The 132,082-nt window shown below is 43.3% G+C and overlaps 1 protein-coding gene across 1 annotated transcript; it reads right to left on the bottom strand.

The window, feature by feature from the left end:
• Positions 1–22,432: 22,432 nt before the first annotated feature.
• On the bottom strand, positions 22,433–102,189 carry LIN28A (lin-28 homolog A). The gene is made up of 4 exons (XM_060783744.2): positions 102,159–102,189; positions 99,152–99,342; positions 30,696–30,880; positions 22,433–22,646 (listed from the first exon to the last, which is right to left on the bottom strand). Exons 1-4 carry the CDS (start codon positions 102,187–102,189, stop codon positions 22,433–22,435), a joined length of 621 nt encoding a protein of 206 aa, XP_060639727.1.
• Between the last annotated feature and the right edge of the window lie 29,893 nt (positions 102,190–132,082).

Raw genomic sequence — 132,082 nt, 5'->3', positions numbered from 1 at the left:
GTATTTTGACCACATAATGAGAAGACAGGAGACCTTGGAAAAGAGATTGATGCTGGGGAAAATGGAAGAAAAAATGGAGAGGCAAGGTGGATGGATGTCATCTTTGAAGTGACTGGCTTGACCTTGAAGGAGCAGGGGGTGGCCACAGCCAACAGGGAGCTTTGGCGTGGGCTGGTCAATGAGATCCCAAAGAGTTGGAAATGGCTGAATGAATACACACCACCAACAACAACAACAAAATAAAGAGCAACATTCAAAAACAGAAAAACGGAGAGGCAAGGTGGATGGATGTTATCTTTGAAGTGACTGGCTTGACCTTGAAGGAGCCGAGGGTGGCCACGGCCAACAGGGAGCTCTGGCGTGGGCTGGTCCATGAGATCACAAAGAGTTGGAAATGGCTGAATGAATACACACCACCAACAACAACAACAAAATAAAGAGCAACATTCAAAAACAGAAAAACGGAGAGGCAAGGTGGATGGATGATATCTTTGAAGTGACTGGCTTGACCTTGAAGGAGCCGAGGGTGGCCATGGCCAACAGGGAGCTCTGGCGTGGGCTGGTCCATGAGATCACAAAGAGTTGGAAATGGCTGAATGAATACACACCAACAACAACAACAACAAAATAAAGAGCAACATTCAAAAACAGGGAAATGCAGACCATAGTTTCCAACAGATCTCATAACATCTGAGGATGCCTGCTGTAGATGGGGGCAAAACGTCAGGAGAGAATGGATCTGGAACATGGCTATACAGCCCAAAAAAACACAGCAACCCAGTGATTCCAGCCCTGAAAGCCTTCGACAACATCTTCTAGCAACACTCAGAAAACAGGGGTATCCAGAGAGGAAACAATCAAGGCCAGCTAACATCTCCCAACAAAGGATTCTCCCAACAAAGGCAGGAAGCAGCCAGGCTTTGAAGCTGCAAGGCCATTCAATACTAATCAAGGTGGCCAATGGCAACATTCACACTTGCCTCAAATAGAGATCAGCCCACTTTGCCAGCTTCATCCAGCATACTCAAAATGCATAAGTCTATACACAGCCCATAGATTTTAGACCTCAACTCCCAGAATCAAAGCTGATTAGGGCTTCTAGGAACTGGAAGGTTGGATGCACTGTGGAATAATATCCAGGGTGGGAGAAAGACAAGAGTACTTTTTCCCACCCTGGACATTATTCTACAGATATATAAATCTCACTTGCCTCGTTTCCAACAGACCTCACAACCTCTGAGGATGCCTGCCATAGATGTGGGCAAAAGGACAGGAGAGAATGCTTCTGGAACATGGCCAGACAGCCCGGAAAACTCACAGTAATCCAAAAATGTTCCATCCCTTAGATCTTTATTATGTACAGCAGGGGTCCCCAAACTATGGCCCGTGGGCCACTTCCGGCCCGCCAAGGGCACTTATCCGGCCCACGGAGGAGAAGTGCCCCCCCCCACACACAGTGCCCCTCCCTTGGCTGGCTCACGCTATCCGTCAGGCCCGATGGGCAGCGTGAGCCAGCCAAGGGCAGCTGCTCCGTGTGGCCTACTTGCGCATAAAGCACCTCAAAATGTGCTTTACGTGCGAGTAGGCTGCGCGGGGCTGCTCCTCCCTTGGCAGGCTCATGCTGCCCATCGGGCCCAATGGGCAGCGTGAGCCAGCCAACGGAGGCTGCCCCGGCGCTCCACGCAGTCATGACCTTGCAGTCATGGCCATGACCTTGCATGATCTTGCAGTCATGGCCACATGACCTTGGAGGTGTCTACGGACAACACCGGCTCTTCGACTTAGAAATGCAGATGAGCACCACACCCCAGAGTCAGACACGACTGGACTTCATGTCAGAGGAAAACCTTTAACTAGGAAAATTGTGGAAGATCCAGGGTGGGAGAAAGAACTCTTGTCTGTTGGAGGTAGGTATGAATGTTTCAATTGGCCACCTTGATTACCATTTCATAGCCTGACAGTTTTTAGGGAGAATCCTTTGTTGAGAGGCAATTAGCTGGCCCTGATTGTTTCTTGTCTGGAGTTCCCCTGTGTTTGAGTGTTGTTCTTTATTTACAGTTATAATTTTAGAGTTTTTTTAATACTGGTAGCCAGATTTTGTTCAGACTAGAAATAGGAAGATTTCCCATTCTCTGCTCCTGGAATTACTGCCTAAAGAGGGCTAGAAAGAACTCCCTCTAAGGGCCCTTCCACACAGCAAAATAAGATATGTGCAATATGCATAGGAATTTTTTAATTGATTTTTTTAAAAAAAAAACCTATAGTCCGGCCCTCCAACGGTCTGAGGGACAGTGAACTGACCCCCGGTATAAAAAGTTTGAGGACCCCTGATGTACAGGTATTGGGGGTAGATTCATAGGTTAAGGACTGCAGCTTTTACAAATATAAACAATGAGCTATGAGGAGAGGTAGGTAAGAAATACGATGATGATGATGATGTAGGTCAGCCTTCCCCAACCTGATGCAACTCCCAACATCCTCAGCCAAAAAGGGGCAAGAGTCCTTCCAAGGTGACTTTCCTTTACAGCTTACCTTTGAGGCAGAGCGCTGGGATTTGCTGGAAGGAGAAGACTTTTCTGGTGTAACCTTCTGAGATGTCGCACTTGCATCCTCCTCGTTCTCCCTGGAAATTAAGAAAGAGGCATTGGAGCTGGAAGCAGAATCCCTCCTCCAAAGACCACCTGGGGCAGAAAACCCCTGCAATTCAGTATCTTTGAAATCCCATTTTGGATATTCAGCTTGTCTAATCCATCCGTGAGAATGTTCATCCTCAATTGCGTCATTAAAGCCTATGAAACAGCAAGGCCTGGAAATGCTTTTGAGGACTACAAGTCCCCAAATCCCGCAGCCAGAGATTCAAGGCAGCTGGAAAACATTTCTGCAGGCTACCCATTTACACCAATCTGTTAGCAACAACGTGCAGAGTGAACTGCAGTATGCATACTTGGCCATGTTGGGTCTGTGTGCCAAATTTGGTCCACATTCATCATCCACCAGGTTCAGTATTCTCTGAATACAGGTGAACTACAACTCCCAGAATACAAGGTCAATCACCCTCAAACCCTGCCAGTATTTATTGTTGGCCATGTTGGGTCTGTGTGGCAAGTTTGGTCCAAATCTGTCACTTGCTGGATTCAGTGTTCTCTGAATACGGGCGAACTATAACTCCCAGAATTCAAGGCCAATCACCCCCAAGCCCTGCCAGTATTTATTACTGGCCATGATGGGTCTGTGTGCCAAATTTGGTCCAGATCTGTCACTCACTGGATTCAGTGTTCTCTGAATACAGGTGAACTATAACTCCCTGATTCCAAGGTCAATCACCCTCCAAACCCCACCAGTATGCAAAGTTGGCTGTGTTGGGTCTGTGTGGCAAGCTTGGTCCAGATCTGTCGCTTGGTGGGTTCAGTGTTCTCTGAATACGGGTGAACTATAACTCCCAGAATTCAAGGCCAATCACCTCCAAGCCCTACCAGTATTTATTGTTGGCCATGTTTGGTCTGTGTGCCAAATTTGGTCCAGATCTGTCACTCACTGGATTCAGTGTTCTCTGAATACAGGTGAACTATAACTCCCTGATTCCAAGGTCAATCACCCTCCAAACCTCGCTAGTATGCAAAGTTGGCTGTGTTGGGTATGTGTGGCAAGCTTGGTCCAGATCTGTCGCTTTGTGGGTTCAGAGTTCTCTGAATACGGGGAACTATAACTCCCTGATGCCAAGGTCAATCACCACCAAACCCTGCCAGTATGTAAAGCTGGTTGTTTTGGGTCTGTGTGGCAAGTTTAGTCCAAATCTGTCATTGGTGGGGTTCAGAGGACCCATGGAAAACAGGTGAATTATAACTCCCAGAGTTCATCCAAAAAGTCCACCAGTATTCACAGTTGGCCATGTTGAATGTGTGTGCCAAGTTTGGTTCAGATCCATCATCAGCTGGGTTCTGTGTTCTTTGAATGCGGGTGAACTATAACTCCTGGATGTCAAGGTCAATCACCTCCAAATCCCGCCATGAGTGGAAGAGGTTTAAGAGGCAAAAAGGGGTGCAAAAAAGCCTCCTATCTGACTGTGAGGTTTGCAATACGTTGTCATGCCAGTGTGCCTGTCCGTGTCAAAGTGGTGACTTGAAAAAGGAAAACTGAAACATGGCCACACAACCCAAAAAAACTCAAAAGGGAAACAGCTAGTCCAATTTATGCTCATTCTAGGGCAGTGTCTCTCAACTTAGGGGTTGGGACCCGTGGGGGTGGGGTTGTGAGGGGGTTTCAGAGGGGTCGCCAAAGACCATCAGGAAACACATATTTCTGATGATCTTAGGAACCCCTTTAGCAGAGAAGACTGAAGATCGCTCCACTGTTTTGGAAACAGACAGCAAATCCTCCCACTCAAAGCCCTCCTCCACTATATCTCTATCACAGGATCCTCTCAGCCAAGGGGAGGGGTGTTTCTGAGACTCCAAGGAAGGAGGGGAGAGCAGGCATGCTTTGGTGCATGACAGCATGGTGCACATGTGGCTCGCACCAGTGAGTCCCTTCAAGGCATGGGGGTTCAATGTGGGAAGTTTGGCCCAATTCTATTGTTGGTGGGGTTCGGAAATGCTATAAATCCCAGCAACTAGAACTCCCAAATGTCAAGGTCTATTTACCACAAACCCCACTAATGGGCATATTTGGGCATATGGAGTATCCATCCCAAGTTTGGTCCAGATTCATCATTGTTTGAGTCCACAGTGCTCTCTGGATGTAGATGAACTATAACTCCAAAAATCAAGGTCACTCACCAAACCTTTCCAGTATTTTCTGTTAGTCATGGGAGTTCTATGTGCCAAATTTGGTTCAATTCCATTGTTTGTGGAATCCATGTTTAAGGAGCTCCACTGGCTGCTGTTTATTTTCCGGTCCCAATTCAAGGTACAGGTCATCACCTACAAAGCCCTAAACGGTTTGGGACCCACCTATCTCTCTCCACGTACCAACCCGGGCCCTTAGATCTTCGGGGGAGACCCTCCTTTCACCCCTACCAATCTCACAAGCTTGTCTTGTGGGCACAAGGGAGAGAGCCTTCTCCTCTGTGGCTCCCCGACTTTGGAACTCATTACCTGGAGAGATCAGGAAAGCCCCTTCTCTAGAAACATTCAAAAAGAACCTTAAAACCTGGCTCTTCCGCTGCACCTTTGGTGAGTAGGTGCACAATATGACACCATTGCACCCCTCAACGTTGTGAAGTTTAGCTTCACAACGATGTATGTTTTTACTAGTTCCCTGCAGATAACTTGCTCCTATTTTTATCTCATTAGAGTTTTAGAATTGTTTTTATCCTGTACATGTGGCCCGCCCATTGTTATTGTGATTATGCTTATTGGAATGTTATTTTATGACTGTGTGTTTTTGTTCTTTTTGATGTTTTTTTGATGATGTTGTTTATTGTTTATGCTCTGGTTTTATTTTGTTGTATTATGTTGTCCGGGCTTGGCCCCATGTAAGCCGCTCCGAGTCCCCATTGATGAATAAAGTTTATTATTATTATTATTATTATTCAGAATGCTCTTTGATTGTAGATTAACTACAAATCCCAGCAACTACAATTCCCAAATAACAAAATCAATTAACACCAGTATTCAAGTGTGGGTGTATCAGGTGTTTGTGCCAAATTTGGTCCTGTGAATGGCAATACATTCGGCATATCAAATATTTACATTCCGGTTCATAAGTTGCAAAATTACAGTTATGAGGTAGCAATGAAAATAATTTTATTGTTGGGCTCAACACAACATGAGGAACTGTATTAAGGGGTCGCAGCAATAGGAAAGCTGAGAAATACCACTCTAGGGGAAAACCCTTCTTCCCAAGATCGGAAATCTACATGCTACGAGAGGCAATGTTTGCTCTGAACTGAGAAGGGAAGAAGAGCAGTTGTGTTTTTTTTTTCCACCAAGAAGTGGAGTTGGCACAAAAATAGAAGCTGACACTAATTGTTGGTTGAAAGGCGATCTCTGCTGTGCTCCCTGGGGTGGGTCAGCGGGAGCCGTTTCCTGATGCAGCTCCTGCCAAAATGCAAACAGAACCGGATACACCTTCAAGGGAGTGCAGAAGCAGCATGTCGCAAACGCAAAGGAACCGCTGGACCAAAAAGGCAGGCAAATGCAACAAATCAGCAAAGGCCTTACTGCAGATCCTGAGTCCAACATGTATCTGTGCTTACTGTGTATGGGCATATGTGTATGCATGGTCATAAGAACACCAACAAGTAGCAGGACATAGCTTAATCCTCGATTTATTAAGACACCACAGGACTCCTTACACTTTTTTCCACTCGCAAGCCCCCAGTGGTGCAAAAGGTCAAGCCGCTAAGCTGCAGAACCTGCTGACCAAAAGGTCAGCAGTTCAAATCTGGAAGATGGGTGAGCTCCTGCTGTTAGTCCCAGCTTCTGCCAACCTAGCAGTTTGAAAACATGCAAATATGAGTAGATCAATAGGTACCACCTTCGGAATGGGGCCCATTGTACGCTGTTCTGGTACAGCTGTACCAGGAGCTCCAATTTTGTTTGCTTTGCATTGAATGTTTGTTTGCAGTCCTAAGTTTCAGAGACTCTGCAGATAGGTGGCTTCTTTTGGTTGCAGTTATAGGGCAAGCCACCTGTCCATCATCGTTGAGTTTGGTCCCGCCCCTTGCTCAGGGCAATTGGGAAGGGAAGGGGGCAATTTTTCAGTTAGTCTCAGCTAGGAGGTCAATGTACAGGACGTGTACAGACTTTCTCCTGTACAACGGCTTCAACCCTTAAGACTTCCCGGGGGAGAACAGTCTTAAGTGCATCTAAAGATTCCCAAAGGTTCCAGGGAAACAGCCTTACAGCCCTGAGGAATTTCGGAGGGAATAACAGCTTTAAACATCAAGAACTCCAGCTAAGTGACTACAGGCCTACTGGTACGTCCACTCGGTTTTGAGACGCAGTTCAGCCCGGTAGTGGACCCACATCAGTCAGGCTTAGGTTCACAGTTAGCCTGGGAGGAGCTAGAAAGGGATTTTTCCTTGAAAGTAAAGCAAAGAAACAGTTAGAAGCCACCAGTTGTTTGAAGCCTGGAAGCATTTGTTTAATCTTTGAAGACAAAAGAAGTTTCTTTTTAATTGTTCATCAATAAAAGACTTTGTTGTATTTAAGCTAAAGCCTTCTAAAGACTGTTTAATGGGGGGAAATTCTCTAAGGGCTTCTCTTCGGGCCCCTTGGCTCCCTGTTTATTTTATTTGGTATGCTTGTATACCGCTAATATCTCAGCCTGTGCGGCGACTCATTGCGGTTTACAACATGTTAAAATATACAGTTCACTTTAAGCATATAAGATTAAAATTAGAAAAATATATAAAAACATACATAGTATTGGGCCACCAATACAGATCGGGACATCTCATAGTTAAAATCGTAATCCAATTCGTTATCCTTGATTGCAATCCATGGTCAGACACATCACGTCGAAGATCAATTGAAGACTTGCTCGAATATCCAGGTTTTTAGTTTTTTCCTAAATGCCATTAGCGAAGTGGCTGATCTTAATTCAGTAGGGAGGGCATTCCAAAGCCGGGGGGCCACCACAGAAAAAGCCCTATCTCTCGTTCCCACAAGCCGCACCTGTGAAGCAGGTGGGATAGAGAGAAGGGCTTCTCCTGAAGATCGCAGGGTCCTGGTGGGCTGATAGGCCGAGATACGTTCGGATAGGTATGTAGGGCCAGAACCGTTTAGGGCTTTAAAGGTCAAAACCAGCACTTTGAATTGGGCTCGGTAGCTAATCGGTAGCCAGTGGAGCTGGTACAGCAGAGGAGTTGTGTGCTCCCTGCGCCCAGCCCCTGTTAATACCATGGCTGCCGCCCGTTGGACTAGTTGGAGCTTCCGGGCCGTCTTCAAAGGCAACCCCACGTAGAGAGCGTTGCAGTAATCAAGACGGGATGTAACCAGAGCGTGGACTACCGTGGCCAAGTCAGACTTCCCAAGGTACGGTCGCAGTTGGCGCACGAGTCTTAACTGTGCGAATGCTCCCCTGGTCACCGCCGAAACCTGGGGCTCCAGGCTCAGCGATGAGTCCAGGATCACACCCAAACTGCGAACCTGTGTCTTCAGGGGGAGTGCGACCCCGTCTAACACAGGCTGTAACCCTATACCCTGTTCGGCCTTGCGACTGAGCAGGAGCACCTCTGTCTTGTCTGGATTCAATTTCAATTTGTTCGCCCCCATCCAGACCGTCACAGCGGCCAAGCACCGGTTCAGGACTTCGACAGCCTCCTTAGTAGCGGGTGGGAAGGAGTGACAGAGTTGGACATCATCTGCGTACAGATGACACCGCACCCCGAAACTCCGGATGATCTCACCCAGCGGCTTCATGTAGATGTTAAACAACATGGGGGACAGTATTGAACCCTGCGGAACCCCACAAGACAAAGGTTGTGGGGTAGAGCAGGAGTCCCCCAGTGACACCTTCTGAGACCGACCCTCGAGGAATGACCGGAGCCACTGCAGAGCAGTACCTCCGAGACCCATTCCCGCGAGGCGTCCCAGAAGGATACCGTGGTCGACGGTATCGAAGGCCGCTGAGAGGTCGAGTAGCACCAACAGGGACACACTCCCCCTGTCGAGCTCCCGACGGAGATCATCCACTAAGGCGACCAAGGCTGTCTCGGTACCATGTCCCGGCCTAAAGCCAGACTGTGCCGGATCTAGATAATCCGTGTCTACCAAGAATGCCTGGAGTTGTGAGGCCACCACACGTTCCATGACTTTGCCCAAAAAGGGAAGATTGGAAACAGGCCGATAGTTTGCCAATTGAGTGGGGTCTAGTGATGGCTTCTTCAACAGCGGTTTTATCACAGCTTGCTTTAAGCTGGCTGGAAAAATGCCTTCCCGAAGGGAGGCATTGACCACCACCTTAACCCACTCGGCCAATCCCCCTCTGGCCTCCTTTAGAAGCCAGGATGGGCAGGGGTCTAGGATGCATGTGGTAGCTCTCATTCCTCCAAGTACCTTGTCCACATCCTCAGTTTGAACCAATTGAAATGAATCCATCAAAATCGGACAAGCAGATGCTCGTGTTACATCCTCAGAGACTGCCGTTAATGCGGCGTCCAGTCCAGAGCGGATCAAAGCGACTTTGTCTGCGAAGAACCGAGCAAAAGCTTCACAGCGAGCAGCCGAGTCATCAGGGCACCCATCCTGAATGGTGGGTTTTAAAAGGCCTCTGACAACTCGGAACAGTTCAGCCGGACGGTTCTTTGCAGACGCAATAGTGGCCGCGAAGAAAGTTTTCTTAGCGGCTCTTATTGCCGCGGCATATGACCTTAAAAAGGCCACAAACCGTGTTCGGTTTGGCTCGCTCGGATCCGAACGCCACACGCTCTCTAGTTCCCTCTTCTTTCGCTTCAGCACCGCCAGCTCCTCAGTAAACCAAGGGGCCGGTTTGGATCGGCTACTTGAGAGGGGACGTTCTGGAGCGATCGTGTCTATTGCCCTGGTCATCTCCCCATTCCAGAGAGCGACTAGGGCATCAACAGGATCACCAACCGCGGTGGCGGGAAAATCCCCGAGAGCCATCAGGAATCCTTCCGGATCCATAAGCCTCCTGGGGCGGACCAATTTAATAGGTCCTCCACCTCTGCGGAGGTTAGGGGGCGCAGTAAGTCTAAAGCTGACCAGGAAATGGTCGGTCCATGGCAACGGAGAGATGGATAACTCCTCAACACCGCCACCTTCCTCCCATCCCTGACAGAAAACCAAGTCCAATGTATGTCCAGCACTGTGGGTGGGGCCAGATACTTGTTGGGACAGACCCATGGTCGCCATGGTAGACATGAAGTCCTGAGCCGCTCCCGTTAGGGCAGCCTCAGCGTGGACATTGAAGTCCCCCAGCACAAGCAGCCGCTGGGACTCCAATGCCAGGTCCGAGACTACCCCCGCTAGCTCAGGTAGGGAGACTGTAGTGCAGCGAGGTGGACGGTACACTAACAGAATCCCTAATCTGTCCCGGTCACCCACCCTCAGGTGGACGCATTCAAAATTTGTTGACTGCGGGATGGGGGTCCTGGTCAGAGAAATGGAATCTCTATAGACTACTGCAACCCCGCCTCCCCGCCCTCCGGATCTCCGGATCTGTTGGGCTAAAGTTGCACATCCTGTTTTAAAGGCACTTTGTTTCAAGCCCAGTGGCGACAGAACATAAGCCGTCCTGAGTCCCCCTTCGGGGGTTGAGAAGGACGGGATAGAAATGCGAGAAATAAAATAATAAATATATATATATACATATATAAAATAGATATAAAAATGAAACACTGATTGAAAATAAATCAGCATTTACAAGGATTGCTAAACGGTGATTTGCCTTCTTGTGGAATGTAGCTGAAGCATTTTCTGCAGAATACACTGGAAAAACTGCACCTTGTTGCCAACAGATTGGTGTAAATGGGTGGCCTTCAGAAACATTTTACTGTTGCCAAGTTTTTGTGACCCCAGCACAGAGTGAAGAGGGCTCCATTCGGGGTCAGGACCCACACTTTAAGAAGCAGGGAACTAACATAACAATCCTGAAGAAACAAGTATTGTGAAGCATAGAAACTATCCTTCAACATTTTCATCTGAAATCTCTGTCATGCCAACTGGTAAATCATTCTACATTAACCGAAGGGGGATGTGTGACTTTTCTGAAATTTATTTATTTACGACATTTAAATGCCGACCTTCTCACCCCGAAGGGGACTCAGAGCGGCTTACTATATATATATTATTAGCATATTATTAGCATAGTACAATATCAGTATTAAATGTTACTATATTTATTATTATTTAGTACACAAAATGATGAATTATTAAATTATTAAATTCAAAGAGAGTTGATTGTACTAATATACCCAATGTCCATGTGGTGTTTCTGTGTATCTGTTTTCACGTGCTTGAAATAATATGTACAACACATACCTCAAAAGTAACATGGTGCAAATACCTAGGCGCATTTAATGAAGTCCTGTCGTAATGCCTGCAACTTGAACAGGGATAATATCACTTCTTTTTTTAATGGTCTAGCACAGTGTTTCTCAACCTGGGGGTCGGGACCCCTGGAGGGGTCGCGAGGGGGTGTCAGAGGGGTCACCAAAGACCACAAGTATTTTCTGTTGGTCATGGAGGTTCTATGTGGGACGTTTGGCCCAATTCAATCGTTGGCAGGGTTCAGAATGCTCTTTGATTGTAGGTGAACTTTAAATCCCAGCAACTACAACTCCTAAATGTTCAGGTCTATTTTTCCCAAACCCCACTAGTGTTTACATTTGGGCATATTGAGAATTAGTGCCAAGTTTGGTCCAGCTCCATCATTGTTTGAGTCCACAGTGCTCTCTGGATGTAGATGAACTACAACTCCCAAAACTCAAGGTTAATGCCCACCAAACCCTTCCAGTATTTTCTCCTGGTCTTGAGAGTTCTGTGTGCCAAGTTTGATTCAATTCCATCATTGGTGGAGTTCAGAATGCTCTTTGATTGTAGGTTAACTATAAATCCCAGCAACTACAACTCCCAAAGAACAAAATCAATACCCTCCCCCAATCCCACCAGTATTTAAATATAGGTGTATTGGGTCTTTGTGCCAAATTTGGTCCAGTGTATGAAAATACATCTTGCATATCAGATATTTACATTAATATTGATAACAGCAGCAAAATTACAGTTATGAAGTAGCAATGAAACTAATTTTATGGTTGGGGGTCACCATAACATGAGGAAGCGTATTAAGGGGTCGTGGCATTAGGAAGGTTGAGAACCACTGATCTAGCATGTTTGTTTGTTTGTTTTCTTTTAGAGTTATAGGCACTGGATTGTGGAGCTGGAGTATCCCAAAATTTAAATGCTGATACTGGGTTACTATGAGTTTCCAAAGGTACAAAATAAGCAAGTCCAAAACACCTAGAGGGCCGGGGTTTGCCCATGGCTGCTTTAGACACACTGAAATGTATTGTTGTGACCATCCAGACAGATGCTGGAAGGGAAAATAGCCTCTGTCCTGTTTGTGGTTGCCTACCTCTTTTTTAACAGGTGTGTGGAAGCAGACATCTCATCACATGGTATTCATCACACAACCTCTTCGACACAACCATTACAGCAGTCCTCTCAGCTTTTCATTCTGACAATATAATGACACTCACCAACACTCCACCAGTGTTCACATTTGGGCATATTGAGTATTCATGCCAAGTTTGGTCCAAATCCATCATTGTTTGATTCCACAGTGCTCTCTGGATGTAAGTGAACTACAACTCCAAAACTCAAGGTCAATGCCCACCAAACCCTTCCAATATTTTCTGTTGGTCATGGGAGTTCTGTGTGCCAATTTTGGTTCAATTCCAACACTGTTGGAGCTCAGAATGCTCTTTGATTGTAGCTGAACTATAAATCCCAGGAACTACAACTCCCAAATGACAAAATCAATCCCCACCCCAGTATTTAAATTTGGGCATTATCGGGTATTTGTGCCAAATTTGGTCCAGTGAATGAAAAGGCACCGTGCATATCAGATATTTACATTATGATTCATAGGTAAAGGTAAAGGTTTTCCCCTGACATGAAGTCCAGTCATGTCCAACTCTGGGGTGTGGTGTTCATCTCAATTTCTAAGCCAAAGAGCCGGCGTTGTCCATAGACACCTCCGAGGTCATGTGGCCGGCATGACTGCATTGAGCGCTGTTACCTTCCCGCCGGAGCCATACCTATTGATCTACTCACATCTGCATGTTTTTGAACTGCTAGGTTGGCAGAAGCTGGGGCTGACAGCGGAAGCTTACGCCACTTCCCGGATTCGAACCTGCAACCTTTCGATCAACAACTTCAGCAGTGCTTTAACCCGCTGCGCCACCTGGGGTGCAGTAGCAAAATTACAGTTGTGAAGTAGCAACAAAAAATAATTTTATGTTTGGGGGTCACCACAACATGAGGAACTGCATTAGGAAGGTTGAGACCCGCTGTCATAAGGGCATCCAGGGACCTGTAGCAAATTCACTTGGCTCTTCACAACGATGAATTTGACCATCCACAAATATGCGAAAATAACCCCTAAAGCAAACCTTGATCTTGGTATTTTACATAAGGAACCCAATTTCCCCCATTGTATATAATGGGACAGGAGCATCCACAGATTTCGACCTCTATGGCAGGTCAGGGACCATATCCCAGTGGATACCAAGAGCCCGATGTACTTACTTTGCAACTGCTCTTTGTTTCCTGGACTTTTTCCTTCTATGGCCTTTGTCCCATCCTAATGGGACATCTTTTGGTCCCACAAAGACCGAACCATTCCCAGTTTCTTGCGTCCGCAGTTCCTTCAGGTTCACCTCACTTCGTGAGAAGAGTCGGGAAAGCCGGCCCCGGAGGCCCTCTTTCTTGGCCATAGATGGGGCTACTCCTTCCAACCTCTGGTCCTTACAGACATCCAAGGGGGAAGAAGCTATGGAGAGCCAGCTGAGGGCTGCGGTTCTCCACTCCAGCCAAGGCGGACCCGGTTGCTGTCTTTCTGTAGCCAGAAGCGCTTTGCTTTCGCCTCCACTTCCTCCGCCTCGGGAGTCCCACCTGCCTGGGAGGATCCGGGTGCCGAAGGTGTGACACCTGCTGACAGATCCAGGCGTGCCACCTCTGAAGCACAGCCAACAAACAACATGGGAGCCTAATCCCCATTAAGGAAGGGGGGCACCTATTGCCCAGCTGCTACTCTCTAAACCAGGCAAATGCCGGACCCGTCACCGTCTCCAGAGCGCCCTTGCAGCCTGAAAACAGGGAAGGTGAGAAAGGACTTTGGAGTGAAGGTGACAGAGGAGATTAGAACAGGTGTGCTCCAAGATTAGCCAAACAAGGTGGCTTTTTAGCAAAGGTTACACACCTGAGAGAAAACAAAAGCAGGCCTCTGGAAGCAGAGTAGAAAAGCCATTTCTGCATCACTTGAAAAGACAAACAGGAATGGTGTCACCTATAATGGGAATACAGAGGCCATAGATCTGACTCGGTTTCCTTATTCAAGTAGACCTTTTATCATGGAAGCAAGGGGACATTTTGCGAGCATATTTTATTCTTTTCAAACATGCGTGTGTTGTTTAAAAATGTTTTTATATTGTTTTAGGTGCTTTCATTTTAATTGTTGTGAATTTTTTTGAATAGTTTTGGAAGCTGCATTCTACACTGCCATATAAAATCCAGATTATCTGCTTTCAACTGGACTATATGACAATGTAGGTAAAGGTTGTCCCCTGACATTAAGTCCAGTCATGTCTGACTCTGGGGTGTGGTGCTCATCTCCATTTCTAAGACGAAGAGCCGGCATTGTCCATAGACACCTCCAAGGTCATGTGGCCGGCATGACCGCATGGAGCGCCGTTACCTTCCCGCCGGAGCTGTATCTATTGATCTACTCACATTTGCATGTTTTTGAACTGCTAGGTTGGCAGAAGCTAGGGCTGACAGCGGAAGCTCACGCCGCTCCCTGGAATCGAACCTGCGACCTTTTGGTCAACAAGCTCAGCAGCTCAGTGCTTTAACCCACTGTGCCACCGGGGGCCCCTGATGACAATTCATATAATCTGTTTCAATGGAGCCCCCAGTGATATAATGAAAACTGACAGGTCTGAAGACCAACAGGTCAGAGGTTCGAATCCGGAGAGAGTGTGGATGAGCTCCCTCTGTCAGCTCCAGCTTCCCATGCGGGGACATGAGAGAAGCCTCCCACAAAGATGCTAAAACATCAAAACATCCAGGCATCCCCTGGGCAACGACCTTGAAGACAGCCAATTCTCTCACACCAATTGGGCCAACTGCAAGGGATAAACGCAGAGCCTTCACAGCAGTGGCACCATCACTCTGGAATACTCTGCCACCTGAAGTCCGTGCCTTGCAGGACTTACCAGCTTTCCGCAGGGCATGTAAGACATACTTGTTTCGACATGCTTTTAATGTTTGATACTGCTGTGTTTAAATTGTTTTAAATTGCTTTTAAATTTTGTTAGATTTTAGCCATTCTTGTAAGCCGCTCCGAGCCCCAGGGGAGTGGCGGCATATAAGTTCAAATAATAAATAAATAAATAAATAAACTATAAAGGTTTAGATAAAGGTTCAGGTTCCACCTGAACATTAGGAAGAGCTTTCCGAAAGTGAGAGGTGATCAACAGTGGAACCCTCTGCCTCAGAGTGTGGTGGAAGTGTCATGACCTTATTTCCTGGTTTTGTGTGAAGCCAGGAAATTAGACCATGCCTTAGACATGGCCTCTGCAGACTTGAAACAAGGGAGTTTCCATGGAAATGGGGGCAATGAAGGGGAGGGGCCAGCGTGAGGGATAGGAGAAGTGAGGGAAAGAAACTGTCAGTTGGAATTTTGTTTGGTACCACAATGTACGCTTTTTGAAATAAAGTCTTCCCACTTTGTTCATGGGGTAATTTCTTTGCCAGAAAGCTACAGATCTGGACAGGATGCTCCTTCCTTGGAAGCGTTTAAATAGAGGCTGGATGGTCATCTGTTGGGGGTGCTTTGATTGTGCTTGACAGAAAGGGGTTGGACTGGATGGCCCATGGGGTCTCTTTTAACCCTATGATTTCAGCATTGGGTCCATGCCTGATTCTACCCCTCATGTTTCGGTTCACCCTAAAGGAACATGTGACCAAAAAAGAAAAAGAGATGCACAGCAAATCATGATCCATAACCTTTATTTGTTTCCACCATTTTCCATAACTAGTACAAAAATGAGAACAGGGAAGGGGGTTAAAAATGCAGTGATGGGGATTTGTGATGTCACTGCAAGACACACTCAGCAGGGCAGCTGCTTTTTTGGACAGGGTCCTGCAGCCCAGACATGCTCCTCACCCCTCCAAAATCAAAAATCCAAACAAACGCCAACAGAGTCAGCTTCCTTCCCACTCAAACCCCCCACCCCATCCCCCCTCCCCACTTCATAACAAATCAAGAGTTTGACACAAAACAAAGCTTTGGTTGCTAGCAGTAAACATGGAAGTTACATTCGTTTTGTCTCCTAGTACACACTCATGTAGCCCCACAAGACAGCGTTGTTGCCCTCCCTCGTCCCTCCCACCCCAAATACATTCAGTGCACCCTCTCCCACAGTGACCCTGAGTACAGGCCCAGCAATAGCCAGTCTGTGATTCACACTGTTTACCCACCCGCCCAATGCATAGTGTCCGTTGTTGTCTAAATGGTAATAGCACTGACCATCCCAGGAAGCGATTCATTCCTAAAAACCAAGGCAATACCCAGAAGCTATATTTGCAATCGTCAGGTCCCGGGACAAGGACCTTAAAACCTCTCCCAAATTATTTCTGCAAGTTAAAGAAATGAGTAAATCTGTAAACAATACCCCTTGATGTTGATTTCGGTAAGAAATAGAGCAGGCATGGGCAAACTTCGGCCCTCCTGATGTTTTGGACTTCAACTCTGACAATTCCTAACAGCCTCAGACCCCTTCCTTCCCCCCCCCCCCTCAGCTGCTTAAGAGAAAGGCTTCTGTCTGAGAGAGCCCTCAGTGTGAGAAGGCCTCAGTATGAGAAAGCCTGGTATCAGAAACTTTTGTGAGAGAAGCCCCAGATTGGAGGTCATGTGTGAAGGCAGATGAGGGGGGAAAGGAAAAGGCCTGAGGCTGTTAGGAATGGTGGGAGTTGAAGTCCAAAACACCGGGAAGGCCAAAGTTTGCCCATGCCTGAGATAGAGACATGATTTCACCTATTCCTCCAGATATACTCCTGCTTGCAGATGAAATCACTGTCATCTCAGAAGCCTAATATTCCTGGCTGCAAGGGGGGGAAAAAACTGGAAAGGGGTCCCTCTTAATCCACTCCCTTGTGGCAACACTGCCGATTGGTGATGAAAAATGACAGAGCTTGAAATGTTACTTTTTCGAAGAATTCACAACGACATGCTGAAGCCACCCATAAATTATGTAGTGCAAACTGCAGGGCCCACAACAATATTGCCTGCTATGGAGAACCACAGCAGAGCTTTTAAAAAGTTGCCTTTTTGTTTGTATCACAACTCACAGAATCCTTTACGCACCAGCACAGCCATAGCCATGTCGGCTGGGAGTCGAGATCCGAAAAATCACATTTTCCAATCTCTGGGTGTTAGCATGTCATTGCTAGCATGGTCTTCTGAAGAGTAGCTTTCTCTGGAAGCCCTCTTCCCTTTCTGGTGCAAATACCTATCACATCCTTTGGCTAGTTTAATTCAGTTTGTAAACAATCGTCAAGGAGGAAAGCGGAAAGAAACCAGAAAGATTTACGTAAGATATGTACACATTCTAAACATCTAAAAGGTGAAGGGAAAACAATGCTACATGATTTTAAAAAAAATTCTAATAGACTGATACAAAACTAGAAGGGGCAGCATAGTAACCTTTGGCTATTCCCTGGGAAAGTGTTTCTTTTTGGCAATCAGACCAGAGCAAACTACGTCACCCGTTGCATTCTATCGCATTGCATTTGGTCCCATTGATAAGATAGAAAAGTTATCCTGAGGTAGATATGGTAGAGATTCCCCTGCAGCAATGTCAAAATCAACATTCCCACCACCACGGTTTCTGTAAGGCAGGAAACAAAGAGAATTCTCGGCGATCAAAAATGGCTCTACTCTCTGGAATTCTCTTGCTTGGCTCTGTAGCTATCCATAATTTTAATTTTTGATCATGTGCTTTCAGTGGAAAGCTTTGATTGGCAAAACAGCAGTAGTCCATATGACAAAAAAAAAAAAGCAACCAAACTATTAAGGTGAGCTAGGGATTGAATTGGTGTCAGATTTAGCCATATTTAAAGGGCCAGCCCATAAGCTTCAGGAGTTACGTTGGTTATATCTAACACAGTACTAATGAATTAAGTTGGACAGTTCCGAAAAATCTGGAAACCCCTGGATTTCATTGTGGCCTCTACTGTGTGTGTATATATATATGTATGCATATATATATATATCACATTTATACATACACACACACACCCTATTCCTCCAGATCTACTCCCGCTTCCATATTAAATCACTGTCATCTCAGAAGCCCAATCATCCTGGAATGCATTGCCGAAACGTACCTGTGTGTGTGTGTGTGTGTATACACACACCCTGTTGCCCCAAAAGTAAGACAGGATCTTATGTTCCTTTTTGCTCCAAAATATCTGTTAGGGATTATGTATAGCTGTCTGGAAATTATTTAAATGTAGTTTTTAAATACTGAACTGTAACTAGAGCTTATTTTTGAAGTAGGGCTTATATTTGGACAACCTCAAAAATCCTGAAAAAAACATGCTATAGGGAGGTGTTATTTTTGGGGAAACACAGTACACACACACACATTTTGGCAATACAGCCCATTTAGAAAAAGATCTCACTTATTCCCCAGCCACCGTACTAGTTGGCTATTCAAACTAACTATTTAAAATGACGGACTCTTTGGCAATAAATATTGCTCTGTCACAGATTATACATCCAGCAGCTATGGATTAGTGTCACACTTGGGTATTTCTAATTTCCGTTCTATATGTGGATTGTAATCCATGGGAGTGAGCAGAAAGGTCAGGAATATATTCTGTTATAAACTCCTCATATAAACGTTATCAAGCCATTCCCCAATATGATGCTCTCCAGACGCTTAGATAACTCACCTTCTCCCAACACAACAGGACTTGAAAGTCATATTAACACCAAGTCCAGGGAGGGTGAGAATTGCATTGTCTGAAAGACACCAGACTCAGGAAAATTACTCAAAATTAAAGATGGGATATAATCCAGTGAGAATACCCCCCAGGCCAGCACGACAGGAATGAGCAAGATCTTTATAAAAGCACACTTGTTCTTGGTGCAAAAGAAGGCACATACAGAGTGAACTTCCCAGTTAGTCAGAATGCCCACCTTCTCTCCTCCTGCCTCCTCTCCTTTAAATAAGAGAGTTATTTTTTAAGTAAGGTCAGTTTTGTTGTAGACACTAGTAGTCCGCGCGCATACCGCAACGAGCGCATGTGTCGTGTACCGGCATGCCTCGGGAACAACTGTGCTCAGTTTCCGCTCTGTAGCTAACCTGTACGGTTCTGTTCTGTGCTTTAAAAATGTTTAAGACTATCAATTCACCCTCCACATGTGAGGTTCCCTCAGTGATACGGTTTTTGTCAGCAAGGAACCTGCCTGCTGCAGAAATTCATCGACAGATTTGTGAAGTGTACGATGATACTGTTATGAGTGAAAGCAAAGTGCGTAAGTGGGTATGACAATTCAAAGATGGCCATGACAACATCCATGATGAGGACCGCTCCGGTCACCCTTCTTTGATTACAGACGATTTGATTTGATCGCACACTCAAATGTTTGGTTTTTGTGGTCCTCTGTTAGGAGTTTCGGGACCCAACGAGAGCACAGTTTCCTAAACTTTAGGTGTTCAGAAACAATGTTGTAAAGCACTGATCTCGACACATCGGGAAATTTGTTTGAGAGACCTGTTATTGTGAAGCACCTGTTCTCACAAATCCTCGCTTCAACTGAAGCCACCAAATCGTCTGTAATCAAAGAAGGGCGACCGGAGCAGTCCTCATCATGGATGTTGTCACAGCCATCTTTGAATTGTCGTACCCACTTACGCACTTTGCTTTCACTCATAACAGTATCACTGTACACTTCACAAATCTGTCGATGAATTTCTGCAGCAGGCAGGTTCCTTGCTGACAAAAACCGTATCACTGAGTGAACCTCACATGCAGAGGGTGAGTTCATAGTCTTAAACATTTTTAAAGCACAGAACACAACCGTACAGGTTAGCTATAGAGTAGAAACTGAGCACAGTTGTTCCCGAGGCATGCCGGTACATGAGCATGCGCTCGTTGCGATATGCGCGCGAACTACTAGTGTCTACAACAAAACGGACCTTACTTAAAAAATACCCCTCGTACAACAAAACGTGTGCCCTTGCCTTGTCTCATGGGATTGCTTTGTAGTAAGCTTGCTGATTCCAAATATCACAGGTATGATGATGATGTAATGCACAGAGAATTGAAGAGTATGTGCTGTGTGCTTTGAGATCTCTCTCTGTTTGCATGTCAGGAGAGAGTGATGAGTAAAGAAATGCTCAGAATATTGGGGAGCAGAGAGGAGTTCTACCCTGACACAAATATGTAATGCAAATTGCACTGCTCGCATTTTTTGTTTCCTGGCTTTGATTTCTTATTTGCTAAATTATCTCTTTTGCAACAAAGTAATTCAGTGGCACTCCTTGTCCTCCTTGGCAGTGCCACTGAATTACTTTGTCCAAGTAGGGCCCCAAATCCCCCCACTTCCAAACTGACAAAAGGGAAAGAAGCATAACATCTAAAAAAATAGGTTACTAATCTATAAACTCCCATAATTCTGAAGGGCACCAGGTTAAGAAAGGCTGAACTACAGTCCAAACTACAGATCGGAAAGTAGAGCTGCGCTTTTAAAACCGAGACTCACGCTTTGTGCCGTTAATTTGAACACTGCTGCCAAATTTGGGGGTGAAAGCAGTGCAGTTCCAATCTGCTCAGCCCTAGAGGCTGCGGAGGAAGGAACTTCCGTCCCTGAGATGTGCTCGAATACCTGAGAATACATTGCAAGTTATCATGCCCGCTCACTTTTTTCCTTTTTTTTTCCTCTTAAAGATTAAAATATACAAAAATACAAAACAGAATATTTATACTTAAAAAAAAGAAAAAAGAAAAACAAAACACATCAACCCAGAAAAGAAAAAGAACCCAAAGATACGTCATACACGTACGTTGCTATCATTGTAGTGCAGAGGTTCTTCCACTTTGAGGCTTCAGAGCAAAGAGGGGGGCCTACCCCTCTCCCGCAGAGCAAGTCCAGCTGTCCGCGGGAGCAAAATAAATTAGAGGCAGAGGCAGAGAAAGCAGGCAGGGCAAGGGAGCAACGGCTCTTTGCCTGATGGGTGGCCATTCAAAACGAGAAGGAAAATCAAGGACCCTTGTGCTTACAATGAAAATGGGACTTGCTCAGCGAATTGGCTTCTCATCAGGAAGCCCCAAAGACTCGACAACTAGGCAAATTCTGCTGTGTGTCTATATTTGTGTGAGTTTCAGCAGTAATCATACTAAGAGCATACATGGGAAGCAACATGGCAAAACAAGACCTATGGGCAATCCCAGGCTTGTGATGACTATAGATCTCTGGCTCAAGACAAAAAGTGTTGGCTGGGAGGATAGATAAGCCTTTGCATACCACAAAGTGGCCAACATTCCCTCAAAAGTGTTGAAGGCTTTCATAGTCTGAATCACTGGGTTGCTGTGAGTTTTCTGGGGCTGTACGGCCATGTTCCAGAATCATTCTCTCCTGATGTTTTGCCCACATCTATGGCAGGCATCCTCAGAGGTTGAGGGGTTGTCGGGTGATGCCTGCCATAGATGTGGGTGAAACGTCAGGAGAGAATGCTTCTGGAACATAGCCATACAGCCCAGAAAACTCACAGCAATCCAATTCCCTCAAAAGTCTTTGTCCAGAAACAACAAATCCTAGTGCAGAGAGCCAAGAAGGGGATAATAGGGGGATGTTATCAACCTTATGGAAGAAATACAAATACTCTTATCTGTTTTCTCTCATTCAAAGTCCTGTATTTGAGGGCAAACATCTATCATTTCCTCAAGGCCTTGAAATATTTGGGGCATTCCTGATAGCTGGTACAAAGTCTCAAGCTTAAAATAATTTTAACTGGGAGAGAATATAAGGCAATTATGCGGGCTTCCTGCCCCACAACCTAATGCCAAACTGGAGATAATTCCTATTTCCTATACTTTCTCTGTCTGAGCAGAAAAAAGGAGTTTCAGGAGGTGTTGTTTGTCACGTGGCAAAGTAACAACACTGCTGAAATTCCCTCCTCTGGATAACAATTAAAGATATAGAATCTCTCCCCAGAAGTGCATACTACAACTCCCAACATCCCCAGCAAAGAGAAATGCTAGACTGGAGGAGGAGAGCTGTAGTGCAACAAAGGGCTGCGGATTCTATCACATCTAATATCTCAGTATCTTCTTGAAACAACACTGCTATAGCTGGGATCCTAAGGGAAAATGTCTTCCAACTAAAGGAAAATCACGCAAATATATACACACAGTCGCTTTGGGATTTTAAATATATGTTTTTGAATTGTCTTGGATTACAGGACAAAAAAAATGTGATGTTAGACCCCCATTTCCTTTGGGAAAGGGACCCAATTTGAGGCTCTCATCCGACAAGATGATGTCCGAATCAGCATCCATCCTCCCTTAATTTCCCCCGATTTCCTTACCCACCATAGGCGCTGTTGGCCCCTTCCCACTGCCTGCCCTCCCTAAGTATGGAGGCAAAGGCTGATCACTGCTCCCCCTTTTTGCTGACTTGATGCCCTGAAGCCTGTTCAAACTCCGGCTGATTCCTAAGTGATTTCCTGACATCATTCCCTGGTTTCTGGAAGCAGAGGTGAGCTGTGCATGTCTTCCTCCTCCCGAAAGTAGGCTGGCTTTCCCTGAGAACTGGGCGACTGCTGCGTTTTGACGGGGCAGTTGGCCACCATATGGGCAATGCTTTGGCAAAAGTGGCATTTCTTTGGCTGAGGCGGGAGCTTGCATTCTTTGGCATGGTGATCCAGGCCACCGCAGTTGTAACATCTGGGAAGGAGGAGAAAAAAAGGGAAGAGTGGGGGGAAATGAGGACAGGGAGAAGGTCACACCTGTTATTTGAAAGGCAGGAGAAACCTCAACCATCTAATTTGTGAGAGAAAGCTGCAATAGCTACTCAAAAAGTTATAATTATTCATGCCGTCGACCATCATTATTCACAATACCCAACACTTACCATAACTAAACCACAAGAGAAGGTTTCAGTTAAATTAAGCTCCTCATTTGGGGGTGGGAAACATGAGGCTGTTCGGATCCGAACCTGGAAAAGTTACTTTGTGGGACTATAGTGCTGAGATTTGTTGGAAATAGTAACCTTCCAAGCCTCCACTAACTGTAAATGTGTGTAATTGTAAACCTATATTGTATTGCCAGTTTGACTGCATCTCTTTGGTGTGGGAGGGGCTTCAGACATAGGACTCAATTTTTGTGTTCAGTGTGCTTTTAAACCTCAATGGAGATGGATGCAGTTTGTCTCCTTTCACACTTTAGTGAATACAGTTAATACAATGTATTGTCGAAGGCTTTCATGGCCGGAATCACTGGGTTGTTGTAGGTTTTTCTGGGCTATATGGCCATGTTCTAGAGGCATTTTCTCCTGACATTTCGCCTGCATCTATGGCAAGTATCCTCAGAGGTAGTGAGGTGTTAATACCTCAGGTAGTGAGATGTTAATAACAGTTAATACAGTTTGGACTGTATCTATATGCTTAAGGACATTGGACTATGGATTAGTATCCTGAATATATACAAGAAGTTTGTTAATAAACCTGATACGTTATTTTTAAAGAAGACAATACTGTTTTTTGTCTCTTAAGTGCATATTTTAATTAGGAGGTTTTTAAGGGAGAGTAGATGGGCAGCTCCAACTTCAAAGAAACAACCATCTTCTGCTAACCCAATATATTTTTGTAGTGGCATGTCTTTATCCTTGGCAGTTTAAAGACGTGGTTCTTCAGTTTAACAGCTGAGTTACCTGTGTGCTATTACACAAATGCTTATGAATATCACTTGTTCAAAGAGTTGACTTCTAACAAGGTCATGCTTTTCTTGACTAGCAGTTTTCAAAAGTTGGTCTCCACATGTTCATGGAGATTCACATTTGCCAAACAGATGTGACATCATTTTCACCTTTTCAATAAGGTTATGGTGCACTTACTTCCAATAGGTTATGGAATTTCCAACAGGATTAACCCAAAGCCATGTTGGTTGAGGGATTCTAGGAACTGTCATTCAACAAAGGACCTTTTTCAAACTGAGCTTCCCAGACTGGACTACAGCTTCCAACATGCCTGCCCACTGGCCATGCTGGCTGTAGGTGATGGGAACAGGGTGCCAAAACATCAGGAAGCTGCTAGTTTCCTATTTCTGTACGAATGGACTGATTCTGAGGCACATGGGAGAAGGTACAAACCAGTTGGAAACCCAATTTGCCTGCTTACTTATCTTTCCTCCTTTACCCTTTCTCTCTCTCACAAATATAGCACCCTTCCTCCCCAACAGCATAGGGATGTCTCCTTAGAGCAGGCATGGGCAAACTTGGTCCTTCCAATTCTGGCTCAATTCTATTGTTGGTGGGGTTCAGAAATGCTATAAATCACAGCAACTACAACTTCCAAATGTCAATGTCTATTTTCCCCAAACTCCACCAGTGTTCACATTTGGGCATACTGAGTATTTGTGCCAAGTTTGGTCCAGATCCATCATCGTTTGGTCCAGATTCATCATAGGAGTCCACAGTGCTCTCTGGATGTAGGTGAACTACAACTCTAAAACTCAAGGCCAGTGCCCACCAAACCCTTCCAGTATTTTCTGTTGACCATGAGAGTTCTGTGTGCCAAGTTTGGTTCAATTCCATCATTGTTGGAGTTCAGAATGCTCTTTGATTGTAGGTGAACTATAAATCCCAGCAACTACAACTCCCAAATAACAAAATCAATCACCCCCCCCCAACCCTACCAGTTTTCAAATTTCGGCATATCAGGTATTTGTGCTGAATTTGGTCCAGTGAATGGAAATACATCCGGCATAACAGATATTTACATTACAATTCATAACAGTAGCAAAATTACAGTTATGAAGTAGCAACAAAAATAATGTTATGGTTGGGGGGGGGGTCCCCGCAACATGAGGAACTGTATTAAGGGGTCGCGGCATTAGGGACCTCATCACACTAGAGCAGGGGCCCTCAAACTTTTTAAACAGAGGACCAGGTCACAGTCCCTTAAACTGTTGGTGACCGGATTATAAGTTGAAAAAAAAACATGAATGAATTTGTATGCACACTGCAAATATCTTATTTGTAATGCAAAAATGCTTAAAACTTTTGCAGCACAATTAAAACTTGTGCGCCATTTGCGCCCGTACCTTGGGAAGTCTGATCTGGCCACAGTGGTCCATGCTCTCGTTACATCCCGAATAGATTACTGCAACGCACTCTACGTGGGGGTGCCTTTGAAGACTGTTCGGAAATTAGTCCAGCGGGCGGCAGCTAGATTACTCACCGGAGCATCATACAGGGAGCATACCACCCCTCTGTTATGTCAGCTCCACTGGCTGCCAATCCAATTCCGAGCACAATTCAAAGTGCTGGTTTTGACCTCCAAAGCCCTATACGGTTCTGGCCCAGTGTATTTGTCCGAACGCATCTCATTCTACGTCCCGTCTCGGAGTTTAAGATCTTCTGGGGAGGCACTGCTCTCGGCCCCACCTCTATCACAAGTGAGATTGGTGGGGACGAGGAGCAGGGCCTTCTCGTTGGTGGCCCCTCACCTGTGGAACTCACTCCCTAGGGAAATTAGGTCATCAGCATCCCTCCTCTCCTTTAGAAGGAAATTAAAAACATGGATTTGGGACCAGGCCTTCGGGTAATCTGGCAGATAGATAAGCGACGACTAGAATTGATGGATTGGACAATGTGGAATTTGAATTTACGGACTATGAGCTGGTAAACGTTGAGCACTAGATTGTTTTTAGGGATTGTGATGTATAATGGATTATTTTAATTGTTTTAATTACTGTTTATATGTTTTATTTTTTACCTTGTTGTTGTGCCGGCATCAAATTGTGCCTTTTTGTAAGCCGCCCCGAATCCCCCCTTAGGGGTTGAGAAGGGCGGGGTAGAAGTGCGAGAAATAAAGAAATAATAAAAATTAAAACAATAAAATAATTAAAATGAAGAACAATTTTAACAAATATAAACTTATTAGTATTTCAATGGGAAGTGTGGACCTGCATTTGGCTGATAAAATAGGATTGTTGTTGTTGTTGTGTGCTTTCCCAGAATTCTGCATGGGGTAGGAACAGAATTTAAAGTAGATTCATTCTATAGTGTGATGAAGTACTTCGAAAGTTGAGAACCACTGTATTAAAGGGTGTGTGACATGCATATGGAATGAATGAAAGGTAAATATGAATGCCACTAGAGGGCAACCTTGCGCCATTGTCACACTCCTAGTGACCAGTTAGATCCAGGTTGTTTACAACTTTTGAGGAACTGGCAGGAGAGGGAGATGCCTTGAAGATGAGTTTAAGACAGCATTTCCTAGTTGAGGTCCAATTGGTATGTTGAACTACATCTCTAATGATCCCCCATCATATTGATGGAGATTTTTTTTGTCATGTCAGCAGCAACTTGAGAAACTGCAAGTTGCTTCTGGTGTGAGAGAATTGGCTGTCTGCAAGGACATTGCCGAGGGGACGCCCAGATGATTTGATGTTTTTATCATCCTGGTGGGAGGCTTCGCTCATGTCTCCGAATGAGGAGCTGGAGCTGATAGAGGGAGCTCATCTGCGCTCTCCCCGGATTCGAACCTGCGACCTGTCGGTCTTCAGTCCTGCCGGCACAGGGGTTTAACCCACTGCGCCAACCGGGGCTCCTATTGATGGAGATGATGGAACCCTATTTAAATGCATCTGGCAGGCACCAGGTTAGAGAAAGATGCCTTAAAATAATATCCATTCAACTCTATATACGAATAAGGGATCTCTCTCAATGGTAAACCACATCTTTGGATGAAGCCATTTTTCTAAGCTTGCTAAAGATTCAGGGTAAAATATCCAAAAGAGCTGCTCGAAGTCTGAACTGACGAAATTGAGTTAAACAGACCAATGTCTTCACACAGAGCAAAACATGCCATTCCGTTGGGAACACTCCATTATGGCGCCTCTCTTCCCCTTTCCCTGAGCGGCTCAACCTCGTGGCACAAAAGGCGCAGAGGGAAGGGGAATTGGCTATGGAAAAAACCCACTCATCAGCAGCCCAGCGCCATCCAGCAAACACATGTTCACAGAATGGGAGCATCGGTCCATGCTATTCAGCCCCGGGTGTTTCTGACCTCTGACCTTTCACTTTGAGTTTTTTGCCCTTTCCCTGGAAATTTGCATCTGCTGCTCATTCAAAAAAACAATGTTGAAGGAAGCATCCGCGGGCAAAGAAAGGACTGCCAGCTCATCCCCAGCCAGAGGAGAGGAGAAGAGACAGCCCTTAAGAGCCAGGGGGATCAATTGAACGAATCCAGGGAGTGAGGTGAGCTCCCACTCTTAGCCCCAGCTTCTGCCAACCTAGCAATTCAAAAACATGCAAATGTGAGTAGATCAATAGGTACTGCATCTGCGCTCCTTGTAGTCATGCTAGCCACATGACCTTGGGAGGTGTCTACGGACAACGCCGGTTCTTTGGCTTAGAAATGGAGATGAGTCGGACACGACTAGACTTAATGTCGGGGGAAATGTTTACCTTTATGAGTATTATTATATTATTATTTAAAACAGGAATGGGCACAGTGCGATCAAAACTATTATACTTGGGAAGGGTAATTTTTTTTGTCTCACATTGTCTATAGGACCATGAAGCTATGCGTTTTGTTGGGATTTGGGGGGGGGGGAGCATATTTTATGCTCAGAAGAGACCCAATTTTGAAATCACCTCAAAAAGGCTCCTCCTGGGCCTCAGATGACATGACAGGGACCTGGTGAACATGTCCTCTCTCTCTGTTTGAGGATACTTGGGTCTTTCTTTTTCTGACAGGGTGCCACAGAAGGGCAGGGAGAGGGGCACAGAGCCATCCTCTAGCCCAGAGTGTGCCTAACTTGGTTCTAGGTATTTTTGGACTTCAGTTCTCCAAATCCCTGGTTGGAGCCTCTAGGGAGCTGAAATCCAAAATAGTTGGGCAGGCAAAGGAGAACTTGGGCCCTCTAGGTGTTTTGGACTTCAACTCCCACAATTCCTAACAGCCTCAGGCCCCTTCCTTTTCCTTTTCTCTTTCCTTTTCCACTTAAGGGGATGAGGGGGGAAAGGAAAGGGCCTGAGGCTGTTGGAAATTGTGGGAGTTGAAGTTCAAAACACTTGGAGGTCCCAAGTTCGCCTATGCCTCAGCTAGAAGACCACAAAGTTTGCAAATGACTGCTCAATAGCTGTCTGACCCAACTATAAAGCACATTTAACACTCTCCGCATAGTCCAAAACTGAAAAGCCAATGGTGCAGATGATTAACCTTCCAACTCTGAGACCCTTTCTACACTGCCATAGAAAATCCAGATTATCTGTTCTGAACTGGGTTATAGGGCAGTGTAGACTCATGCAATCCAGTCCAAAGAAGTTAACATGGATGATCTCCTTTGACAATCTGGATTATATGGCAGTGTAGAAAGGACCTGAAATTCTTTGGCCTCCCTTGCAGAGATTAGCAACTTGCTATCCTCCAGATCAGTGGTCCTCAAACTTACTCATGCCACGACCCCTTCATACAGTTCCTCATGTTGTGGTGACCCCCAACCATAACATTATTTTTGTTGCTACTTCGTAACTATCATTTTGCTACTGTTATGAATTGTAATGTAAATATCTGATATGCAGGATGTATTTTCATTCACTGCCCCAAATTTGGCACAAATATCAGATACACTCAAACTTGAACGATGATGGGTTTGGGAAGAAATAGACCTTGACATTTGGGAATTGTTGTTGCTGGGATTTATAAGTAAAGGAAAAGATTTTCCCCTGACATTAAGTCCCGTCATGTCTGACTCTGGGGATTGGTGCTCATCTCCATTTCTAAGCCGAAGAGCTGGCGTTGTCCATAGACACCTCCAAGGTCATGTGGCCAGCATGACTGCAAGGAGTGCTGTTATCTTCCCGCTGGAGTGCTACCTATTGATCTACTCACATTTGCATGTTTTTGAACTGCTAGGTTGGCAGAAGCTGGAGCTGACAGTGGAAGCTCACGCCGCTCCCCAGATTCGAACCTGCAACCTTTCAGTCAACAAGTTTTAGCAGCTTAACAGTTTAACCCACTGCGCCACTGGAGGCTCCGGGATTTATAGTTCACCTACAATCAAAAAGCAATCAAAGAGCAAAACTCAAACAATGATGGATCTGCACCAAATGATAGAATTTGGCCAAACTTCCTACACAGAAGCCCCATGACCAACAGAAAATACTGTGTTTTCTGATGGTCTTTGGCCACCCCTCTGACACCCCCTCACGACCCCCACAGGGGTCCCGACCCCCAGGTTGAGAAACACTGCTCCAGATATTACTCAATTTCAGCTCCCATCATCCTTCCCAAGGAACCCTGGGATTTGTAACGGAGAGCTCTAGTACTTCACCAAACTACTAACCCTAGGATTCCATATGATGCAGCCGCGGTAATTAAAATGGAATTGTGGTGCTGTAATTGTGTAATGTATTCCAAGTACACAAACCTTCAGCTCTCATCATTCTCAGGCAGTGTAGCCAATCTTTTTCCAGCAAAAAAAAAATCTACTAAACTACATCTATAGCACACTTGCAAAACACTCAACTAATTTCAAAATATGAGGGTTATCTGGAAAGTAAGGCATGTAGCTCTTGTGAGGAATTTTCTTGGGGGAAGTTGGTATCGCTACCATGTAGCAGGAAGCCAACAGATGAGCAGTGGACAGTCGTCAGTAGCTCATCGACTGGCGTTGTGGTGAAGGTTAGAGATTAGCGTCCTCATTCCGTTTACCTCCAAGTATGAAGTTTGTGCTGTAATACACTAACTAAATGCTAAGGGCATTAACGCTGCTGCGATTCATCATGAAATTGATTCAGTTTATGGAGAGGACATCATGTCAAGATAGCATGTGACAAAATGGCTATGGAATATATTGTGAGACCATAAAGGAACTTCACAGAGTGATTCAAAACAAACGTGGCGGGATGCTGATGGCAGGAGTCTGTCTCCCTCATGACAATGCGCGTCCGCACACTGCTCACGCAACACAAGAGTTGTTGACTTCACTTGATTGGGATGTGTTAAGCCATCCCTCCCACAGCCCAAATCTCGCACCCAATGACTATCATCTGCTCACTAAACTAAAGGAACACTTGGGTGGAAAACACTTTTCCAACGTGTGAAAATCGAAGTAACGAACTGGCTGAAAAATGCGGAGGGAAACTTCTATGACACAGGCATCAAAAACTCATCCCACGGATGACAAAATATATTGAACTGAATTGCGATTATGTGGAAAAATAATGAAATACCTATGCTACAATCCATGTAAGTTTTAGTAAAATATATTCATTCTTTGTAGTTTTTAAAAAATCTTGTAACCTTACTTTTTGGATATCCCTTATACCAGGGGTCCTCAAACGTTTTAAACAGAGGGCCATGTCACAGTCCCTCAAACTGTTGGAGGGCTGGATTATAATTTGAAAGAAAAACATGAATGAATTCCTATGCACACTGCACATATCTTAGTTGTAGTGCAAAGAGCACTTAAAAACAATACAATAATTAAAATGAAGATCAATTTTAACAAATATAAACTTATTAGTATTTCAATGGGAAGTGTGGGCCTGCTTTTGGATGATGAGATAGGACTGTTGTTGTTGTTGTGTGCTTTCAAGTCATTTCCGACTTAGGTTGAACCTGAGTGAGGGCCAGGTAAATGACCTTGGAGGGCCGTATCTGGCCCCCAGGCCATAGTTTGAGGACCCCTGCCTTATACTATTGTTTTGCTTGCCTGCGTACCTTTCCAAGTTAGAGAAGACATATCTGAACAAGGCCTTACCGATCTCCTTTTGACCTGCGCTTCTGAAGGTTTTTCCCCTTCGGTCTCCTCTCACTGCCGATGCAGAACACACCTCCTGGGCCAGTGACTCGAATGGACTCGAGACCTTTGGAAGATTTCTTGAAGGTGAATTCAACGGCCTCTCCTTCTTTCAAGCTGCGAAAGCCTTCCATGTGGAGCTTGCTCTGGAAGCCAGGGAAGAAAAAGGGAACAGAAGAAGTCAACTACAATGCTAGTTAGGGAGATGAGGCGAGGAACCCCGATGTAGGCTCCTTTCTTCTAGGCAGAAGGTGGGTGCAGATCAGAATGGAGAGCAAGCCCTGGAGCACAATGACTGGGAGGAAGAGAGAGAGCTACCAAAGTAACTACACAAATGTTCTGGAGACTCTTGGAAAGTTGCAAGAAGCAATCACGGAAGCCTTCCAAAATTGTAGCCCGCTCCTGCTCTACCAGCTGAATGAGAGATTTGTACAATCCCTTTCTTCTTGCTTGGAGCTGAACCTGTCAAAACACAGTCATCTCCCACCTGGAAATGAATTATTCACAAGTGGGTAGCAGGGCCACATAGGCCATCTTGAACTCTTTGGAGGAGAAGTGGGGAAGGAAGGAAGGAAGGAAGGAAGGGAGGGAGGGAGGGAGGGAGGAAGGAAGGAGAGAGGGAGGCAGGGAATAGGTGTTGCCAATTGAAGGAAGTAAATGTTGCCAATTGAAGGAAGGGGTATTTCCAACACCAACAAGAAGCTATGACAGTGGTTCTTAACCTGTGGGTCCCCAGGTGTTTTGTCCTACAATTCCCAGAAATCCCAGCTGGTTTACCAGCTCTTTGGATTTCTGGAAATTGAAGGCCAAAACATCTGGGGACCCACAGGTTGAGAACCACTGAGCCAAGAGTTTTGCCCCAACACAATAATAATATTTATTTATTTATTTACTTCTATACCGCTATTCTCAGACCGGAGGCGACTCACAGCAGTTCACAACACACAGGAAACAGCAAAGTTCAATACACCAATATAAAAACAGTTAACAACCTAATCAATACACAGTTAGTACACAAATTACTATAATAACCAATCACTAGCATCTCATCACTAAAAACACGATCCAGATTCATCATCCATTGTTCCATTCCTATGTCATTACCAGTCATTGCACTAATTATTCGAACGCCTGCTGAAATAACCAGGTCTTTACTTTTTTGCGGAATACCATTAGAGATGGTGCTAATCTAATGTCTGTGGGAAGGGCGTTCCACAGCCGGGGAGCCACCACCGAGAAAGCCCTATCTCTCGTCCCCACCAGCCGTGCTTGAGAAGCTGGCGGGATCGAGAGCAGGGCCTCCCCGGAAGATCTCAAAGTCCTGGTGGGTTCATAGGCCGAGATGCGGTCGGAAAGGTAGCTTGGGCCGGAACCGTTTAGGGCTTTAAAGGTCAACGCCAGCACTTTGATGATGATGATGTTGCAATCCCAAGTGACAGCAGGATTGAAGAGAAACAACTGGAAAAGCTGACACAATGTGAAGATTTAAAGATCAAACTGCAAAGACTGTGGCACAAGCCAATAAAGGTGATCCCAGTGGTGATCGGCACACTGGGTGCAGTGCTTAAAGACCTTGGCCCAGACCCGTAGCCAGGATTTTGATTCGGGGGGGGGGGGCTGAGTCTGAGTGAAAGAGGGTCTACCCTAGCAAACCTTTTGTATCATTACCCCAATACCCCCATGCATATGGGATATATTGAGTATGGTGATCAGATCATGATATGAATAAACATAACAGTTTAAATAATGTACCAGTAAGGCCTTCTCGCGGACCACCATGAGAATTTCAGGGGGGGGCTGAAGCCCCTCAAGCTCCCCCCCTGGCTACATGCCTGCCTTGGCCTAAACTTAAACACAATCGGCGCTGACAAAAGTGTCCAATGTGTGATCCAATACAACAGCCAGCAGAGTGATCTTGTCTGATGGACTCATCTTGTTGTATTTCTAATAATAATAATAATAATAATCCAGAATTGAAAAGTTGACGACAGATCCCAAATGTAGACTCTGCAAAGAACCAGATGAAACAATAGATCACATCCTCAGCTGTTACAAGAAGATCACGCAGACAGACTACAAGCAGAGGCATAGCACCATTGCTCAGATGATTCATTGGAACTTATGCCACAAATACTATCTGCCTGCAACAAAGAACAGGTGGGATCACAAGCCAGAAAAGGCTACAGATAATGAACATGTCAAGCTACTCTGGGACTTCCAAATTCAGACAGAGTTTTGGAGCACAATACTTCTAACCTCACGATTGTGTTAAAAGTTGACAGGAAGAAAATGAACACATTTTTTCATCTTCTGACTCCAGTTTAGATTTCTGCAGGAGTGGCCTAATCCAAATCTCTCAAGCGATTGGTTCTGCCATATCTCTCAAGGAGGAATTTACAACCTTCTGGACCCAGCTGGACATCCCCTTCCTATTAGATGCAATGAGCCAGGAGGAACAAGGGGAGGAAATGACCAGGCACCTTGTTTGCAGGCCTCAACAAGCCAGTAGCCCAAGGATGCAGCTCAGTTCAATCCCTGGAATCTCCAAGCAGAAGTAGGGAAGCCTCCAGATCCAAATCTTGGAGAGTGGCCACCAACCAAGTCAATGGAATCAACTGTCTAATTCAGTATATGCAATTCCAGGTGGCAGCAGAATTGACAAGAAGCAACTGGAAAAGCTTACACGATATGAGGATTTAAAGATAGAATCGTAAAGACTCTATCAAGGTGGTCCCAGTGGTAATCGGCACACTGGGTGCCGTGCCTAAAGACCTTGGCCTGCACTTAAAAACAATCGGAACTGACAAAATTACCAACTGTCAGCTGCAAAAGGCCACCCTACTCGGATCTGCACACATTATTCGCCGATACATTACACAGTCCTAGACACTTGGGAAGTGTCTGACGTGTGATGAAATACAAAAGCCAGCAGAGTGATCTTGTTTGCTGTGTACTAATCTTGTTGTGTTTCTAATAATAATAATAATAATAATAATAATAATAATAATAATAATAATAGATGTTATACTTTTCTAATACATACAAACTTTGTATGATCAGACAATGGTAAACAAAAAAAAAATTGAGATCTGATCTGACCTGAGTCCTCTTGGGGAGATAGGGTGGGCTACAAATAAATAATAATAAATAATAATAAATAAATATTATTATTTATTTAATAAATTATTATTATTATTACTATTATTATTATGTGATTTGCAGAGTTGGAAACAAAACTTTTGAACTTCCAATTGTTTAGCAATACTAAACTGCAAAAAATCCCTCTTCCCTACTATACTAGACCAGAAAACCTGAAGAGGAATAGGCATGCATATATGTGTGTTGAAGGATTTGTGTGCATTTTGTTTAAATCCAATTGCTAGTCTTAGTGAGAGTGGATCTATTACCTCAATGAGATTTCCCCAAGTGTTGATCTATTTTATTCCCTGCTGATTCTGTTACGGTCTATATTAATTGGGACTAGAAATTGGATTTAGACCATCAACACATATGCAGGACTAACGTGGCATTCTGTATTATATATAATGCATTTGCAGAAGCAAAGACAATTAGAAATGGCATGCATTTGCATGCATGCACGTGCGCACACACATACACGGAGGCAGGCATGCATGCACACAATTCAACTAATTAAAACTCAATCAGCTTCATTGAAAGTCTCGATTGAACTGTCATACTTGTAACATCTGCAGAGGGCCGAGATCAGGTCTCTAAGGACCGCTCTCTTGCGCTTCTCCCCTCCCCATTGCCCTCCATTTCTCAGCAATAAAAATGGATCAATGAGCTTTTGTTGTTGTTGGTTGGTTGTTATCGTCCTCCCGGAGCACTTGGCAACACACATTGCTCCTTTTTGGGGATGCTAGGGAAGGTTTTAGGGGGAAAGAGCCTTCCTCAATTCTCACTTTCATAATACTTTTCTCAAGCGATGATTTGGTAAACGTTTGGCAAAACCTGGCCCCACTGGCTGAACCAGAATCAGAAGTCTCGTTTCCTGCCCAAATTCTATCATTAGTATCCCAACATTAGAAGTAATGAGTCATAGAAACTGATGGAGAGTGGAAAGGAGGCCAGAATCAAATTATATTTCCAAAGTAAGGTAATGGAAGGTAAACAAAGTCATTTCACCGATGTTACAATTAACATTTTGTCGTTTTTAGTCTTTTTAAGACGTTAACCTTTTAACAAACATCACAGTTTAGAATTGTAAACATTGTAGTGAAGACCAATCATAAATGACATTTTAAACCGAAACAAGTACCGTATATACTCGAGTATAAGCCTAGTTAGTCAGCCCACTTGGCTTATACTTGAGTCAAGGCTATTTATTATTTTATTCTGTTATTATTATTAATTTTTATTAAAAGATAAAGGTTGTCCCCAGACATTAAGTCCAGTCATGTTTGACTCTGGGGTGTGCTGCTCATCTCCATTTCTAAGCCGAACAGCCAGCGTTGTCCATAGACACCTCCAAGGTCATGTGGCCAGCATGACTGCATGGAGCGCTGTTACCTTCTCGCCAGAGCGGTACCGATTGCTCTACTCACATTTGCATGTTTTCGAACTAATAGGTTGGCAGAAGCTAGGGCTGACAGCGGAAGCTCACGCCTCTCCCTGGAATTGAACCTGCTACCTTTCGGTCAACAAGCTCAGCAACTCAGCGCTTTAACCCACTGCGCCACTGGGGACTCCTTAATTTTATTACATTTACATTATTCTACTCTATTATAGGAGCCCCCAGTGGCGCAGTGGGTTGAATCCCTGTGCCGGCAGGACTGAAGACCGACAGGTCGCAGGTTTGAATCCAGGGAGAGGCGGATGAGCTCCCTCTATCAGCTCCAGCTCTTCCTGTGGGGACATTAGAGAAGCCTCCCACAAGGATGATAAAAACATCAAATCATCCAGGCGTCCCCTGGGCAACATCCTTGCAGACGGCCAATTCTCTCACACTAGAAGCGACTTGCAGTTTCTCAAGTTGCTCCTGACACGACAAAAAACAAAACAAAACTCTATTATGATGGTATTTATTATTTTATTCTATTATCATTACATTTATTATTTTACTCTATTTATTATTATAACATTTATTATTTTACTCTATTTATTATTATTACATTTATTATTTTACTCTATTTATTATTATTATTACATTTATTATTTTACTCTATTTATTATTATTATTACATTTATTATTTTACTCTATTTATTATTATTACATATTTATTATTTTACTTTATTATTGTTGTTATTATTACATTTATTATTTTACTCTATTTATTATTGTTATTATGACATTTATTATTTTACTCTATTGCGTGGAGCTACCTTTGAAGACTGTTTGGAAGTTTCAAATAGTCCAACGGGTGGCAGCCAGATTTCGCACACAACTCCCCTGTTACGTCAGCTCCACTGGCTGCCAGTCTGCTACTGAGCAGAATTCAAAGTGCTGGCTTTAGCCTATAAAACCCTAAACAGTTCGGCCCAGTTTACCTGTCCGAACGGATCTCTTCCTATGAACCATCTAGGAATTTAAGATAATCTGGGGAGGTCCTGCTCTCGATCCCACCTTCTTCACAAGCGTGACTGGTGGGAATGATAGACGGGGCCTTCTCGGTAGTGGCCCCTAGGCTGTGGAACTCCCTCCCCAATGAAATCAGAACAGCCTCCTCTATCCTATCTTTCAGGAGAAAACTTAAGACATTGTTATGGGACCAAGCATTTGGACTGTGACTATAGAAATGCAATACTTGAGATCTTTAAGTGATGGACTGATGGACTGATTCTGGACAATGATTTTGAACTTGCGTGATTTTCACTGTTGTTTTAACAATGTATGTTTTATTGCTGGTTTTAATCGTAATTGTTAATTTTTATTTTTATTTTTGGATTCTGTTTGTTTGTTGGGCATCCAATTGTTGCCAGTTGTGAGGCCGCCTTGAATCCCCTTCGGGGTAAAGTATGTGAAATAAATTAAGAGATAAATAGTTATTACTGTTACTATTACATTTCCATTATTTTACTCTATTATTATTATTATTATTATTATTATTTTACTCTAATTATTACTACTGGAAAGATACGTAAACACATTTACATTGAAGAAGGTTAGAATAAGGGTTGGGCAGTCATATCTAAAATTACAGTTTTATGTAAATATTCAAAAACATTTAACCTACCGATGCCTCAATTCATGTAGTTTTATTGGTATTGGTTTTTATTTTCAAATTTACTAGTAGCTGCTGCTTTTCCCACGCTCGGCTTATACTTAAGTCAATACATTTTCCCAGTTTTTGGTGGTAAAATATAAACCTCGGCTTATATTCAGGTTGGTTTATACTCGAGTACATACAGATATATTTCCAAAGTCATGCAATGGATGGGAAGGAAGTAATTTCACCGATGTAATAAGTAACATTTTGTAATTAGTTTTTTAAAGATGTTAATCTTTTAACAACCATCACAATTTAGAATTGTAAACATTGCAGTGAAGGACAGCCATGAATAGCTTAAGCAACGGGGATGCGTTGTTTTAAAAGTAACTTTCCAAACTCAAATAGGTTTAGGTACTGACAGAATCTGTCAACGTTTTCACTGATGGAAATAAATAACAACAAGCTTCAAACACATGCATGCAGATTAGATTAATTCCCACTGTTGGGAATCATAGAATCATAGAGTTGGAAGAGACCTCATGGGCCATCCAGTCCATCCCCTTGCCAAGAAGCAGGAAAATTGCATTCAAAGCACCCCCAACAGATGGCCATCCAGCCTCTGTTTAAAAGCTTCCAAAGAAGGAGCCTCCACCACACTCAGTGGCAGAGAGTTCCACTGCTGAACGGCTCTCAGTCAGGAAGTTCTTCCTAATGTTCAGATGGAATCTCCTTTCTTGGAGTTTGAAGCCATTGCTCTGTGTCCTAGTCTCCGGGGCAGCAGAAAACAAGTTCGCTGCCTCCTTCCTGCTGCTTGAATCAAATTAAGGGCAGGGTCTGCTCTGACACTTATTAACTTATTTTAAAAAGTAACTTCCCAAGCTCTGCTCATGAGCAATACATTTGGGATAATTTCCTCATCCTTATTAGGTCACACATTTTCACTCTGACCCTCACCAGCTAAGTCAAACATGAGCAAACGTTGGCCTTCTGGGTGTTTTGGACTTCAACTCCCACAATTCCTAACAGCCTCAGGCCCGTTTAAGAAGCTGAGGAGGGAAAGGAAAGGGCCTGAGGCTGTTAGGAATTGTGGGAGTTCAAATCCCAAACACCCGGAAGGCCGAAGTTTGCCCATACCTGAGCAAAGCAATTTTTAGTTCTCATCTTTCGAAAATGGGGTAAAACCTTTCATCTTATCACCTTGCATAAGAACTTCAACTCTGCTCAATAAATAGGATAAATCTTCAACTCCTGAGACGGATCATCTTGCCGAGAGATCGGCATATCTGTCCATTATCTGCATGGATCGAACCTGGTGGGGCTCTACAAGCCTGCCTTTGATGTCAGTCCATGGCGGTCAATTCAATGATTTTCAACCCCAATATAATGGATTTCACCCACAGTCACAGCTGCTTCCCTATGATGTCAATCTCCAGATGAAGCAAAGACGAAAGGGCCCCTGCTCTCCTCGTTCATACACAGGTATCAAAAATATAGGGTCAAACCATAGGCAAAGCTTGAAAGATGGCTTCAAGCTTTGCTTTCAAGTCACATGTGCCCATCTAAGCGGACAGGTCAACGTTTGGACAACGTTTTTAGCTAGGAGACGTTGATGATAATGATGTTGGTTTTTATTGTGGTTTAATATTGTCTTAATCTGTATTTTGCTATTATGTGTACTGACTTGAAAACCACCTTGAGTCGCCGATAGTATAGTAAATAAATAAAATAATAATAAATAAATACTAATCTCTAAACTGAACAGACTCAGAAGTCTTGCCATTAGAGACAAGTCAAAGAAGACTACTAGGCTGTGAAAAATGGCCCATCTATAAAGAAATATTAAAGAACTATAATGACCTTTATATCATGAAAACACTAGAAGAAATAAAATTATGTTACAAAAGTATTTCCTGGTGTCAATACAGACAGATAAAATAATACTCTGAGAAAGATAAAATAATAGGTTTTATGGAGAAAGAAGCATTTTGGGATGATATAATGTCCACAGAAAAGAAATTATTTACAAAAAAATATATAAGAAATTATTGGAATGGAATACAGAAATGGAACAGGTAAAAGAATGTATGAATAATAATAATAATAATAATAATAATAATAATAATAATAATAGAATCATAGAATCAAAGAGTTGGAAGAGACCTCATGGGCCATCCAGTCCAACCCCCTGCCAAGAAGCAGGAATATTGCATTCAAATCACCCCTGACAGATGGCCATCCAGCCTCTGCTTAAAAGCTTCCAAAGAAGGAGCCTCCACCACACTCCGGGGCAGAGAGTTCCACTGCTGAACGGCTCTCACAGTCAGGAAGTTCTTCCTAATGTTCAGATGGAATCTCCTCTCCGCGGGGTACAAATACTTTATTTGTACCCCGCTACCATCTCCCCAAGGGACTTGGTGTGGATTACATGAGGCCGAGCCCAATACAACAATACAAGCAATAAACAACAATACATGCAATTAAAATAAAAACATAGACAATAAAATATACAACATTATCAATAAGACAACACACAATTAAAAACAGTGGGAAGGCCAAATGTAAAATTAAAATTGGAAATAATGCTGGGACATGAACAAAAAGGTGATAGTGGTGTTTGTGGAAGGGAATACGAGCAGACATAAAGAAATGTAAAGTGCTTGGAAGACAAAGTGCTATGTGATCATTATTCCGGGAAGGCACACTAGAACAGCCACGTCTTCAACCTCCTCCTGAAGACTGCCAAAGTTGTCTTCAATGGGCTACCTTTATTAGACAACCAATAAAAATGGAAGAATGGGAACAAATGTGGAATCATAAATTGAAATTTACTTGTGCATATGATTGAAGGTTAAAAAATGGTATAAGATGATGTACCAATGGGACATAACTCCACAAATTTTGGGAAAAATTAATAAAAATATTCAAAACAAATGCTGAAAGTGTGAAACCCAAGAAGGCACTGTCTACCATGGGTGGTGGATGTGCGACAAAGGAAAAGAGTATTGGAAGAGAATACACAAAGTAGTCCGAAAGATTCTATGCATGCAATTGGAATTGAAACCAAAATATTTTCTCTTAGGGATATTAGATATAGGTATAGAACATCTATTTCTGTTTTATTGACTATTCTAAAGTCTTTGACTGTGTGGATCATAATAAACTGTGGCAAGTTCTTGGTGGGATGTGCATACCAAATCACTTTATCTCTCTCCTGAGGAATCTGTATAAGGACCAAGTAGCAACAGTAAGAACTGACCATGGAACAACAGACTGGTTCAAGATTGGGAAAGGCATATGGCAGGGTTGTATACTCTCACCCAACCTATTCAACTTGTATGCAGAACACATCATGCGATGTGCCGGGCTAGAGGAATGCAAGGCTGGGGTGAAAATTGCTGGAAGAAACATTAACAACCTTAGATATGCAGATGACACCACTTGATGGCCGAAAGGGAGGAGGAGCTGAGGAGCCTTCTAATCAAGGTGAAAGAAGAAAGCACAAAAGCTGGGTCGCAGTTAAACATAAAAAAAAACAAGATTATGGCAACAAGAATGATTGACAACTGGGAAATAGCGGGAGAAAACGTGGAGGCAGTGACAGACTTTGTATTTCTAGGTGCAAAGATTACTGCAGATGCAGACTATAGCCAGGAAATCAGAAGACGCTTACTTCTTGGGAGGAGAGCAACATCCAATCTCGATAAAATAGTAAAGAGTAGAGACATCATACTGGCAACAAAGATCAACATAGTAAAAACAATGTTATTCCCGATAGTCACCTACGGATGTGAGAACCGGACCATAGGGAAGGCTGAGTGAAGGAAGATAGATGCTTTTGAACTGTGGTGTTGGAGGAAAGTTCTGAGAGTGCCTTCGACAGCAAGAAGATCCAACCAGTCCATACTTTAATAAATAAAGCCTGACTGCTCATTGGAGGGAAGGATAGTAGAGGCAAAGATGAAGTACTTTGGCCACATCATGAGAAGAAAGGAAAGCTTAGAGAAGACAATGGTGCTGGGGAAAATAGAAGGAAAGGGGGAGAGGAGCCAACCAAGGGGAAGATGGATGGAGGGTATCCTTGAAGTGACTGGATTGACCTTGAAGGAGCTGGGGGTGGTGACGACCAACAGGGAGCTCTGGCGTGGATTGGCCCATGAAGTCACAAAGAATCGGAAACGACTGAACGAATGAACAACAACAACAACAGAATAAAATAAAGCTAAAGTCTTTAACAACTTGACAACAACTGCAAGAATTGTATGCGAGAAGTTGGGAGGGAAAAAAGAAATACCTTCATCAATGGCTTGTGAAAATTCTAGATACTATCCATATGAATATGGAAAGTGAACAGTAAAACTACAGATTGGGAACCTTTTAAAGACTTTATGACCCAGGAAAATAGAAGTTTAAGAATTTAAGACAATCCAACTCAGTGAAAAATGAGTATCCCGAAAAAGCTACAAAAAAGGAGAAGCAAAGAGTGAAGAGAAGAAGGTGCTGAAATGGAAAAACAAACCCACCATTTAGGAGATTGGAAGTCAACAAACTCTACGACCTTCCTTCCCATTCTTTCCTTACTCATCCCCCATCATACCCTTACTTTTCCCATTAATGTCTACATTTTTAGTTAAATATTTAAAACAGTTTAATAAAAATTATTGGGGGAAAAGAAGAATCCTCCACCTTGTGTGACTGTAGAGCAGAATAAACAACTCCGCACCTGTATGCTTGTCCACAATGCCCTGCCTCATGCACAGAGGAAGAATTGTTGACAATGCGGTTGCTGTTGCCTGTTTTTAGTCTAAAATTATTCAGTCACTTGTGCTCTATTTTACCAGTTTTATCATTATTTATGCAGTGCTTTTGACATGAAATAAATAAATCTCTAAGCTCTCCAACAGAAAATTTAAAATACATTCCCGTTGAGGAATGTATAAATCCATCTGGCCCTCTGAGGAGCTATATATCAGAAATAGACCTTGGTGGCTTCCATATTATTGTGTTTTTTACGTGGGTGGGCATCATCCTCATCAAGTTGCTCTCTTCTGGCCTTGCTGGCTACAACTGCCATGCTGGAAACTGCTAAGCCTGAAAGGTAATGTCTGAAAAGGCTCTACCAAACATGCGAAAACATGTTACCTAATGTGTGGAGTGGAACAGGGGAGGGAATGCCCACACAGCCAGGGCTGCCAGTTCAGGGTGGCCGATGGGTGTCGAGCTCTTGAGAGACGTTAGGAGGAAGATAGACTGATAGGGCGAAAACCTGAGACCTGGTGCTGCCCTTAAGCATTCTGCATTATGTTTAGAAAGACGCCTGGATGCAGGGAAGATGCATTCCTGGCCAGACCACCGTTATTTGAAACCTTGGATATGCCCAAATGCCATTAAATTAACTTGAAATTCGTTTATGCATACCTTATTCACTGTGGTTGAAGATACTTTTACACAATACATGTATAAAACCAAGTCTGCATACAATGAAACATAAAAACGCAACGGTCCATATGTCCGTGCCACCCATTTGGGCATTTCAGACTTATCTAATATTTTGGATTTAGAAATCCCAGATAAGGAATGCTCAACATGGACATTGCGGGAGAGATTGCTAGTCAGAGGCATTACAACGCTGGCCCTTTCATCACAACGCTGGCCCTTTAATTAGGGAGAATAAAGCCTGAAGCAAAAAATTTGGGGGTGCCCCTCCCCAAAAAAACTGCAAAATATTATTTATTTTGGGTTGTTGTGAGTTTTCTGGGCTGTATGGCAGGCATCCTTAGAGGCTGTAAACTAGGCAAGTGGAATAATGTCCAGGGTGGGAGAAAGAACGCTTATCTGTTGGAGGCAAGTATGAATGTTGCAATTAAACACTATAATTAGCATTTCATGGCCTTGCAGCTTCCAGGTCTAGCTGATTCCTGCTTTTGGAAATCCTTTGTTAGGAGGTGTTTGATGGCTTTTGAGGAACAGTGTTCTTAACAGACATGAAGAGAACCATCTACTGCATAGGGAAGCTGATGAAGAAACACAACCTACAAACTATCTACAGACCCACTAAGAAAATCCAACAAATGCTACGTTCAGCAAAGGACAAGAAGGATCCTCTCACCTCTGCAGGAGTCTACCGTATACCATGCAGCTGTGGACAAGTCTACATAGGGACCACCAAACACAGCAGCATTGCCCAAACTTGAATCAAGGAATACTGCAGACTTTTTTTTCATGTCAGGAGCGATTTGAGAAACATGCAGGTCGCTTCTGGTGTGAGAATTGGCCATCTGCAAGGACATTGCCCAGAGGACACCCAGATGTTTTGATGTTTGACCATCCTTGTGGGAGGCTTCTCTCATGTCCCCACATGGGAAGCTGGAGCTGACAGCGGGAGCTTATCTGTGCTCCCCCCAGATTCGAACCACTACTGCAGCCTAACTCAACCAGAGAAGTCAGCGATAGCAGAGCACTTGATGAACCAATATTATTTGAGAGCACAGAAATGCTGGACCACTCTAACGGCCACCATGTCAGACTACACAGAGAAGCCATTGAAATCCACACGCGTGTGGACTATTTCAACAGAAAGGAGGAAACTATGAAAATGAATAAAAACTGACTACCAGTAATAAAACAACTCTAAAATTAGGACAGTAATTAAAGAACAACACTCTGAAAACAGGGGAATTCCAGACATGAAACAATCAGGGCCAGCTAACACCTCCCAACAAAGGAATGCTGTGTAGCAGGAAGCCAGTGGAAGTGAATGAACAGTTCCAGTTGTCAGTAGCTCATCAACTGGCATTGGGGTGAAGGTTAGAGATGAGCATCCTCATTCTGTTTCCCTCCAAGTGCGAAGTTTTTCATTCTGTAATACGCTACCTAAATGTGAAGGGCATGAACACCCCTGCGATTTATTGCAAAATCGTTTCAGTTTAATGAAGAGGACATAACATCAAGGCAGCATGTGACAAAATGGGGAAGGAATAAATTGTGAGACCATAAAGAAACTTCACAGAGCCATTCAAAACAAACATCGTCGGATGCTGACGGCAGGAGCCTGTCTCCTTCATGACTATGCGTATCCGCACACCGCTCATGCAGCACAAGAGTTGTTGACTTCGTTTGGTTGAGATGTTTTAAGTCACCCCTCTCACAGCCCCGATCTTGCACCCAGTGACTATCATCTGTTCACTAAACTGAACAAGCACCTGGATGGAAAACACTTTTCCGATGACGAGGAGGTAAAAATCAAAGTGACGAACTGGCTGAAAAAGGTGGAGGGAAACTTCTATGACACAGGCATCAAAAACTCTTCCCACGAATGACCAAATATATTGAACTGAATGGTGATTATGTGGAAAAATAACGTCATACCTAGGCTACAATCCATGTAATTTTTATTAAAATATATTAATTCTGTGTATTTAAAAAAAATATTTTAACCGTACTTTCCGGATAACCCTCATAATATGTCAAAATCAAGATTTACTTTCCGGATAACCCTCGTATCTCCAGTAAATCTCGATCCCACCAGCATCACAGGCTCGGTTGGTGGGGACGAGAGAGAGGGCCTTTTCGGTGGTGGCCCCTCGACTCTGGAACTCACTCCCTAAAGACATCAGACAGGCCCCAACCTTGGCAGTCTTTAGGAGGAGCTTGAAGACGTAGTTGTTGTTCCCAGAATAATGATTCCATAGCACATTGTCCTCCAAAGCACTTTACACTTTTTAGATCTGCTCGTATGCCCTTCCACAAACGTCACTATCACCTTTTGTCTATGTCCCAGCATTATTTCCATTTTAATTTTACATTTGGCCTTCCCACTGCTTTTAATTGCGTGTTGTCTTATTGATAATGTTGTATTTTTATTGTTTATGTTTTATTTTAATTGCTTGTACTGTTGTTTTGTTTGTATTGTTGTATTCGGGCTCGGCCTCATGTAAGCCGCACCGAGTCCCTTGGGGAGATGGTAGCGGGGAACAAATAAAGTGTTGTTGTTGTTGTTGTTGTTATTATTATTATTATTAAACACAGGCAGATGGATTAGTATGCTGTTTTCGGAGTGTGCAGCAGCATACCTTCGTTTATTTTGAGGAGGTTGGCCAACCAAAGAGAACGGAAAACAATCTTCTTTTCCCTATGGGAAAGAGAAGAGAGCAAATCCCAAGGAAGGCCACCCCTTCCCTCCTTGCCCGCCTGCCCGCCTGCCTGCCTCCCTCCCCTTTGGCCCCGGGTCTTTTGAAGTGACCTGCAAAAGAAGCTGGTGGTCCTCTGAGCATCCCAAGCCCTCCTTCCCGCTCCCCTCCCCTCCTTCCCAAAACACACACATTGTTCAAATTCCTCTGTTATCAGATAGGTAATCAAACTGAAGCCCATTGAATTAGTCAAATAGCCCCTGCCTTGCTTCTGAAAGGAAGAGGCCCAAAGCCCCATCCCCACACACCACACACAAAGCCAGAAAATTCCCAGGCCTTCTCCAAAAACACTTCCACCCCCTCCTCACCCTCCCCCTTCCCCAAAAAGGAATAAAACAAAGCCAAACCCAGGAGCAAAGGGGGGGATTCTGGATGCAATGGGAAGGGATTCTGCTTTTCCGCCACCAGGAATGGGCATCAAGGAGGCAGAGAACAAAGCCTCGTCCCTGTCTTTGAGGATGGTCAAATTCCAGGAGTTCCGCAGATTTTGGAGGAGGGGTGTTTGGCGGGAGTTGTTGGGGTTCGGCACAAGAGATGAGGACATCCCCAGCACATGCATCAATATATATCTGTGTATCAAGGGGATTTGTTCAACAGCCTACATATAATTGTGTAAATCACTATAAAAATGGAATCGGATAAAAGTAGGTACGACGTACTACTTGGGAAAGTTAGTCCCCACATCTACAAATGCTGCATCTATATTTATTTATTTATTTAAAAAAGGAGTAAGATAAAATATAGGTGCTCCACATCAGTCCTCCATGTCCACAAAGTCTGCATCTATGCATTCCACCATTTGGAACTTGAAAATATTTGTTTACAAATCCAAAGTCAACCTCGATTTTGCCATTGTACATAAGGGTCACTATTTCACTATACCATTTGGTATATTTATTTATTCGTTTATTTATTTACTCTATCGGTTGATGAAAATGCTCAAAGTGTGATGTAAATACTTATGGCAATGGTCATCTGGGCCCAGAAAACCGATCAGAGGTGTTTTAAACAGACAAAGACATAATCCCCATCTCTAAGTCAAGAGTCAAAGCAATATATTGACCTCTCACATTACATTTGTATTATAGACTTATGTTGTTGTTTTATATGTGTATGTATTGTTGTTTTATGTGCCACACTTGAAGTGCTTCTGTGGGCTTCCCCGAGTCTCTTCAGGGAGATGGTGGCAGGGTACAATAATAATAATTATTATTATTATTATTATTATTACTATTGCTATTATTATTTTACAAAATCACAGCATGTCACAGCAAACGAGATCCATATGCTGGATTTTGTAGCACAAAATCACAAGTCGAACACTTCCCAAGCATTATTATTATTATTATTATTATTATTATTATTTGATTCATAACAAGATTAGTACCCAGCAAACAAGATCAGTCTGCTGGCTTTTGTATTTGATCACACATCGGGCACTTCCCAAGTCTCTAGGACTGTGTGATGTACAATGCTTTTAATATGAAATAATATAAATACAAAATTATTATTTGAAACTCAACAAGATTAGTACACAGCAAACAAGATCACTCTGCTGGCTGTTGTATCGGATCACACGTCGGACATTTCCAAAGTGTCTAGGGACTGTGTGATGTATCGGCGAATAATGCGTGCAGATCCGAGCAGGGTGGCCTTTTGCAGCTGACGTAATTTTGTCAGAGCCTATTGTTTTTAAGTGCAGGCCAAGATCTTTAGGTACTACACCCAGTGTGCTGATCACCACTGGGACCACCTTGACTGGCTTGTGCCAGAGTCTTTGCAGTTCTATCTTTAAATCCTCATATCGTATAAGCTTTTCCAGTTGCTTCTCGTCAATCCTGCTATCACCTGGGATTGTAATATCAACGATCCATACTTCATTTTTTGTTTTTGTTTTTTTCCCATGATTGTGAGGTCTGGAGTCTTGTGCTCCAAAACTCTATCTGTCTGAATTTGGAAGTCCCAGAGTAATTTGACGTAACTTTTTCAGGCTTGTGATGCCACCAGTTGTTGTTGTTAGTATTAGTATTACACGGTTATATCATTATGATTCTGCTTTAATTGCCAATATTGCATCTTCTGACACTCCGGGGTTTACAGTTTGAGAAGGACTCCCTTGAATTCCACACCAAAGAGCTTCAACATGTTCCCAAACTACAAAACACCATGGGATTTAGCTATGGCAATTGATGTGGAATCTGAGCACTATCACTGTGTAGCAAGCAGGAAAGGGCGCCTAAGGTCAGGGCCCCACTGAACCCTGAAACTCACAAGTATGATTTGGGGGAATTGCTTTCAGGCTGAGCTACTTGTTGAGAAGTGAGGAAATCACAGATATCACCTTTGAAACTTGAGTCGAACATTTTGAGATACAGTTCATGCGCCTGAAGAAAAGCGGCAGGCAGAATTACCAAGGGACCACAAAGTCAGCAATGAGTAAAGTTCTGGGTATTATAGCTTTTCAATATCTTGTTCTCTGCAATGCCTCCCAAATTGGGAGGGATAGCCAATAATCCAGTGGACAGGAGCAGAATTCAAAACGATCTTGACAGATTAGAGAGATGGGCCAAAACTAACAAAATGAAGTTCAACAGTGACAAATGCAAGATACTCCACTTTGGCAGGAAAAACGAAATGCAAAGATACAGAATGGGGGACAATGCCTGGCTCGAGAGCAGTACGTGTGAAAAAGATCTTAGAATCATAGAATCATAGAATCATAGAGTTGGAAGAGACCTCATGGGCCATCCAGTCCAACCCCCTGCCAAGAAGCAGGAATATTGCATTCAAATCACCCCTGACAAATGGCCATCCAGCCTCTGCTTAAAAGCTTCCAAAGAAGGAGCCTCCACCACACTCCGGGGCAGAGAGTTCCACTGCTGAACGGCTCTCACAGTCAGGAAGTTCTTCCTAATGTTCAGTTGGAATCTCCTCTCTTGGAGTCCTCGTGGACAACAAGTTAAACATGAGCCAAAAATGTGACGTGGCGGCAAAAAAAGCCAATGGGATTTTGGCCTGCATCAATAGGAGCCTAGTGTCTAGATCTAAGGAAGTAATGCTACCCCTCTATTCTGCTTTGGTTAGACCACACCTGGAATATTGTGTCCAATTCTGGGCACCACAATTCAAGAGAGATATTGAGAAACTGGAATGTGTCCAGAGGAGGGTGACTAAAATGATCAAGGGTCTGGAGAACAAGCCCTATGAGGAGCGGCTTAAGGAGCTGGGCATGTTTAGCCTGAAGAAGAGAAGGCTGAGAGGAGATATGATAGCCATGTATAAATATGTGAGAGGAAGCCCCAGGGAGGAGGGAGCAAGCTTGTTTTCTGCTTCCTTGGAGACTAGGACGCGGAACAATGGCTTCAAACTACAAGAGAGGAGATTCCATCTGAACATGAGGAAGAACTTCCTGACTGTGAGAGCCGTTCAGCAGTGGAACTCTCTGCCCCGGAGTGTGGTGGAGGCTCCTTCTTTGGAAGCTTTTAAGCAGAGGCTGGATGGCCATTTGTCAGGGGTGATTTGAATGCAATATTCCTGCTTCTTGGCAGGGGGTTGGACTGGATGGCCCATGAGGTCTCTTCCAACTCTTTGATTCTATGATTCTATGCTAAGAATTTGGGGACTAAAGTACAATTTAACTGAGGAGGCAGCTTTTTTAATTAGAACCCATCAGATCCCATTTAGAGAGAGATCAAGTGGGAAACGCTGAGCACACAGTGCCAAACTTGATGGACATCCCATGTTTTGGATGTAAGGTTGAGCATTTCTCTTTCCATTTCCTTATCTGCAGTGAGAGCCCGGGATTTATTTCTGCCTAATGTGTTTAGGAATGGGATGCCAGAACCTTTGTTTATTCTGGCCACTGTGGAAGTGCTTTGTGGCTCAGCCCGTTTGACAGGACACTAGAAAAACAACAGCCCTTTCAGAACATCGGCTAAAGCTAATAGCCATTCGCCAAATGAAATACAAGGACAGAAAGAACCGAAGAATAGAGATAAACACTCGAGGTGTGCATACTCCCTAAATGCAAAAATTGATAATTGATTGCAGCACATGCATCTTGAAATTTAAAGACACTCATTGCATTTGCAGTAGTGTCCAACTGCATTAATTCTACTGTGTAGATCGGGGTCCCCAAATTAAAACCTGGAGCCCGGATGCAGCCCTCCAAGGTCATTTAATTGGCCTCCACCCTATAACAGCAATGTGTTGTCGAAGGCTTTCATGGCTGGAATCACTGGGTTGCTGTGAGTTTTCCGGGCTGCATGGTCATGTTCTAGAAGCACTCTCTCCTGACATTTCGCCCACATCTATGGCAGGCATCCTCAGAGGTTGTGAGGTCTGTTGAAACTGGGCAAGTGAGGTTTTTATATATATATATATAATAATTTTTATTGATTTATCACAATTACTACATTTGTTATACATTTGTTATTACTGTTACATTTTGTACAACACACTCTTTAACATGTTATTTTATTGTTTTGCTTAAACATTTTCCCCCTTTTTATTTCCACCACAGTGCTCCCCTCCACCCGTCTCAAGCCACAATTTTTACATATCATCTGTCCAAAAACTCATTTCTTTTTGTGACGGTAACTTTCCTTCCTTGTTTTTTAAACCATTTACAACAAATTTTCCCCAAACAGCATCAAAGTCTCTTTGTTTCCATATACCTTTTTTAACCTTTAATATACATGTCAGCTTATCATTTATTGCTAATTTCCATGCTTCCTTATACCACTCCTCTATTTGTATATTCATTTCTTTTTTCCAATTCCTTGCTTTGAGCAATCTTGCTATTGTTAATAAGTTTGTTATCGCTTCTTTATCCTCCTTTTTCAATTGCTTATTATGGGCAAGTGAGGTTTATATATCTGTGGAATGTCCAAGGTGGGAGAAAGAACTCTTGTCTGTTGGAGGCAGGAGTGAATGTTGCAATTGGCCGCCTTGATTAGCACTAAATGTCCTTGCAGCTTCAAAGCCTGGCTGCTTCCTGTCTGGGGGATTCCTATGTTAGGAAGTGTTAAGAGTCTGGACCACCAACAGCCTGGACCATAAGCCCTTGGTTTAAAAGGTTTGAGGACCCTTTGTGTAGATGGATTCTAATTAATACTTTGATTCCAGTAAACATTTACTCTGGAGCAAATCCGTTGAACATAGTAGGATTTATTTGAGCAAACAACATCTAGGATTGAACTGTATGTTAATTAATTACTCTATATCCTAATTGAGGGGGGTCTTCATATACAGCTCCGGCCCAGCTTACTTGTCCGAACGTATCTCCTATGTTCCACCTCATAGTTTAAGATCAACTGGGGAGGCCCTGCTCTCGGTCCCACCAGCTTCGCAAACGCATCTGGTGGGGACGAGGGACAGGGCCTTCTCGGTAGTGACCCCCCACCAGTGGAATTCGCTCCCCAGTGAGAGCAGGTCGGCTTCTTCCCTCCTTTCCTTTAGGAAAAAACTGAAATCATGATTTTGGAACCAGACCTTTGGCCAGCAGGCATGATAGCACTTTGGACATCGAACTGGACTATATGACTGTGATAATAATGGAAATGACTATATGACTGTGATAATAATGTTTAATTGTTTTTAATCTATTGTTCTATTTATTGTTTTATACTGCTGTTATTTGTTATATTTGCGGCATCAAATTGTTGCCAGTGTAAGCCGCTCTGAGCTTAGTTCAGAAGAGTTCAGAAGAGCGAGGTAGAAATGTTGTAAATAAATAAATAAATAAATAAATAAATAAATAATAATAGATCCTCAGCATCACACCCATTTTATCCTCCGACAACAACGTAAGTTTAGGTTTGTCTGCGAGTGATTAAGAAACTGCACATAACCAATTGGTAATCCAGTCTTCCCAGTCTTAGTTCAATGCATGGTAACTAGGACATCACACTATATATCAGGCATGGGGAAACCCCGGCCCTCCAGGTGTTTTGGACTTCAACTCCCACAATTCCTAACAGCTTAAGGGGCTGAGGGGGGAAAGGAAGGGGCCTGAGACTGTGAGGAATTGTGAGAGTTGAAGTCCAAAACACCTGGAGGGCTGGAGTTTGTCCATGCCTCCCGAAGGTTTCAAAAACGTAATGAAACTCAATGGTAACAATAGTGTTAACCTATCATATATAGGTTAACACTATTGTTACCGTTGAGTTTCATTACGTTTTTGAAACCATCGGGATTTTAGTTCCATTTTGTTTCAACTTACATCGAAAGCCGGGTTTGGCAAGTGGAGCAAGACAATGTATAATACAGGGAACCATTTTTGGTGTCTTGAGGCTCTTGGAGCAAAGGCGAGGAAATAACGAAACAAACAAACAAACACTGGGGGCAATCCATCTCGAGATTTGTGGCATCCAAAGCCCTCCGCACTTACAATCTGTCAGTGTTTAAAACACAAGGAACTCCACTGATCTCCTGCATTTGTTCAATTCCTTTGTGCCTCATTGCTTCCTGTCACTCTCTTGTCTCATCTATTTACTTCCAGCCAACTTTATGCTGCCTGGGAGAGCTACGATGCCGCATTCTCCCCACTCCCAAATTATACCTAGATCGCTCCATCCTCCATCCATTAGCTTAAAAGAAGGCAATTCTGGTTGTCGTTTTAACTACCCTGTTAAGAGGTAGTTGACAAATTAAGACAGAAATCTTAGCAAAGGGGCCATTTCCAGATTATTATTTCTTTCATGTCGGAAGTGGCTTGAGAAACTGCAAGTCGCTTCTGGTGTGAGAGAATTGGCCGTCTGCAAGGACATTGCCCAGGGGACGCCCAGATATTTGACCATCTTGTGGGAGGCTTCTCTCATGTCCGCACATTGAAAGCTGGGGCTGACAGATGGGAGCTCACCCCACTCCCCCAATTCAAACCAGCAGTTCAGCCAGCACACAGGTTTAACCTATTGCGCCACCAGGTGCTCCAGATCATATGAAAAGAAAGGAATATTCTTTTTCACCTACTTAAGGTGTCAAGAACACTGTAATCAAGCCTGGAAGATAGATGCGGAGTGGAGGGTGAGCCCTGGTGACCGAATGCCTAGAAGAGAGATCTGGCAACTCTATCCTGATCTGCAACAAAGCAGGTCTTCTAGCCCCTTGAACCCACTTAAGAGTTATCAATCTCAAGGCCTGGCTCTGAATCTGCAGTTTTCATTGGCTGGAGAAGTAAATTCAGTTTTAGTAGGCTGCATTCTTGCCAAAGAGAAGTAATGAAGTATAAATCTTCAGCTAGCATAGCAGCATCTCCCTAGAATTTTATTTATTTATTTATATCCCGCCTTTCTCTGCCCTGAAGGGGACTCAAGGCGGCTTTACATATGGCAACTATTTGATGCCTTTAGACAGCAGACAATTAAAGACATTTAAGTTAAACATTTAAAATTAGAGTTAAAATAGACATTATAATCACTATTAAAATCATGCCATCCACAATCGTAATCCGGGGCCGTTCCAAGCACCATAACATATTTCATAGATCTTGCTGCACTGTAGCTATGGTATAGTCTGGCATATAAGACGACTGGGCGTATAAGACGACCCCCAACTTTTCCAGTTAAAATATAGAGTTTGGGATGTACTCGCCGTATAAGACTACCCCTCTTCCAATGCACACCAAATAAAAAATTTAAAAGCATCAGATTTGATTTCAAGATGGTAATTTTCCTATTACTGTACTTCCTTCTCTGCCTCTCAGATCTTGCACATGCGCACCTGCACCGCTTCACTGCAGTCTTCAGGAGCGAGATCTGAGAGGCAGAGGAGGAGGTACAGTAATAGGAAAATAGGATACAAGGGCAAGCCAGACAGGTAAAAGAGGTGTGTTTTTCTGGGCCCAGAGCCACTCTATCTCTTTTTTCCATACCCCGGGTGCCCCAGCCGCCTGCAGCTTGCTCCGCCCTTCACTTACACTTTCCCGATGAGGCACCCCTTCACCTCACCATCGGGACCGCATTAACCCTGATGAATGGATTTTCTTCTACTGTACTTGTACAGCATCGCCCTTAATGCTTTCATACAGTCGCTGCATACGGCAGGGAGACAGCAGCTGCCATTTTTGAGCTCCCCCACCATATGCGGCAACCACAGATTCTCCAATCCGATTGAAATTTCAGCACCCATTCTATAAGACTCCTGGCGTATAAGACTACCCCCGCGTATAAGACGACCCACACGTGTAAGGCTACTCCCGTGTATAAGACTACCCCCGTGTGTAAGGCTACTCCCGTGTATAAGACTAACCCCGTGAATAAGACTATTCCCGCGTATAAGACTACCCCCATGTATAAGACTACACCTGCATATAAGACTACTCCCACGTATAAGACTACTCTCGCGTATAAGACGACTCCGTGTAGAAGACGATCCCTGACTTTTGAGAATATTTTCTTGGGTTAAAATGTAGTCTTATACACCAGAATATATGGTAATCTCCAAAAGCTTGACCCCAGAACTATGTTTTCACTTTCTGAATGCCAGGAGGGAGGGAGCTGCTCTGATAGGGAGTGGGATGAACTCCTACCGTCAGCCCTAGCTTCTGCTTACCTAGCAGTAATGAAACATCTATGTGGGTAGATAAACAGGTACCGCTGTGACAGGGAGGTAAAAGGCACCCCATGCCAGCAATTGGATCAGGAAAGTGTCCATGGACAACAGGCTCCTTGGCATGGAAAAATGGGACAACAGAACCTCCCCATGGCCGGAGTCGAGCACAGCCTCCAGATGCCGGAAATGAAAAAGAGGGAAGCCTTGCCCCTGTCTATATATTCTCTGTCTCTGTTAATTGTATAACGGAATTGAATGTTTGCTAAGTCTGTGTTCTGTAATTCACTCTGAGTCCCTTCAGGGAGATAGAGTATAATATAAATAAAATATATTATTAAAGTATATTAAGTAGTTAAGACAAAACATGACAAGTTGCCAGTCCCCACAGACTCTTTTAAATAAACACACACATGCAAACTTTAGTGAAATAAAGTGTGCAACTAGCTGTAATGAAAATGAAAAGTGTTCTTATCATACATTAAGGGGACTACTGACCACAGAGGGAAGCTGATGAAGGAACACAACCTACAGACCCAAACACGAATCAAGGAACTTGAAAGGCACTGCAAACTATTTCAATTTGAAAAGTCAGCCATAGCAGAGCACCTGCTGAACCAACCTGGACACAGCATATTATTTGAGAACACAGAAATGCTGGACCACTCTCACAACCACCATGTCAGACTACACAGAGAAGCCACTGAAATCCACAAGAACGCGGACAATTTCAACAAAAAGGAGTAACCCATGAAAATGAACAAAATCTGGCTACTGGTATATTTAAAAAACTCTAAAATCTGGACACTAAATAAAGAGCAACGCTCAAAAAATGGGAATCCAGGCAGGAAACAATTGGGGCCAGCTAATCACCTCTCAACAAAGGAGTCCCCCAGGCAGGAAGCAACCAAACCTTGAAGCTGCAAGGCTTTTCAAGGTTGAGCGGCCCTCATCCTGTTGTTACTACATTGAATGTTTGATTATATTTGTTGTAGACCACCCTGAGTCCCCTTGGGGAGATAGGGCAGGATATAAATAAATTATTATTATTATTATTATTATTATTATTATTATTGCTATTATATAATCAAGGTGATCAATTGCAGCATTCACACTTGCCTCAAACAGACAATGAGTTCTTTCTCCCACCCTGGAACTTCCACAAATATATAAACCTCCCTTACTTAGTTTCCTGGACACAGTATATTAGCCTGCTAACACCTCCCAACAAAGGATTCCCCCAGTCAGGAAGCAGCCAGGCTTTGGAGCTGCAAGGCCATTCAATGCTAATCAAGGTGGCAAAATTCACTCCTGCCTCCAACACACAAGTTCTTTCCACCACCCTGGACCTTCCACAGATATATAAACCTCTCTTGCTTTGTTTCCAACAGACCTCACTTCCTCTGAGGATGCCTGCCATAGATGTGGGTGAAACATCAGGAGAGAATGCTTCTGAAACACGATCATACAGCCCAGAAAACTCACAACAACTCCGTGATTCCGGCCATGAATACCTTCGACAACACGTTGTAGTGAATCCATTTTCTCAACTCAAAATTGGATTGATAGTCCTAAAGAGAATGCGTGCACGATGCTGAAGTTACCATAGTTATGCATTCAAATTACAAGAAAAGAGATCCCACCTAAACATTAGCAACAGCTTCTTTACTGTAAAATCAGAAAAAAAAACTGGAATATCCACATCACTGGTGCTCAAAGTTGGGTTGCATGAGATCAATCAAGACGACAAGAGTGCCATGAAGATCTTCAATTACAACTTCCAGATACAACAGGAAAAGCCCCACACGAGTGCTGGAGTGTGCCACAATTGTTCAAACATTCCTTTTCCTCAGGGACATCCCAAACATTCCTAGATTACATCAATATGGCTTTCCTGCCATATATCTTACAACACCTGGAGCACCACCTGCAGACAGGTTGGACCAAGGGTGGGATGCCTACATTACTGAGTGCCTAAAGGCAACAGGGAAAAGTTGGGGGCAAAGGGAAGCAACAAGGACTGAGCGTAGGAAAGTTATATTTCCTGAACTAATCCATTCATTGTGGCTTTTTGGTCAAGTTGGCAACTTGGAAGTAATTGCCCCAAAATTACTTTCCCAAACTATCCCTCTCTTCTCAATTCATACAGCATCCTTGGGATTTGAGTACCAATGACTTACATTTTGGGTCAAAATTCCTAAACTTTCCAATTAGCAGTGTTGGCAATCTCTTTTTTTTCTTTTTTTTTTTGGTTACTGTTCCTTGTATAAATAGCAAATAATATATCTTGGTGAGTTACAAATAGTTTTCTAAGATCTACAGAGACACTCGCTGGAACACCTCAGCAAGCAAGAGTCCAAAAGTGGCAGGCTCAAACCCAGCACCACAATCAATGGCTGATACCAAATGAGAGACTCCCTCCTGGGCACACAGAAAACTGGGCGACTTGGAAGGCGCTGAACAGACTGCACTCTGGCACCACGAGATGCAGAGCCAACCTTAAGAAATGGGGCCACAAAGTGGAATCCACAACATGCGAGTGTGGAGAAGAGCAAACTGCAGACCACCTACTACAATGCAACCTGAGCCCTGCTACATGCACAATGGAGGACCTTCTTATAGCAACACCAGAAGCACTCCAAGTGGCCAGTTACTGGTCAAAGGACATTTAATAGAATGCCACGTTTGCAAACTTTGTGTGTGTGTTTTTTTAAAAAAAATACAACTGTTTGGTTCGCTCCTGACATGATAAATAAATATCCTCAAAATTATGCATTATTATTATAATTTATATCTTATATATAAAAATGCTCTGTGCATAATGAGTACCTTAAAAACAAAAGAACCAATGAACGAAATCACACCAAATTTGGCAACAAAACGTCTCAGTACACAAGGAGTGACCATCACTCAAAAAATTATGATTTTGTCATTTGGGAGATGTAGTTGCTGGGATTTATAGTTCCCCTATAATCAAAGAGCATTCTGGACTCCACCAATGATGGAATTAAACCAAACTTGGCACACAGGACTCCCCTAACCAACAGAAAACACTAGAAGGGTTTGGTGGGCATTGACCTTGGGTTTTGGAGTTGTAGTTCACCTACATCTAGAGAGCACTGTGGACTCAAACAATGATGGATCTGAACTAAACTTGGCACGAATAGTCAATATGCCCAAATATAAACACAGATGGAGTTTGGGGGGGGGGGGGAGACCTTGACATTTGGGAGTTGTCGTTGCTGGGATTTATAGTTCACCGACAATCAGAGAGCGTTCTGAACCCCACCAACGATAGAATTGGGCCAGACTTCCCACACAGAACTCCCATTACCAGCAGAAAATGCTGTGTATCCTGATGGTCTTTGGCGACCCCTCCGACACCCCATTGCGACCCCCCAGGGGTCCCGACCCCCAGGTTGAGAAACACTGATCTAGAGCAAACTTGCCCAACATAACAAACTTTAAGTACTGATGGAGTTACTCGGGGTTAACCTGGCATGATGGGAGTTGTAGTTCACCCAAAACCTTATGCATTTTGTACAATTAAAAATGGACTTTTTCAAATAACCTGAGCAACGCTGGGTACCCAATAATATTGTTATAATATTATTATTAGGCATTGAATATTTGACTATGTATGTAAATGTTGTAATCCACTCTGAGTCCCCTAGGAGAGAAGTGCAGTGTTGAGACTCAGCATTCTGGCACCATACCTACTAGTAGTAGTAGGAGAAGAAGAAAAAGTGATGCAGAAGCAGAGGGTCGCGACAGGCGGAATATAAATAAAGTGATCTAGTATTATTATTATCATTATCATTATCATTATTATTATTATGTACAAGAGCTATGTTTGTTAAAATGATAGTCAAGAGGGTAAACCCCTTCCAAAGTGAGGAGGGTGGCCTTCCCTCCTGGCGGCCTTTCCCAGGAATTTTAGACATCCATTTGCAATCCCAGAGAGAGGTGGCTCAGCAAACAATGGCTTGATTATCTCAGGCATTTTCTGCCTGCCTTGCCCTTTCAAGGAAAGGTGCCGCCTGGCTCCGTTTGCCCTTAGGAGACAAGAGAGCAGAGGGGAGGGGGTGCCTGGGATGGATGGAGAGGGCCACTCTCTCCAACCGAACAACCAAGCCATGGGGCTATCTATCCCTCATCCCCACAACCGCACATGTCGCCAGCTTCGCCTGGCTGCAAGGCATCACTCACCCCAGAGATTTGACTTGTTTATAACTCAGTTTACTCAATAGAAGGAAGGGGATTGGGGGGGGGGGTATAATCAGGACAAAATTTGGGAAATTGAGCTAGGGTTCTGAAGGACAGTATGTCCCATCCCCCCAAAAAAGTGACTCTTCCAAGTTCCAGATTGGAATTTGGGATACTTTACAGGAGATCAGCACCTTTCCATTTTCTTAATGTCTCAGTACATTTAGAACTAAAATGCTCCACACCACTATCAATACATAGATTTTTGAAAAATTCACTTCTGGCGTGCCTCACATGGATTCTGAGATGAAAGACCCTGTGAAGTTGGTTCTGTCTTGGATCATATAACTTTTCCTTAATCTGTATGGCAGGCATAGGCAAAGTTCGGCCCTCGGTGTTTTGTACTTCAACTCCCACCATTCCTAACAGCCACTGGCCCCTCAGACATGCTTAAGCAGCTGAAAGGGAAAAGGAAAGGACCGGAGGCTGTTAGGAATGGTGGGAGTTGAAGTCCAAAACACCTGGAGGACCAAAGTTTGTCCATGCGTTCTGTACTACATATTTGTCTATCTGTCTCTGGGTGGCAGACCTCAGGATTCCAATTAGAAACAATGGAGAGGCTACCTCTATGCAGATGTGTGTTGTCAAAGGCTTTCATGGCTGGAATCACTAGGTTGCTGTGAGTTTTCTGGGCTGTATGGCCATGGTACAGAAGCATTATTTCCAGATGTTTCACCTGCATTTATGGCAGGCATCCTCAGAGGTTGTGAGGTTTGTTGGAAACTAAGTAAGTGAGGTTTATATATCTGTAGAATGTCCAGGGTGGGAGAAAGAACTCTTGTCCGCTGGAGGCAGGTGTGAATGTTACAACTGGCCACCTTGATTAGCACTGAATGGCTTTGCAGCTTCAAAGCCTAGCTGCTTCCTTCCTGGGGGGATCCTTTGTTGGGAGATATTAGCTGGCTAATATGCAGTGTCCAGGAAACTAAGAAAGGGAGGTTTATAAATCTGTGGAATGTGCAGGGTGGGAGAAAGAGCTCTTGTTTGTTTGAGGCAAGTGTGAATGTTGCAGTTGGCTACCAGTGGATGAAGATTAGTATTTAATAGCCTTGCAGCTTCAAAGCCTGGCTGCTTCCTGCCTGGCGGAACCTTTGTTGGGAGGTGTTAGCTGGCTAGTATGCAGTATCCAGGAAACTACGTAAGGGAGGTTTATATATCTGAGGAGCATCCAGGGTGAGAGAAAAAACTCTTGCCTGTTTGAGGAAGGTGTGAATGTTGCAATTGGCTGCCATGATTAGTATTTAATAGCCTTGCAGCTTCAAAGTCTGGCTGCTTCCTGCCCGGGGAACCTTCGTTGGGAGGCGTTAGCTGGCTGTTATGCAGTGTCCAGGAAACTAAGAAAGCGGGGTTTATATGTCTGTGGAAGGTCCAGGGTGGGAGAAAGAACTCTTGTCTGTTGGAGACAGCTGTGAGTGCTACAATTGGCCTGCTTGATTAACATTTAATGGCCCTGCAACTTCAAAGTCTGGCTGCTTTCTGCCTGGGCGACTCCTTTGTTGGGAGGTGTTAGCTGGCTAATATGCTTTGCTCAGGAAACTAAGCAAAGGAGGTTTATATATCTGTGGAAGATCCAGGGTAGGAGAAAGAACCCTTGTCTATTGGAGGCAAGTGTGAATGTTGCAACTGATCAACTTGAATAGCATTGAATGGCCTTGCAGCTTCAAGGCTTGGTTGCTTCCTGCCTGCAGGCATTCAGGGCTTCTTGCCTGCAGGCATCCTTGCAGATACTCTCAATGATTGCCTTTGCAAACTTCATAGCTACTCAAATCCTAATTCAAGCTTGTTCATGACAACATTCACACTTACTTTAAACAGACACTTGCTTTCTTCCACCATAAACATTCGACAGGTATATACACTCCACTTGCCTCACTACCAACAGAACCTCTGAAGATGCCAGCCACAGATGCAGGCAAAACGTTAGGAGAGAATGCTGCTGGAATGTGGTCACACTGCCTGGAAAACTCACAGCAACCCAAAGGAGATTCTAAGAGGATACCCTGAAGTTCCTTGCTCATAGCTCCAGTGCAGAGTGGGGAAAATGCAACCCATAGGTTGCACGAGGCTCCGGGGCGTCATACACATGGTGTTAACACCCTCCATGATGTGGCAGTGTTTTAGCAGCAATGCTCTCTGGGGAAATGCTGCAAAATAGCCTTCCATTTTACATCCTAGATGGGAATAACTAGCCTCCATTTGTCCAGGGGAAAAACCCACTGAAGCCCCAAAACATGATGAATCTGATTCCCTTGCTCCCACAATGGATGTGACCCCCATTGCTCCTCGAGAGCACAGAAGGGCCTTTGGTGGAAAACAAATTTTAAAAGAAAACCAAATCCAGGACACTTCAAAGTCCCTCAGGCCCCTCAGAGTCCTGCCCTAGAGGCTCTTTGGAGATTGATGGATCTTTCGCACAGACACAATGCCAGCAATGTGATTCCACTTTAAGTGGAATCCTTGGGTTTGTAGTTTGAGGAAGCCCTAGCAACTAAACCGCAGATCTCTGGGTTCCATGTTTCCATGACAGTTAAAGTGGGATCACAACATAACAAGAAGGTTCTGGATTAGCGATACTGGACAAATTGTTATTGTTGATTCCCTGCTCACCACAATCTTAAAGTGAACCTATCACAGAGTGTATACTTGCCCAAGGTTGGCTAATGGTGAAGTGGGGATTTAAATCTTGGCCTCCAAGGTCTCCAGTACTCCAATTACTATGTCACACTGGTTCTCATACAATTTCCTGGCATTCTGTGCTCAAAACCTGAGGCTTTTGTGATGCCATGGAAGCATGGCAGGCAAGGGTTGGAACATGGACAAGAACTGTAGCTACATTAATTGATGGTCGGCATGAAGATAATCCAGACAAGTTGATGAAGAAATTTGGCTAGCTAAGTATTACGACAACTAAGAAGCAGGAGAAAATAGAAATATTTTTTCTATAGGTAGCCTGATATGCCCAATAGCTGCAGACATTGCACTATTAGTGCTAGAGTTTGTGGTGGAATGAAAATAATGTGTAGTTCACATCTTTACCAAACTACACACTGTCATGCTAGAAAAAAGATATTCCATGCAGATGATCAGTAAAGAATAAGGTGTTTACTCTTTGTTATGCAGATCAACATATATAATAGGCCTGGGTAACAACGGAAAAATTTGTTTCTAAAATCGATTCGTTTTTTGGGGGTTTTTGCGTTTCGATATTTAAAATAATTACAAAATTTTCCTTTTAAAAAGTTCGATATTTACGAAATTTCGTAAATGGTAAAAAAATAACGAATCGATTTCCGAAACAATAACGAATCGATTCGTTAATGGCGGACGCGACCGCGAAATACGCTAAAAAACCTCCAAAAACTTCTGAAGCTTCCCTCTCCCTCTGTTGTTGACTGTTGGTGTGATATTATAATTTTTTTTCACTAATTAAACCATAAAACTGGCCCAGACATGCGGAAATAATAACGAAACGACCTCAGAACAATAACAAAACGAATACAATAACGAAATACGAAAAATTTACAAAACGTCTTTAAAAATTCGTTTTTAAAAAAAATTGCTCCAGAATGGTTCGTTATCGCTTCGTAATCAACAAAATTAACGAATTATTAACGAATTACGAATTAACAAAACGAAACCACCCAGCCCTAATATTTAAGTCATGTGAACAGTTGCTTTGACTCACACAATGTTCTTTTTGGAGAGTAGCCATACAAGCTTTAGCTGTTGCCCCCCTCAACAATATGACCTAGGAGTACCCCCCCCCCCAGTACGAAGGTATGTTTATTACACTGTTTCTCTATGAGTTCCCCCATGTAAATAATCTGCTCCTTTTATCTCACCCTGAGTTTTTAAACCATTTTATTGTACATGTGGCCCGCTCACTATCATTATGTTTGTTTATTGCTTTCTTATGCTTAGTGTATATTGCTTATTGTATTTATATGTTTTGTACTTTACTCCGATGTTGTTTATTTTATTGTAATTTGTATTGTATTTTATTGTAATTTGTTGTTTGGGCTTTGCCTCATGTGAGCCGCCTCGAGTCCCCGTTGGGGGAGATGGTGGCGGGGTACAAATAAAGATTATTATTATTATTATTATTATTATTATTAGTGCTGGTACGGCTATACCAGGAGCTCCAATTTTATTTGCTTTGTATTAAATGTTTGGTTGCAGTCCAAGGTTTCAAGGAATCTGCAGTAGGGTGGCTTCCTTTGGTTGCAGTCATAGGGCAAGTCACCTGTCCATCATCATTAAGGTTTGGTTCTGCCCCTTGCTCAGAGCAATTGGGAAGGGAAGGGGAGCCATTTTTTAGTTAGTCTCAGTAAGGAAAACGAATGTACAGGACGTGTACAAGCTCCTCCTGTACAAAAGCTTCAACCCTTAAGACTTTCCAGGGGAGAACAGTCTTAAGAGTCTCCAAAGATTTCTAGGGAAACAGCCCTAAAGACCAAAGAACTCCAGCTGGAGAATCTACTGCCCTTACTGGTAGGTCCACTCGGCGTTCGAGATGCAATTCAACCCGGTAGCGGAGCCCACATCAGTAAGGATTAGATTACAGTCAGCCTGGGAGAAGTTAAAAAAGGGGATTTTCCTTTAAAGCAAAGAATTAGTGTTACATCAATAGATAGAAAGTATTGCACTATATGCAACAAACACTTGCAAGTGTATGTTTACTTGAATAAAATAAAAATAAAACTAAAAAAAAGCAAAAAATTAGTTATTGAAGACAATTGCCTGTCCTTCGTGGACAAGATTAGGAAGCCACCAGTTGCATAAAAGCCTGGAATCAATTGTTTAACTTTCTGAAGACAAGAGAAGTTTCTGTTTGATTGTTCATTAATAAAGGACTTAGTTATAATTCACAAGCCATCTAAAGATCATTTGTGGTGGAAAACCTCTGAGAACTTCTTTTCGGAGGGGGGGGGGGGGCTGGCTTCCCGCTGGGCTCAAGTCACACGTCCTGTTTAAAGGCAATTATTTACAGGCCCAGCGCGCGAAAGAACATTATTATTAGATTCAAGTGGTTTTTAAGTGTCCGTGTAAAAGATTTTCTTCCAGCAGTGAAAAATACAAAACTGTCTTTCTAAGCCCCTGCACAGAAAACCTAAACATGTAACTGTGGCCAAAACTCCCAGGCTCAGCTAGCTTCTCAGATATAACCCAACCAATCAGCTTTGTGCTCTGCATTTTCCAATTAACACACGCATCAACTGATTTTTACATACTCCAAGAGGGTTTGCATTATGTGTGGACTTACTTACAATGTGTGGCATGTGGACATCTCCCCTCAATAAACTCTGGACACCTGCATGGCTTATAATGATGTTACTTGCTTCAGGCTGGATTGAAGAACATATATACACACACCTGGTACCTCCCAGTTCTCTTTCCTTGCTCCTGGCTTTTTTGTGAAAACACTACACACATACAAAGGCCCTCATGCTAATCGAACTGCAATGACACCAGGGGAAACTTTGTGAAGATGACACCCACACTTTAAAGCAAGCACCCCCAAACTAAGGCCTGTGGGCCAAATATGGCCTTCCAATGTCATTTAGACTGGCCTCTGCCCTAAACTTTAAACTGAGGGTGGCCCTGAGTCTGAAATGACTTAAAGGCACACAACAACAATCCTAACTAACTTGACAATCTCATCATCCAAAAACTCATATAATCCAGTTCAAAGCAGATAATCTAGATTTTATATGGCAGTGTAGATGGGGCATAGTGGGTCTGGAGGGTTAGTTTTACTACTACAGCCACCCTTGAGCCAATGTACTGAAAACTTCCCAATGGAAAAGCACATGCCTTATATTAAAGAAAAACTATTCATCTTGAGGCAAGCGCAGGCACTCCTTGTTCTTAAAAGGAACTGCTCATTTTTCACCATCTTTGCCATGTCACTGAATTTTGGCAACATAGCAGCTGGTTTTTTGGCGACAGAGAGGTCTGGCTAGAGATATATACAATGTGGAGTATTGTTTCCCCTTTGATGGAGGAGGCCATGCAATTCCACCTCCCTGCAAAACAATTGTACCTCTTTGCTTTATTCCAGAGCTTCATCCATTATTCTAGATTCAGAAGTCAATCTGAGTATTAAATCCAATGAAAAACGTTGTCACTCCAGCACTTCACTGTAACCAAATCAAACCACAAGTCGGAGAACTTAATAAGTCACCCCAGATATAGCAGAAAAACAGCATTACATTGAGAAGTAGGCATCATGCAATAGAGGTGATGGTGGCCAGGTTAACACCAATGAACCATAGGCCTTCAAGTTGATGCCAATTTAGGATAGGACCCTATCCTATGGGTTTCTTGCAAGATTTATTCACATAAGAGTTGCCATTGCTTTCCAAAAAGGCTGAAATATTGTGGATTGCTGTGAGTCATCCAATGGGTTCGAATCCTGGTCGTTTGGAGTCATGGGTTAAACCCTTGTGCCAGCAAGACTGCTGACTGACAGGTCAGCAGTTCGAATCTGAGAAGAGTGGGTTGAGCTCCCTCTGTCGGCTCCAGCTCCCCATACAGGGACATGAGAGAAGCCTCCCACAAGGAGGGTAAAACATCAAACATCCAGGCATCCCCTGTGCAACGTCCTTGCAGACGGCCAATTCTCTCACCCCAGAAGCGACTTGCAGTTTCTCAAGGCGCTCCCGACATGAAAAAGAAAAAAAACATATTGCTTCTCAAATTACTTTTTTAAACACTTCCCTGTGTTTTTTAATTTTTTTCAGCTTTTGTATGACAGCCCTGCAGTGGGTTAAACCACTGAGCTGATGATCTCATTGATCGAAAGATCACAGGTTCAAATCCGGGGAGCGGCATGAGCTTCCGCTGTCAGCCCTAGCTTCTGCCAACCTAGCAGTTCGAAAACATGCAAATGTGAGTATATCAATAGGTACCACTCCGGTAGAAAGGTAACCGTGCTCCATGCAGTCATGCTGGCCACATGACCTTAGAGGTGTCTACAGACAACGCTGGCTCTTTGGCTGAGAAATGGAGATGAGCACCACACCCCAGAGTCGGACACAACTGGACTTAATGTCATAGGGAAACCTTACCCTGTGTAACAGGCCATGTAAACAGAAAGCTGAAACTCTGCCACAAAGATGTTATAATAAAGAAGAAACCAATACAAATAAAAAGTAAATTCATCCACAGTCTGAAAACCCATGAAAGACAACTAGTAGCCTATTATTTTTCTCCACAACCCATATTTCTTCCTTCAGCGATTACTCTTCCTTGGTTTTAGCTCCTTTTTCTTATCTCAAGTAGACCCATTGAATGAATTGTCACATAGGTCGGTCCATGGATACAGATGGTGGACTGTATACAGTCAATCAAAAAAACAAGCCTGTACCTTTAAGAAATAAGGACTAATGTGAATAAATTCAGAATCATAAGACATATTTGAAAGTTTGAAGCAGATGACTTTTTGCCATAATAACTAAGCACCATGTGTTCGGAAACACCTTTAAAGTCTGTCGCAAATAATAAGAAACAGAAGTTCTATAAAGATTGGTAATGTTCCCTGATATTGTTCAAATTGACAAAACCAGAGTTGAGTTACTAGACAACTAGAGCAACCTGTGATTGAAGACAATTTGTGGGGATACCATTATCCTACACACCTGGAGAGTATTTGTTGGGGAACCCTATATTACACACACATCTAGGCATTTTAAAATGACTGGTTACAGAATTACTTTTACAAGAATTGTAACCCGAATTACACACTATGTAACTGCTTGTACACATTATCAATGCTATGTACTATGTTTACATACAATGTGAAGTCAAGAAATCCTGACCTAATTAACCAAGATACACTTGTAGTCCATCCATCTCTATTTCACTATTATTCCCTCCTTACGTACAGCATTCCTTTAGTAGATGGGTCACATTTCAGTGGCAAAATGACTGTTTTCCAAGCAGAAGGTCCAATAATATGCAAGACGCCATTATCTCCTGAAACTGGGATTGTGGTGCAGCTGGCTGAGTGTCAGCTGCATTAAGATCACTCAGACCAAAAAGGTCATGAGTTCGAAGCCAGCCCGGGTTGGAGTGGGTTTCCAGCCAATTGTGTGTAGCCTGTTGTCGACCTTTGCAATCCGAAAGACAGTTGCATCTGTCAAGTAGGAAAATAAGGTACCACCTTAAAGTGTGGGGAAGCTAAATTAACTGATTTATGCAGCCATAAAAGAAGATTCCAGCAAAGCATTCCAGCGGGGAAGCATGCGGGAATGCGGAAGTGCTTCATCAGCGTCGCAGATGGATGATGAAAGCGACAGCTCCCCTGGTGGCCAGAAAAAGTTAAATAGCCTCTGTCTATGTCTGTATATGTTTGTACATCAAAAATTGGCATTGAATGTTTGCCATATATGTGTACATTGTAATCCGCCCTGAGTCCCCTGCGGGGTGAGAAGGGCAGAATATAAAAGCTGTAAATAATAATAATAATAATAATAATGAAAAGTTACTACCTGTCTGCATTGACAGTAATGGGACACGGGGTTGTTGTGAGTTTTCTAGGCTGTATGGCCATGTTCCAGAAGCATTCTCTCCTGACGTTGTGCCTGCATCTAGGGGTTTATATATCTGTGGAATGTCCAGGGTGGGAGAAAGAACTCTTGTCTGTTTGAGGCAAGTGTGAATTTTGAATGTTGCCATAGATGCAGGTGAAACATCAGGAGAGGATGCTTCTGGAGCATGGCCATCCAACTCACAACAACCCAGTGATTCCAGCCATGAAAGCCTTTGACAATACAGTAATGGGACAGATGGACCAATGGCCAGACTCTGCATAAAGCAGTTTTCTATATTTTTATTAAATGTGAACCAAACACTAGAGTTATATACTTCTAAACAAGGCAATATTGGAAGTGAGCTCCTTCCAGGCACATTGACAACTGGGAGACATGGAAGGCGCTGAACAGACTGTGCTCTGGCACCACGAGATGCAGAGCCAATCTTAAGAAAAGAGGCTACGAAGTGGGGTCCACAACATGTGAGTGTGCAGAAGAGCAAACCACAGACCACCTACTACAATGTAGTCTGAGCCCTGCCACATGCACAGTGGAGGACCTTCTTATAGCAACGCCAGAGGCGCTCCAAGTGGCTAGCTACTAATCAAAGTAGAATGCCAAGTTTTTAACTTTGTTTAGGTTTTTAAATATATTACACCTATACCCTCAATTTGCTCCTGACATGATAAATAAATAAATCCACTTATTGTATTGTCGAAGGCTTTCATTGCCGGAATCACTGGGTTGTTGTAGGTTTTTCAGGCTATATGGCCATGTTCTAAAGACCCTTTAGAACATGGCCATATAACCCAAAAAAACCTACAACAACCCAAATCCACTTATTGTTTAATCTGATTATTTTGTTTTCTCCTTTGACTTGTCATGTATTTTGTATATATTATATATTGTATTTGTGAGCTACCCCGAGTACTTTTAGGGAGATGGGGCAGGATATAAATAAATATTATTATTTGATACATAACAAGATTAGTACAAAGCAAACAAAATGCTGGCTTTTGTACTTGGTCACACGTTGGACACTTCCCAAGTGTCTAGGACTGTGTGATGTATCAGTGAATCATGTGTGCAGATCCATGCCTTTTGCAGCTGACAGGTGGTAATTTTGTCAGAGCCTATTGTTTTTAAGTGCAAGCCAAGATCTTTAGGCACTGCACCCAGTGTTCAATTAAAAAACCAGCACAATTCAAAGTGCTGGTTTTGACCTACAAAACCCTATACGGCTCCAGCCCAGCATACCTGTCCGAACGTATCTCCTTCTACGTCCCGCCTCAGAGTTTAAGATCTTCTGGGGAGGCTCTGCTCTCGGCCCCACTTCTATCACAAGTGAGGTTGGTGGGGACGAGGAGCAGGGCCTTCTCGGTGGTGGCCCCTCGCCTGTGGAATTTGCTTCCCGGGGAAATTAGGTCATCGACATCCCTCCTCTCTTTTAGAAGGAAACTAAAAACATGGATATGGGACCAGGCGTTTGGGTAACCTGGTAGACAGACAAAGGACAATGACAACTAGAACTGGATAGGATTATGACAATGTGGAATGAACTTACGGATTTTGAGCTTGGCGAACGTTGATCACGAGATTGGTTTTTATTAGTTGTACTGTATAACTTGATTGTTTTATCATTGTTGCTGCTATGTATTTATCTTACTATGTGTATTGCCGGCATCGAATTGTGCCTTTTGTAAGCCGCCCTGAGTCCCCCTTCGGGGGTTGAGAAGGGCAGGGTAGAAATACTCGAAATAAATAAAATAAATAAATAAATTCCTATCACCACTGGGACTCCCTTTACTGGCTTATGACAGAGTCTTTGCAGCTCAGTCTTTAAATCCTCATATTGTGTAAGCTTTTCCAGTTGCTGCTCATCATCATTATCATCATTATCCTTGGATAAGTCACCCTCTCTTAGCCTCTGAGAAAGGCAACCTTCTCTAAGGAAACCTTGACAAGAAACCTATAACGGGGTTGCTTTGGATCACCAACAACTTGAAGGAAAACAACAACAACAATGTTCTAATTAAGCCTATGAGCATACTTAGTTATGAATGCTAAGCCAAGATTCTTATGAGTTCTGGTTTAGTATTATTTAGCTGACTGGCACAACCTGGGGATCACAACCAGACACAGTGAAGACATCTGCCCTTGCGCTATGCTACTCTGCTGCTGAGTATGCATGCCCAGTGTGGAACACATCTCACCACACTAAAACAGTAGATGTGGCTCTTAATGAGACATGCCGCATTATCACAGGGTGTCTGCGCCCCACACCACTGGAGAAATTACACTGCTTAGCCAGTATTGCACCACCTGACATCCGCCGGGAAGTAGCAGCCAATAGTGAAAGGACCAAGGCAGAGACATCTCCAGCTCATCCCCTGTTTGGGTATCAGCCAGCACGTCAACGACTTAAATCAAGACATAGTTTTCTTAGATCTACAGAGACACTCGCTGGAACAAGCCAGCAAGCGAGAGTCCAAAAGTGGCAGGCCCAAACCCAGCACCTCAATTTATGGGTGATACCAGATGAGAGACTCCCCCCTGGGCACACAGAGGACTGGGCGACTTGGAAGGCGCTGAGCAGACTGCGCTCTGGCACCACGAGATGCAGAGCCAACCTTCAGAAATGGGGCTACAAAGTGGAATCCTCGACATGCGAGTGTGGAGAAGAACAAACCACTGACCACCTGCTGCAATGCACCCTGAGCCCTGCCACATGCACAATGGAGGACCTTCTTGCGGCGACCCCAGAGGCACTCCAAGTGGCCAGATACTGGTCAAAGGACATTTAACCAAATACCAAATTTGCAAAATCTGTGTGTTTTTTTCCTTTTTTTTCCTTTTCTTTTTAATCTCTGTGTTTGTTTTGCTCTGTTAGAATTGTAATACAATGGTTGCTGATGACACGATAAATAAATTATGTTGAAAGCATGACATGATGCCAGTTAACCTCCAACCACCAATCCCGTAGTTTACAAAACCACTCTCTAGGCCCCTCGGATTGTATTTATTTCCCACTGCTTGCCATAAAAATTGCCTTCCCCTCAGTGCAGTCTATTAAAAAACCAGTGTTTACCTTCACTACAGCAGGATAGCCAGTGTGTTGTCAATTATCCTTGCAATAAAGTTTCTGTGTTTTCTTTTAAAAACCACCATTGGTCCCAATTAGAGTAAACCTGCTTAAATCAATAGGACATAGATAGGCAGTGACTGTAGTAACCCATGCATTTAAATTGACGTATTCTAGGTCTGAGTAACTTGGTTCAAAATCCTGTTGTCTGGTCCCAACTTGCAGGAGACCTATTGAATCAATTGTCAAATGGTGAATCAATATGGGGATCAATTCAACTGATTCAATGGGTCTAAGTAGTAGTCAGGGGAAACAAAGGATTGTGTGCAGTACAAACTTACACCAATTATTTACACATTTAACGTCTTTTATGATAAATCATCCCTTACGCATTCTCCCATTTTTAATATAGTATATGTATTCTGAAGCTTTGTCAATATAAATTCATATTTAGCACATCTGAAAAAGTGTAATGTGCTTTGTCCGGCATTAATGTATCATATGATGTTACTTCTAAGAAGCCCCTTGTTTGTACAGTAGAGTCTCGCTTATCCAATCTTCGCCCATCCAACGTTCTGTATTATCCAATGCTGTCTGCCTCCCGCCCGGATCCACAGCCGTTTCAATACATTGTGATGTTTTGGTGCTACATTTGTAAATACAGTAACTACTACATAATGTTACTGTGTATTGAACGGCTTTTTCTGTTGATTTGTTGTAAAACAATGTTTTGAATTGTTGTAAGTTTTTCCGGCTGTATGGCCATGTTCCAGAAGCATTCTCTCCTGATGTTTCATCTACATCTATGGCCGGCATCCTCAGAGGTTTTGAGGTCTGTTGGAAACTAGGAAAATGGGGTTTATATATCTGTAGAATATCTAGGGTGGGAGAACGAACTCTTGTCTGTTGAGGGTAGGTGTGAATGGTTCAATTGGCCATCTTGATTAGCATTTAATGGCCTAACAGTTTCAAGGTCTGGCTTCTTATTGCCTGGGGGGATCCTTTGTTGAGAGGTGATTAGCTGTCCCTGATTGTTTCTTGCCTTGTTTTTGAGTGTTGTTCTTTATTTAATATTATTATTTTAGAGTTTTTTAATGCTGGTAGCCTGATTTTGTTCATTTTCATGGTTTCTTCCTTTCTGTTGAAATTGTCCACATGCTTGTGGATTTCAGTGGCTTCTCTGTGTAGTCTGACATGGTGGTTGTGAGAGTGGTCCAGCGTTTCTGTGTTCTCAGATAATATGCTGTGCCTATGTTGGTTCATCAGGTGCTCGGCTATGGCTGACTTCTGTGGTTGAAGTAGTCTGCAGTGCTTTTCAGGTTCCTTGTTTGGGCACTGTAAGAAGCCACACCTTGTAACCACTAGGCCATTAAATGCTAATCCAGGTGGCCAATTGAAACACTCACACCTACCTCCAACAGGCAAGAGTTCTTTCTCCCAACCTGAAAATTCCACAGACATATAAACCCCATTTTCCTAGTTTCCAACAGACCTCACTGGACCAATTTTGGCACAAATACCCAATACGCCCAAATTTGAATACTGGTGGGAGTTGAGGGATTGATGTTGTCATTTGGGAGTTGTAGTTGCTGGGATTTATAGTTCACCTACAATCAAAGAACATTCTGAACTCCACCTACAATGGAATTGAAGCAAATATGGCACACAGAACTCCCATGACCAACAGAAAATACTAGAAGGGTTTGGTGGGCATTAACCTTGAGTTTTGGAGTTGTAGTTCACCTACATTCAAAGAGCACTGTGAACTCAAACAATGATGAATCTGGACCAAACTTGGCACGAATATTCAATATGCCTAAATGTGAACACTGGTGAGGGTTGGGGGATTGATGTTGTCATTTGGGAGTTGTAGTTGCTGGGATTTATAGTTCACCTACAATCAAAGAGCATTCTGAACTCACCAGTGATGGAATTGAACCAAACTTAGCACACAGAACTCCCATGACCAACAGAAAATACTAGAAGGGTTTGGTGGGCATTAGCCTTGAGTTTTGGAGTTGTAGTTTACCTACATCCAGAGACTCAAACAATGATGAATCTGGACCAAACTTGGCACGAATACTCAATATGCCCAAATGTGAACACTGGTGGAGTTTGGGGAAAATAGACCTTGACATTTGGAAGTTGTAGTTGCTGGGATTTATAGTTCACCTACAATCAAAGAGCATTCTGAACCCCACCAACGATAGAATTGGGCCAAACTTCCCACACTGAATACCCATATTTGCACTAATGTGTGATGCAAGGTCAGAAAGTTATTTTTGTTCTTTGCAATATGTTCTGTCTACTTGATCTTTATGAAACAAATTGCATTTATTGGAAGGGACTCGCTGGTGTGAGCCTCCCTCCATCCTCGTATGCTCTCCCTCACCCGCATATATGCACCATGCTGCCATGCGCCATGCACGCCTGCTCTCCCTTCTCCACTTGGTGTCTCCCCTCCCCTTGGTTGAGAGGCCAGCCAATCACAGCAGAGGAGGGCTTTTGGTGGAAGGGTTCACCATCTGTTTCCAAAACGAAAGAGAAGGCTAGGTGGAGAGATCTTCAACCGTCTCTGCCAAAGGGATTCCTAAGACCATCAGAAATGATGGTCTTTAGTGATCCCTCTGAAACTCCCCTTGCAACCCACACAGAGGTCCCGACCCCCAGGTTGAGAAACACTGCTTTAACGCTATGCACTATGATTTCACGGTTCTGTAAAACCATACTTATTTATTTACTTCCAAGTGGTTAAATGTAATAACACCCTCTGGCTAATGCGGAGCCCACCATCCCATTAACAACAACTCCAGAGGGCCTAATATTGACTTCCCATTGGCTCTCCCAACAAAATAGGCTATTAAAGTATGCCAAACCCCACTGCCAGCAAGATGGTTTAGAAGTATTGAACTGCAATTCCCAACACTCCCCAACTGAATGATCTATAGTGGGTGGGAATGATGGATCCAGAGGCTGGGATTTCGATTGTTACTCTCATTATAATCGTCTGATTCAATCAATTGTTGACTGTTGAGTTGGTAAATCCCACTGATTTAATGGGTCTGTTTCAATCAGGATTAACAACAGGATTTAGGCCTTAGTTTGATGCATCTGAAGAATACCCTACTGGGAAAGGTGCATTTCATAACAGTATTTCTTGGCTCAGACTTTTCCAGCTCTGCACAAAACATAAAAACTAGGTTTTTCAAAAAAAGGAAAGAAGACATTATCTATCTATCTATCTATCTATCTATCTATCTATGTTGTTCATTCATTCAGTCGTCTCCGACTCTTCGTGACCTCATGGACCAGCCCACGCCAGAGCTCCCTGTCAGCCGTCACCACCCCCAGCTCCTTCAAGGTCAGTCCAGTCACTTCAAGGATGCCATCCAGCCATCTTGCCCTTGGTCGGCCCCTCTTCCTTTTGCCTTCCACTTTCCCCAGCATAATTGTCTTCTCTATCTATCTATCTATCTATCTATCTATACACATAATAAAAGTGAAAATCTGTATGAGTGTATGTGACTGGAGTGTCCACTCACACAGACAAGCTCCTGCCTCCACAAATAGCTATATCTCCCAATCCTTAGAAAACACCAATGGCCCTCTCTCCAATGACATTTCAGGTTATAATGAACACCATGAACATGTCCAAGACCCCTGCCAATGTGTCCCCCCTCAAACACCATACTGCTCACCACCCAAGTGAAATTCAGGGACAATTTCATCCTATATTTTCTGGTTTTCCTCCACCAAACAACCCAGTGTTTCCTTCTCTCTCCATTGGTGTGAAATTTGCATGATCCCACCCACTGCTTCTCCCTTAACCCTTTCCTATGGCGCACAGCAAACAGAAAAGAATTGATCAGCAACTGAATATACTGGAGGGGTTTTGGGGGACTAACTCAACATGATGGAAATTGTAGTTCACCTTGCATCAAGACCTCCTTTGACAATGTACCTGGACCACATTTGGCACACAGAACCTCCATGACCAATGAGAAATTCTGGAGAGGTTTGGGAGGAATTCACTCTGATTTATAGGAGTTTTAGGTAATGGGGTTTATAGTTCACCTGCAATCAAAGAACACTCTGAACTCCACCAATGATGGACCTGGAACTAACTTGGCACACAAAACCCTCGTGACCCAACACAAAATACTGGAGGTCACAGAGAGCACTGTGAACCCAAAGAATGATGGATCTGGACCAAACTTAGCACAAATACCTGATATGCCCAAATTGGAGTACTGGTGGGTTTGGGGGGGGGGGGATTGTAGGTACTGGAATCTATAGTTCACCTGCAATCAAAGAGCACTCTGAACTCCACCAAAAAAGGAATTGTACTGAATTTGGAACACGGAGCCCCCATGACCAGCAAAAAAACCTGGATGTCTTTGAGGGAAATTCACCTTGATCTGGGGGAGATGTAGTTCACCTGCATCCACAGAGCACTGTGAACCCAAACACTGATGAATCTGCACCAAACTTGGCACACATACCTGATATGCTGAAATTTGATTACTGGAGGGGGTTGGGGGGAACTGTCATTCCTTTCTGGGACTTGTAGTTCACCCACAACCAGAGAAATTGTGACCCCCACTCACCCACCCACCCAATGATGGATCTGAATCAAACTTTGCACAGAGAACCCCCATGACCAACTAAATATACAGGAGGGATATAAGGAGAACTGGCCTTCATTTCTGAGAGCTGTAGTTCACCTACATCCAGAGACACTGTGACCACTACCAATAGACTGGGACCAGACTTAGCACACAGAACCCCCATGACTAACTCAACCTACTGGAGGGGTTTGAGGGGATTGACTTACCATGGTGGGAGCTGTAGTTCATCCTGCAGCCAGAGAGCACACAGAATCCCACCGATGATGCATCTAAACTTGCCTAACATGACAAAATAAGTACTGATGGAGTTTCAGGGGGTTAACCTGACATGATGTGAGTTGTAGTTCACCTACAACCTTATGCATTATGTAAAATAAAAATTTTGAGTTTTTCAAATAATCAGCACAATTCCGGGTAACCAAGCTAGTTAAAAATAAAATACATGGTTTGTTCTGAGTTTTCCAGGCTGTATGGCCATGTTCCAGAAGCATTCTCTCCTGACGTTTCACCTGCATCTATGGCAGGCATTCTCTGAAATTGTGAAGTCTGTTGGAAACTAGGAAAATAGTATTCCTAGTTAGTTTTCCTAGTTTCCAACAGACCTCACAACCTCTGAGGATGCCTGTCATAGATGCAGGCGAAACATCAGGAGAGAATACTACTGAAACATGGCCATACAGCCTGGAAAACCCATAACAACTTAAGAGATTTCAGCCATAAAAGCCTTCAACAATACAAAAGACATGGTATTTTCCAATGGACATAACACATTGGATTATCTTGCCCATAAAATAAGTGACAGAGCAACTTCAAATTAAATCAAACTGATATACTCAGATGATGACTCAAGAAAATGCCAAAAAGGATTAACAGCCTTCTTGGCCATTACCGTTTAATCTCAGTTCAGCCAAGATAATGTTCACAGATCTTCACTCCCTCCAAACACATGGCGTTCTTGTCAGTGGATGAGATAACAGCACTCAACATGAGACCTTAATTCTTTCCCACCTCTTGCTTTATCCATCCAGTTAAGGCTGATGACATTTGTAGTCCAAGCCATTGTGAGAGTTCAAGGCTGGAGAAGTTGTCACACCAAAGTTGCTGGGAAACCTCTTCTCTTCCATCTTAAGGACAGGATGAAGTTCTGAGGAACTGCATTTCGGATGATGGGAGGAGATGCAAACCAAAACCAGCAGCCTATTTAACATAATAAAAATCTTTCTGCTAGCAAGGAAGCGATAGGAAAGAGATGGCAACCTTTTGTCATGGAAAAAAACCTGCACAAAAGCCAGGAAAGCGCTACTGTAATGCATAGAGTGATGGAAAAAAAAGATGCAGTCAAATGGGAGACTCCAGGGAGATGGATTGGGAAGGGGGTGGTTAATGGTTCTCCCTCCTGCTGTGGCATCTTAATGGTCATAGAAAAGAATCAAGATACCCCAAACTAAAAGGCGAAAGATTTATACGATCTGAAGAGAAACCAGAGCCACCAACATACTGGTACAAATATTCTACCGCTGGTGTTTGACACCATTACAATTATCAAAATTGTATAAAAAGTATGACAGCCAATGTTGGAAATGGGGAAGGGAAGTAGGAACCTATTCCCACCTATGGTGGGGTTGTAAAATAATAATATTTTATTTATTTGATCAGTCATATGACCATTTCAAAATAGAACACGAGTAAAAAAACAAGATAACAAGGTGAAGACAGCAGCCGACCTTCTATTTATAGTCAGAATCTTATTTTCCTGGTTGTAAAATAATTAAGAAATATCGGTTACTAATACATAAACTAGAGGGCCCCCAGTGGCGCAGTGGGTTAAAGCACTGAGCTGCTGAGCTTGTTGATCGAAAGGTCGGAGGTTCGATTCCGGGGAGCGGCGTGAGCTTCCGCTGTCAACCCTAGCTTCTGCCAACCTAGCAGTTCGAAAACATGCAAATGTGAGTAGATCAATAGGTACTGCTCTGGCGGGAAGGTAACGGTGCTCCGTGCAGTCATGCCGGCCACATGACCTTGGAGGTGTCTACGGACAATGCTGGCTCTTCGGCTTAGAAATGGAGATGAGCACCACACCCCAGAGTCAGACATGACTGGACTTAATGTCAGGGGACTACCTTTACCTAAATTTGAAATGAAACCGGAATATTATCTACTGAATATAACTAATTTCGAATTGGGGAAAAACGAAGAGAAGATTCTGTTTTACTTGGCTGCAGCGGCGAGAATGACAATAGCCCAGAATTGGAAAAGAAGAGATCCTCCCTCAGTCGAAGACTGGCTATCCAAGACAGTAGAATATATGAATATGGACAAACTATCGCAATTGCTAAAAAAATACAAATAAAGAGAATCAAACCAATTGGGAACCACTTAAAAGATATTTGCAGGAAGAAATGAAACTTAACATTTAATTATTTAAGGAAGAATAGGAGTCAAATACAATAAGTTAGTGAACATATTGTAGAAAAACTCATCTTAATCTGAAGACTACTTCTCTGCGGATCATACTGGAAGCACCTCCAACCCCTACCTCCCTTGTGTCTTACCTAAACCCTCCTCTTGCCCCTCCCTATACCCTACCCCATCCATCTATCCCACCTCCATACCTCCCCCTAAATTCCCCACTTTTCTTTCAACCTGATTGTTCCCCTACTTTTATTATAATGTAGAAATTATGGTTAATAAAGATGATTAATTAAAAAAAGATACCCAAAACTAGTTTCCGATCCAAACCAGGTGATACCATCCACAGATACCTAATAATCATAATCATAATCATAACAACAACAACAACTACTACTACTACTACTACTACTACTTTATTTTTGTACGTCATCTCCATCTCCCCAAAGGGACTCGGGAAGATTTACATATGGCACAATATGCCTAAAACACTGCATAAAATAAACAAAAAATACAATCTATATAAAGAAAAAACTAATGTTCATTTGTGGGATTAACATAACTCAAAAAACAGTGGATGAATTGACACCAAAATTTAGACACAATACACCTATCAGGCCAACTAATGACCATCACTCATAAAACACTGTCAAAACACAGTGGAAGGGACTTAAAAAGCCAAAAAATAAAAAATACATTACAACACATACGCTAAACCATATATATACACATATACACAAATATATATACAAACACAAAACACATATACACAGACTGGGCCACAGCAACACATGGCAAGGGATGGCTAGTCTCTGTGTGTGTGTGTGTGTGTGTGTGTGTATACACACACACACACACACACAAATGCTCTGTTTTTTTTTTGAGTGACATCATAACTCAATAACCACTGGACTAATTGCCACCAAATTTGGCCACAAGACACCTTGTAACCCAAGGAGCGACCATCACTCAAAAAAATGATTATGTCATTTTGGAGTTGTAGTTGCTGAGATTTATAGTTCACCTACAATCAAAAGGCATTCTAAACTCTACCAATGATGGAATTGAAACAAACTTGGCACACAGAACTCCCATGACCCACAGAAAATACTGGAAACATTTAGTGGGCATTGACCTTGAGTTTTGGAGTTGTAGTTCACCTAGATGCAGATCGCACTGTGGACCCAAACAATGATGGATTTGGACCAAACTCTACACAAATACTCAATATGCCGAAATGTGAACATTGGTGGAGTTTGGGGAAAATAGACCTTGACATTTGGGAGTTGGAGTTGCTGGAATTTATAGTTCACCTACAATCAAAGAGCATGTTGAACCCCACCAACGATGAAATTGGGCCAAACTTCCCACACAGAACCCCCATGACCAACAGAAAATACTGTGTTTTCTGGTAGTGTTTGACAACCATTCTGGCACTCCCTCACGACCCCCCCCCCCCGGGGTCCCAACCCCCAGGTTGAGAAATGCTGCCTTAAGGCCATCCAGCCCAACTCCTTTCACCAGGGCAAGAAAATATAATCAAAGCCCTCCTGACAAAGAACCATCTAGCCATCAATATAGATATATATGATTCACATGCACACATATATATGTATATGACAGATATAGTGTCATAGATTTGAAAGGGACCCCTAAAGAAGAACAATTATGTATTGCATGTTCCAGAGTAGGCAAACCAGACAATCTCTACATCAACACTGTCAAAGAAACAACAATTTTATCATTGGTGGGGTTCAGAAAGCTCTTTGATTGTAGGTGAACTATAAAGCCCAGGAACTACAACTCCCAGATGGCAAGGTCTATTTTCCGCAAGCTCCACCAGTATTTACATTTGGACATATTGACTGTTTGTGCCAAGTTTGGTCCAGATCCATCATTGTTTGAGTCCACAGTGCTTTCTGGATGTAGGTGAACTACAACTTCAAAACTCAAAGTCAATGCCCAGCAAACCCTTCCAGTATTTTCTGTTTGTCATGAGAGTTCTGTGTGGCAAGCTTGATTAAATTCAATCATTGGTGGAGTTCAGAATGCTCTTTGATTTTAGGTGAACTATAAATCCCAGCTACTACAACTCCCAAATGACAAAATCATTCTCACCCCAACCCCACCAGTATTCAAATTTGAAATCCCACTGAACTAGAGCACATGTGTCAAACTCATTTTATGTGGCCCTCCAGATGCTGGACTACAATTCCTATATTCCTCCTCATTAGACATCATGACTAGAGCTGATGGGAGTTGTGATACAGTAACATCTGGAAGGCTGCAGTTTGTTCTGTTCAGTCAGGAGAGTGGGGTTTGAGTTTAGATACAAGGCTTACGGATAGGATGTCTAAGAGGCCCTTTAACATTTCCCCTACCTCCGAGCCATAAGTGCTGTTGGGTTGCAATTCCCATTATCCTCAGTCCACATGGCACTTAATCAAAAGTGATGGGAGCTATTATTCAATAACATTTGGGGATCCACGTTGGGTAAAAACTAAAGAGCAATGGCCACCAGGTAAAAAACATTTTAGTTGGCCGTATCCATGGATTCTCCATCCATGGAATCCACATTCCTTTGGAGGCAAACCATAAGGCTGATGTGATCCTCCATGAAAAATGAGTTTGATACCCTGAACTAGAGGGCTATCAAGGTCTACAGCAGTGGTTCCAACTTTTTTTTGACCTGGGACCACTTGACCAAGGATCACTTTGACCAGGGACCATTTTGACCAGGGACCGCTTTGACCAGGGACCTCTTTGACCAGGGACCACTCTCCAACATTAGTACCAAAGAGGTTACGAATCAGTTTTTGGTCAACTTTAGATTCAGTTTGGTAACTTGGGGTGCCAATTCAGAAAATTGCATTGGATTGACCACATCAGCTGTAGTTTCCGATATTGCAGTCCCAACAAAGAAACTTTTCCAAGTTCTGCCAAAGTCTGAATCCAAAGACATTCTCTGGAGGAGGTGAACTGCTTTCCTCCATCCAACAGGCCAGGATCAAGGGGGTGAGGAATAACTTTCATCCAGGAAGGTGGCAATCAATGGAAAACTATTGATGTTGACAGAACAATGGATTTGGCCCATTAGTTTAATGGCAGTGGCGACAAGGAAGGAAAAGACCCAGCTTGAACCCACCCCACATCACCTCTGATGGCATCATCATTTTTTCTCAATTTGCTATTTCCACATCCACAAACATGAATCCGGATATTATCCACTTATAATCAAAGCTGAAGGAGTGGAGAGGCAACCTAGTTGGTTTCCAATGTTGACAAGATTTTGATGACTTTGTTATCAGATCAGAAGAATTAGGGGGGGGGGGGGGAGATGATGGCTGGAAGTGGGGGTGGGAGATGGAGACCAGCCCCCTGCCAAGAAGGGCTATTCAGGTCTGGTTCCTGTAATAAAGTGATTTAATAGACCTAAAGAGGCCAATTCCCTTCTTTCTTCCACAGCAACTTCCTGTGGGTTATCTTTCACATATGTAAATGGCCAGGAGAGGGTTATCAATGACCCTGGTGCCATTAAAGCTGATGGGGTGTCTGGTTTGAGGAGGACATTGTGCTTGGACAAGGAGCATCTCCCCATAATGCTCTCCAGAAGAGGTTTTGCCATCAGCTCTGCCCATTGGCCCATCAACTTCTGGCCCACCATTGACTCCCTCTGCCATGTGAAATGGTCAAGCCGTTGGGGAAATAAATCACTGCATGCATTTTGGTGCTACAAAAACAACGTGGCATTTACACAGCAGTTTAGGCTGATCAAAGCACTTCCGAGATAGGATCTCCAGTAATCCCGAGCAATATCCCAAAGATAATATTAACCTGTTTGCTCTGTACGCGGAGCCTGTCTCAAATCAACCAAAGGAATATGATGGATAACACTCCAATTTGGAATGGGGATTATTCAATTCACATTCTTAGCCATGCAAAAAGATCTGGAGGCACCGTTGAGAATAACTGAGAGGTTGGTAGCAGAAGCTTTTGTAGATTAAGGGCGCATTTTCACTGCAGAATTCATGCAGTTTGACACCGCTTTTAACAGGCATGGCTCAATGCTGTGGAATCTAGGGATTTGTACTTTGGCAAGGCACTGACAAAAATCTAAAGACTTTATAAAACTACAACTTCCATGATTACATAGTATGAGCCATGGCTGCTGAAGTAGTGTCTCTTTCACACCTAGCTCCAGCAGACAAGAGTCCTTTGTCTCACCCTGGTCATTCCACAGATATATAAACCCTTTTTCCTAGTTCCAACAGGTCTCACTACGTCTGAGGATGCTTGCCATAGATGCAGGCGAAACGTCAGGAGAGAATGCCTCTAGACCATAGCCATACAACAACCCAGTGTCTCTTTTGTCTCTTAGATTCTAGTTTCTGCTCCACGGGAAACAATTCTTCCCCTGAAGGGCCACAAGTCCTGAGTTCAAATGTAAGGGTTATGTGCAGTGTTTCTCAATATTCCTAATGCTGTGACCCCTTACTACAGTTACTCATGTTGTGATGACCACCAACCATAAAATTATTTCTGTTGCTACTTCATAACTGTAATTTGGCTACTGTTATGGATCCTAATGTAAACACATGACATGTAGGATGTATTTTCATTAACTGGACCACATTTGGCACAAATACCCAATACACCCAAATTTGAATACTGGTGGGGTTGGAGGGAAAATTGATTTTGTCATTTGGGAGTTGTAGTTGCTGGGATTTATAGGTAAAGTAAAGGTAAAGGTAGTCCCCTGACACTAAGTCCAGTCATGCCTGACTCTGAGGTGTGGTGCTCATCTCCATTTCTAAGCCGAAGAGCCAGCGTTGTCCGTAGACACCTCCAAGGTCATGTGGCCAGCATGACTGCATGGAGCGCCGTTATTTATAGTTAACCTATAATCAAAGAGCATTCTGAACTCCACCAATGATGGAATTAAACCAAACTTGGCACACGGAACTATCATGGCCAACAGAAAATACTGGATGAGTTTGATGGACATTGACCTTGAGTTTTGGAGTTGTAGTTCACCTACATCCAGAGACTCAAACAATGATGGATCTGGACCAAACTTGGCACGAACACCCAATATGCCCAAATGTGAACACTGATGGAGTTTGGGGAAAATAAACGTTGACATTTGAGAGTTGTAGTTGCTGGGATTTATAGTTCACCTACAATCAAAGAGTATTCTGAACCCCACCAACGATAGAATTGGGCCAAACTTCCCACACAGAACCCCCATGACCAACAGAAAATACTGTGTTTTCTGATGGTATTTGAAGATCCCTATGACACCCCCTTGCTCCCCTCCCAGGGGTCCCGACTCCCAGGTTGAGAAATGCTGGTTTAGTGAGAGCTTGAACCTGGTTCTCCTATGTCTACCTTCGAACATTGCCAAGGTCCAATAGCCCTCAAATTTTAGCACAAAAGGGTCAAAGCAACAGTGTTCAGAAACTTGCATGAAACGTATTCTCAATCTTAGGACAAAATTCCACTTAATCCCATTCTGGGGGGAAAGTGGGCTAGAAATAAACTACATAATAATAATTCCAACAAATAAAATCACAATGAATTGAAAATTCCCAATATGTTATTCCATGTTATTTTAGTTTTAAGAACACATATAAACCCATGGACCTCAATCCAGTTTTTACATCTTGCAACAGTAAGACTGAGTCAAAGGAAACCTGCTAAGTGCCCATCCAGACAGGCACTATATCCCAGGACCTGATCCCAGGTTTTCTGTTTATCCCAGATTATCTGGTAGTGCTGACTCATATAATCTACTGCAAAGCAGAAAACCTAGGATCAGATCCTGGGACATAGGGCATGTCTGGAAGGGCCCTCAGTCAAAATGTACATAAACTCCATTGACACATTGGGTCAATTTTAGTTGGGATTAACAAATAGTATTTTGTGTTTATTTAATATGTTTGTTTCATTTTTATATCGATTTTGTGTTATTATTTTGTTGATTTGATTTTAAATTAGTGATTTGTTTATTACTGTTTATTGTTGTATGCTGCTCTGAGTCCCTTCAGGGAGATGGGGCAGGATATAAATAAAGGGACTGAGAGTTTCATCTATGCTGATGATCATGCCATCACCACCCAAGCAGGAAGCTTTGAAAATGATTGAACAGAAGATCTCCAAAGCTTTAGGTGCTCTTACAGTCTATTACAGGGAAAACCAGCTGATTCCTAATCAATCTAAAACACAGATGTGTGCTTTTCACCTTAAGAACAGACAAGCATCTTGAGCTCTGAGGATTACCTGGGAAGATTCCCACTGGAGCATGCAGCACACCCAAATACCTGGGAGTTACCCTGGGCCATGCTCTGATCTACAAGGAACACTGCTTGAATATCAAGCAAAAAGTGGACGCTAGAAACAATATTGTACAAAAACTGACTGGCACAACCTGGGGATTGCAACCAGACACAGTGAAGATATCTGCCCTTGCACTTTGATACTCTGCTTCTGAATATGCATGCCCAGTGTGGAACACATCTCATCACGTTGAAACAGTGGATGTGGCTCTTAATGAGACATGCCGCATTATCACAGGATGACTACGCCCTACACCATTGGAGAAATTATACTGCTCAGCCAGTATTACACCACTTGACATCCGCCGGAAGTAGCTGCCAATAATGAAAGGACCAAGGCACTGACATCTCCGGCCCATCCTCTGTTCGGATGTCAGCCAGCATGACAATGCCTTAAATCAAGAAATAGTTTTCTAAGATCTACAGAGATATTCGCAGGAACACCTCAGCAAGCGAGAGTCCAAAAGTGGCAGGCTAAAAACCAGAACCTCAACCCCTGGCTGATACCAGATGAGAGACTCCTTCCTGGGCACACAGAAGACTGAGTGACTTGGAAGATATTGAACAGACTGGGCTCTGGCACCACGAGATGCAGAGTCAACCTTAATAAATGGGGCTACAAAGTGGAGTCCATGACATATGAGTGTGGAGAAGAGCAAACTCCAGACCACCTATTACAATGCAGTCTGAGCACTGCCACATGCACATTGGAGGATCTTCTTATAGCAACACCAAAGGCACTCCAAGTGACCAGCTACTGGTCAAATAACTCTGAAGAACTCCTTCCACGAAAACCCCATGAACGGTTTGACTTAGTGCCCTTCCATATGGCCATATAACTCAAAATATCAAGGTAGAAAGTCCCATAATATCTACTTTGAACTGAGGGCCCTTCCAGACAAGCCTTACATCCCAGGATCTAATCCCAGGTTTTCTGTTTATCCCAGATTATCTGGCAGTGTGGACTCATATAATCTAGTTTGGAGCAGAAAACCTCGGATCAGATCTGTCCGGAAGGGCCCTGGGTTAGCTGAGTCAAAACTGCCATATATTCCATTTCAAAGCAGATAATGTGGGATTTTATTCAGCTGTGTGGAAGGGACTTTAGGGTCATCATGAGTCAGGAATGACTTGAATGTATACAACAACAACCACAAACAACAACAACAAGGTTCCAGATCTGAACTTTACCCAACCCTATTCTAGGAGGTACAATTCTTTTGCATATGTGGATGAGAGTATACCTTCAAGTCTTTGGCTCTAAACATATTGATAGTTTTTGTTTTCTGCCTTCAACACTCCGTACTCAATTGTCCTTGGACGGATTGGCAGTAGTGGCATGATATCATCTCTGGAATGGCTTCCTTTAAACTTGAGTTACACGTTCCTCCCTGATTCGATTGAATGTTGGCACATTTAGACCCATTTTGAAAGCCCAACAAGAGCCAAACACAGGCTCAAAAGTCAACCAACACTCCTTGACATTTGTACATTGCTGGGGAATGTGAGTAACAAATCATTTGTCTAACACTGTATAACCCTTTGAGGAAAAATCAGATTGGCTTTCTAGGTAAACCCAGACGTCATGTTGAAAATTGATGTTGAGTTTGTGGATTCCTGGGACAAGTGGAATAGAAGGAACTCAAATGTAGGCACTTCACTTGGCAATATCTTGATTAGCGGTTTATAGGTCTGCCATTGCTGTCCATAAACATTTCCTCTTACCTTCACAACTCTAGACTTATCGTTACCATTTCAAAACAGGTGAAAACTATGAGGGCCCCCAGATATTGCACTGCAAATCCCAGCATATCTGGGGGTCGCAGTCCATCAACATCTAGATGAAAACAGATGTAATTCCATCCACAATTTGAGATCCAGACATATAAGAGGTCCAGTGAAATCAACCAGACTTTGACTACTCCAAGTAAAACTATGAGCCCTTCACACGACACAATTATGTCACTATTGTAACACTTTAATGTCCTATGGAATCCTGTGGCTTGCATTCAGAAGAGACACTGGAGTTTTCTGGCAGACCCTTCCCTAAACTACAGATACCAGGACGCTATAGAACAGTGGTTCCCAAACTTTTTTTGACCAGGGCTCATTTGTCCAGGGACCACTCTCCAACATTAGTACCAAAAGAGTTATGAATCAGTTTTTGGTCAACTTTACATTCGATTTGGTTATTTGGTGTGCTGATTCAGAAAATTGCATTGGATAGACCACATCAGCTCTAGTTCCTGATACAGAATATATGCCATCCAGCAGTCACCTTCTGCTTGCCCACAGAAAACCATATTTAATCATCTATAGCTGGTGTGGTAGTAGTAATTTTACATGGATAGTCAGCTTCTCCCCTCCCGACATCCAGGTTGTCGGCACTATAAGAGGGTTTCGCGAGACCAGTCGCTCTCGTTGACACGTGGTTTCAAGACACCATTGTCTCAAAACCACGTGGCAATAAGAGTGTGAGTAATGGTGATGCCATGGAGCATATTTTCATTCTTGCAGACCATAGAATCATAAAGTTGGAAGAGACCTCGAGGGCCATCCAGTCCAATCCCCTGTCAAGAAGCAGGAAAATTGTATTCAAAGCACCCCAGACAGATGGCCATCCAGCCTCTGTTTAAAAAACTCCAAAGAAGGAACCTCCATCACACTCCATGGCAGAGAGTTCCACTGATGAACAGCTCTCGCAGTCAGGAAGTTCTTCCTCTTGTTCAGGGGGAATCTCCTTTCCTGTAGTTTGAAGCCATCTCTCCACATCCTAGCGCAGTAGAAAACAAGCCTGCTCCCTCCTCCCTATTAACCAATTACAGATCCACCTAGCCGTAGTTTTGCCTAGGCCACATTTGACTAGTTTGTTTGGTGATCCACTGCCATAGGATGAAACCATGGCAGTTAAAATGGAATCAAAACATTACAGTTGTGTTCACTGCAAATGCCCGAAGTCTTTGTTCAATTTTAAATAGTTAAAATCCAATTTTAACTATTTAAAATGTGAATTCCGACATGCATACACATATACCTACAAACAGGTACTGTATATACTCGAGTATAAGCCTAGTTTTTCAGCCATTTTTATAGGCTGAAAAAGGTCCTCTCGGCTTATACTCGGGTCAACGTTATTTAATATTTTACTCTGTTATTATTATTTTTATTACATGTATTATTTTACTCTATTTATTATTATTATTGCATTTATTATTTTACTCATTATTATTACATTATTGTTTTACTTTATTATTGTCATTATTACATGTACTAGCCGTCCCCTGCCACGCGTTGCTGTGACCCAGTCTGGTGATCTGGAAAATAAAGTAATTGGAAAGTGTTGGTTTCTAATATATGTAATTCCTTTATGCTTGTGAGTAAACAGTATTTCTTGTTGTTTCTTTGTCAGTGCTGATGTGGAGATTGTCTGGTTTGCCTACTCTGGAACATGCAACATATAATTGTCCTTCTTTAGGGGTCCTTTTCAGATCTATGATACTATATATCTCTTTCTCTGTTTGATTGATTGATATATATATATATATATATATATATGTGTGTGTGTGTGTGTGTGTGTGTGTGTGTGTGTGTGTGTGTGTGTGGCTGGATAGCTCTTTGTCAGGAGGGCTTTCGTTTTCTTGCCTTGGTGAAGGGAATTAGACTGGAAGTATGGGGGTTCTGTGTGGGAAGTTTGCCCCAATTCTGTTATTGGTGGGGTTCAGAATGCCAATAACTACAACTGCCAAATGTCATTCCATTTGTGGTCATATTTGGACATATGGAATATTCATGCCAAGTTTGGTCCGGATCCATCATTGTTTGAGTCTACAGTGCTCTCTGGATGAACTACAACTCCCAAACTCAAGGTCAATGCCCACCAAACCCTTCTAGTGTTTTCTGTTGGTCATGGGAATCCTGTGTGCCATGTTTGGTTCAATTCCATTGTTGGTGGGGTTCGGAATGCTTTTTCGTTGTAGGTGAACTATAAATCCCAGCAACTAAAACTCCCAAATGACAAAATCAATTTTTTGAGTGATGGCCACTCCTTGGGTTAGTAAGTGTCTTGTGACCAAATCTGGCGGCAATTCATCCAGTGGTTTTTGAATTATGTTCCTCCCACAAACGAACATTACATTTTTATTTATATAGATTATTTGACTCATTTATTACTGTTATTATTACATTTCCATTATTTTACTCTATTATTATTATTATTATTATTATTATTATTATTAATACATTATGTTACTCTCTTTATTCTCATTGGAAGGATACATAAGCACATTTACGTTGAAGAAGGTTAGAATCAGAATTGGGCAGTCTTATCTTAAATTATGTAAATATTCAAAAACATTTAACCTTCTGATGCCTCAATTAAGGTAATTTTATTGGTATCTGTTTTTATTTTGAAACTGACCAGTAGCTGCTGTATTTCCCATAGACTTCCCATAGGCTTATACTCGAGTCAATACATTTTCCCAGTTTTTGTGGTAAAATTAGGTGCCTCGGTTTATATTCGGGTCGGCTTATACTTGAGTATATATGGTATATCTCACTCTTACATACTTCTTAGGGTGGAGAAGGAGAACTGAAGTCCATAACCATAAAAATGACAAAAATGGATGTGCTCTTTTTCAAAAAGAGTCTAGGAACAAAATGCTCCATAGGGCACCTTCACCAGGATTCCCACATCACCGACCCTGCAACCACACTTAAAATGTGACCACAAAAGCATGCCGTGTGACATTAAGGACTTCTTCCTGGATGAATGGAAGACGTTTCCAATGGAATGTGGTGCTTCTTTGCTAGAATGGGGAGGAGGCGTTGGGGAAAAGCAGTCACAATGGCCAGAGACACCCAGCCACTTAATTTTTGTGTGCAGGGCTACTGGTGTCTGAAATCAGAAAACTAGACTGTCTGGGGGCAATAAATCCTGGGGAGAACAGAGGTTTGCCACCCAGCCTGAAGTATCTGGGGGTCACCGTTGGATTCCAGAAACACAGAGATGCACAAAACAGACCCTTCTATTTTTTTTTCTTTAAAGTACTTGTCCTTTCAGTCTATCTGCTCCCATCATTTCCTCCCTCCCTCAAAGAGAATTGGAACCCTAACCCCTCCCCCCTCGCTTTCTCCCAAATTCAGAGGGACACTTAAAATCTCAGCCACATACCAATGTGACTGGTGACAGGGCTACTACAAAGCAATTGTCCTTTCATGCAGAGAGTCCGGCCACAATCGGCCTCCTGCCAATGTGGAACAGGGAAATCAGCATTCCATATTTATTCCCTCTGGGCTTTTCCATCAATGTATCCAAGCCCTGACCTGGGGGAAACTATTCTCTGGGGTAGGGATGGAGAAATAAAGGCCCAGTTTCATGCATTTTTGTAGATCTGCCATCTGCCTAGATGGGAAGGAAAGCAAAACCAAGGAAAATCCTGAGCAATAGGAATCTAATCATGAACAGGTTGAGTAGCGAGTCCTCCAAATGATACAAAAGCCAGAGTATTAGGAGTGTTCCTTAACTAATGGGAAACTATCAGCTATCAAAATGAGATTGTTTAGTTAGAACAACCAAATTAGATCACAATCACCTTCATTGACCCTCTAATGCAGTGTTTTTCAACCTTCCTAATGCGTCAACCCCTTGATACAGTTCCTTGTGTTGTGCTGATCCCCAGCCATAACATTTTTGTTGCTACTTCATAACTGTAATATTGCTACTATTATAAATTGTGATGTAAATATATGCAGGGTGTATTTTCATTCACTGGACCAAGTTTGGCACAAATACTCAATATGCCCAAATGTGAACACTGGTGGAGTTTGGGGCGGGGAAAAGGGTTGATTTTGTCATTTGTGAGTTGTAGTTGCTGGGATTTATAGTTCACTTACAATCAGAGGCAATTTTCAATGGTAAGCAAACAGTATTTTGGCACACCCCACCACCACCACCACCACCAATCACTGATATATATTTTCTGTTCGTCATGGGAGTTCTGTGTGCCATATTTGGTTCAATTCCATCATTGGTGGAGTTCAGAATGCTCTTTGATTTTAGGTGAACTATACATCCCAGTAACTACAACTCGCATATGTCAAGGTCTATTTTCCCCCAAGAGCACCTCAAGAGCGCCCCTGGGCAAAATCAACTATACTGCAAGCGCTTACTTTGTGTAATGGGTTGAACCGCCCCTGCCTACAATCAAAGAGCATTCTGAACTCCACCAATGATGGAATTGAACCGAACGTGACACACAGAACTCTCATGAGCCACAAGGGTTTGGTGGGTATTGAGCTTGAGTTTTGGAGTTGTAGTTCACCTAAATGCAGATTGCACCGTGGACCCAAACAATGACAGATCTGGACCAAACTTGGCATGAATATTCAATATGCCCAAATGTGAACACTGGTGGAGTTTGGAGAGAATAGACCTTGACATTTAGAGTTGTAGTTGCTGGGATTTATAGTTCACCTACAATTAAAGGGCATCCCCCACCAATGACTGAATTGGGCCAAATTTCCCTCACAAAACCCCCATGCATTGAAGGTCTCTCTGGTGCAAGCCTCCCTCCAAGATCGCATGCTCTCCCTTGCCCACAAATACACACCACGCTGCCTTGTGCCGAGCACGCCTGCTCTCCCCTCCCCCACTTAAGAGTCTCAGAAACTGCCCTCCCCTTGGGTGAGAGGCCGGCCAATCAAAGCGAAGGAGGGATTTTGGTGGGAGGATTTGCCATCTGTTTCCATAAAGGAAGAGAAGGACAGACGAGAGATCTTCAGCCTTCTCTGCCAAAGGGGTTCCTAAGACCATCTGAAATATATGTTTTCTGATGGTCTTTGGTGACCCCTCTGAAACCTCCCAGTCTGCCTCCTGCCCAGATCCACAGCTATCGTGATCACTCTGCAACTCCCTCACATCCCCCTCACCAGGGGTCCCGACCTATAGGTTGAGAAAGGCTACTCTAAAGAGATAGATTGGTCAAAAAGTTACAGTTCCTCTCTCTCCTGTTGTTTATCCACATCCAAGGATACACTGTCTCTAAATATGGAGGTTCCACTTAGCCCTAATGACTACTGGCATTTTATAGCCCTGTTTTCCAAGAATTTCCTAAAGTCCTTAAAAGTCATCCATATGATTACCTCCGCTGCATCCTGTAGCAATGAACCGAATCCCATAATTTCTTTCTGGGAAGAAGTTCTAAATTACAGCCGGTGTCTTCTCTTTGCTCTAATTTGCAAGAGAATTGGATAAACCCATGTTGAGAGGAAAATAAGTCCTGTAATGCACCACCCCAAAGACCTATTTAGTCCATAGTGCAATCTAGTTAATTCCCAAAACCCAAAGGAGCCCCCTTAAATGGCCATTTAAGTTTGATTTGGCCTGAGCCTTCATAGACTCCAGTTCATGTACAGAGAGACCCACAAAGTTTAACAGTGAGACAGTCTTTATACTTGATATTAGCTGTCCCCTGCCACGCATTGCTGTGGCCCAGTCTATATATTTTGTTGTTGTTCATTCGTTCAGTCGTCTCCAACTCTTCGTGACCTCATGGACCAGCCCACGCCAGAGCTCCCTGTTGGCCGTCACCACCCCCAGCTCCTTCAAGGTCAGTCCAGTCGCTTCAAGGATGCCATCCATCCATCTTGCCCTTGGTCGGCCCCTCTTCCTTTTACCTTCCACCTTCCCCAGCATAATAGTCTATGTATATGTGTGTTTATATTTGTGTATGTGTGGTTTTGCGCATGCGTTGTAATTTTTTTTTGGCTTTTTATTTATTATTTATTTATTATTTATTTAAAACTTTTATATCCCGATCTTCTCTACTCAGACCGGCTAACAGCAAAGATTTAATGCTAACACTGAAAATCTAAAACATAATACACCACATTAAGTTACCAATTACATTACATAAATTACATAAAAGCCGTTCACTAGGATAAAATCATGTCCAACTCAGTCCGTATGTCCAGTCCATATACTGTGATCAGTACCATTAGTCAATTGCCAGTCTCATACATGATTCCTCAAAAGCTTTGTTGCACAGCCAGGTTTTCACTAGCTTCCTAAAGGTCAGGAGGGAGGGGGCAGATCTAATTTCATTTGGGAGGGAATTCCATAGCCGAGGGGCCACCACAGAAAAGGCCCTGTCTCTTGTCCCGACCAGACGCGCCTGTGAAGATGGCGGGACCGAGAACAGGGCCTCTCCAGATGATCTTAACACTCTTGATGGTTCACAGGGGAGAATATGTTCAGACAGGTAAACTGGGCCGGAAGCCTCTTCCGCTGTTTTTCAATGTTTTTATGAGTGATGGTCACTTGTTGGTCTGATATGTGTATTGTGTTCAAATTTGGTGTCAATTTGTCTATTTGGTTTGAGTTATGTTAATCCCTCAAACGAACATAACATTTTTATTCATATAGACTAGCCGTCCCCTGCCACGCGTTGCTGTGGCCCACATGGGAGTTCTGTGTCGGAGGTTTGGCCCAATTCTGTCATTGGTGGGGTTCAGAATACTCTGTGATTGTAGGTGAACTATAAATCCCAGCAACTACAACTCCCAAATGTCAAGATTCTATTTTCCCCAAACTCCACCAGTGTTCACATTTGGGCACATTGGGTATTCATTAGGCCTGGGCGGTTTCGTTCGTTAATTTTGTAATTCGTTAAATATTCGTTAATTTTAGCAATTACAAAACGATTACAAAACTTATTTTTAAACCCGGAAGTGTTTTTAAATATCGAAACGGCATGCGCCAAAAAAAATTGTATTTCCGTCCATTTCGGAAATACGTAAGATGGCTTGGCTAGATGCTTGCTGGGAGCTCTCCTCTCTCTCCTCTCCTTAGCCAGTCAGAGCCTGAAAGAGGAGGAGGAGGAGGAGGAGGAGAGGGCGGGGAAGGCGCCGGCTGAGCAAGCGAGCGAGAGGGCGAGCAACCCTCAGCGGGAAGGCGGTCCGTCCCTCCTTCCTCACCTTTGCGGTGGGTGTGCTTCGTTCTCCCAATTCCTTAGCGGAGGGCTGTGCTTCGTTCTCCCAATTCCTTAGCGGAGGGCTGTGCTTCGTTCTCCCAATTCCTTAGCGGAGGGCTGGGCTAGATGGCCTTTGGGGAGCCCTTCTCCCAATTTCGCATTGCTTCGGAGGAGCCGGGCCCGACTCGGCGGCAGCGCTTGAGGGCCCACCAGAGTGAGTGCCTGCCTTCCCTCCTTAGTAATAATTTCTCCTCCCTATTCTACTAAATTCATAATGAAATTAAAAAAATATTGAAAAAATATTGGGAAAAAGGGCGCCATCTTTACAAAATGTTTTGTAAATATTAACGAAATTTTGTAAATACCGAACTTTTTTAAGGGAAATTTTTGTAATTATTTTAAATATCGAAACAAAAAAAAACCCCAAATACAAATCGATTTTAGAAACAAATTTTTGCGTTGTTACCCAGGCCTAGTATTCATGTATAGTTTGGTCCAGATCCATCATTGTTTGAGTCCACAGTGATCTCTGGATGTAGGTGAACTACAACTCCAAAACCACAGGACACTGCCCACCAAACCCTTCCATTATTTTCTGTTGGTCATGGGAGGACTGTATTCTGACTTACATACAAATTCAACTTAAGAACAAACCCACAGAACCGAATTTGTTTATAACTTGGGGATTGCCTGTCTCTGTAGCTGTTGTAGTAGTAGTTCATTCATAACATTTTTATGACACAGGAGGCAAAACCTTTTGACACGCATGTGTGTATACTAGCTGTCTCCTGCCACGGGTTGCTGTGGCCCAGTCTGTGTATATGTGTTTTGTGCATGCGTTTTAATGTATTTTTTGTTTTTTGGCTTTTTAAGTCTTTTCTGCTGTGTTTTTCGGTGTTTTTATGAGTGATGGTCACTCGTTGGCTTGAAATGTGCATTGTGTCCAAATTTGGTGACAATTCGTCCAGTGGTTTTTGAGTTATGTTAATCCCACAAACCAACATTAGTTTTATTTATATAGATATATATAGGCACAAATAGACACATAATAACATATACATAATAAAGATTATATATATATATACACACACACACACAGAGGTAAAGTGTGTGTGTGTGTATAGAGAGATATAGATATATATATAGGCACATATAGACAGACACAGGGGCCCCCGGTGGTGCAGTGGGTTAAAGCACTGAGCTGCTGAGCTTGTTGACCTAAAGGTTGCAGGTTCGATTCCAGGGAGCGGTGTGAGCTTCCGCTGTCAGCCCTAGCTTCTGCCAACCTAGCAGTTCGAAAACATGCAAATGTGAGTAGATCAATAGGTACCACTCCAGCGGAAAGGTAACGGTGCTCCATGTAGTCATGCCGGCTACATGACCATGGAGGTGTCTATGGACAACGCCGGCTCTTCGGCTTAGAAATGGAGATGAGCACCACACCCAAGAGTCAGACATGACTGGACTTAATGTCAGAGGACAACCTTTACCTTTACTATAGATAGACACATAATAACATATACATAATAAAGATAATTATATATATACACACACAGAGGTAAAGTGTGTGTTTGTGTGTGTGTGTATCAGGGGTCCTCAAACTAAGGGCTGGAGGCCAGATATAGTCCTCCAGGGTTATTTACCTGGCCTCGCTCAGGGTCAACCTAAATCTGAAACAACTTGAAAGCACACAACAACAACAATACTATCTCATCAGCCAAAAGTAGGTCCACACTTCCCATTGAAATACTAATAAGTTTATATTAGTTAAAATTGTTCTTAATTTTAATTATTTGTATTGTTTTTAAGTGTTTTTGCACTACAAATAATTCATTCATATTTTTTTCATTTTTTTTCCAAATTATAATCTGGCCCTCCAACAGTTTGAGGGACTGTGACCTGGACCTCTGTTTAAAAGGTTCGAGGACCCCTGGTGTATACTGGTAAAGGGTAGTAAAGGGTGCTAGCACCCATCTTCACCGCAACCATTTCTGACTATTCTTCACAATAGAGGCAATTCTCCCCCACCTCTGCTTCCTTCCTTCCCTTTCTACAATCAGAACTGTGGGAAATCCAAGGCAAACCCAGCATTGCATGGCCTGGGCTTTAACAGCTGACCTTTAGCCCCCTGCCTTGTAAACACCTTGAGCTCCACTTTAGCAAAGTGGGACGGGAACAAACAAAGACAATCCAATCCTTCTGGACCCAATTTTCATGCAAAGAGCAATGTAGGAGAGGGCTACAGGACGAGTTCCCTTCACACCAGGCTCTTAACAAGGTTGGGTGCCTCTATTTATTTGTTTAGGATATTTATTTACGATATTTATAGCCCGCCTTTCGCAGCCATACAGCGACTCAAGGCGGGTTACAGATTGGCACAATTCGATGCCAGGCATTCATAATAGTGCCATTAAAAACAATCAACATTAAAATATAAATAAACATAAATAAAAACCGTTAAAGCATGTAATCATCGGTGTCATCTTGTTAAAAACGTTATCCTGTAACATCGTCTGGCCATTCCATCTTCATCATTCATAGTTCTGTGTTATCTATTCCGCTGCATTCTCAAAAGCAGGGGTCTTCAAACTACGGCCCGAGGGCCGGATACGGCCCCCAAGGTCATTTACCCGGCCCTCGCTCAGGGTCAACCTAAGTCTGAAATGACTTGAAAGCACACAAAAGCAACAACAATCCTATCTCATCAGCCAAAAGCAGGCCCACACTTCTCATTGAAATACTAATAAGTTTATATTTGTTAAAATTGTTCTTCATTTTAATTATTGTATTGTTTTTAAGTGTTTTTGCACTATAAATAAAATATGTGCAGTGTGCATAGGAATTCATTCATATTTTTTTCAAATTATAATCCGGCCCTCCAACAGTTTGAGGGACTGTAACCTGGCCCTCTGATTAAAAAGTTTGAGGGCCCCTGATCAAAAGCTTGCTCAAAGAGCCAGGTTATTACTTTTTTTGGAAAGTCAGGAGGGAGGGGGCCGATCTAATATCCCTGGGGAGGGAGTTCCATAGCTGGGGGGACCACCACTGAAAAGGCCCTGTCCTTCACCTCTGCCAATCGCACTTGCGAGGCAGGCAGGATCGAGGGCAGGGCCTCCTCAGATGATCGTAAGCTCCTGGATGGTTCATAGGAGGAGATATGTTCAGACGGGCAAGCTGTCATGGCTCAATGTTAAAGAATCATGAGAGCTGTAGTTTGACAAGATCTTTCTCCTTCTCTGGAGCTCCCAGGATCCCACAGCCTTAATCCAGGGGACAGTTAAAATGATATCACACTGCATTGCTTCTGCAATGTAAAAGCACCCTGCGAGCAGGGGTGGCGCGTCCATTACGCACAGTAAGCGGTTGCGGTACACTTTTTTTTTGCCAGGGGTGCAGAGGCGCCTCTGTAAATGCCCCTCAAACGCCACTTGAGGAGCACCCCTTCGGCTCACAACAGCCCTAGCAGTCCGGGGGGAGCCTCGGCTTCCTTGCCTCACTGCCAGGTGATCCTCTTCCCAAAGGGGCCGGGCCCTTGAGCCTCGCCTAACCCCTCTCGTTCCTGCTCCATATCAATGATTGGTTGGGGGGGGGGGTGCACCAAAATACTGTTTGCTTACCATTGAAAATGACCTAGGGCCGCCTCTGCCTGTGAGGAATCAGTTGGGAGCATCTTCCCATTGAGTCTCTCTTGAGAGAGAGAGAAAAGGATATTGTTGTTATTAATACTATTACACTGGCCCAACACACATATGGTGCCTCAATTGTTAGTACTCCTCCTAGGTATCTTTGACCTGCGGATTCCAAAACTGGCATGAATTTCCCCCTACCCATTCTAGTTTTTAGGATACAGAACATATGCCATTGGACATTAACCTCATGCTTGTTGAAAGGCCTAGATTTAGATCAGGCATGGGCAAACTTGGGCCTTCCAGGTGTTTTGGACTTCAACTCCCACAATTCCTAACAGCCTCAGGCCCCTTCCTTTCCCCCCTCAGCCACTTAAGCAGAAAAGGAAAGAGAAAAGGAAAGGGCCTGAGGCTATTAGGAATGGTGGGAGTGATGTCCAAAACACCTAAAGGGCCCAAGTTTGCTCATGCGTGCTTCAGGTGCTTCAGATGCAGGAGCGTCAGGATGATTCCAGCCAGGCATGTAGCCAGGGGGGGGGGCCTTGGGGGGCTTCAGCCCCCTCCCCCCGAAATTCTCATGGTGGTCCGCAAGAAGGTCTTACTGGTACATTATTTAAAGTGTTATGTTTATTCATATCATGATCTGATCACCATGCTCAATATATCCCATATGCATGGGGGTATTGGGGTAACGATACAAAAGGTTTGCTAGGGTAGACCCTCTTTCACTCAGACTCAGCCCCCCTCCCCCGAACCAAACTCAGCCCTCCCCCCCCAAAACAAAATCCTGGCTACGGGCCTGATTCCGGCCGAGCTATTCAGGCTTGCCACAGATGCAGGCGAAACATCAGGAGAGAATGCTTCTAGAACATGGCCATACAACCCGAAAAACCTACAGCAACCCAGTGATTCCAGCCATGAAAGCCTTTGACAATACATTGAAATCTGTAATGGCTTGAAGAATGTTTATGGGCATACGGTAATGGACTTTGACCTGTTTGGACCTCTGAAAGACAACCTAGGTGGTTTCAGAACCAATGATCTCAATGGCTTTCAAATAGCTTTAAAATCATGACTCATGAAACAAAACCCTGGATTTTTCCAAAATGGTTTGGATGCCTGGGTTGAACGATGGCGCAAATGTGTCCAAATTGATGGTGACTATGTTGAATTGTAGCTTTGTGTCGAGGACAGTTCAGGCTACAATCTGTAGTAATTTCTGCTGCTATAGGTTCATTCGTAGCATTTTTAGGATGCAGGAGGCAAAACTTTTTGACCTACCCGCATATATCTTTGACTGGCACTACACGGAAAATATGTACTATATATAAATTCAACATAGGAGCAAACCCACCAAACTGATTTTGTTCATAACGTGGGGACTGCCTGTCACTTTAGGAGTAGCACTTTATTCATAGTGTTTTTAGGACGCCGGAGTCAAAACTTTTTGACCCACTCCCATATATCTTTGTGGCCTTGGTTAGACCACACCTGGGATATTGTGTCCAATTCTGGGCACCACAATTGAAGAGAGATATTGACAAGCTGGAATGTGTCCAGAGGAGGGCAACTGAAATGATCAAGGGGTCTGGAGAACAAGCCCTATGAGGAGCAGCTTAAAGAGCTGGGCAAGTATAGCCTGAAGAAGAAAAAGCTGAGAGGAGGCATGATAGCCATGTATAAATATGTGAGAGAAAGTCATAGGGAGGGCAGAGGCGGCCCTAGGTAATTTTCAACAGTAAGCAAATATAATTCCCCCCCCCCCAACCTATCTATCTATCTGTCTATCTATCTATCTATCTATCTATCTATCTATCTATGCTCTGTGCGTAATGAGTACCTTAAAAACAAAAGAATCAATGAACGAAATCACACCAAATTTGGCAGCAAATCGTCTCACAACACAAGGAGTGACCATCACTCAAAAAATTATGATTTTGTCATTTGGGAGTTGTAGTTGCTGGGATTTATAGTTCACCTATAATCAAAGAAGATTCTGGATGCCACCAACGATGGAATTGAACCAAACTTGGCACACAGAACTCCCATAAGCAACAGAAAATACTGAAAGGCTTTGGTGGGCACTGTGGACTCCAACAATGATGGATCTGGACCAAACTTGACAGGAATACTCAATATGCCGAAATGTGAACACTGGTGGAGTTTGGGGAAATTAGAATCTTGACATTTGGGAGTTGTAGTTGCTGGGATTTATAGTTCACCTACAATCACAGAGCATTCTGAACTCCACCAACGATAGAATCAGGCCAAACCTCCCACACAGAACCCCCATGACGGCCACAGCAATGCGTGGCAGGGGAAGGCTAGTCACTAATATATATTTTCTGTTTGTCATGGGAGTTCTGTGTGCCATATTTGGTTCAATTCCATCATTGGTGGAGTTCAGAATGCTCTTTGATTGTAGGTGAACTATACATCCCAATAACTACAACTCGCATATGTCAAGGTCTATTTTCCCCCAAGAGCGCCTCAAGAGCTCCCCTGGGCAAAATCAACTATACCGCAAAGGCTTACTTTGCGTAATGGCTTGAGCCACTCTCGGGAGGAAGGAGCAAACTTGTTTTCTGCTGCCCTAGAGACTAGGACGTGGAACAATGGCTTCAAACTACAAGAGAGGAGATTCCATCTGAACATGAGGAAGAACTTCCTGACTGTGAGAGCCGTTCAGCAGTTGAACTCTCTGCCCCGGAGTGTGGTGAAGTCTCCTTCTTTGGAAGCTTTTAAACAGAGGCTGGATGGCCATCTGTCGGGGTGCTTTGAATCTCATTTTCCTGCTTCTTGGAAGGGGGTTGGACTGGATGGCCCATGAGGTCTCTTCCAACTCTATGATTCTGTTTCTGGTGTGTACCTGTTCTGACTTATATACAAATTCAACTTAAAAACAAGCCCACAGAACGGATTTTGTTTATGATTTGGGGACTGCCTGTCTGTATAGTAGTAGAGACAGTATGAGTATCTCCTGCTACCAAAGGTTCATAGATGACCCTATCTAAGCAACTAGAGCTGATGCAGTCTATCCAATGTACTGATCTGTCCACAGCGGTCCACACTCTTGTTACATCCCGAATAGACTACTGCAACGCACTCTACGTGGGGTTGCCCTTGAAGACGGTTCAGAAACTTCAACTGGTCCAGCGAGCGGCAGCCAGGCTGCTCACCGGAGTGACATACTGGGAGCACACCACCCCTCTGCTGTGTCAGCTCCACTGGCTGCCGGTTCAGTTCCGAGCTCAATTCAAGGTGCTGGTTTTGACCTACAAAACCCTGTACGGTTCTGGTCCAGTGTATCTGTCCGAACGTAACTCCCTCTACGTCCCACCCCGGAATTTGAGATCATGGGGGGGGGGCTGCTCTCGACCCCACCGCTATCCCAAGTGAGGCTGGTGGGGACGAGGAGCAGGGCCTTCTCAGTGGTGGCCCCTCACCTGTGGAACACACTCCCGGGGGAAATTAGGGCATCAACATCCCTCCTCTCCTTCAGGAGGAAGGTAAAGACGTAGTTGTGGTCCCAGTCCCAAACACTGTGAGCCTCCCTCCAAGGTCCCATTCTGTAGACTGCTCCCTGGGAAAAGGGTCCTTGGATACAGAGGCGCGCAGAAGAGGGTCCCCCCCCCCCACTCCATCCGCCTGTCCCGGCTGACCTGGTGGACGAAGACGTCGACGGGGGCGTCGAGGGTGGCGCCTTCCTTGCTGGTCATGGAGAGGAATCCGAAGCCCATTCGCACGTTGAACCACTTGCAGATGCCGGCGCCGCGGAGGAGCGGCTGGCTGTCCTCTTCGGGGAGCGGAGAGTCCCCCCGGGGCCCCTCCTCACCCTCCTTGGCGCAGCCCCCTGCGGAGGAGCAAGGGAGGAGAGCCCCGTTGGAAGAGGGTCACGCCGGAGGGAGAAGAGGGAAAGAAGGAGAGGGAAAGAGGAAGAGTTGAAAGGAGAAGGAGAAAAATTAGAGGAAGAGGAAGGAGAATAAGAGGAAGAATAGGAAGAGGAAGGAGAAAAAGAAGAGGAAAGAGGAGAAAGAAGGTGAATAAGAGGAGGAAAAGAGGAGGAAGAGGAAGGAGAAGAGGAAAAGAGGAAGAGTTGAAAGGAGAAGGAGAAAAATTAGAGGAAGAGGAAGGAGAATAAGAGGAAGGATAAGATCGAGAAAAGGAGGAAAAGGAGAGGAAAGAGGAGAAAGAAGGTGAATAAATGGAGGAAAAGAGTAGGAAGAGGAAGGAGAAGAGGAAGGAAAATAAGTAGGAAGAATAATAAGGAGAAGACCAGGAAATAGAAGAATAAGAGAAGGAGTAAGAGGGAGAAGAGGAAGGAGAAAGGAAAGAAAAAGAAGGGGAGGAGGAGGAAAGGAAAATAAGAGAAAGAGGAAAAAGGAGGGAGAAGAGGAGGAGGAGAGGAGGAAGATGGAGAAGAAAAGGAAAGACGAGGAGAATAAGAGAAGGAAGAGGAGGGAGAGAAAGGGGAAGAAAAGGAAAAGGGGAAGGAGAAGAGGAGGAAGGAAGAAGGAGGAAAGAGGCGAAAGAAGAAGAGGGGGAAGAAGAGGAAGAGGGGGGAAAGGAGAACAAGAGGAGTAGGAAGAGGAGAAAGGAGAATAAGAGGAAGAGGGAAAAGATGAAGGAGAAGAGGAGAAAGGAAGGGAAGAAGAGGAAGGAGGTGAAAGAAGGAGAAGAGGGAGAAGAGGGGGAGGAAGGCGGGGAAAGAAGAATACAAGTGGAGAAGGAGGGGGAGAAAGGAGAATAAGAGGAAGAGGAAAAAGAGGAGGAAGACGAAGGAGAGGAGGAGGAAGAAGAGGAAAGATGGGAATAAGAGAAGAAGGAAGAGGAGGAAGATAAAGGAGAATAAGGGGAAGAGGAAAAAGAAGAAGGAGAAGAAGAAGAGGGGTAAGAAGAAGAAGGGAAAAAGGAGAAGAACAAGAGAAGGAGGAAGAGGAGAAAGAAGAATAAGAGGAAGAGGAAAAAGATGAAGAAGAAGAGGAGGAAGGAAGAAGAGGAAAGATAGGAATAAGAGAAGAAGGAAGAGGAGGAAGATAAAGGAGAATAAGGGGAAGAGGAAAAAGAAGAAGAGGAAGAAAAGGGGGAAGAAGAAGGAAAAGGGGAGAAGAACAAGAGAAGGAGGAAGATGAGGAAGGAGAATAAGAGGAAGAGGAGAAGAGGAAGGGGGAAGGAGAAAAACAAGAGAAGGAGGAATAGGAGAAAGGAGAATAAGAGAAAGAGGAAAAAGATGAAGGAGAAGAGGAAGGAAGAAGATGAAAGATGGGAATAAGAGGAGGAAGATAAAGGAGAATAAGGGGAAGAGGAAAAAGAAGAAGGGGGAAGAAGAAGGGAAAAGGAAGAAGAACAAGAGAAGGAGGAAGATGAGGAAGAAGGAGGAAAAAGGTGAAAGAGGGAGAACAGGAAGACGGGGAAGGAGAAAAACAAGAGGAGGAGGAAGAGGAGAAAGGAGAATAAGAGGAAGAGAAAAAAGAGAAAAGGAAGGAGAAGAGGGAGAAGTGGATGAAGGAGAAGATGAAAGATGGGAATAAGAGAAGAAGGAAGAGGAGGAAGATAAAGGAGAATAAGGGGAAGAGGAAAAAGAAGAAGAGGGGGAAGAAGAAGGTAAAAAGGAGAAGAACAAGAGGAGGAAGAGGAGGAAGGAGAATATGCGGAAGAGGAAGGAGGAGGAAAAGGTGAAAGAAGGAGAAGAGGAAGACGGGGCAGGAGAAAAACAAGAGGAGGAGGAAGAGGAGAAAGGAGAATAAGAGGAAGAGAAAAAAAGAGGAAGGAGAAGAGGGAGAAGTGGAGGAAGGAGAAGATGAAAGATGGGAATAAGAGAAGAAGGAAGAGGAGGAAGATAAAGGAGAATAAGAGGAAGAGAAAAAGGGGAAGAGGAAGGAGAAGAGGGAGAAGTGGAGGAAGGAGAAGATGAAAGATGGGAATAAGAGAAGAAGGAAGAGGAGGAAGATAAAGGAGAATAAGTGGAAAAGGAAGAAGAAGGTAAAAAGGAGAAGAACAAGAGGAGGAAGAAGAGGAGGATGGAGAGTAAGCGGAAAAGGAAGGAGAGGAAGGAGAAGAAGAGGAGGAAGAGGTTGAAGGGCGCTTGGACCCCGAGACCCAGCCAAGTGGGGGTTCTCCTCCTCCTCACCCGCCTGGGACAGAAGAAGCCCGTGCCAAGCTCCGCTCGGAAGGAATGGGTTCAAAGAGTGGGGATTCCCTTCTCCAGAAAGACGAGAACTCCTTCCCAAAGGATTCCCACGAGAGCCCTCAAAATGGGGAAACGGGGGCACCCCTCCTTTGTGGGAGAAGGAAACCCACCCACACAAAATACAGGGATGCTCGAAGGTCGGGGTCGGGGAAGAGGATGCCTTTTGCCTTTCATCTCTCCTCTTTTCCTTTCGTTTGTGTTCCGTTGAGGAAGATTCCCAAAGCTCCGTCGAAGAAGGAGAAAGAGGAGGAGGAGGAGGAAGGCAAAAGCACATGGTCTGCCTTGCAACCAAGTAGCCCGGCCGCCCTCTTCCCTCGTTCCCAAAAAGAAGAAGGGAAAAGGGGGCCAAGAGTCGGAGAAACCCAAACTCAGGGTGGGTTTCCTTCCTGGAGGAGAGGAAAGGGATGGGAGCGAAGGGAAGGCAAAGAAGGGAAGAAGGAAAAGAGCAGGATCCCCAGAGGCAAAAACGTTCACTTAACCTGCAAACTGTTGGTTGGAGACCGAGCCCATCCTGCCGACCCGGTGGAAATGGTGGAGTCGGGAGGACGCAGCCTCTTCCTCCTCCTCCTCCTCCTCCTCCTCTTCTCTGCCCACAGCCAGCCTGGGAATAGAGAAGGGGGGAGAGAAAAAGAGAGAGGGAGGGAGGGAGGAGGAAAGGGAAGGCGCAAGAAGGCGGTGGGAGATTCAAACCCAAAGGAAAGAGGAGGAGGAGCAGGTCGGGCGCATCTTCAATCCACAATAGCGGTGGGAGGGCCTTGGGGGGTGGGTAGGGGTGGGGGCTGCCCAAATTTTGGAGAGACAATAGTCAAGCCCTCCCTCCTCCCCTTGGCTTCTCCCTCCTCCTTTTGGGCCTCCTCTTTCAACCTACAAACACACACATCTCGCCCTATTAGAGGCGATAAGATGGGAGAGAAGATGGGAGAGAAGGGCTGGAGCTTGGGATTGAATTGTACCCTCCTTTTCCTTTCTGGTGGAAGGCAACTTCTTGCCCCTTGTGGCTCCTTTCTGCCACCCTCGTGTTGACGTCTGTCTGTTTCGACTCACAGAACCCTTGAGTAAGGAGGAGACCTCCAAAGGCCACCCAGTCCAACCCCTTTCTGCCAGGCAGGAGAAGCACAATTAAAGCACCCCCGACAGATGGTCACCGATGCTTCAAAACCTCCAAAGAAGGGAGATGTGTCCACACAGAACTTCATCCATGGAGGGAGATGTACTTGTCGAGTGGAAAACTACATACATACATACTAATAAACACATACACACACACATATATATACTAGCCGTCCCCTGCTACGCATTGCTGTGGCCTACAGCAATATTCAATATGCTCAAATGTGAACACTGGTGGAGTTTGGGGATAATAGAAACTTGATATTTGGGAGTTGTAGTTGCTGGGATTTATAGTTCACCTGCAATCAAAGAGCATTCTGAACCCCACCAAGGATGGAATTGAACCAAACTTGGCACACAGTTCTCCCATGACCAACAGAAAATACTGGAAGGGTTTGGTGGGCAGTGTCCTTTGGTTTTGGAGTTGTAGTTCACCTACATCCTGAGAACACTGTGGACTCAAACAATGATGGATGTGGACCAAACTCTGTGTAGGAAGTTTGGCCCATTTCTATCATTGGTGGGGTTCAGAATGCTCTGTGATTGTAGGTGAACTATAAATCCCAGCAACTACAACTCCCAAATATCAAGATTCTATTTTCCCCAAACTCCACCAGTTTTCACATTTGAGCATATTGGGTATTTGTGTAGAGTTTGGTCCACATCCATCATTGTTTGAGTCCACAGTGTTCTCAGGATGTAGGTGAACTACAACTCCAAAACCAAAGGACACTGCCCACCAAACCCTTCCACTATTTTCTGTTGGTCATGGGAGAACTGTGTGCCAAGTTTGGTTCAATTCCATCCTTGGTGGGATTCAGAATGCTCTTTGATTGCAGGTGAACTATAAATCCCAAATGACAAAATCAAAATTTTTTGAGTGAAAGGTTGTTGGGTGTATTGTGTCCAAATTTGGTGCCAATTCATCCAGGGGTTTTTGAGTTCTGTGAATACCACAAAAGAACATTACATTTTTATTTATAGAGATAATATTATCTAATAATTATTATATAATGTATAATAACAATATATAATTATATATAATATTATATAGATAGATATTCCCTCTCTCTCGCTCTATCTATATATATGTGTGTGTATATATATATAATATTATCTAATAATTATTATATAATGTATAATAATAATAATAATAATAATAATAATAATAATAGTAATAATAATAATAGTAATAGTGGCAGGGGGTTGGACTGGATGGCCCATGAGGTCTCTTCAAACTCTTTGATTCTATGATTCTATGATTCTATGATTAATCTATATACATAAAAATGTAATGTTTGTTTGTGGGATTAACAGAATTCAAAAACCACTGGGCAAATTGACACCAAATTTGGACACAAAGCACCTAACAACCCAATGTATGTCCTTCACTCAAACAAAATGATTTTGTCCTTTGGGAGTTGTAGTTGCTGGGATTTATAGTTCACCTACAATCAAAGAGCATTCTGAACCCCACCAACGATAGAATTGAACCAAACTTGGCACACAGTTCTCCCATGACCAACAGAAAATACTGGAAGGGTTTGGTGGGCAGTGTCCTTTGGTTTTGGAGTTGTAGTTCACCTGCATCCAGAGATCACTGTGAACTCAAACAATGATGGATCTGGACCAAACTCTACACGAATACTCAATATGCCCAAATGTAAACACAGATGGAGTTTGGGGAAAATAGAATCTTGACTGGGATTTGTAGTTCACCTACAATCACAGACCATTCTGAACCCCACCAATGATAGAATTGGGCCAAGCCTCCCACTCAGAACCCTCATGACCACCAGAGTGGGCCACCGCAATGCGTGGCAGGGGATGGTTAGTAATATATATATAAGTATATATTATATTATATTATATTATATTATATTATATTATATTATATATATTAATTATTATAATATATAATATATATAATTATATATAATATTATATAGATATTCCCTCTATATATACATACAAATAGATATATACATTATCTGTATATTATATATATAATATATATAATATTATCTAATTATATAGATAGATATTCCCTCTATATATATACATACATACATACATATATATATATATATATATATATATATATATATAATTATAATTATAATTATAATTATAATTATAATTATATAATATTTTATAGATAGGTAGATAAATATTCTATCTCTCTCTCTCTTTCTCTATCTCTCTCTCTATATATATATATATATTTGCCCAAGCCTGTTCTAAACATATCCAAACCGGGATTCTTTGGGAGGGGAGGGGTTATGGAGGTAAATACCTTTGCAAAACATTGCATTTCTTGCCTTTTTCTTTAAGGCGATCTGGCCCTAAGGCGAATGTAAAGCAAACACATGTTTTTGTCCGTGTGGTAGTTTAGCGTGCATCTAACCAAACGAATGCAGTTTGGTAGTGTATATATAATGTTATAATATGCTATATATAAAATATCATATACATTATGCATGTATTGTAATATCTATTATACAAAATGTATATGACATTATATTTTTATATATATATATGCAATGTGATATCATATATAATATTGTATAATAATAATAATTGCATCATTATATATAATATATAATATTATAAGATAATGTTGTATATTATATTATTAATGTGTGTGTCTGTGTGTGTGTATATATATATATATATATGTATGTATGTATTGTCGAAGGCTTTCATGGCCGGAATCACTGGGTTGTTGTAGGTTTTTTCGGGCTGTATGGCCATGGTCTAGAGGCATTCTCTCCTGAATGCAGGCGAAACGTCAGGAGAGAATGCCTCTAGACCATGGCCATTCAGCCTGAAAAAACCTGCAACAGCCTATATATATATGGTTTGAAAAAAGCATGTCACTCCTAAATTGTGTATATATATATATATATATATATATATATAGTTTGAACAGAGCATGTCACTCCTACATTATATATATGTGTGTGTGTGTGTGTGTTGTAGGTTTTTCGGGCTATATGGCCATGTTGTAGAAGCATTCTCTCCTGACGTTTCGCCTGCATCTATAGCAGGCATCCTCAGAGGTTGTGAGTTCTATATATGGTTTGAACAGAGCACGTCACTCCTAAATTATACACACACACACACACATACATATATATAATGTAGGAGTGACGTGCTCTGTTCAAACCATATATAGAACTCACAACCTCTGAGGATGCCTGCTATAGATGCAGGCGAAACGTCAGGAGAGAATGCTTCTACAACATGGCCATATAGCCCGAAAAACCTACAACAACCCATATATAGATAGATAATATTATGATATAATATATATACATACATTAATAATATAATATACAATATGATATTATAATATACAATATAATATATATATAATATAATAATATAATATACAATATTATATATCATATCACATATATGCATCACATATATATATATAAATATATATATGTAAGATTATATGTATGATATAATATGTATACATATTATATGATAAAATTATATATTATATTACATATAATGCAATATATATACACATGCTTGTGTATTGAGATATATATAATATACTAGTGTATAGAGATGGCCATCTGTCGGGGGTGCTTTGAATGCGATTTTCCTGCTTCTTGGCAGGGGGTTGGACTGGATGACCCATGAGGTTTCTTCCAACTCAGTGATTCTATATACCTGCATATAATAAAGTTGAGTCATCTGATCAGTGCATAGAACTGTATTCTATGGCTCCACACTGTCTGTGTAATGCAGTTTCAAACCGCATTATATGGCAGTATAGATTCGGAGGATTAACAGTTGAAATCCGGATTATTCATTTAAAAGGGAAAGGGTTCCTTTTAATGGCAATTTTTCCCATGTGGCCAAAAAACAACACTGAACCCGGGCTCATTTAGAAGTGTAACTATTGAAGAAAGCAAAAAAAAGTGTCAATATGATAATAGGGAATCTTGACAGACTTCCAAATGATCTTTCTGAGTGTTTACCTTCTGGGTTGTGTGCTCTTAAGACTGAGGGATCTTCCCCTTTGCAAGAAAGAGTTGTTGTTGTTGTTGTTGTTGCTGTTGTTGTTCCTCTACAGCTGGAACAGAGGTGGCACTCACATGTCGCCACAAAATCTATGGAGGCGTCTTTAGTTTTCCCAATCGGAAAAGAATTGGAGAAACCAAAGACCTGATCCTGACGAATCAGACAAGAAGCTGGACAAGAAGAGGAGAGGGAGAGGGAGAAGGGGAGAGATCTCGCCCCCTTCCCCGCCCCCAACTCACTTATCTATAGATCACGGCGCCTGGATGGATTGATCGATGGATGGATTGATCGATCTTCGGAAGGGGAGGGAGCGAGAGCGGTTTCAAAAAGGCAATCGGATCAAGGGGGAGGCGATCGAAGTGGTGGAGGTGCTGCTGATGGATGGGGAGGGGGAGAAAACCCTTCCACGGTGGGAGTGGGCATAGGGAGCCCTTTCTATGGAGGGCAGGAATGGGCAAAGCCAGGCCCAGGGCCCAGATGTGGTCCCCTTGGGCTCTTTTCTCTGGCCCTCTTCATCATCATCCCTTCCCTTCCTTTCCCTTCCTTTCCCTTCCTTTCCCTTCCTTTCCCTTCCTTTCCCTTCCCTTCCCTTCCCTTCCCTTCCCTTCCCTTTTGTCCTTCCTTCCTTCCACTTTGTCTTTCTTTTCTTCTCTCTTTCCTACTCCCTTCCCTCACTCCTTTCTCCTTCCTCCCTTCTCTTTTGTCTTTTCCCTCCTTTCATGCCTCCTCTACCCACTCCCTTACCTCTTTACCCCTCTCTCCATTTCCTTCCACCCTTTCGTACTTCCCTCTTTTCTCCCTCCTTCCTTCTTTCTCTCTTTCTCCTTCCTTCTTCTTTGTCTTGTTTTCCTTCTCTCTTTCCTCCCCCCTTCCCTCCCCTCCCTCTTTCTCCCTTTCTCCATTCCCTTCCACCCTTTCATACTTCTTTACTTCTTTTTTCCTTCCTTCCCTCTTTCCTCTCTCCCTCTTTCTCCTTCCTTTCACCTTTGTCTTTCCTTCCTTCTCTTTCTCCCTCTCTCCTTCCCTTCCCTCCCTCTCCATTCCCTTCCACCCTTTCATGCTTCCTTCTCTTTTTCCTTCCTCCTTCTCTTCCTTCCATTCTTTCCTTCCACCCTTTCATCCTTCCTTTCCTCGTTTCTCCCTCCTTCTTTCTCTCCCTCTTTCTCCTTCCTTCCCTTCCCTTTTCTTTCCTTCCTTCCTGCTTTCCTCCCTCCTTCCCTCTCTCCCTTTATCCTTCCTTCCTTCCCTTTTGTCTTTCCTTCCTTCTCTCTTCCCTCCCTCCCTCTTTCTGCCTCTCAATTCCCTTTCATCCTTCCCTCCCTCCTTCTTTCTCTCCCTTTTCTTTGCTTCCTCCTCTCTTTCCTCCCTCCTTCTCCTTCCTGCTTTCCCTTTTGTCTTTCCTTTTTCTCTCCCTTTCCTCCTTCTCTCCCTTTGCTCCCTGCATTCCCTTCCACCCTTCTATCCATCTCTTCCTCCCTCCCTTCCTCCTGGGGGATGTTTAGTTGGGAGAAGAGATGATTGAGCGGGAACATGAGAGCCATGTTTTAAGACTTAAAGGGGATGTCCCATTGAGGAAGAGGAAGGAGGAAAACTGACTTTCTGCTGCTCAAGAGACCAGGGTGCAAGAGAGCAATGGTTTCAAATGGCAGGGGAAGAGATTAGGAAGAACTTCCTGAAAAGATTAGGAAGAACTTCCTGAGAGTAAGAGCTGTTGGAGAGTGGCCTCGGCTGCCTGGGAGTGTGGTGGAGTCTCCTTCTCTGGAGGCTTTTCCACTGAGGCTATCTATTGGGAGTGCTTTGATTGTGACTTCTTGCATGGCAGTGGGTTGGACTGGATGACATTCAGGAGTCTCTTCCAATTCTAGGATTCTATATCTGGAATAGGCAATATGGAGTCTAATGGATACACTTCTTCTCTCCTGTCCACCATATCTCATCCTGACCAAGGCCAACCCTTTTGGGATCCAATCATTTCCTGTCTTTCCTTCACTTTCTGCCTCCGAAAGAGAAGAGGAAGGGGAGGAAAGGGCAGGGAGGGCGCTTGGGGAGAACCCCCTTCCTCCCGGCATGCCCACCTTGCTCTGGTCCACCATGCAGCCCCCAAGTTGGCCACGGTAGTCCACACTCTGGTTACATCCTGAATAGACTACTGCAACGCTCTCTACATGAGGTTGCCTTTGAATACTGTTCGGAAGCTTCAAATGGTCCAATGGGTAGCAGCCAGGTTGTTAACAGGAGCAATGCTCAGAAAGCACACAACGCCTGTTGCACCAGCTCCACTGGCTGACAGTCTGCTACTGAGCACAATTCAAAGTGTTGGCTTTAGCCTATAAAGCCCTAAATGGTTCTGGCCTAGCTTATCTGTCTGAACGTATCTCTCTTTATGAATCATCTAGGACAGTGCTTCTCAACCTGGGGTCCCCAGATGTTTTTTGCCTCCAACTCCCAGAAATCCCAACAGCTGGTAAACTGGCTAGGATTTCAGGGAGTTGTAGGCCAAAAACATCTGGGGGCCCCAGGTTGAGAACCACTGATCTAGGACCCTAAGATCTTCTAGGGATACCCTGCTCGCGGTCCCGCCTTCTTCACAGATTCGGTTGGCGGGAAAGAGAGACAGGGCCTTCTCAGCGGTGGCCCCTCAACTATGGAACCCCCTCTCTAGAGACATTAGATCGGCCCCCACCCTCTTAACATTTCGCAAAAAAGTAAAAACCTGACTTTTTGAGCAAGCTTTCCCAAATGCAGTGTAGCAGACAAACTCTGATCTTCGGAACGACTGGACAATGCGATTGGATAATGATTTTGGTAATGAGACGCAGAGGATCTATCTTTTTATCGGTTTTATTATTTACTGAATTTTACTTATGTTAAATGTTTTGACTGTTTTTATGTTATTGCGAGCATCGAATTGTGCCGTGAGTCGCCCTCAGGCTGAGAATGGTGGTATATAAATATCTATATAAATAAAAATGTAATGTTCGTTTGTGCGATTGACATAACTCAAAATCCGCTGGACGAATTGATACCAAATGTGGACACAAGACATCTAACAACCCAATGTATGTCCTTGACTCAAAAACATTGATTTTGTCATTTGGGAGTTGTAGTTGCTGGGATTTATAGTTCACCTACAATCAAAGAACATTCTGAACCTCACCAACGATGGAATTGAACCAAACTTGGCACACCGTTCTCCCATGACCAACAGAAAATACTGGAAGCATTTGGTGGGCAGTGTCCTTTGGTTTTGGAGTTGTAGTTCACCTAGATCCAGAGATCACTGTGGACTAAAACAATGATGAATCTAGACCAAACCCTACACAAATAGTCAATATGCTCAAATGTAAACACTGGTGGAGTTTGTGGAAAATAGAATCTTAACATTTGGGAGTTGTAGTTGCTGGGATTTACAGTCACAGAGCATTCTGAACCCCACCAACGATAGAATTGTGCTGAACTTCCCACACAGATCCCCCATGTGGGCCACAGCAACGCATGGCAGGGGACGGCTAGTAGTAAATAAAATAAATAAATAATGAATAAATTAGGAAGTTTGCCCTTGCCTGATGTAGGGTGTAGAAAGGGACAACACCCCCCCCCCCCCCCTTCAGAGTGATTGCCCTCTTCCTGGCTCTTTTTTGAAACCCCTTTTGGGGCTCTTCAAAGTTCCTTCAATGGCCTCATTGCTTTCCCCCATCACTTAAGAGTTGCCCTTACATATTTTGGGGCAGGAATGGGAAGGAATTGAGTTTTTTGGGGTGGGAGAAAGAATAACCCAGTTCAGTCTTGAGGTCTGCCTCTGAAAAGCCTCTCAAGGGGCAAGAGTCCTCCATTCCCTCCCCCTTTCTCTCTCTCTCTCTCTGGGCGATGGAAGGGCCGAGATTTCACGGCTGGCCGAGGACAATGGCCAAGTGACCAGGGTGAAGCCGGGAGGGCCACTCGCCCCTCCATTTCCGGTGCTCAGTTCATGCTGGACAATACTAGCCCTCTTTTTTTTAAAGAGGCAGCCACCATGCCTTTGGAAGCCACACACACACACCCAGCAGGTTATGTATTTATTTACCTACTTATTTATTTTTATCCTGTTTTTACTCCCATGGGTGGGACTCCAAGTGGCATACATGGCTAAAACAGGAAAATAACATAGCATAAAAAAATCCACTTCTATCCCCATACAAAAAAAGGGAAACGCTCAAGAATGCTCAAACTTTCCTACAGTGGCACTTATTTCACATGCCAATAAGGTAATGCTCAAGATCCTGCAAGGAAGACTCTGGCAATACATGGAGAGAGAGTTGCCAGATGTACAAGCTGGGTTTAGAAAAGGCAGAGGAACGAGAGACCAAATGGCCAACATCCTCTGGATAATGGAGAAAGGCAGAGAGTTTCAGAAACACATCTATTTCTGTTTCATCAACTATTCTAAAGCCTTTGACTTTGTGGATCATAATAAATTGTGGCAAGTTCTTGGTGGTATGGGGATACCAAGTCACCTTGTCTGTCTCCTGAGGAATCTGTGTAACAACCAAGTAGCAACAGTCAAAACAGACCACGAAACAACAGGCTGGAGGGTCACATCAGCCTCATGGTTGCTTTCAAAGGGCCACGGAATCCATGGGCAGAATATCTGTGGATACAGAGGCCCAACTATAATTCTTTTACATTGTGGTCAGTGCTCTTTAAATTTTACCCAGTTTGGATCCCCAGATATTATTGAACAACAACTCTCATCGCTTTTGATTGTCTGACATGCAAGACTGGGGATACTGGGAGTTGCAATCCAACAGTCCTTGTGGCTCTGAGATTGGGGAAAGGTTAAAGGACATCCTATCCACAAGCCTCATATCTAAATTCAAACCCCACTCTCCTGACTAAACAGAAAGCACTGCAGTCTTCCAGATGTCACTGTATCCCAACTCCCATTAGCTCTACCCATGATGGGTTGTTGTAGGTTTTCGGGCTATATGGCCATGGTCTAGAGGCATTCTCTCCTGACGTTTCGCCTGCATCTATGGCAAGCATCCTCGGAGGTAGTGAGGTCTGTTGGAACCAGGAAAAAGGGTTTATATATCTGTGGAATGACCAGGGTGGGACAAAGAACTCTTGTCTGCTGGAGCTAGGTGTGAACTGACCACCTTGATTAGCATTGCCTGGGGCAATCTTTTGTTGAGAGGTGATTAGATGTCCCTGATTGTTTTTCCTCTGTTGTTTTGCTGTTGTAATTTTAAAGTTTTTTTAATACTGGTAGCCAGATTTTGTTCATTTTCATGGTTTCTTCCTTTCTGTTGAAATTGTCCACATGCTTGTGGATTTCAATGGCTTCTCTGTGTAGTCTGACATGGTGGTTGTGAGAGTGGTCCAGCATTTCTGTGTTCTCAAATAATATGCTGTGTCCAGGTTGGTTCATCAGGTGCTCTGCTATGGCTGACTTCTCTGGTTGAAGTAGTCTACTGTCTAATGATGAGGAATGCGGGAATTGTAGTCCAGTATCTGGAAGGCCCCATAAAATGGCATTGAGAGCTGGATTCAGTCTGTGGGTCTTGAGTCTGATACATGTGATTTAGGCCAGTTTTTCTCAACCTTCCTAATGCCGCGACTCCTTGATACAGTTCCTCATGTTGTGGTGACCCCCAAACATAAAATTATTTTCATTGCTACTTCATAACTGTAATTTTGCTACTGTTATGGATCATAATGTAAATATCTGATACACAGGATGTATTTTCATTCACTGGACCAAATTTGGCACAAATACCCAATACGCCCAAATTTGAATCTTGGTGGTGTTGGGGGGGATTGATTTTGTCATTTGGGAATTGTAGTTGCTGGGATTGATAGTTAGCCTACAATCAAGAAGCATTCCAAACTCCACCAATGATGGAATTGAACCAAACTTGGCACACAGAACTCCCATTGCCAATGGAAAATACTGGAAGGGTTTGGTGGGCATTGACCTCAAGTTCTGGAGTTGTAGTTCACCTACATCCAAAGATCACTGTGGACTCAAACACTGAAGGATCTAGATTAAACTTGGCACGAATACTCCATATGCCCAAATGTGAGCACTGGTGGAGTTTGGGGGAAATAGACATTGACATTTGGGAATTGTAGTGCTGGAATTTATAGTTCACCTACAATCAAAGAACATTCTGAACCTCAGCAACGATAGAATTGAGCCAGACTTCCCACACAGAACCCTCATACATTGAAAGGACTCACTAGTGTGAGCCTCCCTCCAGCCTCTTACGCTCTCCCGAACCCACACATGCACACCATACTGCCATACTCCAAGCACGCCTGCTCTCCCTTCCCCCGCTTGGAGTCTCAAAAAACAGCGCTCCCCTTGGCTGAGAGGCCAGCTGAGACGCTGGCCAATCATAGCAGAGGAGGGCTTTTGGTGAGAGGGTTCACCATCTGTTTCCAAAAAGGAAGAGAAGGACAGGTGGAGAGATCTTCAGCTTTCTCTGCCAAAGGGGTTCCTATGACCATCAGAAATAATATGTTTTCTGATGATCTTTAGTGACACCTCTGGAACCCCCTCATGACCCCCACAGGGGCCCCAACCCCAGGCTGAGAAACACTGAAACAGTGGGGTGTATTGGGCTGAGTGTTGGAATATTTCTCTGAAGATCCAGGTTCAATTCTCTTGGCCATGATGATCTTGGGGGATCTTTCAGCCTCAGAGGAAGGCAAAAGCAGCCCCCATCTTGAATTTGTGCCAACGAAAGTCTGAAATGCTGTTTCAATTACTCTTTATCCTTTTGTGTGGCTCCAGCCAACAATGTTTTAAATCCTCCAAGTTCCTTAAGATGACATTCCTTCTCGGCAAGAAAACCCTGAAGGTTGCCATAAGTTGAAAATGACTTGAAGACCCACATTGACATGACTCTATTTCAGAAGAAGGAGCTAGCAAAACAACCTCCTTGTCTAAGAAAACTACAAAATACATAGGGTCGCCCTTAGAGGATAGGTACATGCACACATGTGTCACGTTTTTAACATGTGAGCCTTTCATTAGATTCCCCCCCCCCACAAAAAAAACTGAGGAAAGAAATCCCTTTAACACACAAACCTTTAACATACAAACAGCTGTGGTTTCTTCAATACCTAGATTGCTCTACAAGGAAGCAGGTTTGCTTTATCTTTCCAAATCTTAAAGCAATGGTTCTCAGCCTTCCCAATGCTGCAACCCCTTAATACAACCCCTTAATCCATCCTCATGTTGTGGTGACCCCCAACCATAAAATTATTTTCATTGCTACTTCATAACTGTAATTTTGCTACTGTTATGAATCATAATCATATCTGATATGCAAGGTGTATTTTCATTGTTACAAATTGAACATAATAAAAGCATAGTGATTAGTCATAAAAAACAATGTTTGGGGGTGTATGGACAATAGATGATGGAATGCATTTTCATTCACAAATTTGGCACAAATACCCAATATGCCCAAATTTGAATACTGGTGGTGTTTGGGGGGGGGGGGGGGGGAGGGGTTGATTTTGTCATTTGGGAGTTGTAGTTGCTGGGATTTATAGTTCACCTACAATCAAAGAGCATTCTGAACTCCACCAGCAATAGAACTGAATCATACTTGGCACACAGAACTCCCATGACTAACAGAAAATACTGGAAGGGTTTGGTGTGCATTGACCTTGAGTTTTGGAGTTGTAGTTCACCTACATCCAGAGATTCAAACAATGATGGATCTGGACCAAACTTGGCACAAATATTCAATATGCCCAAATGTGAATTCAGGTGAAGTTTTGGGAAAATAGACTTTGACATTTGGGAGTTGCAGTTGCTGGAATTTATAGTTCACCTGCAATCATAGAGCATTCTGAACTCCATCAACGATAAAACTGGGCCAAACTTCCTACACAGAATCCCCATGCCTTGAAGGGACTCAAGCCTCGCACACTCTCCCTTGCTCGCACATGCACTCCATGCTTCCATGCTCTGAGCACGCCTGCTCTCTCCTCCCCTCTTGGAGTCTCAGAAACAACCCTCCCCTTGACTGAGAGGCTAGTAAATCAAAGCAGAGGAGGGGTTTTGGTGGGAGTATTTGTAGTCTGTTTCCAAAACGGAAGAGAAGAACAGGTGGAGAGATCTTCAGCCTTCTCTGCCAAAGGAGTACCTAAGAACATCAGAAATATGTATTTTCATTCACTGGACCAAATTTGACACAAATACCTGATACGCCCAACTTTGAATACTGGTGGGGTTTGGGGGGGGGGGGTTGATTTTGTCATTTGGATTTATAGTTCACCTACAATCAGAGAGCATTCTGAACCCCACCAACAATAGAATTGAACCAAACTTGGCACACAGAACTCCCATGACCAACAAAAAATATTGGAAGTGTTTGGTGGACATTGACCTTAAGTTTTGGAGTTGTTGTTCACCTACATCCAGAGAGCACTGTGGACTCAAACAGTGGTGGATCTGGACCAAACTTGGCACAAATTCTCAATATGCCCAAATGTGAACACTGGTGGAGTTTGGGGGAAATAGACCTTGACCTTTGGGAGTTGAAGTTGCTGGGATTTATTGTTCACCTACAATAAATAGAGCATTCTGAACCTCACCAATGATAGAATTGGGCCAAATTGCCCACAAAGAACCACTGTGACCAACAGAAAATATTGTATTTTCTTATGGTCTTTGTTGACTCCTCTGACACCCCCTTGTGACACCCCCCCCCCCCCGGGTCTCAACCCACAGGTTGAGAAATGCTGTTTTAAAGGAACCAACATGAAAGGCTTTCTGAAATAATTTATTACAAACATGCTCACACTGTTCAATTAATGGAAAGGGAACCATGCTGGTTTGGAAAATCAGGAAAACCAGGAATTATTGAAATATTTTTTTTAAAATGCAAAGTAACCTCTGCCTTTGAGGCTACATGGGCTGAATAGAAGGTGTTTGTTGAATGAGCTAAAACAGGCATGGGCAAAATTCAGCCTTCCAGGTGTTTTGGCCTTCAGCTCCCACCATTCCTAACAGCCTCAGCCCCCTTCCTTTTCCTTTTCCCTTTCCTTTTCCACCTAAGCAACTGAGAGGAAAAAGGAAGGGGCCTGAGGCAGTTAGGAATGGTGGGAGTTGGAGTCCAAAACACCTGGAGGGCCCAAGTTTTCCCATGCCTGGTCTTTCGTGGATATCTTCTAAAGTGGAGTGGGGTTGAGTGAGGGACTTGAATGGGTTCAAATGACAGGAAAGGAGATTCCATTCTATTCTGATTTGGTTACACCTCTTTATCTGGAATACTGTGTCCAATTCTGGGCATCACAGTTCAAAAGAGACATTGACTCTAAGATGGAAGGGGTCCAGAGGAAGAGGGTGACTCAAAGGATCAAAGGCCTGGAGACCATGAATAATCCCTATGAGTTGCATCTTGAAGAACTGGGTCTGTTTAGCCTGCAAAAGAGAAGGCTGAGAGGAGACATGAGAGCCATGAATAAATATGTGAAAGGGTGTCATAAGGGAGAGGAAGCAGATTTATTTTCTGTTGCCCTAGAGAAGAAAACTCAGTGGGGCCATGGGATCAAAATGACAGGAAAGGAGATTCCATGTGAACATTAGGAAGAACTTCCCAACCATAAGCTGTTCAGCAGTGGAATTCTCTGCCTCAGAGTCTGATGGAAGCTTTGTCTTTGGAGGCTTTTGAACAGAGGCTGGATGGTCATCTTTTGGGTGGGTCCTTTAGCTGTGCTTTTCCTGCAGGGCAGGGAATTGGACTAGATGGTCCATGTGGTCTCTTCCAACTTTATATTATTATTATTATTATTATTATTATTATTATTATTATTTTGAGGCAGGATGGTCATCTGTTGGGAGTGCTTTGATTGTGCTTTTCCTGCATGGCAGGGGATTGGACTAGATGGCCCATGTGGTCTCTTCCAATTCTATTATGATTATGATTATTAATTATAATAATATTTTTGTGGTGGGATGGTCAACTGTTGGGAGTGCTTTGATTGTGCTTTTCCTGCATGGCAGGGGATTGGACTAGATGGCCCATGTGGTCTCTTCCAATTCTATTGTGATTATGATTATTAATTATAATAATATTTTTGAGGTGGGGTGGTCATCTGTTTGGGGTGCTTTGATTATGCTTTTCCTGCATAGCAGGGGATTGGACTAGATGGCCCATGTGGTCTCTTCCAACTCTATTATTATTATTATTATTATTATTATTATTATTATTGAGGTTGGATGGTCATCTGTTGGGGATGCTCCGATTGTGCTTATCCTGCATGACAGGGGATTGGATTAGATGGCCCGTGTGGTTTTTCCAACTCTATTATTATTATTATTATTATTATTATTATTATTATTGAGGCTGGATGGCCATCTTCTGGGGGTGTTTTGAATGTGCTTTTCCTGCATGACAGGGGATTGGATTAGATGGCCCGTGTGGTCTCTTCCAACTCTATTATTATTATTATTATTATTATTATTATTATTATTGAGGCTGGATGGCCATCTTCCGGGGGTGCTTTGAATGTGCTCTTCCTGCATGGCAGGGGATTGAATTAGATGGCCCGTGTGGTCTCTTCCAGCTCTATTATTATTATTAATAATAATAATCATATTATTATTATTATTATTATTATTATTATTTGAGGCTGGATGGCCAACTGCCAGGGGGTGCTTTGAATGTGCTTTCCCTGCATGGCAGGGGATTGGACTAGATGACCCTTGGAGTCTCTTCCAACTATGATTCTATGATCACCTTGCTGATCAATGTGTGCCTAACTCAGAAGGAAAGCTCTTTGGGTTTCATGGGACTTCCTCCCAAGCAAAAGGCGTAGATAGAAAGGGTGGTAGAAAGGAAGAAGACATAAAGGAGGCATGCAAGCTAGGCCACGTTTCAGGGAAGGAAGAGAAAGGCCAGAGCAAAAAGAGGGGCGAGAAGCAGGAGCATGCGCTGTCCTTGGTGCTGAGCGCCTTGTCGCTCTCCAGGGTCCTGAAAGGCTCACTGCTCTGGGATAATTATGCACCCACAGCACATGTTTGGGTGCCTTGAATGTTAGCTCTGTTTCCTGGCATGTTTGGCTTGCTGATTTTAAAAAATGGCATCAAATGTTCCCTATCATCTCTTTTACGTGCATCACTAGAACATTTATGTCATCTCTGAAGTGTACTTTTCTCACAAGTTTCTGTGTATTAACAGGATTAATACACAGCAAACAAGATCACTATGCTGCCTGTTGTATTGAATCACTTTGGAAATGCAACACCAAAGCATTGTATTGAATCACTTTGTATTGAATCACTTTGGAAATGCAACACCAAAGCATTGTAAACCAATTCTGTGTGTTTTAAATGGGTTTTAATGGTTTTAATTATTCCTTTTTAGACAGTTTTAGGTTGAATTCTATCTAAATGTTTATAGTCTGTAGGTTTAAAATTGTATATTTTTTGGGCGTATCACTGTTCACCATGAGTCTCTTGTAAAGAAAAAAACTGCAAATAATAATAATAATTATTATTATTATTATTTTATTTGCGGCTCTTTTCTTTACAAGAGACTCATGGTGAACAGTGATAAACCCCAAAATATACAATTTTAAATCATTATTATTTACATTTATTATTATTATTATTATTATTATTATTATTAGGTTCTTGTGGGTTTTTTTGGGCTATAGGGCATCCTCTGAGGATGCTTGCCATAGATGCAGGCAAAACGTCAGGAGAAATGCCTCTAGAACATGGCCCTATAGCCCGAAAAAACCCACAAGAACCTAGTGATTCCAGCCATGAAAGCCTTCGACAATACATTATTATTATTATTATTATTATTATTATTATTATTTTACTGACACAATAACACAGTATGTCACAGCAAATGAGATCTATATGCTGGATTTCGTATCACAAAATCACAAGTCGAACACTTCCCAAGCGTCTAAGACTGTGATGTATTTTTGAATGATGCGCACAGATCCAAGTAAAGTGGCCTTTTGCAGTTGACAGATTGTGATGTTTGTCAATGTCTATTGTTTCCAAATGCCAACAGAGATCTTTTGGCACAGCACCCAGTGTGCCTATGAGCACTGGGACCACCTGTACTGGTTTATGCCAGAGCCTTTGCAGTTCGATTTTGAGGTCCTGATAATGGTTGAGTTTTTCCTGTTGTTTTTACTCAATGCAACTGTCACCCAGTATGGTGACATCAATAATCCAAACGTTTTTGTTTTCCACAATCGTGATGTCTGGCGTATTGTGTTCCAAAACTTTGTCAGTCTGGATTCGAAAGTCCCACAGTATTTTTGTGTATTATTATTATTATTATTATTATTATTATTATTATTATATACATAACAGGATTAATACACAGCAAACAAGATCACTATGCTGGCTGTTGTATTGGATCACACGTCAGACACTTCCCAAGTGTCTAGGACTGTGTGATGTATCGGAAAATAATACATGCAGATCCAAGTAGGGTGGCCTTTGGCAGCTGACAGGTGGCAATTTTGTCAGTGCCAATTGTTTTTAAGTGCAGGCCAAGGTCTTGAGGCATTGCACTCAGTGTGCCTATCACTACTGGGACCACCTTGACTGGCTTGTGCCAGAGTCTCTGCAGTTCTATCTTTCAATCTGCATATCATGTAAGCTTTTCCAGTTGCTTCTCATTATTATTATTATTATTATTATTATTATTATGCTATACTACTGTTTCATTGATTATATTCAAGTATGACATTTGTTCTTCTCTAAGCAATACCGACTCCTTGCAAAGTTCCTTCCCCCTCTCCTTCCCCACCTGGTATCATAGAGATAAGGATTATTATTATTATATTATTATTTACGACATTTATATACCGCCCCTCTCAGCCCAAGGGAAACTCGGAGTGGTTAACAATAGACAACAATTCGATGCCAGAGTGGTAACAACAAAATAAAACAATCATTAATACTTTAAAATGCTAACAGAACTATAAAAACATAAAAATCATAGACAGCATTTAAAAACATTATCAAAGCGTCTCCATCTCAAATCATTGTACAGTTGTGTCATCAGTTGTCCAGGAGTGTCCTGTTGTGAGAGAATTGGCCGTCTGCAAGGACGTTGCCCAGGGGACGCCCGGATGATTTTTGATGTTTTATCATCCTTGTGGGAGGCTTCTCTCATGTCCCCGCATGAGGAGCTGGAGCTGATAGAGGGAGCTCATCCGCCTCTCCCTGGATTCGAACCTGCAACCTGTCGGTCTTCAGTCCTGCCGGCACAGGGCTTTAACCCACTGCGCCACCAGGACACTCCTGACACGACAAAAAAAAAATCAGTTGTCCATAATATCATATATCTATGCCATATTTGGGAAGGCCTGTTTGAAAAGCAAGGTGTTCATCATTCTTTGGAAGGTGATTAAATCCAGGAAAATAAATATGTACTAACAATATTTAGCAGAAGTCATTTTGGAACCACTGGCATCATCTTTGAGAGTTCTTGGAGAATAGGACAAATTCCAGCAGACTGGAGGAGGGCAAATGTGGTCCCTATCTATCTCCAAGATAGCGGGTGCTTTGAATGCAATTGTCCTGCTTCTTAGCAGGGGGTTGGACTGGATGGCCCACGAGGTCTCTTCCAATTCTATGAAATTTGGTAACCTAGGCTAACCTGAAGTCACATCAAAACTAAAAGAAGGATGCTTTACATTTATATATCCTGAAATCATACAAGGAAATTAATTAGACCCATGTAAAAGGGTTTGTTCTTGTGGCTTGGTTCCTGTCATAACACTTGACAATTCTTTGTTTATATGCCCCAAATATGACAAGACACAGATAAAATACAGGAATTCCATTTTGTGCAGTGTTCTCAGTGGCGAGAGTGTTATAAAATCCCACACCTCCTGAACAACTCCGATGCATTCTTTTGCGAGGCTATTGCAAGTTTTATCCTCGAGATTAGTACATTTTTTCCAAATATTTTTTATTATACATTTACAAGTAAAGTAGGGGATGGGGAACAAGGGAAGGAGAGAGAAAAATTTGGGGATTATAGATTAATTATTGGTTAGTTGCATCTTTGCAAATGTCTGATATGTCACAAAGAGGGTGAAGGTTGTTGAGTAAGGAGGGGTTCCTTTACAAGACGATCATTGTTACAACAAGTCTTCATCTCTGTATTATCGAAGGCTTTCATGGCTGGAATCACTAGATTCTTGTGGGTTTTTTCGGGCTATAGAGCCATGTTCTAGAGGCATTTCTCCTGACGTTTCGCCTGCATTTATGGCAAGCATCCTCAGAGGTAGTGAGTCTTCATCTCTATTTCTTTAACACATATTGCACAATATATTGGGAATTCAAGCCATTTTAATTTTAAATCCATTGGTTTTATCTTCTTCTGTCTTCTCACATTGTCTCCTGGTCTTCATATATTCTTTTCCAATGGGAAATTGTAGTGTATGCCAATAAAAGTTGTTGTTGTTGTTGTTGTTGTTGTTGTTGTTGTTGTTGTTGTAATAACTAGATCCATGCAACTCAAAGTGGCGATCTATGTACCAGTGCCCTAGATCTTGAGCATTAGCCTCCAGGGCAAGGTGTATATCTATTAAATTCAATACTAATATGGCACAAATGTTGTGATAGTTCCTGGTACATTGGGAGGAAATCCTGGCTTGAGAAACACTGAGTTAGATCACCTTCAGGACAGGTCTTGTTTTTTTCCCATATATCCAACCATTTCAGTATGATAGAGTTGGAAGAGACCATAGAGGCCATCCAGTCCAACCCCATGCCATGCAGTAAAAGTACAATCAAAACATCTCAGACAGATGGTCATCCAGCCTCTGTTTAAAAGCCTCCAAGGAAGGGGCTTCCACCAGACTCTGAGGCAAAGAGTTCCACTGTTGAACAGCTCTTCTTATAGTCAGGATGTTCTTCCTAATGTTCAGGGGGCATCTCCTTTCCTGCCATTTGAGCCCATGGCTCCAAGTCCTAGTCTCCAGGGCAGGAGAAATCAAGCCTGCTCCAGCAATGATGGGAGGATTTTCTGGTAGATGTTGACATAATGAACTTCCAGTAAAGAAAACCTAGATGCCTCTGACTCATTTCATTTTGCATCTGCTCCTTAAAAGGGTTTACCATCAATGGAGTGTCGTGTCTGTCTTTGAACACTAGATTTCTGAGTAGGACATATTACAACATTCAGGGTGAAATAAATGGAAGACTTTCTTTAAAAACACTGGAAAAACTGTGGAAAGCACATCACATGGGACAGTTTGTTTTCAGGAATGAAAATTAGATGAGAATCAATACCCTACATGAATGGGAAGGTGGCATTCATTGTTTTAGCACATCTAGCAACACTATTGCTTTTATTGATATTTATTCATTTTGTCACATTGCATGCTGGTCGCTTCTGTGGCGAGAGAATCAGCCGTCTACGAAGATGTTGCCCAAGGGACGCCCGGATGTCTTGCAATCCTGCGAGGAGGCTTCTCTCATGTCCCTTTCATCTTCAGACATGTGCCTTTCATCTCAAGAACAGAGAAGCATCCCGAGCTCTGAAGATCACCTGGGAAGGAATCCCACTGGAGCATTGCAGCGCACCCAAATACCTGGGAGTCACTCTGGACCGTGCTCTTACCTACAAAAAGCACTGCCTGAACATCAAGCAAAAAGTGGGTGCTAGAAATAATATCATACGAAAGCTGACTGGCACAACCTGGGGATCACAACCAGATACAGTGAAGACATCTGCCCTTGCGCTGTGCTACTCTGCTGCTGAGTATGCATGTCCAGTGTGGAACACATCTCACCACACTAAAACAGTGGATGTGGCTCTTAATGAGACATGCCGCATTATCACGGGGTGTCTGCGCCCTACACCACTGGAGAAATTACACTGCTTAGCCGGTATTGCACCACCTGACATCCGCCAGGAAGTAGCAGCCAATAGTGAAAGGACCAAGGCAGAGACATCTCCAGCTCATCCCTTGTTTGGGTATCAGCCAGCACGCCAACAACTTAAATCTAGACATAGTTTTCTAAGATCTACAGAGACACTCGCTGGAACACCTCAGCTAGCGAGAGTCCAAAAGTGGCAGGCCCACACCCAGCACCTCAACCAATGGCTGATACCCAATGAGAGACTCCCTCCTGGGCACACAGAAGACTGGGCGACTTGGAAGGCACTGAACAGACTGCGCTCTGGCACCACGAGATGCAGAGCCAACCTTCAGAAATGGGGTTACAAAGTGGAATCCTCGGCATGCGAGTGTGGAGAAAAGCAAACCACTGACCACCTGCTGCAATGCAACCTGAGCCCTGCCACATGCACCATGGAGGACCTTCTTGCAGCAACACCGGAAGCACTCCAAGTGGCCAGATACTGGTCAAAGGACATTTAACCAACTACCAAACTCACAAGATGTGTATTTTTCTGTCTGTTTGCTTTGTTCTGTTAGAAATGTAATATATAATGGACTGGTTGCTCTGACACGACAAATATATAATTTTGTCACATACTAACTACCGTAATTCAGAACAAAATAAGAACAACAATCCATATTTTATTTATGGACCGCCCTCTATCCCCGAGGGGAATCGGAAAATAACGTTGAAACATAAAAAGAGGCAAGAATAATGATACACACATAGAGATGTGCAGCTAAAACGGAATTAAAATTCACTAAATTAAACAAGCACTGTGGCACATGGCTAAAGCACTAAACGAATACAATAAGCACTAAAGTCTGACTTGGCCACGGTGGTACACGCTTTGGTCACATCCCGCCTCGACTACTGCAACGCTCTCTACGTGGGGCTGCCCTTGAAGACGGCCCGGAAGCTCCAGCTAGTCCAGCGCGCGGCAGCCATGTTGTTAACCGGAGCGGGACGCAGGGAGCGCACAACGCCCTTGATGTCCCAGCTCCACTGGCTGCCGATCAGCTACCGGGCCCAATTCAAGGTGCTGGTACTAACCTACAAAGCCCTAAACGGTTCCGGCCCAAAATACCTTGAGTACCGCATCTCGGCCTACGAGCCCACGAGGACCTTGAGATCATCCGGGGAGGCCCTTCTCTCGGTCCCGCCTGCCTCACAGGCACGCTTGGCGGGGACTAGAGAGCGGGCCTTCTCGGTGGTGGCCCCCCGGCTGTGGAACTCCCTCCCTGCTGAAATTAGACAGGCGCCTTCCCTCATGGCCTTCCGCAAGGGCCTGAAGACCTGGCTCTTCGAAAAAGCCTTCAATTAAGTGCTATGCTTTGGAATGACCACCGGATTGGACTAGGACTATGAGATTGAGTATGACCCAAACAGGACGAAGCGGATTTTTAGCTTAATTATCTGTGTGTCGGTAAGATGTATGTTATGGCCTTGAATCTACTGTAATTGTTGTCTCTATGTTATATGTTCTGTACACCGCCACGAGTCGCCTCCGGGCTGAGAGTGGCGGTTAACAAATGCAAATAATAAATAAATAATAAATAAATAAAGTAAATGTTTCCCCTTGACATTAAGTCCAGTAAGTTGGTGCTTACCTCCATTTCTCAGCTGAAGAGCTGGCATTGTCCGTAGATGCCTCCAAGATCATGTGGCCCGCATGACTGCATGGAGTGCCATTACCTTCTCACAGAAACGGTACCTATTGATCTACTCACATTGCATGTTTTCAAGCTGCTAGGTTGACAGAAGCTGGGGCTAACTCTGGGAGCTCACCCCACTCCCTGGATTTGAACCACTGACCAGCAAGTTCAGCAGCTCAGTGGTGTGACCCACTGCACCTCCAGGGGACCCACAATAAGCACTATTTAACTAAATACTAACTGAAACACTGGATTCTGCCCCCCCCCCACCCACATCTGTAATAAAAACAGTTGCAGTTAATAAAAGTGTTCTATGACTACAGATTTAATTTGATAGTTATTCGTAATTGTAACCACAAATGATTTCACCGTTAGAATTCTTACTGATCCCAAAAGCAATAAATGGCTTCCAGTCTTTTATATCATCGTTAACAGGCTGATCTTTTAGAATTAATGTCAGTTTAGTAAAAAGTATTATCTCCGGTTGCTTCCATGCAGAGCTTCTCACTCCTAAAGAAGTCCAAACTGGCCCCCTCCTTGTTGTCTGTGTTGGAAATTGTGATCTAAACCAATTTCTTTCTTTTTTTCAAACTGATAGGTCAATTGAATAAGGTGACATTTCTATTTGTTCCAGTTAGTTCAGAAGGTCAACATTATTTGAGATAAATGCTGGATTTAGTTTAATTTTTCAATTTGTGATTTAATGGCATTTGTTTTGTTTGATTTAAACTTTTTATTTATCGTGTCAGAAGCAAGTTGAGGGTACACTTAAAATGCATTTAAAAACAGAAAGTTTTTTAAAACTTGGCATTATACTAAATGTCCTTTTACCTGAAGCTGGCCACTTGGGGTGCCTCTTGTGTCGCTGTCAGAAGGTCCTCCATTGTACACATGGCAGGGCACAGGTGACATTGTAGTAGGTGGTCTGTGGTTTGCTCCTCTCCACACTTGCATGTCGTGGATTCCACTTTGTAGCCCCATTTCTTGTGGTTGGCTCTGCATCTTGTGGTGCCAGAGCGCAGTCTGTTCAGCGCCTTCTAAGTCGTCCAGTTCTCTGTGTGCCCAGGGGGGAGTTTCTCATTTGGTTTCAGCCATTGGTTGAGGTTCTGGGTTTGAGCCTGCCACTTTTGGACTCTTGCTTGCTGAGGTGTTCCAGCGAGTGTCTCCGTAGATCTTAGAAAACTATTTCTAGATTTAAGTCGTTGATGTTCTGGCTGATACCCAAAGAGATGTCTCTGCCTTGGTCCTTTCACTATTGGCTGCTACTTCCTGGTGGATGTCAGGTGGTGCAATACCGGCTAAGCAGTGTAATTTTTCCAGTGGTGTAGGGCACAGACACCCCGTGTTAATGTGGCATGTCTCATTAAGAGCCACATCCACTGTTTTAGTGTGGTGAGATGTGTTCCACACTGGGCATGCATACTCAGCAGCAGAGTAGAACAGCGCAAGGGCAGATGTCTTCACTGTGTCTGGCTGTGACCCCCAGGTTGTGCCAGTCAGCTTTCGTGTGATATTGTTTCTAGCACCCACTTTTTGCTTGATGTTCAGGCAGTGCTTTTTGTAGGTAAGAGCACGGTCCAGAGTGACTCCCAGGTATTTGGGTGTGCTGCAATGCTCCAGTGGGATTCCTTCCCAGGTAATCCTCAGAGCTCGGGATGCTTCTTTGTTCTTGAGATGAAAGGCACATGTCTGTGTTTTAGATGGATTAGGGATCAGCTGGTTTTCCCTGTAATAGGCAGAAAGAGCACCTAGAGCTTCGGAAAGCTTCTGTTCAACCATTTCAAAGCTCCCTGCTTGGGCAGTAATGGCACGGTCATCAGCATAGATGAAACTCTCTGTCCCTTCTGGCAGTGGCTGGTCATTTGTGTAGATGTTGAACATGGATGGAGCAAGCACACTCCCCTGAAGCAGGCCGGTTTTTTGCTTGATAGTCAAGCAGTGCTTCTTGTAAGTCCAGGATAACTTCCAAGTATTCAGCTGGTTTCCCCTGTAATAGGCAGTAAGAGCAGCTAAAGCTTTGGAGAGCTGCTGTTCAATCATTTCAAAGCTCTCTGCTCCCTTTCATAATAAGCTGTATTGAGGCCCATACTGGGGAGGCAGTCAGGATATATACTGAGTAAATAAGTCACTCATTCTCCTTGTTTTTTTAATATTTTTTTTATTAAGGGTAATCAGGGTAAACTGGAAGGGATAACATGGGTAAACCGGAAGAGGTCGGGAAAGAGTGTGTGTGTGTGTGTATATATTACATGTCAAGTGGGAGAACATTAAAGGGATAGGAAATGTAGGAAATTAATAGTAGGAAATGGATAGTAAAGTATGGGTTAGAGGAAAAATATATAAAAAGAAATAAAAATAAAAATAGTAATAATAATAATAATAATAATAATAAAATAATAATAATAATAATAATAATAATTAAAATGCAAAAAAGGGTTCTGGTGACTTCCATCTAGTCCTTAGCGGTTCTAACTTTATCTGTACTAAAATATTCTATATTTGAGGGTGAATAAAGAGCAAAATTCTTCATCTTTAATTAAAATACCAAAAAAATTAATCATAATAAGAGTAGAGAAAAAAATTCTCTTCGTATTTCTTCATTAAAAAGTAGTGTCTTTTAAAGTTTCTTTTGTTTTCTCATGTTTTCCTCTATCTTGGACCAGTCTGTATATTTTATCGGATTTCCCAAGTTTTTCTTTAATAAAAAAGTTAGTTTGTCCATATCTTTGATCTCTTTGACTTTCAAGAACCATTCATCTAGGTCTGGTGTTTCCTTTTGCTTCCAATGTTTAGCATTTCCAATTCTGGCAGCTGTAGTCAAATATGTAAACAGAATATTGTCATTGGAATTTAGTGGTATGTCCAAATCTGTTATACCTAATAGGAAAAATTCAGGTTTCATGGGGAATTTAATCTTAAAGATATTTTGGCATGCTGCATGTATTTTCTCCCAAAAATTTTTTTGCTTCTCTGCAAGTCCACCACATATGAAAGAAACTTCCATCGTGGTCATTACACTTCCAACAATTTTTTGGTGTATTTTTGTACATTAAACTTAATTTTCTTGGCGTAATGTACCAACGATGGAACATCTTGAACCAATCCTCCTTCAAGTCCATAGCATATGTATATTTTATTTTTTTTTGTTCCAAATTGACTCCCATTCTGATAGAGTTATTGTTCTTCTCAAATTTTCTGCCCATTTAATCATGCAGACCTTTACTATTTCCCCTTCAGGTGACCACTCTAATAGTTTATTATATACTTTTGTAATAGTCTTATTTTCGCTTTCTAAAATTTTATCCCAGAATTGCTCTCTCTGATTAAACCCAAGTATTTTGTCTTTGTATTGTCGAAGGCTTTCATGGCTGGAATCACTAGGTTCTTGTGGGTTTTTTCGGGCTATAGGGCCATGTTCAAGAGGCATTTCTCCTGACGTTTCGCCTGCATCTATGGCAAGCATCCTCAGAGGTAATGAGGTCTGTTGGAATTAGGACAATGGGTTTATATATCTGTGGAATGGCTGGGGTGAGGCAAAGAGCTCTTCCCTGCTGGAGCTAGGTGTGAATGTTTCAACTGACCACCTTCATTAGCATTTGAAGCCTTGGCAGACCGTGCAAAAAGAATCTGCGAACCCCACCTCCTCCAAGATGAACTGAACCACCTCAACTGGGCTCTCCAGGCCAATGGATACTCCACCTCAGACATCAGAAGAGCTGCAAGACCAAGAACAAGCCACGAGAGTAAAGATGAAGATCCACCCAGAGGAAAAGTGTTCCTGCCATACATCAAGGGAACCACTGACCGCATAGGGAAGCTAATGAGGAAACACAACATACAAACAATCTACAAACCCACCAAGAAAATCCAACAAATGCTACATTCAGCAAAGGACAAGAGGGATCCTCTCACCTCTGCAGGAGTCTACCGTATACCATGCAGCTGTGGACAAGTCTACATAGAGACCACCAAACGCAGCGCCCAAACACGAATCAAGGAACATGAAAGGCACTGCAGACTACTTCAACCGGAGAAGTCAGCCATAGCAGAGCACCTGATGAACCAGCCTGGACACAGCATTTTATTTGAGAACACAGAAATGCTGGACCACACCAACAACCACCATGTCAGACTACACAGAGAAGCCACTGAAATCCACAAGCATGTGGACAATTTCAACAGAAAGGAAGAGACCATGAAAATGAACAAAATCTGGCTACCAGTATTAAAAAACTCTAAAATTACAACAGCAAAACAGCAGAGAGGAAACAACCAGGCACATCTTAACACCTCGCAACAAAAGATTTTCCCAGGCTCAGCCAGGCCTTCAAATGCTAATGAAGGTGGTCAGTTGAAACATTCACACCGAGCTCCAGCAGAGAAGAGCTCTTTGCCCCACCCCAGCCATTCCACAGATATATAAACCCATTGTCCTAATTCCAACAGACCTCACTACCTCTGAGGATGCTTGCCATAGATGCAGGCGAAACATCAGGAGAAATGCCTCTAGAAAATGGCCCTATAGCCCCAAAAAACCCACAAGAACCTATTTTGTCTTTGTTATAATATTCTTTTATTTGTTGAGGGTGTGGAAAGGGCAGGGCTTGAGGCAGAAGATGTCGGGCTGAATGAAAAATCCTACGCTCTGCATTCAGTCCATGGGCTCCAGGGTTCCCAAGGCCAGCAGTCTTAGGCAACTCACTGCCTCCCAGCTTCTATCCCATGAGTTGAATAGGGGTCATTCTCATGTACTACCTTACAGGAGGGGTTTTGTAAAGAAACATTGTAGACCATGGGTCCCCAAACTAACGCCTTCCAAGGCCATTACCTGCCCCCTGCTCTGAACTTTAGACTTAGGCTTGCTCTAAATCTGAAACAACTTGAAGGCACACAACAACAACCCAAATTAACTTGACTCTCTCATCAGCCGAAAGCAGGCCCACATTTTCCATTAAAATACTGGTAAGTTTATGTTGGTTAAAATTGTTCTACGTTTTAAATATATTTCATTCATGTTTTGTTTTGTTTTGTTGCACCACAAACAAGATATGTGCAGTGTGCATAGGAATTCCATTGTGTGTTTTTTTCCAAACTATAGTCCAGTCCCCCAACAGCAGGGGTCCTCAAACTTTTAAAACAGAGGGCCAGGTCACAGTCCATCAAACTGTTGGAGAGTCGGATTATAATTTGAAAAAAAAAAAAGAATGAATTCCTATGCACACTGCACATATCTTATTTGTAGTGCAAAAACACCTTTAAAACAATACAATAATTAAAATGAAGAACAATCTTAACAAATGTAAATTTATTAGTATTTCAGTGGGAAGTGTGGGCCTGTTTTTTTTTTATTATTATTATTATTATTATTATTAAACTTTATTTGTACCCCGCTAGCATCTCCCGAAGGACTCGATGCGGCTTACAAAGGCCAAGGCCTCAATACACATGAGATAGGATTGTTGTTGTTGTGTGCTTTCAAGTCATTTCAGACTTAGGTTGACCCTGAGCAAGGGCCGGGTAAATGACCTTAGAGGGCCGTATTCGGCCCTCAGGCCGTAGTTTGAGGACCCCTGCCCAACAGTCTGAGAAAAAGTGAACTGGTCCTCAGCTTATAAGGTTTGAGGGCCCCCACTGTATACGTTTTTCGCTGAATGCAGAAACACGTCTTCTTTGTGGAGCAATGCTTGGAAGCCACCCAGGACCTCACCAGCCTCCCAGCCAGTGGGCTTTGGCCCCAGGAACCTTCAGGCCTCAAGGTGATGCCCTTTTCCATTCTTGCTTTCCTTGCCCAGCATGGCCTGCCTCTTCCAAGCCATTTCATAAAATAAATGCCTGGCCGAGAGCAAACGCACCCCTAGTAAGAAGAAGGGCAAGGAACTTAATTCCCTCATTGGCCTTACTGTTACAGCGACCAGCAAGGATGGCAATTAATGACAACTGTAATGATGGTGTTCCAGGCGTGACATGAAGCCTGGTTTGCCGAGAGCCTTGGCCAGCCCCAGGCCAGCTTTGCCACAGCCAGCGGGTCGCTCTCGACTTCTGACCTGGGCACAGTGTGAACTGGCGACCTGGAGGTGAACCCCTCCATCTCTCATTAGCACTCGGCTGACACTCGCTTTCCTTAATGAATTCTGCACTCCCTTCAAGGAAGGGATCAGGCCCTTGGGACAAAAACCATATTTTTACAAAAGTGCTTTTTTTAAGGGGGAGATAAAGCACAGTAAGAGCAAGAAATTTCATATTTATCAAGAGCTGGATGATGTGAACATTGCAAGCATGGAAAAGCCCATTTTCAGAACTTCAGCTCCCAGCATCCTCCAGCTAACATTGGAATAAATCTTAAAAATAAGTTTCCCAAGTTTATATGAGGGTTATCTGGAAAGTAAGGTTATAAGGCATGTAGCTCTCACAGAGAATTTTTGCGGGAAGTTGGTATCATTGCCATGTAGCGGGAAACCAGCAGAAGCGAATGAGCAGTGCCAGTCGTCAGTAGCTCATCGACTGGCATTGTGGTGAAGGTTTGAGATGAGCATCTTCATTCTGTTTCCCTCCAAACATATGTCAGAAATGACTTGAAGGCACACAGCAATAACTCTCCTAACTTGAGTGTCTTTGCAAATAACATCTTTTACTGTCTTGGTCACTTTCTGAGGTATTTTTTTGTCATGTCAGAAGTGACTTAAGAAACTGCAAGTTGCTTCTAGTGTGAAAGAATTGGCTGTCTGCAAGAATGTTGCCCAGGGGATGCCCGGATGTTTTGATATTTTATCATTCTTGTGGGAGGATTATTTCATGTCCCCGCATGAGGAGCTGGAGCTGATAGAAGGAGCTCATCCGCACTCTCCCCGGATGCAAACCTGTGACTTATTTATTTATTTATTTATTTATTATTTAAACTTATATGCCGCCATTCCCCTGGGGCTTGGAGCGGCTTACAAGAATAGCTAAAATCTAACAAAGTTTAAAAGCAATTTAAAACAATTTAAAAACAACAGTATCAAACATTAAAAGCCTGTCGAAACAGGTATGTCTTACATGCCCTGCGGAAAGCTGGTAAGTCCCGCAGGGCACGAACTTCAGGTGGCAGAGCATTCCAGACTGATGGCGCCACTGCTGTGAAGGCTCTGCGTCTGGTTGCTGTTAGACGCAAGGTCTTGACACTGGGGACTTCCAATAGATCTTGGTCCTCAGAACGGAGGGATCTCTGGGGTTGGTAGGGGGTGAGACGATTCCTCAGATACATTGGCCCCAGACCATGCAAGGCCTTAAAGGTGAGTACCATCACTTTGAAAGTGATCCAGTGCTCAATTGGTAACCAATGCAGCTGTAGTAAGATTGGTGTTATGTGGCATCTCATCGGAATTCCCGCAAGAAGCCAAGCAGCTGCGTTTTGTACCAATTTCAGCTTCCGAATCACCGACAGAGGGAGGCCAATGTAGAGGGCGTTACAGTAGTCCAGTCTTGAGATGACCGTGGCCTGGATCACCGTAGCTAGGTCGTCCCTGGACAGGTAGGGGGCCAACCGTCTAGCCTGCCGCAGGTGAAAGAAGGCGGTTCTGCTCACGGCAGAGACCTGGGCCTCCATCGTCAGCAGAGGGTCCAAAAGGACTCCCAGACTCTTTACCAATGATGACGGGCGTAACGCCTCGCCATCCAGGGTGGGCAGATGGATGTCCCCACTGCCCGGTCCACCCAGCCATAGGAT

Source organism: Anolis sagrei, chromosome X (genome assembly GCF_037176765.1).
Source record: "Anolis sagrei isolate rAnoSag1 chromosome X, rAnoSag1.mat, whole genome shotgun sequence".
Classification (NCBI taxonomy): Eukaryota; Metazoa; Chordata; class Lepidosauria; order Squamata; family Dactyloidae; genus Anolis; species Anolis sagrei.
Note: the sequence above shows the minus strand (reverse complement) of the source record. Positions and strands in the feature narration are given on the sequence as shown.

What these genes read in the sequence shown, in the direction of transcription:
- LIN28A (XM_060783744.2), bottom strand. Translation starts at nt 102,189, where the DNA reads ATGGGCTCGGTCTCCAACCAACAGTTTGCAG. An exon ending in TCGACGTCTTCGTCCACCAG is followed by an intron (nt 30,881 to 99,151) that starts GTCAGCCGGGAC and finishes CCTGGCTTCCAG; the next exon opens with AGCAAGCTCCACATGGAAGG. An exon ending in CGCAGGTCAAAAGGAGATCG is followed by an intron (nt 22,647 to 30,695) that starts GTAAGGCCTTGT and finishes CCTCCTTCCCAG; the next exon opens with ATGTTACAACTGCGGTGGCC.